Raw genomic sequence first — 144,179 nt, 5'->3', positions numbered from 1 at the left:
TGCATAAGTCACCGGTCTTGCACCTGAACTCTTTCAGTAGATCACACTCCAGTAGATCTGAAAGTGAAGAATGATCTGTGCATTAGCAGGCAGTACGGTACATTTGGCCAGCATTAGCCTGGCTTTACAAACTAAAATGTTATTATAGCCACTTTCTCATCTTGACCTTTTTTCAAACCGTTCGTGGTAACGAGTTGTCAGAAAAGAGCGACTCGTGCTAATAGTACCAAAAACTCTAAGAGCAGGATTTTTTTGTAACAATGTTTCAAATAGTTTGAGTGACTCCCATTGACATTTACTAAAACCCTAAAAAAGTAACTTTGATAATAATTAATACATTAAGAAAATTGAATTTTTTGATAATTCTAAATATACAATATATTATCCACCATAAGTTATGAGCCTGGAAAAAACTTACCCCAATTTGAAAAAGTGGCAAGACACTCCCAAAAGGGCAAATGATCTTGATGTGAATTGCACGTTCAAATTCAATGCATCAGAAAAACCTATTGCAGAGGTTTCAAGTCCCTACATAAACGCAATTTTTTTCCGAGGGAAAATATATTTTTTCGATTGCATTAGTATGCTTACCGGCGTAAAAGGGGGAGAAGTAAGCAAATCTTAATTGTCTACTGAAAAGATTTGCTTGAAGAGCTCCATGACAGGAAACCATAGAAATTAAGACCTTATAATCTATTTTTTACATTTCGAACCCTACTCCTAATAAGTGTCTGGAGGTTGCACTTTTTCAGTAATGATTATCATTCACGAAACCTTGTCACGCGAACGTTAACTTTGGATATAAGAAATGATGGTGGAAGAGGGAGTATTAGCCATCTATTACATCTAGGAGATCCTTGCTACTGATTCTAAGTATGTGAAATCTATTGATTTTGAAGTTATTCATGAAGAGCTATCAGTACATCAAAATTTGCATAACTTTAGAAATAAGAACTGAAATCACCCAAGAAGGGATATTGTTTTGACTGGAATTTTCCAATGAAATTCAATATGCATGAAAATCTTAGATCAACTGTCATCAAAATATTAAATTTATTTTCTTACGTTTCCAGAGAAGGATGGTCGCACTTGTGACCATCCATACTCCTTAGTCCCAGATTATTAAAAGAGGGTTCATTCGAATCAGCCTTTAAAGATATAGTGTCTTTTTTAAATAACAAAACAGATGACATCAGAGAACTTTTACACTCTATCACTTGAGCCCATCAAACCGTAATTTTGCCGCAAATAAGACCAAAATATTATTAACATGAAAATCCTGAGAAGTTGGCCTGTTGATAGGGCAGGCCTATTTATACAGCCTTCCTGTCCCAAAGGCTGTACTGGCATGCATTATTTTTTCCCCTATATTAAACGACGCCAGGTACTTAAAGCATCTGATATGCTGCTATCCATTTGCCTCGTTCCGAAACCTCGAGGTTTTAGAGGTCTGTTGAACGTTCTTTTGAAGGAGTCAACAAAGGGATTTGCAGGAATAATATCCCCAGGAAGATCGTTCCAGATAGAAGTACAACACCGGATGAAGGTCTTCCTCAAGTACTCGCTTCTTGGCGTGTCCTCCTTTAGATAATTGGAACGCACTGTGTGACTTTACGTTTGCCTTATTGGTTGGACTATTAGGGGGGGGGGGAATGCAAAAGAGCTAATGCGAGAGTATATACTGTTTGTCATTGCTTGAGTATATACTGACCGCACTTGAGTTTTATAGGAATTCTAAAATGTGTACAAAAAGTTATCAGTATTATGGCCAATAAAAGGCTACTGAGATCTATGCAAATTAATACTTTTTCTGCTGGATACTTGCGAAATTCTTTCTCCTAAGAGAGCATCCACTCTTTCCTGGAGAAGGGAGAGGTTTTGTGTTTTAATTAAAGCGTCATTTACTATCAATTTAGAGATAGTGGAAAATACAACTAGTAGGTTAATTTGAGCTAGTTTCGTAGATATATTAGCGAAATTTGCAAAGCAATGATTTTTGTTCATTATAAGTTTCAACTTCTCTCTTTATTTCTGTAAAACAATTCCTGTTTAAATCAAACAGTTAGTGGTAACGAACTGTAGTAAGGAGCGACCTGGCTCAATAGTAACCGAAACTCTAAAAAATGGAATTTTGATACCAATAGTTACATAAAAAAAATCGCATTTTAATGCTTATTTTAAATATATAACTTTCATCAAGATTAGTCTTACTTATCAAAAGTTACGAGCCTGAGAAAATTTGCCTCATTTTAGAAAATAGGGGAAAACACCCCCTGAAAGTCATACAATCTTAACAAAAATCACACCATCAGATTCAGCGTATCAGAGAACCTTATTGTAGAAGTTTCGAGCTCATATCTACAAAGATGTGGAATTTCGCATTTTTTGCCAGAAGACAAATCACGGATGCGTGTTTATTTTGTTTTTTTGTTTGTTTGTTTTTTTTTTTCCAGGGGTGATCATATCGACCCAGTGGTCCTAGAATGTCGCGAGAGGGCTCATTCTAACGGAAATTAGAAGTTCTAGTGCCCTTTTTATGTGACCAAAAAAATTGGAGGTCACCTAGGCCCCCTCCAACGCTCATTTTCCCCAAAGCCACCGAATCAATATTTTGAGATAGCCATTTTATTCACAATAGTCGAGAAACCCAATAACTATGTCTTTGGGGACGACTTACTCCCCTGCAGTCCCCGTGTGAGGGGTTGCAAGTTACAAACTTTGACTGTGTTTACATATAGTAATGGTTACTGGGAAGTGTAAAGACGTTTTCAGGGGGATTTTTTGGTTTGTGAGGGAGAGTCGAGGTGGGGGGATTACGTGGGAGGATCTTTCCATGGAAAAATTTTTCAATTGGGAAGAGACTTTCAATGAAGGGGGCGCAGGATTTTTTAGCATTATTAAAAAAAATAATGAAAACATAAATATGAAAAGTTTTTTTTCTACTGAAAGCGAGGAGCAGCATCAAAACTTAAAACGAGCAGAAATTATTACGCATATGAGGGGTTTACCTCCTCGTAATACCTCGCTCTTTACGCTAAAGTATTTATAGTAATTTCAACTATTTATTCTACGGCTTTTGTGATTCAAGGGTCATTCTTAAGGAATTTGGACAGAATTTAAGCTTTAGTGTAAAGAGCGAGGTATCGACGAGGGGTGAACCCTTCATATACGCAATAAAAACATACGAATATAGAAGTTCATTGCGTAAGTTAATTCGTATATTACGTATATTTTTTACTAATGAAAATGTTTGTAAAAAATAAAGTTCTAGTTGCCTTTTTAAGTAATCAAAAAATTGGAGGGCAACTAGGCTTCCTCCCTCGCTCCTTTTTTCTCAAAACTTCCGATTAAAACTATGAGAAAGCCATTTAGCCAAAAAAAATTAAATGCAAATTTCGTTTTAATTATTTATGTGCGGAGAACCAAGATCAAAATATGCATTAATTAAAAAACGTCCAGAAATTAAATAAAAAACAAGTTTTTTTAAATGAAAGTAAGGAGCGACATTAAAACTTAAAACGAACAGAAATTACTCCGTATATGAAAGGGGCATTCCCTCCTCAACGCCCCGCTCTTTACGCTAATGTTTTTTACTGTTTTAAGAAGTAGAGTTAAAAGAAAGAGTCAAACTTTAGCATAAAGAGGGTTGAGGAGGGAAAGCCCCTTTCATATACGGAGTAATTTCTGTTCGTTTTGAGTTTTAATGTCGCTCCTTACTTTCATTTAAAAAAACTTGTTTTTTTGAAACAATTTGAAAAAACTTAAAATTGAAAAAACTTAAATTGCAAACGGAAATGTAGCCTAGATTGAAATGAAAAAGTGAAATGTAAAGTAAAAAGTGAAATAATAATTATATTAATAAAAGTAAAAAACTTTTTTTTTTACCTTTCATTGCATATTTGCTATTTTTTCCTCATAGAGATGATTATATCGAACAAATTTGTCCTAGGGTGTCAGAGGAAGGCTCATTTGAACGAAAACTGAATATTCTAGAGGACTTTTTAAGTCGCAAAAAGAGTGTGCCACAGCAAAGTGGCATTTTCTGCCTTTTATTCGCGAATGATCTCTGTTCGTTTGATATAGCTGTTTACTTTCATTTGAAAAATGCTGCTTTTTTCTTCATATAATTCTCACTGGAGTCCTGATCAGGGCAGAATTAGCTTACAATTTCTGTACGAAGGCGATCTGAGAAGTAAGATCAAGAGTCATCAGATTTACTTGTTGTTTTTTGTAAAAAAAAAAGAGTGTAAAATCCTTGACTTTGAAAATTAAGATAACTAATTAAAACCAAAATAACAGCCAATAAGAGAAGAAGGTCGCTCTACAGAAGTTTAGATAACAAAGAAGTAATAACAAAATGAAGAAGCTAGGTTTCCTTACTCCCTAAGAAAAACTACATCAAAATACTGCATTTTGCTTACGTCGTAAGGCAAACTGCCTAGTATTTGCTAAAAAAAAGAATATAATAAGTATTATACTGCCTATTAGCCTATAATAAAAACAAACAGGGTCAATTTGGCTTACCTCCTAAGAAGGGCCATATTCAGGGGGAGAGAGGGTTCCAGTTTGACACACATCCCCCCCCCAAAAAAAAAAAATTCTACGACTCATGCAAACATAGAAAAAATGAATCTAACAATTTTTTTTGCATTAAAATTATAGCAGTTCATATAACTGGCTTTCCTATAAAGTGAATATACCACTCACTGCCTTCTTTTATGCTCTTTACGAATAAAATAATCGCTTCTACCTTAAATTGATATTTAAGTACTTTTTGAGCTCTTAAAAATGACGAATTTTCAAAAATTATGACAGTTCACATAACTGACTTACCAATAAAGCGAACATACCACTTGATGCCTTTTTATATGATCTTTACGAATATAATAATTGCTTCTACCAAAAGTTCAGATTTAAGCACTTTTATGTTTTCTCAGCGTCATCTTTTCCATCGTTTTTGAAAAAATAATGCTACATTTTCTCATTGCTAAAATTATTTATGATAAGGTTGGTTTAGGTTAGGTTGGGTTAAAAAGTGCTTTGATTTGAATTTAAGGTAGAAGCAATTTCTATATTCGTAAAGAGCAAAAAAAAAGGCATCAAGTGATATGTTCACCTTATTGGCAAGCCAGTTATATCAACTGCTATAATTTTTCCGCATTGTATAGTTTTTTTTTGTAAAAATCCCTCCTGAACAAAAATAAATTCTCCCCCCGAACAAAAGCCCTGTATGCGGCCCAGTTTCTAAGACAAATTGCCTAGTATTCAATAAAATAAATAGGCTATACATGCTTACCTCCTATGACAAACTGCCTGGTGTTTACTAAAAGAAGAATACAGAAAGTTCTAGTTAAGTATCCAAAAGCCACTTTGGCGACTTTTAATCCCATTTTGTATTCCTTACTTATGGCACAGATTCACTGACTTTTCTATCACAATCTAAAATTTCATTCCTTGCAAATTTAACGGAAACATCTTTCCATTTCCTCACAACCCGAGAAGACGTAACACTGACAATTCAGTAAAATGAAGCAACCTACGCTGTAACTATCGTCGGCTGCCGGGTAGACTTTTGGGTAGGGTATGTGACGTGATGCGAAAGTTATAACTTGTTTAATTGGCAGGTGTAACCTTAGATACTTCCACAGGTATGTCCATCACATTCTTTCGTCAGGTAGGTATAGTATTAGCGCTGAGATTTTTAAAGATTCTAAGATGCTTCCTAGTGAAAGTGAATTGGCTAGTTTTCTGTTTAAATCCTGAGCTATCCCTGGATGTTTAGTTGCTTGTAATACTCTCTTAAATAAAATACTATGAGTGCTAAATCTTACAATAAAATAGGCACGTGCACCCAATACCTTCATTTTGGTATTTTCATTGAAAAAACGGTACTTGTGTCTTAAAGCCACCACACTCAAGTTCTAGTCTTAATACCGGACAATATTAGTTTGTGCTCGGTGGGAAACTATATTGTAGCTATTGTTCCATTAAATATTTAGTTGATATTTTGGTTAGTTAGGGTAGGGTAGTTTAGGTCGTATTTGAAATAATGCACTCTATCCGTAATTCCATAATTCTTTGTTGTAGTTTCTATAATTTTATTACTAAACTATTACATTTACATCATATTTTGGTATATTTCATTATGATTAACCTAACTTCAATTCTTAAGTGCGGTGGTTATAAGACACAAGTACCGAAGAACCTTTTTCGGGGCATTTTATTGAAAATAGAAAAACAATAAAATTGAACCTCCACCGCCGGATTTTGAAAAGTACACTTTGCTACCCCTTACATTTCCGTGAATCGACACCCCTGGCTAAGATAATAAAATTTTTAGGGTAATTTCTACAAGGCCATATTCAAGGGAAAGGTCAGGGAGTTTGAATTCCCCCCCCCCCACGAAAGTTTTGTCTGACTTGTAAAGTCGAAATAAAATACATACAAACAAATTTTTGATGCGTTTTAAAGGTTTTGTACCCCCTCCCCCCGAAAAAATATCCCCTCTCGAAAAAATACTGATACGGCCCTAAATGTCTATAGTTTCAAAGTTGTCTTATAATTTACCACCTTTTTTAATCCTTCCCATCCAAAACACATTCCTGAGTGTTGCTTCAGAATTTTTTCTGCCTGAATTTGACAGCAATTCTTAATTATCTGTTACTATGTACATCCAGCTCAACTTAATTTTATGCCTCTGGTTTCTAAAAAATTAAATTTAAGAAGGATGTTCTAAAAAAATTGTTCCAAAAAAAAATAAAGAGCCATATTAAAACCTAGGACAAGCAAAAAAAAATAGATAAAGTAATTCAGATTTGAAACGAACAGAATTTTTCTATCATTTAATAAATGAAACCCTATACAAACAAAAATTAAAGTGAATAATCACATGAAACATAAAGGAAACATACACTGCTATAGATGAATAAATGAATCCTAAAAGAAGCATAGATTAAAATGAATATTTAAATTGTACTTAGAACGTACAGAAATTACCATAAACAGGATTGGGCAAATATTTCAACAAAGACCTTCGCCAAGTCGTCCCCGGTGCTCAAGAAAAAAAAAATAACAACAACAACCAAATCTAGCCATTCGAAGTAAATTTGGCAAGAGAAGAAAAGAAGAGCTCTGGTGAAATAAATAAAAAAATCACTGTTCTAAGCACACAGTGTCTTAATAACATTCAAACCATTCAGAGAGCTTGAGACAAAGGGTGGATTTGAGAATAACCCTCTTATTTACATTAATTTAAAAATGTTTTCCAAGAAAAAAGTTTTTCAAAGAAAAATAAAGAGCTCCATTAAATCAAAAACGAGCAGGAATAAAGTCAATTAATCTTCCAAGCGTAAAACGACCACAAATGACCATCAGTAAATAACAGAAACATAAAAGGACCAGAAATCTCAATAAATAACCGAGTCAAACTCAAAACGTCCAAAAATTAACATGACTAGAGCTGATGACCCCCATGACTTCTCAAGACCAGATCCGAATTTGCACTTTACTGAAAAAAAAAACAAGCAAACAATTGACCGTGGATGGTCAATTTAGTATACATATACTGATATTTATTCCTTTGAGCTTTGATTATTTTCTCATTTATTAAATTGAAAAAGTGAAAACGTTTAAAATGTAAGTTGAATGTTTTAAATGTTAAACATTTAAAACGATTAACAAAAACAAGTTTTTTTAACTGCAAGTAAGGAGCGATATTAAAACTTAAAACGTACAGATATTATTCCGTATATGAAAGGGGTCGTCCCCTCTTCAACACCTCGCTCTTTACGCTAAAGTTTGACTCTTTGTCACAGCTCTACTTTTTTAAACAGTAAAAAAACTTTAGTGTAAAGAGCGAGGTGCTGAGGAGGGGACAACCCCTTTCATATCCGGAATAATTTTTTGTTTGTTTTAAGTTTTAATATCGCTCCTTAATTGCAGTTAAAAAAAAACTTTTTTTTTTTAATTTCTGAACGTTTCTGAATGAATGCATGTTTTGATTTTGGCTCACCGCATTTGAATAAGTAAAACAAAATTTGCATATTATTTTTTTTTTGCTAAATCGAATTCTCTCGTTTTGATCGGACGATTTTGATAAAAAAAAGGGGCGGGGGAGGAGGCCTAGTTGCCCTCCTATTTTTGGTTACTTAAAACGCAACTGGATTTTTCTACGAACGTTTTTGTTAGTAATAAACATACGTACCATACAAATTAAGTTACTTAGCGAACTTCTATTATTGTGTATTTTTATTACGTATATAAGGGGGTTCACCCCCTCATCAATACCTCTCTCTTTACACTAAAGCTTGAATTTTGTGACAAATCTTTAAGAATGACGCCTGAATCACAAAGGCCGTAGAATAAATAGTCGAAACTACTAAAAATACTTTAGCGTAAAGAGCAAGGTACTCTGGAGGAAACGAACCCCCTTATATACATAATATTTTATGTTCGTTTTAAGTTTTAATGCTGCTCATTACTTCCTGTTGAAAAAAATTATTTATTTTCTCATTTTTTTAAAATAATTCTAGAAAATCCTGGAAATTCTCTTCCCTTATGATAAATTCCTCCAAGGTAAAATCCTCCCACTTAGCCCCTCCCCCCGAGCCACCCCCACCCCAACGCAAAAAAGACCCCATGAGAACGTCTGTACACTTCATAATAACCATTGCTTTATGTAAATAATGTTCAAAGTTTGTAGCTTGCACCCCCTCCCCTTGGGACTGTGGGGGATCAAGTCGTCCCCAAAGACATAGTTATTCGGTTTTTTACTAAGTTGAACGAAATGGCTATCTCAAAATTTTTGTCCGGTGACTTTGGGGAAAAAGTGTGCGTGGGAGGGGGCCGAGGTGCCCTCTAATTTTTGGTCACTTAAAAATGGCACTAGGTCTTTTAATTTCCTTAGAATGAGCCCTCTTGCGAAATTATTTGAAATTCTAGCGAAAATTCTAGGACCAGTGGGTCGATACGATTACCCCTGGGAAAAAAAAACAAACAAAGAAACACGCATCCGTGATCTGTCTTCTGACAAAAAACACAAAATTCCACATTTTTCTAGATTTTCATTTTTCATGAATCTTCTACAATAGGGTTCTCTCGCTGAATCTGATGGTGTGATTTTCGTTAAGACTCTATGACTTTTAGGGGGTGTTTCCCCCTATTTTCTAAAATAAGGCAAATTTTCTCAGGCTCGTAACTTTTGGTGGGTAAGACTAAACTTGATGAATATTATATATTTAAGATCAGCATTAAAATGCGATTCTTTTGATGGAACTATTAGCATAAAAATTCCATTTTTAGAATTTCGGTTATTATTGTGCCGGGTCGCTCGTTACTACAGTTCGTTACCACTAACTGTTTGATAAGATTGGCCTAGACTTACAGTGCATGTAGAAACAAGTGAACCCCAATGAAGACAAAAGCTGTTTGTCTTCACTGTAGTTGGAGAAAAACTGTTGCATCGATTCTCGACGTCCAAAACCTGACCAAATTAGTTTTGTCTCAGATCAGATAGCAGCTTACTTTGCATGTAAACTGGGCAAAACAAACCTACTATTGCAAACTACAGCTAACAACTCGCCGCAGCACGAAGCCGCCTGAGGCCAACACAGCTACGCACGCTCCTCCTCCATACGAATCTACTCAAAGCACCCCTCTTTACACCCTTCCCAAGAACTCGCTTATTAAACAAAATTTTTTTAGTGCTTTTAAAAATTCTTATGTTTCCAATTGCAAATTTTCTAAAAAAAATTCAAAAAAGCCAAACTTCACAGTAAAAGGTTAGGAGCTAAGGAGAAGACAGCCCCCTTTATATAAAGAAAAATCTGTTCAAATATGTTTCAAATCTGTTCCTTACTTTCGTTTGAAAAGCTCTTTTTTATTTAATTTCTTATTGTTTTCCAAATCATACCCAGGCCTAACCAAGATATAATTTGAGGTAACAGTACCTTCATTACCTGATTAATTCCTTTTAGAATGTGTTTTGATTAGAACCGTCCTATGTCTAAATTTGCAATATCAATTTTGGATAAAATTTGAATATACTATAAAAATTGGTGGTGAATAGTAATTTCGGTAAAAAGCCCTTGTTAATATTACTACTAAAGAATTTTGGTTGGATGGAAAGCAATATTATTGCTTGTATGAAAGGAAATTCTGTGAGACTTTTGATCTTCTACATACCTGAAGCCATCACAACCTCTATAAGAGGATTTTCTTATCGATAAATACATTACATACATTTCTTTAAATACATTAAAGTATTTGATACAAATGGAAAAAGAAAATAACACCATTTAAAATTGCTGAAAACTAGGTTACTAGCAGTATCTGCCTTCCCAAAGAAGTTTCCTGGCGGAGCTGATGATGACCTGCCTTTCTTTTCCCACCTCTGTGCTGGTAGATATGGGAACGTAACATTTTAGCTGTATAGAGAAACCATTTAATTCATCCGTACTCCCGCCCTACCTCTTTCATCAATTAACCGAAACCTCTTGAAGAGTAAGCAGTTTGTCCAATGTTCTTTTTAGGAGTCTACCCTACCCGTAATCTAAAAAATTACTCACCCCCTCTCATTATAGCTAATACGCAATGACAATTACCAAACGTAGCCTAATTTCATTACAAATATAGCGAATCAACTTAGTTGAATCCAGTACTGCCACCGTGTGGCATTACTTCTTTTGCAACTGGGAAGCCTAAAATATAATTATTGATACTTTTAAATCAATTAGCTTCTCAGAAATTTAAATTGATTGCAAATTCGTCCTTTTTGGGATAAAGTCGCAGTTTGGTGCCCTAAAATGGCAGAAAACAAGACTTTCCCCTGACCTAATGTTTATGGTCACTTGAAAAAGAGCTTTAAATTTACGTTTGGATGAGCTCCCTCCCAATTATCTTGGACCTTCGATTTGATACAATCATCCCTGGGAAAAGAAACAAAACAAATACACATGCATCAAGGATGTTTCTTCTGAAAAAAAAAGTGAAATTCCATACTTTGAAGATTGGAGCTTGAAACCTCTATGGTGATCTCTGATATGATGTATCTAATAAAGGGATGTTCAATAAGATCACTTGCTTTTTTGGGGGTGCTTCCCATTTTTTTTCAAAAATCAGGCAAAATTTATCAGTTAGAACAAAGGAGGTAAATTTGACAGCTGGGTAGTAAGTTTAAATTTTGTTTTTCTTTCGCAATTCTGTTTTTTTAATGTTGAATATATAAGGGATTTTAAGTTCTAGGGGGGAATTGTCCTTTTTTGAAAGAGGTGCATTTTACAAGGCCGTTATAAAATCAAAACGTGGTATCCATGCAGGCAGGATTAATTTTGAGCATCTTTACTCCTTCTGTAAACTATCCTTCTGTAGGCGTAGAAAATTGCATAAAGACAAATCTACATCTGCTATAGTTTACGGAAGTAATAAATCTTTCTGTAATTTTGGTTTGAGTCTGATTCTCTTTTAAGATTAAATGCATAATAATTAAATAAATTATTGATGAAATAAATTGATCCCTTTACCAGGATTCCTTGTCGTTTAAAATTTACTATATTTTGTTCCGTTTTGCATGCAATTTAATTGCTCTTTTTATTGGAGGTTTTTTTCCTAATAGTATTTTAAAAATAAAGTTACTTTTACTAAAAGATTTCATGAAATATATTCCCTGTCACCCAACCACTACTGATGTTTTTGCGTTTGCCCCACCCCTCCTGGGAAATTTTCTTCCTGAGCCCTTGGGGAAGGGGACAGCAAATAATGAAAAATAAAGCTATTTAATAATCTGAATAAGAAGGGCCTATAAATTATAGAAGATTTTGTAATTTTGGTGAACTGGACCGTAGTTTCACTCACCCCCCCCCCCCCCGTGTTTATCCCTGCTAAAAACTTTATTAGCCTTCTAAAATACTAAAAATTGAGATTAATAGATTAAAAAAGGTACTTGTCTATTAAATAAAAAACACTCGAGAAGTTAAGTATGGCTAATGAAAAAAAACAAACAACAAAACAAAATGTGATGAAAACAGAATACTTTATTAGCAAAATTGTGAAAACCACAACGTGGAAATATGCTCCATGAACGCTATGTTACACTTCCAAAAATGTTGCTTCTCGTAAGAGTACAAAGTCATAGTGCGTCCATTGACGCAGTGTTTCGTTTTGGGCAAGAACCCCTTATCCTGGAAAAATATAATTCGTGTTCTTCGATCCTTGGCAACTCCCAAATCTTAATTTGAACATCCATGGTGAGACGCTATATTCTATCACTAGTCAAAGCAAACTAACCTGTGTCCTCAAGAATCGCGCTAATAAGGAACTAAAATGAACTAGGTCAAGAATCGTCTTAATAATGAACTTGTCTTTGAGACGGACAATCGACACTGGAGCTCCTAACCAATTTAATAATTCACAAATGACCTTCACAATTTCGCTAATAAAGTATTAGATTTTCATCATAATTTATTGTCACCAAACTTCACTTCTCGAGTGTGATTTGTATAATAGACATGTACCTAAAAAAAATAATACTAAACAATGATCACCCCCCCCCCTTCAAAAAAAAGAGTGAATCATCCTATCTGAAACCATGTCTGCATCATAAAAAAACAAGAGTCAATTCATTCTTATCGGTTTATCGATTCTTTTAGTCATTCAACATACTAAAAAGTGACAGTGATAGTAAAAATAATACTTCCATGGTTATAAGTCGGTTATTAGGTAACGGACAATTATTTTTCGCCACAACGCAAAGACCTTGACTGGAGTACCGTTATTTATACCGACTGGACCGGTGCCCATTTAAATGAATTCTGATGACAAAATGCAAGGATGTTAAATATGAGATATTAAACATGTTATACCGACCTTGTTTATGTGGTGGGTATTCAAAAAAAAAGGCTTCCGTCAGCCTTGCTGAAGTGTATGAGAAATAATTTGTTTATTAAACAGATTATGTTTCATTGCCAGCAAAATATTAGTCAAAAAGCCTCTTGCGCTATGTCTTTTTTTCTCGCTTCCCTAGAGTGGCAGCTGAAGCCCAAGGAAAAATTTATTTTTAGGCATATTTTAGCTACTTAATTCTTCAAAGAACCAAGGACAGTGGAAATGGTGTCAAAACTTTTTATTGGTTAAATGGAAACTCTCATAATCCAATATCTAAAAAATGGCAAATCTTGAGAAAAAATCTATTTTTACTCGATTTTGCATATAAATTATATAAAATACATGCAATTGTGGGCTTTTTGGTAGTAGTGGGTGCGGAATTGAAACAAAGCAAACGTGGGGGAAAATCAGCCAAAAATTATATTAAAAATTATATTAAAAATATGCGGAAGCAAACAATTTGAGAATGTACAGCTTTTTTAAAGGTATAGTTGTCTTTGATAAGGAATATATTAGTAAGATAAGGAGATTTATTCAAAGTAATCAGTCACAATTAATTAAACATACAGCTAATATGCAGTACTCATCTCCAAAAATGCTCTTAGACCTGTAAATAAGGGGAAGACATACGAGTCATAAATCAGAGAAAAGAAAAAAAAATGTATATATATATATATATATATATATATATATATATATATATATATATATATATATATATATATATATATATATATATATATATATATATATATATATATATACTACTACTACTACTACTAATAACTCACTGCAGCACCAAGCCGCCTGAGGCCAACACAGCCACGCACGCTCCTCCTCCAACCTAATCTATTTAAAGCCTCCCTCTTTACACCCTCCCAGGAAGTTCCCATATCCTTTAAATTTTTATTTATGACATCCTCCCAACCCAGACAAGGACGACCTGCTTTCCGTGTAGCCCTAGACGGTTGGCCAAAAAGGACAATCTTCGGTAATCTGTCATCCTTCATCCGTAGAACGTGGCATAGCAATCTCAACCTTTCTTTCATTATAGCCCCAGAAAGTGGGATTGAACCACACTTTTCGTACAACCTACTGTTTGAAATACGGTCAATCAGCCGGGTACCCAGAACAATCCGTAGGCAATTTCTCTGGAAAACATCTAGTAAATTTCCATCTGCTTTTCGGAGTGCCCATGCTTCAGAGCCATATTTGACCACTGTCATCACTGTAGCTTCCAATATTCTAATCTTGCTTTGTAGACTCATCTTTCTATTCTTCCAAACTTTTTTTAACTGTGAAAAAACACCCTGAGCTTTAGCTATCCTACTTTTAACATCTTCACTGCTCCCACCATCTTTACTAATAATACTACCAAGGCAACTGAAGCTCCCAACCTGATCAATCTTTTCGTTACCTAATGTCACCTGTTCATCTTCACTTATTCCTAGCCTTAGTGACTTAGTCTTCTTAACATTAATTTTCAAGCCTATTTTAGCACCCTGAACTTGTAAAACCTCTAAAAATTCATTCATTTTGCTCACACTTTCATCTAATATGCTTAAATCATCAGCATAATCTAAGTCCAGGAGCGTGCCTTTCCTGTGCTCCTTAAGACGAAGTCCATCAAAATGATCCATATAAAGGGGGATAGAACACAACCCTGCTTAACTCCTGATTTAATACAAAACCAGTTGCTAACCTCATTTCCTACCTTAACCGCAGCAGTATTATTCTCCTACATAGCGCAAATCACTTTAATGTATTTTTCTGGTATACCATGTAACGATAAGACCTTTGTTAACGCTGTTCTATCAACAGAATCGAAAGCTTGCTCATAATCGATAAGACTAAGGACCAAAGATATATATATATATATATATATATATATATATATATATATATATATATATATATATATATATATATATATCTATATATATAAAAATAAGTTGTCTGTCTGTGGATGGATGGATGGATGTGTCAGGTGACGTCACCTGAAAAAACTGGATTAGGTGACGTCAAAACTGAAAAAACTAAAAAAAGGCAAAAACTACAAAAAAAACTAAAAACTAATAAAAAAAATAAAAAAGCTAAAAAACTAAAAAAACTATAAAGGTAAAAACCAATAAAAAACTAAAAAAAAAACTGAAAAAACTAAAAAAAGGCAAAAACTACAAAAAAAACTAAAAACTAATAAAAAAAGTAAAAAAGCTAAAAAACTAAAAAAACTAAAAAAACTAAAAAAAGGTAAAAAACTAAAAAAAATAAAAAATAAAAAAAAACTAAAAAAAAGGAAAAAACTGAAAAATAAGCTAAAATAAAGGTAAAAACCAATAAAAAACTAAAAAAAAAAGGAAAAAACTAATAAATGACGACACTCAAAGAGAAAGCGACCAGGACAAAAGGAATGTTCGATTAGCAATCAACAAAGCACCGGGACACAGGGAGTATAAATGACGACCAGGACATAAGTAAAAAAAAAAAAACTATCTATATATATAAAAATAAGTTGTCTGTGGATCTGTGGATCGTGGATCAGGTGACGTCACCTGAAAAAACTGGATCAGGTGACGTCAAAACTGAAAAAACTAAAAAAAGGCAAAAACTACAAAAAAAACTAAAAACTAATAAAAAAAATAAAAAAGCTAAAAAACTAAAAAAACTAAAAAAAGGCAAAAACTACAAAAAAAACTAAAAACTAATAAAAAAGCTAAAAAACTAAAAAAACTAAAAAAAAGGCAAAAACTACAAAAAAACTAAAAACTAATAAAAAAAATAAAAAAGCTAAAAAACTAAAAAAACTAAAAAAACTAAAAAAAGGTAAAAAACTAAAAAAACTAAAAACTAAAAAAAAACTAAAAAAGGTAAAAACTAAAAGAACTAAAAAAGAAAAAAATAAATGACGACACTCAAAGAGAAAGCGACCAGGACAAAAGGAATGTTCGATTAGCAATCAACAAAGCACCGGGACACAGGGAGTATAAATGACGACCAGGACACAAGTAAAAAAAAAAATTAACAAAACTAAAAAGAAGGTAAAAACTACAAAAAAACTAAAAAGAAAAAAAAACTAAAAACTAATAAAAAAACTAAAAAATCTAAAAATCTAAATAAACTAAAAAAGAAAAAAAAAGGAAAAAAATAAAGGAGAAAAACAAAACTAAAAAACGAATGTATATACAGACCGGTACACCGGGATACAAATGACGACCGGGACACAGGGAATATAAATAACGACCGGGACACAGGGACACAACTACAACGGGGACACCGGGGGAAACAGGGGGATATAAATGACGACCGGGACAAAAAAAACTAAAAAGAAATAAAAACTAAAAACTAATAAAAAAAACTAAAAAATCTAAAAATCTAAATAAGCTAAAAAAGAAAAAAAAAGGAAAAAAATAAAGGAGAAAAACAAAACTAAAAAACGAATGTATATACAGACCGGGACACCGGGATACAAATGATGACCGGGACCCGGGACACAGGGAATATAAATGACGACCGGGACACAGGGACACAACTACAACGGGGACACCGGGGGAAACAGGGGGATGTAAATGACGACCGGGACACCGGGACAGGGAATGGTCGATTAGCAATCACCATCAACAAAGCTCACCTGACAATCTATTTATATGCAAAGACAATGGGACAGCAAAGAATGTTGTATATTCGCAAGTTTTACGTAGTTAAAACCATATATATATATATATATCTATATTCACAGGTGGGACATAGGGACACAACTACAATGGCGCGTAACTATTATGGCGCGTAACGACTTACGCGCGCGGGGGGGCTTGGGGGGGGCGCGAAGCGCCCCCACCAACTAGGTGTTGGGGTGGCGCGAAGCGCCACCCCAACAGCTAGTATATATATAAAGTATTCTATCATGGTTATAGCTATAGCTGCAACCTAGTAAAAAGCGAAGCATGACCCATTGTATCCAGAAGGTTAAAGACACATTTTTTAAACAACTCTAGAGAGAAAGAATCAAACAGTTCGTGGTAACGAACTGTAGTAAGTAGCGACCCGGCTCAATAGCAAACAAAACTCTAAAAAACGGAACTTCGATGCTAAAATATATATCAAAAGAATCAGATTTTTATGCTGATTTTAAATATGTAAGTGTTATCAAATTTAGTCTTTGTCATCAAAAGTTACGAGCCTGAGAAATTTGCCTTATTTTGGAAAATAGGCGGAAACACCCCCTAAAAGTCATAGGATCTTAACGAAAATCATACCATCGCATTCAGCGTATCAGAGAACCCTATAGAAAAACTTTCAAGGTCCAATCTACAAAAATTTGAAATTTCGTATTTTTTGCCAGAAGACAGATCACGGGTGCGTGTTTATTTATTTTTTTTTTTCCCCAGGGGCCATCGTATCGACCAAGTGGTCCTATAGTGTTGCAAGAGGGCTCATTCTAACGGAAATGAAAAGTTCTAGGGATCTTATAGTAAAGTCTAAGACCTTATACAGGAGAATTGCAGTTCCCTACCTTGAACAACAACAAAATTATATTTTTGCATTCGAAGCTACTAGTACTTTACTGAAAACTGAACTTGCTTGATTTTTTTTTTTTTTACAAAAGAGAACTAGAATTTTCCTTATTAATTTCATTTCGGGTGTAAGATTATTCAGAGCTTCACAAATTAAGTCTTTTAGTTTCTATACATGTTGCATAAACTGCGAAAGGCACGTGCGCGGAACCCTTGTGCATTTTGACTAATATTTTACGGGCAATAGGACCTAATCTGCTTAATAAACAAATATTACTGCAACTACTAACAACTCACCGTAAGAATAAGCTGCCTGAGATCAACACAGCTGCCTACGCTCCTCTTCTACCAAATCTATTAAAAGTTTCACTTTTTACCCTCCCCATGTAATTTCTGTTTCCTTCAAATTCTTTTCAATGAACTCTTTCCACCCCGTACGGGGACGATCCGCTACTTGCTCAACCCAAGAATGACGGCTAACAAAGTCAATCTTTTGCAATCTATCATCCTTCATCTGCATATCTTGCTACTTTTAAAATTATTATAATTTGTCCGTTTACAGCTTGCGTTCTCGTTTTGTCTGGGGAGGTAGTTTTTTCTTTCTGGTTTGTTTGAAAGCATTTACTCATTAGTAACAAGATTGGATTTTCAAACATTTGCACCGCTTTACCAAACCCCGGAATTTGACAAATTATTTGCGAATACATACTTTCAAAGTACCAAGGACATCAAAATAAGAACAGTTTTTTCCTTTTGGCCCCTTCTAAAATTTATTAAATGCCTGAAAACCTCGCTTTTCTTAGAATTTTCTTTTGGCCATTTCAAAATTATGAAGTTTTTAAGGCAGCAACTCATTTTCGTCAGTGTTGTCACATTGAACCGTGAAGCTAAATTAACAAAACTGATTATTGAAATTCGAAAATCCTTTTCCTCTGCAATGAATATCAAGAGAAAATTTCAGATATATATATATATATATATATATATATATATATATATATATATATATATATATATATATATATATATATATATATATATATATATATATATATAACAAAATTTTAGAATAGTTTCAAAGGTTCTATGAGGCTGCAGGATTTGTTTTTTAATAATTTTTTGACAAAAGACTTATTTGATGATCAAACTGTGTTGAAATGAGCATAATAATTACGCTAATTCAATTGCCTACGGATTGTTTTGGGTATCCGGCTGACTGATCGTATTTCAAAACAGTAGGCTGTATAAAAAGTGGGATTCAATCCCGTTTCCTAGGGCTATTAATAATGGAATAAAGTTTTTCTGAGGGAAGTAAAGAGCAAAGTTGAAACTTAAACGAACAAAAATTATTGCTTCACAGACTATCTAACATATGTCGATAAAACTAGTACAAATAAGCCAACAATCATATTTTCCTATTTTTATAGGATTACAGAAAACTAGCTCTTTACTGAAAATAATGAAAAACTTGCCTTTTTCCAGTTAAATGACCAAAAAAGGTAGTTTTCAAAACCTAGGCAAGAGCAAAAAACAAAGGGGACAAGGACTTCCCTTCCCCTCAATTACCACCGGTAAAACTAGCACACAGGCTTCATCGCAGAGTGAATTTTGAAGGTTGAATTCAAAACTGTTGGTCATTCAAGCCAAAGTTTTAGTAGATTTTTAGTTGAAAAGTTTATACTTTTAGTTAATTTGTTTTCACAGTAATCTTTTACTTTTAAGATGAGTAGGCGATTTATGAAACTTTCTAAGAAGATCTGCAGGGAGAGTATATGTGAGAGGCTCTTATAAACCTCCAGTTAAGGGCTTTGGACCATAACTATTACAACGATAACGTTTTATACTTCCAAGGTTTTCCGCTTAAGAAGTGAATGGTAGAATTGTGAATGGTAGAATTGATAAAAACACATAGATATGATCAAAAGTTTTTAAACAATCCATTCAACATCATTCTAAAAAGTTCTAGTATTTCTCTAGCCCCAGCTTTTCGACTTGAGACATGACACCAAAAGTGCCGTTTTTAGTGCCATTTGAAACTTGCATATGGTGGAATTTATTGGAAGAACGTAGATATTAGCAATATTTTATATATGCGCTATCACAAATCTGTCTAAGATGTTCCGGTAGCCCGCTAGCCCCAACCCTCGAGAAAAGGTTTAAAAGTGCCTTTTTCCGTGCCATATGGTACTTGTAGATGGCGGAATTCATATAAACCAAGTACATATGTGAAATAGCTTTTGAATGAGCTCTTAATCATTTATCTATAATGTTCTAGCAACCCGCTAGGCCTGGAAAAAACAAGAAAAAACGACCGTTTTAACATTTTTTAACTTTTAGTTACTATGAACTGTGGTTTGCTCTTTACTAGATTGCAGCTGATGTTTCAACCATGACAAAGAATTAATTGCAAATTCTCCCCAGAAACTAGTTAACATTGAAATCTGTGAAATCCAATAGATGGTAGAATATGTAAAACCTAGAAAATATAAGCAATAGCTTTTAATTGAGACTTTAAACATCTATCTACGAGGGTGTGGTAGCCTACTAATGTTTCAGTAGCTTACTGATGAGCAGACGATTTATGAAAGTTACTAAAGGGGCTGGGAGGGGGAGTCTACCTGAGAGGTTCTTGTAAACCTCAAGTTAAGGGTTCTGGAACATAATTATTATAATAGTACCCGTTTTGTACTTCAGAGCTTTCCCGCTTAAAAAGCAGCACCATAAGTATTATTTTTCAGTGCTATATCGTACTTACGAATGGCAGAATTGATAAAAAAATAAAGTACGTAGATATGAGCAATAGCCTTCAAATGAGACATTAAACATAACTCTTATAAGTTCTGCTAGCCCAATAGCCCCAGCTTTTCCACTTGAGACATGGCACCAAAAGCAAATTTAGTGTTATTTGGAAATTGCAAATGGTGGAATTTATAGGAAGAACCTATATATGAGCAATATCTTTTATATGAGCTATAAAAAATATGTCTATGATGTTCTCGTAGCCTGCTAGTGCCACCACTTAAGAAATGGCACAACAAGTGTCATTTTAGAGCCATATGGTACTTGCAGATGGCGGGATTTTTAAAAATTACGTAGATACGAGAAATAACTTTTGAATGAGCCATTAAGCATCTCTCTATGATGTTCTGTGTAATCCACTAATTAAGATAATATATACTTTTATGCCTAAGTTTTTATGGTAATTTTAACTGTATACTGAAAGTTACTGATATCACAGCTCGTGTAAGACTATGAAGAGTGCTATATATCTGTTTTCTGTTGTTAGTCTTTCTGTTGTTTCTTGTTTTTTATACTTGGCTTTTTTGTTTTCAGTAAAACGCTAGTTTTAGCACTGGATATATGTTAGATATGCTGTGAAGTGAAAATTTTTGTTCGTTTCAAATTTCAACTTCGCTCTTTACTGCTAGTGCCACAACTTGAGAGATGGCACAACAAGTGTCATTTTAGTATCATATGGCACTTGCAGATGGCGGGATTTATATAAATCACGTATATATGAGAAATAACTTTTGAATGAGCCATTAAGCATCTCTCTATGATGTTCTTGTACCCCTCTAGGTATAGAAAAAAAGAAGAAAAAAAAAACAAAAAAAAAAACGGAGACAGATCAGTGCTACCAATGCAAAAAAGTGATTTTCAAGGAGGGAGACTCTAATTTCCCTGTAGAAGGTTTTCGACCATGCTGATTCCAAAGGTATACTTTTCATTTTAATCTGACACAATTTTCAAGGGGTTTCAGGCTTTTTTTTCGAAATCACTTTTCTTTGCACGAATTTCTTTTCGCAATAAACTTCTACTTTTAAGAAAAACCGAAATAATAGCTACCATTCCTCGATCAGTGTCAGATTGAATTTTTTTTTCACTCGGTAATTTTTTTTCAAAAGGCGTTTTTTAACTTTTGGTTACTATGGGCTTTCGTTCTTTAATAGTTGTAGCTACCGCTGCAACCATGATGAGATCCTCCATAGTCCCCGGGGTAGGGCTGTACGTGGTAGCTGTGTATCGGTATCGCGCGTATCGGTTTCGGGCGTATTGGTATCGCGTGTATCGAATCGGGCATATGAGTATCGGGTGTTTTTTTTTTCAATCATAATTTTGAGCCTTTTATCATGGTTGCAGCAGTAGCTGCAACCGAGTAAAGAACAAACCACAGCCCATAGTAACCAGAAGTTGAAAAGAACATGTTGAAAAGAAAAGTTTGACTCTTTGTCACAGCTCTGTTGTTTATAACAATACTAGCTGTTGGGGTGGCGCTTCGCCCACCTCATGAGCCCTTGAGCTTTGTTATACCTCATGAGCCCTTGACCTTTGTTATTAGTTATACCTCATGATTCTAATGATTGCCCTTGAGCTTTGTTGATGGTGATTGGTAGTCGAACATTACATGTGTCCCCGTCGTCATTTATGTATCCATTTTTTTTTAGTTTTTTCTTTTTAGTTTTTTTTTGTAGTTTTTGCCTGGCCAAGGTTCGAACCTGCAACCTCTCGGACCTAGAACCTGGAACATAACGCGCTACCAACTTAGCTACTTCGGGCTTGAATACATTCGTTTTTGAATTGGTATATGATTAAATAATTCATAATTCAGACGTCATATGCGGACAGACAGACAGACAGACATAACACACATACAACTTATTTTTATGTTTTTCTCCTTTATTTTTCAGTTTTTTCCTTTTTTCCTTTTTTTTTCTTTTTTAGTTTTTTATTAGTTTTTTTTTTAGTTTTTTTTGTAGTGTTTACCTTTTTTTAGTTTTTCTAGTTTTTTTTTAGTTTTTTCTTTTTAGTTTTTTTTTGTAGTTTTTACCTAGCCAAGGTTCGAACCAGCAACCTCTCGGACCTATAACCTGGAACATAACGCGTTACCAACTCAGCTACTTCGGGCTTGAATACATTCGTTTTTGAATTGGTATATGATGAAATAATTCATAATTCAGACGTCATATGCGGACAGACAGACAGACAGACATAACACACATACAACTTATTTTTATATACATATATATATATATATATATATATATATATATATATATATATATATATATATATATATATATATATATATATATATATATATATATATATACATATATATATAGATAAAACTTTAGCATAAAGAGCGAGGCGTTGAAGACAAGAGCCCGGCCTTGTGACAAAGAATAAAACTTTAGCGTGAGCAGTGGGGAGTTGAGGAGGGGACAGTCCCTTTCATATACGGAATAATTTCTGATCGTTTTAAGTTCTAATATCGCTCCTTATTTTCAGTTTTAAAGACTTGTTTTTTTTTATTTAACACTAGGTGAGACCAAGATGTTACCTGATAAATCAGTCCATTATCTTTGTATGCTGTTTAATGACTTTTCACTAATTAAGATAATATATATTTTTATGCCTAAGTTTTCATGGTAATTTTAATTGTATACTGAAAGTTACTGATATCACAGCTCGTGTAAGACTATGAAAAGTGTTATAAATTTGTTTTCTGTTGTGAGTCTTTCTGTAGTTTCTTGTTTTTTATACTTGGTTTTTGCGTTTTCAGTAAAACGCTAGTTTTAGCACTGGATATATGTTAGATATGCTGTGAAGTAAAAATATTTTTTCATTCCAAATTTCAACTTCGCTCTTTAATTCCCAAAGAGAAGTTTTGTTTTTTAAGCTAATAGCTGTAGAAAAGCAATACTTTGTATATAACACGAGTCTTTCGAAGCTGAACCATTCTTGGTCTTCGGTACTATCACGCTAATTTTTCAAAGAATTTGACGTGTTCTGTATTATTTGTGTTTCGTTGTATTTTTTCTTTTTTCTCTTCTGTTTTCTTTTGTTTATGTTTCGTCTTTCTTTTTTATGACGGGTTTTCAAAATTTTTTTTTATATTTTTCATCATCATTTCTAACGAGATGTTTAAATGAAAAAAAAAAACATGTTTTTTCTTTTAAATTGAAAGCAAGGAGCAAAATTAAATCCGAAAACGAACAAAATTTTTTATGTATATGAGGGGGTCTCCCTCTCCTCAATACCTCGCTCTTTACGTTAATTTTTTTTGTTCCACTTATTTAAGAATGACACCTGAATCACAAAGGTCGTTTAATTAGAATGATTAGCTCTTTTAAAGGTTCTAAAACAAAAACTTTAGCGTAAAGAGCGAGCTATTAAGGAGAGGGGGATCCCCTCTTATCCTTAATAATTTTTGTTCGTTTTAAATTTTAATGATGCTCTTACCTTCAGGTGAAACACTTGTTTTTTATTTAATTTCTCATCGTTTTTTAAATAATGATGGGAAACCCGGCACCCCCTCAATGGAAAATTCTCCGTCCCTACGAAAAATTTCTCCATGGAAAGATCATCCCACGTACCCCCCCCCCCCCTCCACCTGAAAAAACACTAAAAAACGTCTGTATACTTCCCAGAAACGAATTCTATGCATAAACATTGGACGAAGTTCATAGCTTGTAGCCTTTCCTCCGGGCAAGAGGGGGGGTCAAGTATCCTCAAAGATATAATTTTTAGACTTTTCTGTTATGCTAAAAAAATGGCAATCTAAAAATTTTGATCTGGTAACTTTGGGGGAAAATGAGCGTGGGAGGGGGGCTAGATGCCCTTCAATATTTTTGGTAACTTAAAAAGGACATTAGAACTTTTGATTTCCGATCCAATGAGACCTCTCCCGATCTTCTACGATCACTGGATCGATACCATCACCCATGGGAAAATAACAAACAAACAAATAAACACGCATCCGTGATCTTTCTTCGGGCCGAAAATGCAGATTTCCGCATTTTTGTCCGTAGGAGCTTTAAACCTCTACAGTAGGGTTCTCTGGTATGCTGACCCTGATGGTGTCATTTTAGTAAGATTACTTGATGTTTTGGGGGTATTTCCCCCTTTTTCAAAAATTGGGCAAATTTTCTCAGGCTTGTAACTTTTGATGGGCAAGATTAAATTTGATGAATTTTACATATTTCGAATAAGCATCAAATGTCGATTCTTGTGATGTATATATTGTTATCAAGACTCTATTTGAGGTTTGGTTACTATGAGCCGCATCGCTCCTTACTTACAGTTTGTTACCCCAAACTGTTTGATAATAATTAATACGAAATGATTAATAATTTTGCAGATGCAAAAGTAAGAAAAGTCGCATTTAATAAATGGAAAATTTTGTTAATAGTTGAAAATTTATGTTAAATTTGGTCTGAAAATTTTTGGGAGACAGCGAGGGAATCCTTATCAAGATTTTGCCCCTGGAGCAAGAGGGGCCAAACCCCCCCTTCACGGGCAAAACCAAGTACTTCCAAGGCCGTACAATAACAACCCTCAGTCAACCCGATTTTAATTCGAATTTTGGAAGTTTAAAATAGAACTGACCGAAATCGAAACCTTGTTTCAAAGGAAAATAGCTGAAGTGAAGGAAAGTTGTTGATGATTAAAAAGAAAAAAGATAAGCCTGGGAAATAATTTGATCTACATCTGATCTACTTTGATCTACTTTGGCAGACTACAAGAGCAGGATGTTAAACTTTTTGTTGGAAGGACGAAGCTTAGAAGTATATTTTAATTGATAGCTAGGCAATATTGTATTGTTGATCTTTAATAATTATCTGGTAAATGTCTACTCTGCAACAAGGTCAAATGATTTCTGTCCTTCAGCAGCATTTTTTTTTTTCAGCTTGTAACTGGTTCTTCCTGTAAGCAAATAAATTCTTAAATGCTGGCTGATAGCGAATGAAAAATAATATTTACAAGTTCATTACACTTGTTGACCTTTTCGGTCTTGGTAAATTTACGAGGTTGTTTATGCCCCGTTAAGGTATTGATTCCTGTTCAATTGAACGTTTATAAAGCAGAATTAAGAAATAGATGGTAATCTCGGTAAATGCGCCACTCCGGTTGGCTTAAAATTAGCATAACTATTTGCTGTTTTTTTTCGCAAGATTTGCACCACGATCTATAGCTCAATAGCATGTCATCGTCTACCGCACTGGTTATAGGTTCGTCCATTGTGATTTCAATGTCTTATTCAAGGCTACATAAAATACATACAACATAAAAGTTTTTTATAGAAGACTAACCTAATACCCACGTTGTGTTTACAACTATCTAATAGTTACCCCCCCCCCCGACCCACAAAAAACATAATAGTCAAAGCATCTGAGAAGCTGATTTTCCAGGTAAAACTGCAAGGTCTATTTCGTGGGAGGTCAAATTTAATTTATATTGATTTAAACTTACTCCAATGATAGACATACTGTAAAAGATATTTGCTTGAATTTTCTAGGTAATTAAATACATAAAAAAATAGTTTTTTCCACTGAAAGTAAGCAGAAACGTTAAAACTTAAAACGAACAGAAGTTGTCACGCATATGAGGCCCCTTCGTCAATACCTCGCTCTTTACGTTGAAGTTCGTATTTTGTTCCAAGTCTTTAAGAAAGACCCCTGAATCAAAAAAGCCATTTAATTTGAATAAATAGCTCTTTTGAAAGTACTAAAAAAAAACTAAAGTACTAAAAGAGTGATGTATTGACGAGGGGGCGAACCCCCTCATATACATAATAGTTTCTGTTCGTTTTAAGTTTTAATGTTGCTGCTTACTTTCGGCGGAAAAAACCTGTTTTTTTTCTCTAATTTCTAATCGTTTTTTCAATAATGCTGGGATACCCGGCGCCCCCTTCATGGAAAATTCTCTTCTCCCATGAAAATTTCCGCCATGGAAAGATCCTCCCAGGTAACCCACTCCCCCGACCATCCCCACAAGTAGCCCTCCCCCTGAAAACGTCTCCATACTTCCCAATAACCAATACTATACGTAAACAATGAGCGAAGTTTATAACTTGCAGCCCTTACCCCGGGAACTGTGGGAGATCAATTTATCCACAAAGACATAAATATTAGATTTTTTGACTATGCTGTGCAAAATGGTCATCTCAATAATTTGATCAAGTGACATTAAAAAAATGAGTGTGGGAGAGGGTTCAGGTGCCCACCAATTTTTTGATCACTCAAAAAGAGCACTAGAACTTTTAATTTCCGTTCGAATGAGCCCTCTTGCATAATTCTAGGATAATTGGCTCGATACTATCACCTCTGGGGAAAAAAAACAAATAAACACGTATCCGTGATCTTTCTTATGCCGAAAAATACAGATAGGATAAGATAGGAGATGGAAACCTCTACAGTAGGGCTCTCTGATACGCTGAATCAGATGGTGTGATTTTCATTAAGATTCTATGACTTTTGGAGGTGTTCCCTCAAATCTGTGAACGGACAATTTTGAGAAAAAGGGACGGGGTAGGGGGCCAAGTTGCCCTCCATTCTTTTGGTTACCTAAAAAGGGTACTAGAACTTTTAATTTTATTTACGACCGTTTTTATTAATAATAAATATACTTACGAATCAACTTACGTACCGTACTTTCATATCCGTATATTTTTATTACGTACATCAGGGTGTTAGCCCCCCTCGTCAATACCTTGTTCTTTGCGCTAAAGTTTGAATTGTGTTCCAATTCTTTAAGAATTACCCCTGAATCACAAAGGGTTTAATTAGAATAAATAGCCCTTATGAAAGTACAAAAAAACTTTAGCATAAAGAGGGAGGTATTGACAAGGGGACGAACCCTCTTATACACGTAATAATTTCTGTTCGTTTTAAGTTTTAATGTTGCTCCTTACTTTCAATTCAAAAAACTTATTTTTTTAAAGTTCATAGCTTCTGGCCATTTCCCGGGGACTGTGGGGGATCAAGTCGTCCTCAAAGAAATAGTTATTAGATTTTTCGACTATGCTGAACAAAATGACTGTCTTAGAAATATGATCAGGTGACTTTAGGAAAAAAATAAGCGTGGGAGGGGGCCTAGATAGGCTCAAATTTTTTGGTTAACTTAAAAAGAGCACTAGAACTTACAATTTATGTTTAAATGAGCCTTATCACGATATTTTAGGACCACTGGGTCGATACAATCAACTGGGGAAATGTGTTCTTTCTTCTGACAAAAAAAAATAAATATAAAATGCCACATTTTTGAAGACATGAGCTTCAAACCTGTAGGGTTCTCTGATACGCTGAGTCTGATGGTGAGACTTTCATTAAGATTCTATGACTTTTCGGGGATGTTTCTCCCCTTTTTTTGAAAATAAGGCAAATTTTCTCAGGCCCGTAACTTTTGATAGGTAAAATTGATGAAACTTACATATTTGAAATCAGCATAAGAATCCGATTCTTTTGATGCATCTATTAGTATCAAAATTCCGTTTTTTAGAGTTTCAGTTACTGTTGAGCCAGGTCGATCCTTACATACAGTTTGTTACACGAACTGTTTGATTTTATTTATTATTACGTATATGGGGGGGGGTTTCCCTGGTCAAAGTTTGTAACTTGCAGCCCCTCCCATGGGAATTGTGGGGGAGTAAGTCGTCCCCAAAGAAATAGCTACTAGGTTTTTCGACTATTTTGAATAAAATGGCTATCTCGGAATTTTGATCCGGTGACTTTGGGAAAAAGATGAGTGTGGGAGGGGGCCTAGGTGCCCTCCAATTTTTTGGTCACTTAAAAGGGCTCTAGACCTTTTCATTTTCTTTAGAATGAACCCTCTCACGACATTCTAGGACAACTGGGTCGATGCGATTATTCCTGGGAATAAACAAAAAACAAAAATGAAACAAATAAACACGCACCCGTGATCTGTCTTGTGGCAAAAAATTCAAAATTCCACATTTTTGTAGATAAAACCTTGAAACTTCTACAGTAGGGTTTTGTGATACGCTGAATCTGATGGTGTGATTTTCGTTAAGATTATATGACTCTTAAGGGGTGTTTCCTCCTATTTTCTAAAATAAGGCAAATTTTCTCAGTATCGTAGCTTTTGATGGGTAAGTCTAAACTTAATGAAACTTATATATTTAAAATTATCATTAAAATGCAATTCTTTTCATGTAGCTATTGTTACAAAAATTCCGTTACCACGAACTGTTTAATTTAGAGGTGTTATTCGTTTCCGCTTTTAAAAGTTTTAAAACAAGGGAACCTGATCTTGAACTGATGGATTTTAGGAAGTATTAAATAAAAAAAAGCAAGCTTTTTCAACTGAAAGTAAGGAGCGACATTAAAACTTAAAACGAACAGTAATTACTCCGAATATGAAAGAGGTTGTTCCCTCCTAAACGCCCCGTTATTTACGCTAAGTTTGACTCTTTCTCTCAACTCTACTTTTTAAAACAATAAAAAAAACTTTAGCGTAAAGAGTGGGGCGTTTAGGAGGGAACAGCCCCTTTCATATACGGAGTAATATCTTTTCGTTTTAAGTCTTAATGTTGCTCCTTACTTTCAGTTGAAAAAAACTTGTTTTTTTTTAATTTAATTTCTGAACGTTTTTGAATTAATATATGTTTTATTTGGGCTCTCCGCACCTGAAAATAATTAAAACGAAATTCGCATATTAATTTTTTTTTGTGGCTAAATGGCTTATTTATAGTCTGGTCGGACGGTTTTGAGAAAAAAAGGATGGGGTAAGAAGCATATTTGCCCTTCAATTTTTCAGTTACTTAAAATGGCAACTAAAACTTTTAATTTTTTTTACGAATGTTTTTATTAGTAATGAATAAACGTAAATTACGAATTGACTTACGTAACGAGCTTCTATTTTCGTATATTTTTATTACGTATATGAGAGGGTTCACCCCCTCGTCAATACCTCGCTCTTAAGCTAAAGCTTAAATTTTATCCCAATTCTTTAAGAATGACCCCTGAATCACAAAGGTTGTAGAATAAACATTGAATTACAAAAAATACTTTAGCGTAAAGAGCGAGGTATTTAGGAGGTGTTTAGGAGAGCGAGGATCCTGCACCCTCTTCGTGGAATTTCTCTTCCCCCGTGATAAATTCTCCATGGAAAGATCATCCCACTCCCCTGACCCCCTCCCACCAACCACAAAAATCCACCGTCTGAAAACGTCTGCACACTTTCCAATAACCATTTGTATATGTAAATAATGGTCAAAGCTTTTGACTTGCAGCCCCTCCCCCGGGGACTGTAGGGGAGTAAGTCAGCCCCAAAGACCTAGCTATTAGGTTTTTCGACTATTTTGAACAAAATGGCTCTCTCAAAATTTTGATCCGGTGACTTTTCGGAAAAATGAGCGTGAGAGGGGGCCTAGGTGCCCTCCAATTTTTTTGGTCACTTAAGAAGGGCACTAGAATGAGCCCTTTTGCAAATTCCAGGACCATTGGGTGGATACAATTACCCCTGGAAAAAAAACAAATAAACACGCACCCGTGATCGGTCTTCCGGCAAAAAAAAAAAATACAAATTCCACATTTTTGTAGATAGATACTTCTACAGTAGGGTTCTCTGATATACTGAATGTGATGGTGTGATTTTCGTTAAGATACTATGACGTTTAAAGGGTTTTTCTCCCTATTTTCCAAAATAAGGCAAATTTTCTCAGGCTCGTGACTTATTATGCGTAAGACTTTTGATGCGTAAATTTGATGAAACTTATATATTTAAAATCAGCATTAAAATGCGATTCTTTTGATGTAGCTATTGGTATAAAAATTCCATTTTTTAGAGTTTTGGTTACTATTGAGCCGGGTCACTTCTTACTACAGTTCGCTACCACGAACTGTTTGATCGCTACCATAAACTGTTTGAAAAGCATCTTAAATATCAAACTGACATGAGCAAATGAGGTGAAACACGAAGCACTAGCATTTTTCAATTTTGCCATTAACTAGGCTCATTTTTTTAGCTAATAATAAGGTTTCAAAGGCTGTATACTCGGAAAAATATTAATGTGGAACATATTATGAAGTGCAATGGACCCCATATTTTACTCCTTTTACTTACGTTAAAAACAAGCATGAATTAATTTAAAAATAATTATCTGTTAAAGAAAAGAGCAAATTTTACACTTAAAACAAGCAACAGTTTAAAGCTACTTAATAAATTATAGTTTTTTCTAAATTATTGGGAGGGGGCAACTGACTCCTTTACCCTCACCACCCTCAGCAACGCCACTGCTGCTCTTATCTCATTGTTATATATTTTTTTGAATTAGAAAATTTTTTGCTGCTCTGTTTTTGTTTTTCGATTCACTCCATCTTTTCGTGGTTTTGTAGACAAACTTTAAATCAAATAAATAAATAAATAATAAAATTTGCTGCAATATATTCTTTTAGAGTGTTTATGCTACAATTGTTACTGACAATGTTAATTAAGTTAACATGAATTTGTGCAAGACTGAAATCCCGAGGCTAGAATTATTTGATGAAGAACTAGTGAAAGGCACACACACCTTACATTAGCAAAGACCTTGCCGTATTCAATTTGACTAGATGAATTTCGTCAAGAATAATTAACAAGCTATGGTCAAGGTTTGAAAAAGAGTGGAATCTATTTACTCTCTACTTTTCTTTTGAATAATTTGCGTGTATCTCTCTTTTGGAAAGTACTGGAAGTGTTGAGAACGTTGGCTTTGTAAATTAACACTGTCACTGGGTAAAATTCTGGTTGATTGACTTTTGGCTATCTTGGAAAGGGGTTAGGTTAGGAAAATGAAACTTTCAAGGATGGGTCTAAAGGCTAAATTATGTCCCGGGAACGTATTTTGAAGTACCCACCTCCACTCCTTCTCCGTCTAGAGGGCCCTGAAATTTTCCTGCATGACAGGTCTATACCTATTGAAATTTTGACACAACAACATTTTACCTTAATCTTCACCAGTTGCATTTTCTCTGCCTTTACTTCTGGAAATGCAATTCCTGTTATTTGAGTAGAATTCTGAGCCATATCAATGTTTTTTTTTCAAAATTTTGGAAATGTATTTGCATATCTTTAAAACCTTATAAATTGGGATTGAGAAAAGTTGTGAAGCTTAAAACAATTTTGTTGTACATCATTCAAGCAGAAGATCTATTTTGCAAGGTTTCACTTTTAAGATCTATTTTGCAAGGTTTCACTTATACACATATTTTAAAGATTATCAAAAGTGAGGGCCCTCGGGAGGGAGAAGGAGTGGAGATGTGTACTTCAAAATACCTTTCCGGGATATACTTTAGCCTTTAGACTCATCCCTGAAAGTTTCATTTTCCTAACCTAACCCCTTTCTGAGAGAGCCAAAAGTCAATCAACTAGAATTTTACCCTGTCATTGTTAAAATACCAGGGAGGATGGAAATGGATTTTGATTAAGTATTTGAATTCGTATAGTGGAAACTTACATAACCATATATATCATAAACAAATAGGAAGTAACTGGGAATTTAAATTTAATGGAAAGACCTCCTGATGCGAAATGAAACGTGGATGGAAAATGAACAAAAATTAAGCAAAAATAGGTGGCACCAAAAAGATTGTTAGCGTTTGAATTTTTACGGATAAAAAATCCGGCGCCAAGAAGCTGAAGAGGGTGTAACTTTCCTTTCAAGGTGTAGTTTTCTTTGGGAATCAAAACATTGTTAGCGTTCGTATTTTTATGGACGAAAATTTCAGTGCCAAAAAGCTGAAGAAGGTGTAACTTTCCTTTGAAGGTGAAGTTTTCTTTGGGAATCAAAACATTGTTAGTGTTCGTATTTTTACGACCGAAAATTTCAGCGCCAAAAAGCAGAAGAAGGTGTAACTTTCCTTTGAAGGTGAAGTTTTATTTGGGAATTAAAACATTGTTAGAGTTCGAATTTTTAAGGACGAAAAATTCCCGCCAAAAGCTGAAGAAGGTGTAATTTTCCTTTCAAGGTGTAGTTTTCTTTGGGAATCAAAACATTGTTAGCGTTCGAATTTTTCACGGACGAAAATCTCACACCAAAAAGCTGAAGAAGGTGTAACTTTCCTTTGAAGGTGAAGTTTTATTTGGGAATCAAAACATTGTTAGAGTTCGAATTTTTAAGGACGAAAAATTCCCCGCCAAAGGCTGAATAAGGTGTAACTTTCCTTTCAAGGTGTAGTTTTCTTTGGGACTCAAAACATTGTTAGCGTTCGAATTTTTCACGGACGAAAATCTCACACCAAAAAGCAGAAGAAGGTGTAACTTTCCTTTGAAGGTGAAGTTTTATTTGGGAATCAAAACATTGTTAGAGTTCGAATTTTTAAGGACGAAAAATTCCCCGCCAAAAGCTGAAGAAGGTGTAATTTTCCTTTCAAGGTGTAGTTTTCTTTGGGAATCAAAACATTGTTAGCGTTCGAATTTTTCACGGACGAAAATTTCACACCAAAAAGCTGAAGAAGGTGTAACTTTCCTTTCAAGGTGTAGTTTTCTTTGGTAATCAAAAACATTGTTAGCGTTCGAATTTTTCACGGACGAAAATTTCAGCGTCAAAAAGCTGAAGAAGGTGAAACTTTCCTTTGAAGGTGAAGTTTCTTTGGGAATCAAAATATTGTTAGCGTTCGAATTTTTACGGACGAAAAATTCGGCGCCAAGAAGCTGAAGAGGGTGTAACTTCCGTTTCAAGGTGTAGTTTTCTTTGGGAATCAAAAAATTGTTTGAGTTCGTATTTTTAAAGACAAAACTTTCAGCACCAAAAAGCTGAAGAAGGTGTAACTTTCCTTTGAAGGTGAAGTTTTCTTTGGGAATCAAAACATTGTTAGTGTTCGAATTTTTACGGACGGAAAATTCCGCGCGAAAAAGCTGAATAAGGTGTAACTTTCCTTTGAAGGTGAAGCTTTCTTTGGGAATCAAAACATTGTTAGCGTTCGAATTTTTACGAACGAAAAGTTCAGCGCCAAAAAGCTGAAGAAGGTGTAACTTTCCTTTCAAGGTGTAGTTATCTTTGGGAATCAAAAGATTGTTAGCGTTTGAATTTTACGGACGAAAAATTTCGTTCATATTTTTACGGAGGAAAAGTTCCGCGCGAAAAAGCTGAAGAAGGTGTAACTTTCCTTTGAAGGTGAAGTTTTCTTTGGGAATCAAAACATTGCTAGCGTTCGAGTTTTTACGGACGGAAATTTCAGTGCCAAAAAGCTGAAGGAGGTGTAACTTTCCTTTGAAGGTGAAGTTTTCTTTGGGAATCAAAATATTGTTAGCGTTCGAATTTTTACGGACGAAAAATTCGGCGCCAAGAAGCTAAAGAGGGTGTAACTTCCGTTTCAAGGTGTAGTTTTCTTTGGGAATCGAAAAATTGTTAGCGTTCGTATTTTTAAAGACGAAAATTTCAGCGCCAAAAAGCTGAAGGAGGTGTAACTTTCCTTTGAAGGTGAAGTTTTCCTTGGGAATCAAAACATTGTTAGCGTTCGAATTTTTACGGACGAAAAGTTCCGCACGAAAAAGCTGAAGAAGGTGTAACTTTCCTTTGAAGGTGAAGTTTTCTTTGGGAATCAAAACATTGTTAGCGTTCGAATTTTTACGGACGAAAAGTTCCGCGCCAAAAAGCTGAAGAAGGTGTAACTTTCCTTTCAAGGTGTAGTTATCTTTGGGAATCAAAAGATTGTTAGCGTTTGAATTTTACGGACGAAAAATTTCGTTCGTATTTTTACGGAGGAAAAGTTCCGCGCGAAAAAGCTGAAGAAGGTGTAACTTTCCTTTGAAGGTGAAGTTTTCTTTGGGAATCAAAATATTTTTAACGTTCGAATTTTTACGGACGAAAAATTCGGCGCCAAGAAGCTGAAGAGGGTGTAACTTCCGTTTCAAGGTGTAGTTTTCTTTGGGAATCAAAAGACTGTTAGCGTTTGAATTTTACGGACGAAAAGTTTCGTTCGTATTTTTACGGAGGAAAAGTTCCGCGCGAAAAAGCTGAAGAAGGTGTAACTTTCCTTTGAAGGTGAAGTTTTCTTTGGGAATCAAAATATTTTTAGCGTTCGAATTTTTACAGACGAAAAATTCGGCGCCAAGAAGCTGAAGAGGGTATAACTTCCGTTTCAAGGTGTAGTTTTCTTTGGGAATCAAAAAATTGTTAGCGTTTGAATTTTACGGACGAAAAATTCAGCGCCAAAAAGTTGAAGAAGCTGCGACTTTCTTTTGAAGGTGTAGTTTTCTTTGGGAATCAAAAAATTGTTAGCGTTCGTATTTTTACGGAGGAAAATTTCAGCGCCAAAAGCTGAAGAAGGTGTGACTTTCCTTTGAATGGGGAAGTTTTCTTTGGGAATCAAAACATTGCTAGCGTTCGAATTTTTACGGACGAAAAATTCTGCGCCAAAAAGCTGAAGAAGGTGTAACACATTTACACATATTTAACATATTATAAAATACACATATTTTAAAGATTATCAAAGGTGAGGGCCCTCAGGAGGGAGAAGGAGTGGAGATGTGTACTTCAAAATACCTTTCCGGGATATACTTTAGCCATTAGACTCATCCCTGAAAGTTTCATTTTCCTAACCTAACCCCTTTCTGAGAGAGCCAAAAGTCAATCAACTAGAATTTTACCCTGTCATTGTTAAAATACCAGGGAGAATGGAAATGGATTTTGATTAAGTATTTGAATTCGTATAGTGGAAACTTACATAACCATATATATCATAAACAAATAGGAAGTAACTGGGAATTTAAATTTAATGGAAAGACCTCCTGATGCGAAAAGAAACGTGGATGGAAAATGAACAAAAATTAAGCAAAAATAGGTGGCACCAAAAAGATTGTTAGCGTTTGAATTTTGACGGATAAAAAATCCGGCGCCAAGAAGCTGAAGAGGGTGTAACTTTCCTTTCAAGGTGTAGTTTTCTTTGGGAATCAAAACATTGTTAGCGTTCGTATTTTTATGGACGAAAATTTCAGTGCCAAAAAGCTGAAGAAGGTGTAACTTTCCTTTAAAGGTGAAGTTTTCTTTGGGAACCAAAACATTGTTAGCGTTCGTATTTTTACGACCGAAAATTTCAGCGCCAAAAAGCAGAAGAAGGTGTAACTTTCCTTTGAAGGTGAAGTTTTATTTGGGAATCAAAACATTGTTAGAGTTCGAATTTTTAAGGACGAAAAATTCCCCGCCAAAAGCTGAAGAAGGTGTAATTTTCCTTTCAAGGTGTAGTTTTCTTTGGGAATCAAAACATTGTTAGCGTTCGAATTTTTCACGGACGAAAATCTCACACCAAAAAGCTGAAGAAGGTGTAACTTTCCTTTCAAGGTGTAGTTTTCTTTGGTAATCAAAAACATTGTTAGCGTTCGAATTTTTCACGGACGAAAATTTCAGCGTCAAAAAGCTGAAGAAGGTGAAACTTTCCTTTGAAGGTGAAGTTTCTTTGGGAATCGGTGATATATTTGAGCTAAAAAAAACTATTGCACTAAATAAATAGGGGAAAAAATCACCTATCTTATTGCACAAACTTTGAACCTGCGTTCTAAACATTATGTGTCGAAGTGGCACAGAATACACTAAACGAGAAAAGACAATTGAATGACAGAATAATTGATCAGCTACTTTTCCTGTAATCAGCTTAAGAAAAAGACAACCGTGTACTGAGACCTGTGAAAAGAATTCCATAGAACAATCCTTCCAACATTTTTGTCTTTACAGCTTTTAAATTGGTTTTGCCACCTAGAAAGGGAAATAAATTGGCACTAAATTAAGAAATGGCAGTCGCAGACATGGTAGTTCCTTAGTGACAAATGTTTGAAATTTTTTTTCTCCTGAAAAACATAATTTTTTTTATTCCTTCTGTAGATGTCCCTGAAATAAACAAATGCAATGACGTTGCCTTTTAAACTGAACAAAAGCTTAAGTAGGTTGTTTTGTTTTGTTAATTTAAGCTAACTTACTAGCGTTGACTTAGTAAAAAGGTTGAACTTTCCCTTCTTTTGGAAAAGAATGGACAACAAATAAATTTTTACTCTGGATTTTCAGCAGCTGTGTTCTTGGTAACCAGCCTTGTAGCATTACATAAGGGAGCAATCAAAAGCCAACAGTTGAAAACGCCAACATATGCGAGTTGAACGCTATCACCAGAATGTGGAAGAGAACTACATCAAGGTGATTGCATCAGGATGTTCAAACAAGCTGATTTAATCTATTTTTCTTGAGGAAGGAGGCTCCTGCCTTATTATTTTATCTTCTATTCTTATATATATATATATATATATATATTAATACCGCCTCCTAACCACTCGGTTGTATAATGGTCATTGCACTTTAACTTATTTTAAATCTAAAGGTTCCTGATTTATAATATTCAAAAGCAATATTAACCTTTCCGACTACTTTTGTCGTTTTTATATTTATTTTTACTATTTTAATCTATTGTTCGAACGTTTTTCATTACATTTTTGTTAGCCGCATAGTTCAAACTTTTGAAAATTACATGCTATAAATTTATAACTTGGACAATAGAGCCAAACCCTAAATGAAGGCTCTTAATGAATAGCTTCATATTATAAACTTCTCTGCATGGGTATAAAAGTACTGCTGAACATAAAAAAGCATTAGCTAATCCAAAGTTTTTGAAGGAAGCCCACCCGACAACACATACACAAAATTCCGTTTTCAGAGTAACCAATTAACCCAATATACATGACGTTCTTTAATACCAGTGGCGCGTTCCCTAAAACCTTTGTACAATTAGAACAAGTAGCATATTGATGTAAAAAAAGGAAAAACAGAGTTTGTTCGTTTAGCGGGAAAGTGATAAGTATCAGAATTGATACTTAGTCAATGGTTTTTATTAGACTAGCCAGCTAATTTCTGACCACATTATATATTAGCATGAAATCGGAAAGCACAAATAATAGCATATAAAGTGTCATGCGATGCTAATATGATGAACAATGAAACAAAACATCAGACGATACAATATAATTTTGGGAATTTAAAGTTGTCAAACCATGCAATTTAAATAAATCTTTGCATCAAGTGCTAAATCATATAAAAGAAGAGATCAAAATCAAAACAATTTCACTGCAGCTACAATTTGAAATCTCTATAATATAGATCTAATTGCAGGGGACATGGTAAAATAGGGGGGATTCGCATATACAAAAGCATATATAGATATCTAAAGGTCTTTCGAAAATTCTTGCTTTTGGGGCAAGTCAATCCTCATCAAGCATAAATTCCTTAACAAAAGATTCTTTAACGGAATGTAAAATGAACTGGAACTGAAGAGCTACCTTTCTGCCGCAAAGAGCATGCCTATCTTACAAAAGCAATTTCTTTCAAACCTGAGACAGCAGTGGAATCTTTCAAAATTTCAACCTCGAGTTCACTGTTTGTCTATGGTTTCGATTTAATTAAATGCCATCTATGAAATTTCTGGCGGCAAATTTGAAGTTTCAGCAAGGAGTGAACTTTCTGAAAATTATGATGGATGTATTGATTGAGGATTTACCTAACTCCGACGAAGATGACAATGTTTATGAGATTCTTGTCAGAAAGAATACAAAAATTCAGAACAGAAAGAGGTCTATTAATGATACACTTTTAGAACGAAGTGTCAATGGCTTTAGAAACAACTTAAAGAAAGAGTCTGAAGAATTTGGTGAACTATGCTTTATCAAGAAAGAACACCAAGAAATAGTAAGAGAAGCCATTATTTTAGTATTACATTTATTCGTTTTTATATATTTGGGGAAAGACTCATTTTCTGAACTAGGTCTAACCTAAACTCTAGGCCCCAGGTCTGATAACAAACTTCTTTCTTTATTGCATTCAAAAAGGTAAAATTTGAATTTTTTACATTAATTGGTGAGGTCTAGTTCGAAAACACCTTTAAATTGATCTGTTTATGCTCGTTCCAGATATACCAGGCCAATTTCTTCCTTTGCATAGCCTATTTTATTTTCAACCCTTAAAGGGGCCCTTAAGTTGTCACCTAGTTCTTTATTGTTTATCATTAGAAAATAGGTTAATGGTTTAAAATAACAGCTCCTCAGAAGGAGACATGCTAGAAAAAAGAAAAACATTTTTAGATTGTTAATTTACTCTCACTATTATGATTTTGTTTGCATTTTTGACAATTCATTCCCTGCCTCCCCCCCATCCTAACGATATTGTGCAGAGCTGGAATTAGTTTTTTTTCAATGGAAAAATCTAGACTTTGCTATCCCCTGTTGCATCATCAATACTATAAGTATTACAATTTTTGCCCATAAACATTGCAATTTTAGCTTGTTTTGCTGCCACCATGAGCACTTGCCCCCCCCCCCATAGATACAACCCTAATCCTATACAACTCTATGCAATGTATAAACTAACATATAAAGAATTAACTTCTTATTTATAATATGCAGTACATTTACATTAATTAGACTATCATGTCACATTCTATCATTATTTGTAATTTTAACTTATTTAACAAAATTTTTGTTATCCAATATTCAGCACAATCACTCAGTCTAATCCAGAAATATCTAAGTACACCTGAGTAACCAGTTTATAACACATCAATTAATGGAAATAACAACAAACAATTGTATTATTAGGGCTATATATATTTCCATCAGGGGGGGGGGGTATATTGACAGGGTGCAGATTATTATGTTGAAAGGATCATAAAGTAAGGGAACAATTTTTGTTTTTTGTTCATTTTGTATATAGCCTATGGCTGTGTAAGTGGCAGGTGCCTAGTTTGCCCTTCCCCAGCTGAAATTTAACATCTTCAAATACCTTGTCAAAACTAAGATAGTTTTACACTATTCAAGCATCCACAGAAACAGATCAGTGTTTTTTTTTTAGTATACCTTTGACTTTATGGTACTATATTGCTAATTTTTCACTTGGTCATTTTCACTTAAGTAGGGAAAATTGGCCCCAACTTTGTCCCTCCCAATGATTGTCACAAAATTATGCCCCTAAGGAGGGGGGAGGGTGAATTTTCAAAAATATAAACAAAACCATGAAAAATAGCATTTTGTTCATGAGAGCTGTTCTTAAACTGTTGTTCTAGAAATTCTTGATGATCAGAATTACAAACATGCTAACAACACATAAATATGGTAAAATTTTAGTTTTGGGACTTTTTGCTATTTGAAAGAGTAGAGTTAAGTTAGGCAAATGAGACTTTTATGTATGAATCCAGGGCTAGAAATGTACCTTAGTTAGGTATTGTCTAGCTATTATGTCTAGTTTTTGTTATTTCTCAGGTAATATACCCAACTGATAATGTCTACAAATTTTTATCCTATAGAATGTAAAGATGTTATCCACCTATGCATAAGTATTATCCAACTTGTTACCTATTTCAAAAACCATTTTAAGCCAATAAGAGAACAAATTGAAATCCAAAAGAGGAATAATTTATCTTGTTAGCAAGGCACAGAAAAGCATAAGAGCCAACTTGGCCTCTCTAACTAGGTGAATATATGCTAAAAATCTATAAATAAAATATATTGGTTGGATAAAAATCCCAATACATTTAAGCACTATCTCCTGTCTAGGGAAATACTATGCCTCTGAAACAGAGCTGTTCAAAGGAAAGGTGGTAACCTGGGCAGCTGCCTAGGAATTGCTGCTGGGGGTTTGCCCACTTTGATAAATTTTCACTTTGGTTTGTCTTTTTTGCTTATATTTGAGTCAGGAAGGGGTGACTATCATTAATTTTACCCAGGCACCACCAATCCTAAGGACAGCTAATATATTCATAATTTTCCATGGTAAGAGCTCTGCCTTTTGGAGTAAAAGAGAAAATCTAATATAGTTTCATAAAATCAATAATCCCTTCTAAACTAAGTATGAAATTGGCATGTGAGGTCTGATTCAATAATCATCTTGATTTTCACTGAGTAAGAAAAACATCAGGGGTGGCTGTCCCTGAAAATTTTGAAAACTTGTGCTGAGTATGTAGCAAACCTATTGGAGGAAAAGAATGTTGGCTTCTTGAAACTGACACCTTGTGTCTGAGTGAGGGCTATCATTGCTTCAAAATTTCTCCCATAACCCATCTTTTTGTTGCTGGTGGATATGAGATCACAAAGACCCACTCTGACAGCTTTGGGGATCTCCTTCAGCCAATTCAATGCAATTTGCTAGATCCTAGTTAAATTTATACAAATATACAAAGGGAGAATCAGAGAGACCAATAAGCATCATTAGATGAGAGGGCACATGAAGCATAAACTATTGTCCATCCATTGCACCACCTACAAGCTGCTGTTTGATATCTTTTACCATCAGAGAGCAATGCTTTAAGTCGAACATGTGCAATGTCTAACCCTGTATACCCACTAATAACCAGCAAGTCCACAATGACAGAATCAGGACATCCAGAAAGAAAAGAAATAATACCAACAATCTGGAACCTTTGCCTATTAGGTGTCATCTTTTTGACAGTAATAGTAAATAGTGGTGACCATTTAGTAGCAGGTAGATTTGTACTAAGGAATCTTTGCAGTTGAGAGTCAATAAGTTTGGCAAAAATGGGAGTAAAATTTGTAAAGAAAATGGGACTGTGGGTCATTTCACTGTTAGGAAAGCCTTTCAAGCTATCAAGAATTGTATTGCCTTTGTATTGGACCTGGAAACCATGACCCACTTTCAGTTGTTCAGACCACAGAACAACCCCATTCTATGGTTTCTACACATCAGTTAAAAAACTGTTAAAACTGTTAACTGCTGATCAGTTAAAAAAAACTTGTTTGCTTTATTTAATTACAACAAGGACCTCTACTCAAGCAACAAAGAAAAGAGTAGCACTATTATAAAACACAGTGAGAACACATAAAGTGGGCTGTATATTTATCAATCAGGGGGGGGGGATTAAATTGCTGCAATTTACCTATGGGAGTGAACTAGATAAGTATATATGATTGTTTTAAAGTCACTTTCAGACTCTTTTTTGGGATCTCTTCAAATGTATCCCTGTTTTAAGCCTTTGGCGTCCCCTTGCAAGCAATGCTTTTGGTGTGCTAGTGAGTGATTTTGTCTGTTTTTTTTTTATTATAAATCATTATTACTACTATTACCTTACAAAAGGAAAAGATCAAACTAAAAGTTTTATTAAAGTCACAAGTGTGATAATTTTAACTTAGCACTAAAAACAATTCATCATAAACACTTTCAATAAGCAGGCTAGATCAGCTTTCCAGGTTTAGCCTTTTTCAAAGTCTTTTTTGCACTTTTGTTTTCAATTGGTTGATTTCTTTATTTTTGCGAGTTTTAATTGTTTTTGATATTTTTATTTAGGTTACCTTTTTGACATTTTCATATTTTTTTCCTGACTAGCCCTTTTGTATTTGCTTGTTTTTTTTTTGTTTATTGACCTCAAAAGCCCAAAGTTAGCCAACTGAACTTGTGATAGACACAAGTCCGATCTTAGATTATGGAGCAAATTGTTACCTTCTTGCAATTATATGAGAGCTTTCTGTTAGTTGCAAATATCAATACAAAGTCAAGCTGGCTTTGTTTTTCTGCTTGCAAATAAAAACCTTAATATTCTAGATGTTATTCCTAATCCATTGATCTAATGTTTGATTAGTTCTTCTATGGTACAGAAATATGATAAAAAAAAAAGAAATTAAACAAACCAAATAGAATACTATTTGGTTCCCATTCAATGCTGTGTCCAAGTATAATAATCAGTTTGATTAAATTTTAATCCCAATCCACTCCCTGATAAGGATAGGTATGGAGTAATGTGCTCAATGCTCAAGTAGTGCCTTGGACAAACATTTAAATAAACTTTTTCAAATACAATTATTCTCCTTCACAAAAATTTTCTGTGATTGAATCTGTCCATGGTTGAGTGTATATGTGCTTTATTAAATCTTTAGAATTCTTTTACCCAAGACTGGACAATATTCTAAGATTAGGCTCAAATGCTAATGCAGAAATTCAATTTAGCGCAAATACCAAAATGTGCATTTGTGACCAACTGTTTGATTACAGTAGTTAGTATTGTATATGGCTACAATATTTGAACGACGAGTGATTAAGAAATCATGATCACATAATGATCAAGAAGATTTAGACAAGACCAATAGTAAAAAAAAGTATCAAACTTTTAGTTGGTATAATGCATTTTTTTATGGTAATGTTGAAACGATGATTAGCTGTTTGACTACCAGGTATCTTACCCTAAGCTTACGCTAGGTTATATACACAAGTTTGCCGATTTTGTAGGTTTGATTTTTTTTTGCTCATTTTTGTATCGATCTTGTGTGTAGCCTCTCCTCAACTAGACCCCTGAAACTAAATACTTTAATATCACATATAAAACAATGATCATGCGCCTTTATTTGCATTTTGAAGAAAATCATATGACAATGAAAGGTTAGTACTATTCAACTCCCCATTCAGTACGGTTTTCAAATATAAAAGTCACTGATCTGACAGGTGCATCTCCAGATCTCCTATTCATTGCCCTAACTAAGCTAAAGACAAAACTTTGCTTTTTGTTGGTTTGCATTATTTTCTGTACTTATTTCTCATTGACAGTTGGTTCTATTGAAAAAAAAACAACAAATTTTGTATGGGAATAACCCACTTTAGTTCTTGAACCCCTCTCCCAGAAAATCTCATTTATGTTTCCTAGTTGTTGCCTCAGTTTCAACCTTTAGGGGATAAAAAATATGTGTAACCTGTTGGTGTTAAATCTGCAGCAAAATGGTTGTGAAAAAATAGTCTTTAATTGCAGTCAGGTTCTAGATATAGCAGTGAAACATTGAAAATTACTGTGTGTGTCATTGATATCTGTCTACTATGATAGCTATTGTTCGACCATAATTTACAGTTAGGCAAGCAGTTGCAATTCATTATTTTTTTTTTCCAGGATTTCGAGATGGAAAGGGATTCAAGAACTACATTCTTATCTGCATTCAGTGCTGACGGGTAAGGAAACCCTAGCATTTTCACCTCAAGTTGTGTGCAAATTTTGTCTTATTTGTTGTATTTTTTCAAACTGTAGTCCTACTGGGTGTTGATTGCCCTATCTGAATGTATATTTCTTCCTTCATACCATAAAGTTTTGCTATAGAAGTATTTAAGGCTTCCCTGTGTAAACATATGCAATGTGAGTTGGCTCTGCAGTCTGATCAGGGGATTGTTAAGGATGGGTATTGGGGTTAACTGTATCACTTACAGAGTGGGTTGATATATTTATGAAACAATTAGCAAAGAATACTTGAAATTAAAACTAAGGAAGGTACCCAAACAAAATTTTTTGGCATTGCATTTATGCAGGGCTGGGAGGTATAGGTAGTTGTGTAAGAAGTCTTTAAAAGTATAAAGAATAACAAAATGCATCTATTACCAGCTTTTCTATCCTGACAAAATAGAAATATGACCTGTGATTCTGATTTTGATATTGCATAATTTCCAAATATGTACTAAATTTTTATAATATAGGTATAGCTTTAAGACTTTTCATTACTCACTGTGTGGACTCATAGTCCCAAAAACGAATCTTGACGGGTAAGGCGTTAATGAAATGATATTTTTATTGCTGAGTAAAATAGAACTAGGAGTAAGATTAGGAAATTAGGTCTTAATTCAGGGCAGGAGAAACCCTTAAATTTAATTAATTAAATTGGTCCATATGTTCTGTGTAGACACTCTACCTCTGAGTCGTATTGCCATGTTCAGAACACCTCCTTATAGTAAGGCCCAAAATCCAGACTACTCTCAAGTTTTGTCATGATTTCTCATTTTGTGTATTTTCTCACCAATTTTCTTAGTATTTGTCAAGTAGACAGACTGTACAAGCCGAGCTGCTATGCTGTGGCACGTGGGTAATATTTGGTTTGAATAGAGCATGTATTTCATAGCAATATGCTTGGAAAGCACTAAGGACACGCTAAAACGATTCAAAGAAGAAGAAGAGACATTTTTTGGCATTAAGTTAGCAGTTATACATTATTTTAGGAAATATTTTTCTTTTGATCTCTATGTTTTCTGGAATTCTGACGAAATATGCTGAGGAAATTGCAGCAAAAATAAAAAGGAAATACATTTTTCTGTGTTGCTCAGATATTTCCTCATGAAACATTTAATCAAACATGGCTTAAGTACACTCATCCAGTAGGATGCCTTATCACAAATGAAATGGCCGACTGGAAAGTTTAAAGAATTTGAATTTTGCCTAGCAGGAATATTTTAAAGAAATGCATATGTTTTTTTCAAAAATTGGATACTGGAGAATTCTGGAAGGTTAATACACTAAAATGCCCTGTAATTAAGTTTGATAAGTGACTTTGGGATGTCTTAAAATGACAGCTACAAAACTAGAACTTTCCACTTCATAGCAAAATCAGAAACCTGGATACAAAATTCATTTCCCTCCCAAATTAGCAAGATAAAGCTAATGTCTGTGCCATATCATAGTTACACCTGTCAGTAAAATCAAAATTAAGCATGGCTGCATTGCCAATTATGTGCCCTGTTTGTAATTTTCCAAGCTAAACATTGTTCAATTTTCAAAAATCTATGACATACCAATTAGAGTCATGATATACCATAAACATGACCTTATCCAAGGGGGAGGGGGTTCAGCGTCCCTTCCCCTGATTTTTTTTTGTTTGACTTGTAAAAATGCATATAAACACATTTTTGACGACAAAGTTTTTTTTTTGCTTTACTATACTACTGTTTTAAGGTGGCATTTTTAAAATAGAAATGCATTTTTTAAAATCATGTAAGGTGAACATTACAATCACCAGTTCTCTACTTTGGCTAAAAAATATTAGTTTTGGTGCTTTATGAGGGCCTGAAGTGGTAAAAGCACATTTTCAGGCCCAAAGTTTCTAACTTCCAGTGTGAGGCTGTTCTGATAAATTGAGGCAGTTGGTGGTAAAGGATAACCGGACGTAATCTCTTTTTTTTTATGTGGAATATATTTGAACCATACCTGCAATATGGGTGCTATGAGGTAACATGTCCACTCCCTAAAAAAGGTAACCACAAAAGAGAAAAATTAAAACTTTTCCAAGGTTCTAATTTGGCATAAAAATAAAATCGTCTTAGGCCTTGGAGTCTGATATCTTGCATAATTTGCATTAAAAGCAAGGAATAGATTACTGGAGAACAAAAAAACTTTTTGTAGCCAGTGAACGTGGGTTTAATTTAGTATAGGTAATAATAATTGGTATAGAGTCTTGGCAATCAGACTAACTTTTGCATAGTTTACCTTGTTCTTTTCTCTCACTATTTTAGTATCACTCCAATTGTTGGCTCTCAAGGGGAATCTCCCTTCTTATTTAGAGGCACGATTTGCCAAATTTTGTATTGCCAGCGTAGAAGCATACTTGCATTTATTAAAAGAACCATCATCCGGGATGCTCAAAAAGGTAGGAAAAAGAAATACAAATTGGCAGCTCTTACGACGTTGTCCATAAAATCGATAATGTTAATTTATTCTATCGAAGGATGCTATTTTATTTTAATAATTGCTGAAAATGCATAATTGCTGAAAGCTTTTAAACCTATCACAAACTCTAGTAGTCAAATTCGCTTCTTACGTAAAAAAAAAACAAAAAAAAAAACAATAAACAAACCAACAAACAAACCTTAAATAACAATTAAACATGAAATATTTCTAACATAAAATCATCAATTTTGATTTTAAGTTTTGGGGATCTGATGAGTTTCCTTGCTGCCAGACAAGTGTTGTTAGTTTATATTACATTAAAATTAATAATATAGACCTATGTCTAGTTTAGTTATCATTATTCATGTTTAGTCTAGTCTATTTCACATTATCCATGTCTATCTTAATTATATAATTCCATGTTTAATATTCGTATTAGTATTGATACATACTTTATGAAAGCATTTGAATCGTTTTGAGATGTTTACATTATGTTACATGAAACTGGTTTAGCTAAAAATGAATTACTTTTCAGGGAAAAGAAAAAAACCGACCCAGAAATTACAACCTTTTTTTAGTCCTCACAAGCATAACTCAGAATAATGTTAACAATTATAATTTTAAGCTTACGGATACAAGTTTGTTTAGCTAATAATGAAATAAGTAATCATCATTAAAACTAAAATTATATTGTATAGAAGTCTCTAAAGTTGTGCAGCTGAAAATTTGCGAAATGATGAGGCGATGCTACCAAATTGATGTTAGGAAATTTATACAATGCTACTAAATATGTAAGGTTTTCTTGTTTGTGACCACACTATCTAAAGAAATTATGCTAGAGAACGGAATGCATGCTCAAATATAGTCTAGAATATCAAATTACACACGAAAAACGAATATTTAGGCCAATATTTTTTTTAACTATTCTGATGGGATTGGGGAGGGGGGTCTTTGGACTGGTATGCAAAGGAATGGAGGAAATCCCCCCACCCTCTGTGCGCAGATATGCTTCTAAGGATTAAAGAATTTTTAATCCAGGATGACGCAGTAACAAAGTAAGAAGTGGCATTGCAATATTTTGAATTGTATGGTGTTAGAAGTTAAATTTTTTCGATTAAAAATACAGCTCTATGTCTTTTTCTTCTTACTGAATTGGACTTTCTATAAGGGAACCCCTTTTCTATATACACGCTATTGGAGGTTAGTATTACTTATATTACTTATTTTTTTTCTGCTCTTAAAGAGTGCTGAAACATACTGACTAGAATTGTGTTTGCTAATTATAGGCATTATTGAATAACGAACGACAATAATGAAGATGTTTTTCAGATTGACTGTTGCCACAACTCATGGAGATCACAGCATTCGAATATTTGATGTGAGAAGTCGTCGATTAATTCAAACACTTAGAGGTCATCCGAGGACACCATGGACTGTTAAATTCCATCCGGTAGTAAATACACTCTTGGTGTCTGGGTGTCTTGCTGGGCATGTCCGCGTTTGGGACATTCTCAATGTAAGTTGTTGCTGCATTCATAAAAAAATTTGTTTTTCACTCCCCAATTTTTCTTTTTTTCTTATAATCCGTTGATTGATTTTTGAATTTAAAAAAGAGGGAATAGTTGTGGGAAAAGTCAAAGTCATGGCCAATTGTAGAAAAAAGCCAAGACAGATTGTTGAATTAAGTGGGCAGCCCAGTCAAGGGTTAATTTTATCCCTTTGATTGCCGTTGTTACTTTCATTTACAATGAGATTTAGCCTATGGTAATATGAGCCAATCAGAATTTTTCAGCCAATTAAAAAATCATGTTTGCAGCAATAGCTGCAATCTATTAAAAGACGAACCACAGCTCATAGTAACCAAAATTAAAAAAGACATTAAAAAAAACTGGCTAGGGTCAAAAACTTGCCATATATAGTTGATTCCGGAATGGTACCTAGTACCTTGATAAGCCTTAGTAGTAAAATCTTATTTCGAAAACAAATTTATGGCAATTTCAAAAAATAGCCTGAAACGCCTAAAATAGGGTGTCGGTTTGAAAAAGGTAAACCATTGAGTGTCAAAAACCTCATAGAGGAAACTTGCAGTCTCTCTGTAAGTTTGATCAGCAAGGAAAATCACTTTTTTTCATCGGCAGCACTAATATTTCCTCTTTTTTTCATCATTCTATGAAAAATCAGATCGGCTTGAACTAGCACTAGCTAAATCATGCTTCTTGTTCAGTATCGATACGCGTGCTTTTTTCTAACGATTTTTTTTAAAATCCTTTCAGAGACGACTTTTTTGATCGACAAAGCGAGTGTTTTACTACGGTTGCTTCAGAGTTGAACTGGTAAACACTGACGGGTATAGAGAGTGAACATGCTAGACTTTGGGTATACTCAAACTCTTAATACATTTATATGCCCTGAGAGAATAAATGACCCTTCTCATTACTTCTCGACACTTTTCCTTTAATGTTGCATAGTGATAGTCAGGTAGACAAGATATGACAACAGAGTGGCAATACTAAAATTTCCTTGGAGTCATTTTAGATGCTAAGTTAAATTCGCTCTTTAAGCAGCTCGCTAATTTGATCGTCTAATTCAGCTCTATATAAAACAAGCAACTCCCAAAAATTAGATGTTTTCATCTTTGAAGCAACGCATAAGGGTGTTCTGTTCTTCCAAACAGAATCGGATCTAGAATTTTAGGTGCTCCATTTTTTTAAAGAAATTCAATTACACTTAATTGACATGCACCGACTGCCAAATGTAAAGGCATTGTAAAAGAATCTCCTTCGGCACTTATTGTGCCTCCCTTTAAAATTAGCTGCCGACAAATGTCCAGGCTGCCGATTATAGCAGCGTTATGCAGAGGTGTAGATCGCTCATAATCGCTTACATTCGGATTGGCTCCAATTTTTAAAAGAAATTCAGTCATACTTATTTGACCTGCATCGATTGCCAAATGTAAAGATATTTTGAAAAATCATCTTCAGCTGTACTGTGGTTTCTTTTGAAGCTAATAGTCAACAATTGTCTAGGCTGCCGATTATAGCATCGGTATGCAGAGGTGCAGATCGCTCATAATCGCCCTAAATTTCGGTTGGCTCCATTTTTTAAATGGAATTCAGTTACTCTGATTTTAACTCGGGTAGACTGCCAAATGTAAACGTGTTTTGAAAAATCATTTTAAGCGTGTACTGTGGCACCCTCTGAAACTAGTATTCGACAAATGTCCATACTACCGATTTTAGTAGTGCGGTGCATAGCTATTTCAGAATTAGCATAGTCTATATTGCTTGTGTTTCAGGATTGGCTTTATTTTTTTAAAAGTAATTCATTTGTACTCAGTTGACCTTTAGATATTGCTATACATAAAGGGATGTTACCGCTATTATCTTTTGAATCTATGACAGCTCCCTCTCCAACTAGTATCCGACAAATGTTCAGGCTGTTAATCTCAAGTTCACAATGTAAAGGTGTTTCGCCAACAGAATTCCTCATATTCAGGTTGGTTCCATAATTTAGAGTTCTGAGTTCTTTATTTAACATTAAAATCCATAAACAAAAAATTGCTTCAAGACAATCTCCCCCATAAGGCTCCATGGCCGGGAAAGAACAGGGGAGAAAATATACCAACAACAAAAAAATATAAACAAAAACCAAAAAACAAAATTGAGTCGCACACCTTAATAATCTCCAAAAAAATGACTAGCTAGGCAGGGGGTAGCACATGATTTCACCAACTCAATTAAATATCCAACTCAATCCAGAAACATCAACTCCAAGGGAAACTGGAATAAAAAATAAAGAGACAAAAAAAAAAACAACAAACAAACAAAATTATTTACTAGCTAGAAAATCTCTAACATAATTTTTGAACATACCAATTGAGTGGCAGCTTCGTACGAACTCTGGGAGCTTGTTCCAGATCCTGTTGCAAGCTGTCAGAGGGTTGAATTCAGACCTCACTGACGGTGTGTGAAGAACCAGTAAATTGTTGGAAGTGTGGAGATGATAAGTCGATTGATCACAAACAAAAGATATATTATTACATAGGACAGCAGGACGATGGCCGTGCAACTGTAAAAAAACGAAAGAAGAACAAGAAAGAAAATAGAGAGATTTCAAATCAAGCAAGGGTTTAAGTGAAAATCGGTTAGTTTCCTGAATAAGAGTCCTTGCTTTATCATAAAGTTTTGAAAGTGGCTTCAGAGACGAGGGAAAAGTTGACATCCAAATAACAGAACAATATGAAACATAAGACCGAACTAGGCTGCAGAACAAGAGTCTAAGAATCGGCCCTGGAAATATATATTTGAGCTTTCTAAGGATTCCGAGACTCCTGGAGACTTTCATTTTAAACAGGTCAATATGATGTTTGAACGAAAGATTTTCGTCAAGCAAGATGCCTAGGAATCGAACGTAACGATCCTTAGGTCTACTAAGAGAACCTCTTGATACATTTATTTCATTTAAATCAGGGCAAGATTTTTGAGACTCTGGAGAAAATGGGAAAACATGACTTTTCGACATTTAAGGCAAGATAATTTACATCAAACCACTGGATAACTCTTTCAAAAAGGGCTATCATCCTTGACCGAAGATCAGACTCAGTTCTACCAGTTGTGCCAAGAGTACTGTCATCAGCAAAAGCAATAAGTGTATGCGGTAATGACAAACTCTTGTCACAGCTAGTGACGGATACTGGTTGACAAAGACGACAGCAAATGGTTGGTTTTAAATTTTTAACCGCATTAATAAGGTCATTGACGTAGATTAAAAAGAGTATCGGCCCAATGACAGATCCTTGTGGAACGCCTAACTCTATTCCAGAAGGATTAGAAAAGTCCGGATGAACCGAGATGACTCGACCAGATAAATATGATAGAAACCATGAATAAGCATTCCCTCTTATACCAATATGGGACATTTTCAGAAGAAGAATCTTGTGTGTTAATGAGTCAAACGCTTTTCGAACATCAGGAAAAAGAGCAGCAGGTATCAAACCAGAGTCAAGAGCTGAATTTAAATAATTCAAGAGACTTGCACATGCATGCTCAGTTGAATGTTTCGCCCTAAAACCAAACTGAAAATCATGAAAAAAGTGTTTAGAATTAAGAAAATCAAGAAGTCGAGAAAGCATAGCTTTTTCAATAATTTTACTAAACACTGATAAAAGAGATATGGGACGATAATTTGCAGGATCATTCCTTGATCCACCTTTAAAAAAAATGATAACACGAGTACGCTTTAGAGCACTTGGGAAGACACCATTTTCAAAAGAAAGATTGACAAGTCTCGTGAGGGCACACTCAATGACAGGAAGAATGAACTTGACAACCTTAGTCGGAATACGGTCTGGGCCAGAGGATGAAGAACCCCTCAAACAATTGACAATTCTGGTAATTTCAGCTTCAGAGACAGGTTCCAATGCCATTGATTTAGGACAAGGTGGTCCTAGATAAGACCTAAAATCAGATAGCGAAGAAGAAGGACTTACAGAAGAGGCTGTAGTTTTGCCGATATTAGCAAAATAGGAAGTAAACGCATCTTGTACTTTTAGCTCACCCTCTACAGTTTTCCCGTCAGTCACAACACTTGAAGGGACAGAAGGAGGCAGAAAAGATGGCCTGATAACAGAATTGATTACTTGCCATGTCTTCCTAATGTCTTTACCGCACGCAGAGAATTTTCTATGATAAAATAACGATTTAGCCCTTCGGCAAAGCGAATTGTAAACTCTTCTATAAGCTTTGAAAAGTTGAAACCGAGAATCACGCGAAAATGGCTTAGAGCGCCTGTAAACCTTCCAAAGATAATTTTTCTTCCTCCAACTTTTAAGGAGTCCAGGGGTCATCCAAGGATTCAAAGGGGTTGTTCTTTTCGATGCTGGATTCGACTGGGGTGCATTACATGTATCAAAGATAACTTCTTTCAAAGAATCATAAAACGAATTAAACAAAGAATCCATGTCAGATCCATTTTCAGAAATACTCCACGAACGACCTACCAGCCGTGACCTAAGAATATGCAAGCCATGATCATTAAATTTAAAGAGGAAAAAACCAGCTTCTTGGCTCCTTCTTGGCAACGAATCGGAAAAATCATACATGGAGAAAACAGGAAAATGGTCTGAGATATCACTCATCAATATAGAATTTCGCACCAAGGTCAAAGATGAAAAAAATATTATCAAGCAAAGAAGCGATAAAAAAGAGTTCTTTAGAAAACAAAAATAACCCAACTTACTTTTGAACTGCATCTTCGAATGTACTTGGAAGTAACAAAATGTAACAACAACTGTCGAGTAATATTTTATGAGCTGATACGCTGAAAGAGGAAGGGGTCTTTGAGCTTGCGCAAAAATCTTTTTCATACCTAGTGCCGTTTTTGGCAGATTTTTTTTTTAATTTGTCACTATGCCTCATCGAAATAAATTTACGTTTTCATGGATTTCAGCAATTTTTTTGTGCCAAGTTTTCCATACGAAAGCTTGTTTTCACGGAAAGCGAACAATCACGGAGTTAATAAGTTTATAACTGAAAACCTAAAAAGTGAAAAGTTTTTAATCACGGAAAACGCGAGGTTTACATGTAACTAAATATAAATGTAAATATATGTATATAAATGTAATTATACATGTTTTTTTCCTGGTTGGGTTCTTTACTCAGTGTGGTCTTTTTTCAAACTTTTGCTGAACTTGCCATACGAGGGGCATTTCCTTCTCCTGGAGTTAATTACTCAGTTTTGTAAATATTTCAATTTTGCTGGAATCTGAAAAGTCATAATTTTTGTCAAATGTTGTAATATATAAAGTGAAGAATCAATTTTAAAAATTTTGGGAGAGAAAGTTAGCCCTCAAAAACATTTGTCATTGGTCAGTCAATATTGATTTTACTTCCCTCGGCCATGTCTGTAATCTCATTGATTAGTGCAACTCTTAATTTAGGGAGAATCAGAACGATATGCCGTTGAAGAGGCACCTTACGTGAGCAGTGTGATTACTTCTGCCTGCTTTCATCCAACTGAGCAACTGGTAGTATTCTCAAGTGGAAATGTAATATATTTATGGGATTGGTATTCAAATTGTATTCTTGCAAAAATGGAGACAAGAAGCAATCGAGAAAGCATTAGGTATGTTTTTTGTGTACTTCCTTTTGAATGGGGGGGGGGGGGGGCGGTGGAGTCAGACCAACCTGAGCTAAATTGTATTTGGCTCCCTAGGCAAATTTGTCAGCTCCCTTTTATTTTAGTGCCAAAATTCAGGCTAACAAATCTACTATTACAAAAAATAAAGAAATAATATAAAGACGAGAAACGAATCCCCCTATTATGAAATATAACTTAGTTCATACCGTAAATTGTATGAATTGGTTGTCTAGTTTTATTTTTATCCATGCTTAAGTTTAATTCTTTTTATATATTCAGTAATTGTAACACGCCATTTCTATTTTTTAAGATTTAATTAAAAAAATGTATTTAGAGTTAAAAGTAATCTACCGATTAATAATTCACCGTTTCTCTGAGTGAGGTTTTGTTTTTATGCGTGTTTTGCCTTATTTTTTACTTATAGTAGTATAAAGTGCTATAAAGGATAAAGATCCTCCAGAGCCATTGCTGGCGCATAGGGCGTCGAATTGACGTTTCAGTTGCTGGGTGTTTTTTACGGGGACAAGTAGGAAGCTTGTCGCCCAACCTTGCTGCGGCGGGGATCGAACCTGGGTGCTCCGTGTTGCCAAGAAGAGAATCAATCCACTGGGCTACTACAGGTTATAAAGTGCTATGCCCATTTTTTTTAAGCCGAAGTTTTTGTAATAAAATCATTTTATCAAAAAACTAGCTGTTGGGGTGGCGCTTCGCGCCACCCCAACACCTAGTTGGTGGGGGCGCTTCGCGCCCCCCCCCCCCCAAGCCCCCCCGCGCGCGTAAGTCATTACGCGCCATATTAGTTACGCGCCATTGTAGTTGTGTCCCTATGTCCCACCTGTGAATATAGATAGATATATATATATATATATATATATATATATATATATATATATATATATATATATATATATATATATATATATATATGTTTTTAACTACGTAAAACTTGCGAATATACAACATTCTTTGCTGTCCCATTGTCTGTGCATATAAATAGATTGTCAGGTTTACCGACTCTTGAACATGCAACATATAATGGTCCATGGGAAAACAATCCGTATTCAGATCTATACCTCATGATTCTAATGATTGCCCTTGAGCTTTGTTGATGGTGATTGCTAATCGACCATTCCCTGAGTCGCCATCGTCATTTATATATCCCCCTGTGCACCCCGGCGTCCCCTTTGTAGTTATGTCCCTGTGTCCCGGTCGTCATTTATATTCCCTGTGTCCCGGTCGTCATTTGTGTCCCGGTGTTCCAGTCTGTGATTTCTCTTTGAGTGTCCCGGGCGTCATTTATATTCCTTGTGTCCCGGTGTCCCGGTCGTCATTTATATCCCCCTGTGCCCCCCGGCGTCCCCATTGTAGTTGTGTCCCTGTGTCCCGGTCGTCATTTATATTCCCTGTGTCCCGGTCGTCATTTGTATCCCGGTGTCCCGGTCTGTATATACATTCGTTTTTTAGTTTTGTTTTTCTCCTTTATTTTTTTCCTTTTTTCTTTTTTTTCTTTTTTAGTTTATTTAGATTTTTAGATTTTTTAGTTTTTTTATTAGTTTTTAGTTTTTTTGTAGTTTTTACCATTTTTTTAGTTTTTTTAGTTTTTTTTTTTTTTACTTATGTCCTGGTCGTCATTTATACTCCCTGTGTCCCGGTCGTCATTTGTGTCTGGGTTTTTTGTTTGTTTTTTACCTTTTTTTAGTTTTTTTAGTTTTTTTAGTTTTTTAGCTTTTTTAGTTTTTTTATTAGTTTTTAGTTTTTTTTTAGTTTTTGCCTTTTTTTAGTTTTTTCAGTTTTTTTTAGTTTTTAGTTTTTTACCTTTTTTTAGTTTTTTTTAGTTTTTTAGCTTTTTTAGTTTTTTTTCTTTTTAGTTTTTTTTTGTAGTTTTTACCTTTTTTAGTTTTTTTCCTTCTTTTTATTAGTGTGAAATAATTCAGACGTCATATGCGGACAAACACGACGTCACTCGACAGACAGACAGACAGACATAACCCACAAACAACTTATTTTTATATATATTTATTCATATTTTTTTAGTTTTCTTTTTCTCTTTTATTTTTCAGTTTTTTCCTTTTTTTTAGTTTTTTTCTTTTTTAGTTTTTAGTTTTTTTTTAGTTTTTTACCTTTTTTTAGTTTTTTTTTTAGTTTTTTTAGTTTTTTAGCTTTTTTAGTTTTTTTATTAGTTTTTATTTTTTTTGTAGTTTTTGCCTTTTTTTATTTTTTTCAGTTTTTTTTTAGTTATTAGATTTTTACCTTTTTTTAGTTTTTTTTAGATTTTTAGCTTTTTTAGTTTTTTTTTCTTTTTAGTTTTTTTTTGTAGTTTTTACCTTTTTTAGTTTTTTTCTTCTTTTGTATTAGTGTGAAATAATTCAGACGTCATATGCGGACAAACATGACGTCACCTGATCCACACACAGATCCACACACAGACAACTTATTTTTATATATATAGACTAGCTGTTGGGGTGGCGCTTCGCGCCACCCCAACACCTAGTTGGTGGGGGCGCTTCGCGCCCCCCCCCAAGCCCCCCCGCGCGCGTAAGTCGTTACGCGCCATTGTAGTTGTGTCCCTATGTCCCACTTGTGAATATAGATATATATATATATATATATATATATATATATATATATATATATATATATATATATATATATATATATATGGTTTTAACTACGTAAAACTTGCGAATATACAACATTCTTTGCTGTCCCATTGTCTTTGCATATAAATAGATTGTCAGGTTTACCGACTCTTGAACATGCAACATATAATGGTCCATGGGAAAACAATCTGTATTCAGATCTATACCTCATGATTCTAATGATTGCCCTTGAGCTTTGTTGATGGTGATTGCTAATCGACCATTCCCTGTCCCGGTGTCCCGGTCGTCATTTATATCCCCCTGTTTCCCCCGGTGTCCCCGTTGTAGTTGTGTCCCTGTGTCCCGGTCGTCATTTATATTCCCTGTGTCCCGGTCGTCATTTGTATCCCGGTGTCCCGGTCTGTATATACATTCGTTTTTTAGTTTTGTTTTTCTCCTTTATTTTTTTCCTTTTTTTTTCTTTTTTAGTTTATTTAGATTTTTAGATTTTTTAGTTTTTTTATTAGTTTTTAGTTTTTTTTTCTTTTTAGTTTTTTTGTAGTTTTTACCTTCTTTTTAGTTTTGTTAGTTTTTTTTTTTACTTATGTCCTGGTCGTCATTTATACTCCCTGTGTCCCGGTGCTTTGTTGATTGCTAATCGAACATTCCTTCTGTCCTGGTCGCTTTCTCTTTGAGTGTCGTCATTTATTTTTTTCTTTTTTAGTTCTTTTAGTTTTTACCTTTTTTAGTTTTTTTTTAGTTTTTTAGATGAAATTTTTTTTTAGTTTTTTCCTTTTTTTCTTTTTAGTTTTTTATTGGTTTTTACCTTTATTTTAGCTTATTTTTCAGTTTTTTCCTTTTTTTTAGTTTTTTTTTATTTTTTATTTTTTTTAGTTTTTTACCTTTTTTTAGTTTTTTTAGTTTTTTTAGTTTTTTAGCTTTTTTACTTTTTTTATTAGTTTTTAGTTTTTTTTTGTAGTTTTTGCCTTTTTTTAGTTTTTTCAGTTTTTTTTTAGTTTTTTATTGTTTTTTACCTTTATTTTAGCTTATTTTTCAGTTTTTTCCTTTTTTTTAGTTTTTTTTAGTTTTTAGTTTTTTTAGTTTTTTACCTTTTTTTAGTTTTTTTAGTTTTTTTAGTTTTTTAGCTTTTTTATTTTTTTATTAGTTTTTAGTTTTTTTTGTAGTTTTTGCCTTTTTTTAGTTTTTTTAGTTTTTTAGCTTTTTTCATTTATACTCCCTGTGTCCCGGTGCTTTGTTGATTGCTAATCGAACATTCCTTTTGTCCTGGTCGCTTTCTCTTTGAGTGTCGTCATTTATTTTTTTCTTTTTTAGTTCTTTTAGTTTTTACCTTTTTTAGTTTTTTTTAGTTTTTTAGATGAAAAATTTTTTTAGTTTTTTCTTTTTTTCTTTTTAGTTTTTTATTGGTTTTTACCTTTATTTTAGCTTATTTTTCAGTTTTTTCCTTTTTTTAGTTTTTTTTATTTTTTATTTTTTTTAGTTTTTTACCTTTTTTTAGTTTTTTTTAGTTTTTTTAGTTTTTTAGCTTTTTTACTTTTTTTATTAGTTTTTAGTTTTTTTTTGTAGTTTTTGCCTTTTTTTAGTTTTTTCGGTTTTTTTTTTAGTTTTTTATTGGTTTTTACCTTTATTTTAGCTTATTTTTCAGTTTTTTCCTTTTTTTTAGTTTTTAGTTTTTTTAGTTTTTTACCTTTTTTTAGTTTTTTTAGTTTTTTTAGTTTTTTAGCTTTTTTATTTTTTTTATTAGTTTTTAGTTTTTTTGTAGTTTTTGCCTTATTTTAGTTTTTTTAGTTTTTTAGCTTTTTTATTAGTTTTTAGTTTTTTTTGTAGTTTTTGCCTTTTTTTAGTTTTTTTAGTTTTTTAGCTTTTTTATTTTTTTTATTAGTTTTTAGTTTTTTTTGTAGTTTTTGCCTTTTTTTAGTTTTTTCAGTTTTCAGTTTTGTCACCTGATCCAGTTTTTTCAGGTGACGTCATCTGATCCATCCACAGATCCACACACAGACAACTTATTTTTATATATATAGATTAAATATAAACTAGTAAACTTTATTTATTATCAGATAAATGTCCATTTTCTCCTACACATAGATTTACCTATAATATAATTCTTATTTGCACGTTAAACTATTGTAGAGACTAGCCTGTTTTCAAAGGTGGTTTAAAGGCAAATCTTATTTTGTTTTGATTGCGAAACTTGATTTTGAGTTGATAAGTTATGAGTTATTAGTACCGTTGATAAGTTGAGATGGCAGAAGAAGACTATCTACAACTCTAGACATAGATGAATATAGATGTAGATGCAGATGTAGAATATTGGTCAATAACGCTCATTAAATCATCTATAATCAAAAGTCCATCCTTAGGATGATTTTCAAAAATATATAACCCTTGGAAAAATTTAATATAAGGGCTATATGCTTTCATGATGTCATAAGCCTTTTGCCAGGATTTATAGCAGTAAATATTGCATTTAGTGAGGAGGTGATGTCATAGTAGGAGGTGATGTCATAATGGAGGCGGAATTTTCAATTATTTTTGAAATGAACTGCGTTTTCTCTGACGTGATTGGCCGGCAAACTAACATCCTAAAAGATTACATGGGTAGCTAACTCCAACCTACTAGAGCTAAATTGAAATTGGCTCCATAGACAGATTTGTCACCTTCCTCTTTTTCTAGTGCCAAAACTCAGGTTAAGAAGAAATAAATCTAGTAGGGTAAATTGCACACGAAATAAATGCACACGCGTCAACCAAAAATAAATTAAGTTGTGGATTCAGCTTTTTACTAAGGCTGTCAGCAATGAGTTGCTATAGACGACTGTAGTGTACTGTAAACAAGCTTTCAGTTAGGTGATGGTGAGTTTAATAAGCTCGAACCTTCCCCCTACTAGCTTCTATGACTAAATTACAAACGATTTGACCTGTCTAGCTGCAGTAGGAATGATATTATAAATAGCACTATGTCTTATTTTCTTTTTCAATGGTTCCTTTTCATATATTTCAGTGAAAAAATTCTTGTTTCAATCATTTTTTTGTTTTTCAGTGATTCTATGTCAGTGATTCTAAAACTAGGAAGCGAAAGCTTCTATGACTAAATTACAAACGATTTGACCTATCTAGCTGCAGTAGGAATGATATTATAAATAGCACTATGTCTTATTTTCTTTTTCAATGGTTTCTTTTCATATATTTCAGTGAAAAATTTCTTGTTTCAATCATTTTTTTGTTTTTCAGTGATTCTATGTCAGTGATTCTAAAACTAGGAAGCGAAAGGGATCCCTTTCACTTCCTAGTTTTACTAGGAACTTTTACTAGGTTTACTAGGAACTAGTAGTCTTACTAGGAACTAGTTTTACTTTTACCTTGTTTTACGCGTTTTTTATATTAAAAACGAAGATGGATGAATTAAAAAAAAAAGTATGTGCTAAAGGTAAAGAACGAAGTTGAGACTTAAAACGAGCAATAGTTTAATAGCTACATAAATTTTTCTCTAAATTATGGGGGGGGGCAAATGCCTCCCTTTGCCCCCTCTAAACGACGCCACTGAGTACAATGGGAATTGTAGACACATTATTAGAAAAAACACAAAAAGCAATCTATATTCCAAGAGAGCAGAGGCTGAAGGGAAGGGGTAAAACCAACTCTTAACGCAAATAAAATCAATCGCAATGATCAAATACCATAACAAGTGAAAATAGTAAAAACAATATGAATAAAACTAAGATACAAGATATTCAGAGGCAAAAAAAAAAAACAATAACCAAATATTTGATGGGAAAGCTTTTATTAAATAAAATTTTAGAGCATTGAAATTGACCTTTTATTTTTCAATAGGTATGTAGAGTTTGATCCAACAGGAACTCGATTGATTACAGCAATCTGGAATCCGATTTCACAGAGTCGAATGTCGACAGCACAGAGTGTGGAGTCACAGAGACCTACAGCTGCTGCTGAAAATATAGAAGAAAATTCGGGTCAGTTGCGGGCCCGTTATCAAGATCTGCTATCTCGTTATGCATCTCTGAGAAGTCGCTATAGGAATTTATTTCATTGGGCTACGTCAGTAAGTGGATTTTGTGCTTTTATCTTTTATTTAATGCATATTTCATGAAGGTTCATGGTGGCTTTATTTGAAGGTTAGGTCTTATTTGTTAAAAAAATTTAAACAAATTTTTTTGGAATACGGTTCTACAACAATTAAATTTTGAGCCTGAGGAAATATCCACGTAACTGTTAAACTCAATTTTCAGGGACAAATATTGGAACTGTATAGTGCTTGAATGTATAAAACAGCCAAGCAAGTACGTATCCAGGGGAGGGGGGAGGGCTGACAAAGATTAGTCTAAGCGAAAAAATGCAAGGAATGTCAGTCGTACGAGTTGAAAAAAGATAAGTCTAAGCGAAAAAATGATGAAATGTCGGTCGTACGATCAGCAAAATTTATTCTTCTCTTGTAAAAAATAAACTTGCTTTAAATTTTTACCTTTGTCATTTCGAAAACGAAACCTTAAAGAAAAGAAAAGTTATACTAAAAATTGTTTACAATAAGTTATAATGTACTTTTCTTCAATAGGACGTTAATTTTTTTTTAATAGTTAGAAATCTACTGACCTTAAATTGAACTCGTGTCGCCACTTTTGCCTTCGAAAAAGCCAACATTGTATTGGCTGCAAAGCCTTTAAAATCCCTTTTGCCGAGTGTTAATGCTCGATTTTTGAGGGGCTCATAAACCCCCTATGGCAGTGCTCCAGAGGATCCAAAATAGGGCCTCAAGGTTGAGATGCAGCTCTTATCGGCTAACATTAAAGGGTGAGATGTGGTTTTAATCGGTCTTAAAGGGTAAGATGCAGCTCTAATTGGCTGACTTTGCAGCCTTTGCATGAAAGATTTGATATGGTGCCAATGTCTGTTATTTACAAGTGTATCCACTACTCTCCCTCTTACGAGATGTCTCTACTTGTACAGCAGGTCAAATGAATACAGCAAACACGCAAGAGTACGGTGCGGTCGGAGACATTCTACAAGACGAGACATCCCTTAACGAATACTTGCAGAACATCCTTGTAAGACATTGCAACCCCGTTTGAAATGGTCTCTTGAAGGATGCTATTCTTGAAAACCCGTCTTTTTATTCCTTTAAAGGGAGTTTTATAATACAAATATGCGTATCTTTGATTAAAATTATTTATTCTTAGTGACCGAAAAAAAAGCAAAGCAATGTTTCTTGCATACCCCCCCCCCCCCCACACCCCCCAAAAATACTTCCACTATCCTAAAATGTTTTATATAGATGTTACCAAGGCCGTATCCAGAGGAGTGGGGGTCCCCCCTTCTCCCGAAAATTATTTCGTAAAACAACCCCCCCCCCTTGCGAAAAAACCTGGATTTGGTCCTGGTTGTCACCGAATTGAAAACACTCTAAGGTGTTAAAATTCCTGTATGCTTTATTGAAGTTGATTTTTATCCCCGCCTCCCTATCTCTTTATGACTTAAGGTAATAGAAACCCTAGAAGTTTTCCAACTTACATGGAACATATGCTGTTTGCTTCTGGTAAGCTCTAAGAAACCAAGATAATTATCACACGTCAGAAAATATTCACAAAGCGAGACAATTTAAACTTCAAACTTTTTATTCAAAAAATTAAAAAACATTTAAATATAGTAACCTTCTATTGAACTTTTCCTTCTTTTTTCCCTCTTTGGAAAACATCCCACTCCCCTTCCTCCAAAAAATCTGTCTTTGTGGCTTAGAAATGAGCAAAAGAAGAATCGTACTTGAATAGTTTAAACATATACCCTAGATTTTTCGTTTTTTTTACTAAAGAAAAAGAAAGAAAGAAATATTGTATCCTAAAAATGCACGCTGCTAGAACAAATCTTTTACCCCCCCCCCAACTATTGAATTCACTTGTTCTTATTAATAGATAAATGTGTTTCAATTGTCTAACGCTTTTTAAGGTTGATAACTTGGAGTCTTCTGGTCCAACTGGAAACAACGATTCTCAACCCTCGGCTAACATTGAAGGTGAAGCCCCTGAATCTTCTCGACAACCAGAAAATCCAAGACAAGGGAGAGATAATGGTAATGTCTTAGCTGAAAGCGTCTTTTCTAACACAGAAGTTTAGTATAGGCTCCATTTTAGACTCTTAGCAATCTCTGATTTTACACTAAACAAATAGTAAGACTATAAAAGAAAGTTCCTCCGTTTACTCTAGAAAGACAGTTGTCTTTCTAAAGAAAGTTACTCTCTTTTTTTCTCTTCTTTTACTAAAAGAAAGTCTCTTGCTAACAGAGGCGAATCTCTAGCATTTACGACGCCCCTGCTTGCTAATATGTCTTTTTCTCTTTGGCGTTAGTTTACGTTATATTATGCATATGTGCGTATTTATAAATTTATAAGACTAGAATTTTAAAGGAAAAGTTTAGTAGTTAAGTTTATCTGTTTTCTCTTGTGTGAGAAGTGTACTTGCCACAAATAAGAGACAACTTTACTGATTTCTTCATTTATTCAGGATACAGAAATTGTTGTATTAATTATTTCACACTATCTGATGTATAGGTATGTAAAATGTCTTGCACCACATGAGTCAATTACAACTATACTCAATTATTAAAAAATATACTTAATGTTAACCTTTTTTAAACATCTATCACCCGGGATTGGCATTGGGAATCAATTTTAGGGCCAACCAATGGCAGACAAATATAGCAATAGATTCTGAGATTTTAATTTATAGATGTCATTGGTTTGAAATGTAAGATATCTCTTGTATGAAAGTTTAAACAGAGTTGCCTTAGTTTTATTAGTTTGTGTAGTCAATAGTTTTTTTTTCCTTTATTGGGTAAACGTCATTGACATTAGTACCTAACACTATCTGTATTTTAGTTCAGATTCACCTATGCATTAGCTTTGGCCAGGATCCTAGATGGCGTGGTGTCATATTACGGAAGTCAATTTGCTATGTCCGACTGAGAAGTCGCACAGATAGAATGCAAAAAAGAATCAATAAGGGTAAACGTGTATTCACGTGGAAATTAATTTTAGAGAGGAATAAATTAAAGAAAAAATTGAATTTAATGAAAAATACAAGAAGTAAGAAAATAAATATGTTGAGATCTTAATGTTAAGCAACTTATGCTGCTTTGATGTTCTCATTGAAGTAACTCTTATAGCTTAATTTCCCTACGTGGATCAGTAGCGACAATTGTATTAATTATTATTGGTGGTGGTTTTATTTGTTTTAAGTGTAGTGTTTTTTCTTTTTATCTTGTGCTGAGGACGCCTAGTTTACATACAGGCGAAATATCCGCGCTATTTTAGTCTTTCATCTCTTTTCTCTCTACTGGCCGCTGTCTCGTTTTAGGTTTTTTTGTTGTTTTTTTGTTCAGTTTTATCTCTCTTTGTTGTTTGAATGCAGAAGATGCACGGAATAATTCTAGTAAAATAATTTGTGGAGTTGCTGATTGTGTCTTAGGGAAGAAAATTAGGAACGCAGCTAGGAATATTAGTGAAAATGCTACATGTTTAACACAGAAGAGAAGGTGCTTGTACAAAAATGATCTGAGTGATAGATCATATAGAAATTAGAGGAATGTGACGAAAACAGAGAAAGTATTAAAATATGATCTAAGCAGGTGTAAATTGGAGACCATTGATAATATTGCCGAGGATCTGGAAGATGCAGCTAGACGGCACAATAGTAAAATAGTGTACTGACCGGTTAATAAATTGAGAGGGATTGGTCAATCTGGACTTGTCCCAGTTAAAGATAGGAATGGGGTCACAACTATCAATAAGGAGAGAGTCAAAGAAAGATGTGCAGAATATTTTAAGAACCGAGATAGTTACAGGAAAAGATATAGAGGAAAATGAAATAGTTTGTGACACCTTGGATGTGGAAAAAGATCTATTTCTGAGGAAAAATTAGTGACAGTACTAAAAGGAATAAATAATTAAAGACCCCTGCTGCTGATAGTGAGTAAAATAATTTTCATACATACGGTGGCTATGAGATTAAAAATAAGTTACCGAAGATTGTGAATATGATTTTAGAAAAAGGGAAAGAACCTAGTGATTTCAGAAAACCCTAATTTAAGCCCTGTATAAGAAAGGTGATAAGAGTGAGTGTGGTAATTATAGAGGCATTAGCTTTGTTTCTGCAGGTAGCAAATTACTTAGTATTTTGATGTTTTTTGGACTTAGAGATACTGTCGACAAAGTTTTAACAGAAGAACAGTGTGATCTTAGGAAGGGTATAGGATTTGTCTACCAAATTTTTACTCTTAGCTATTAAAAAGAGTCATTCCTCATGTGCTGTTGCCTGAATGCCTTCACGGTGGCGATGGACCATGATGTGGATGTTTTTCAAGTTTAACTGGCTGATCCGATGAAATGTATTTTTCGGTCTCCTCCTTCTTTAGGTTCCCTCTGACTTTAGGTTCCACTCCAGCATCGTTGTAGGGACTCTAACTCCGCCATACGGAGGATATAACCTAAGTGGTTCCATCTTTGCTGGTGTGTTATAGAGCTCCCTCTCTGGTTGGTTACGTGGTCCCTCTAGTTGATATCCTGCAAGACAGCTATTCTTGAAGACATGGATCCCTCTTTCCCGCTGTGTTTGTTTTTGCAGGTCTTAGTCGTCTTAGCTGGGAGGAAGAATGTGACAGTGGAAGTCCAACTGTAGGCATTTCAGTCCAGTGTCCATGGTAGGTTTGTGTCGTCTCATTTCCAAGGAATTCAGATGAATCTGATTTAAGCCATTCCCATAAGTAGTAAATTTGTTTGATAATTGTAGTTCAAGTAGGTGGCTGCTTCTATTTCTACACAGCAATGATAGTCAACCTTGTCCCTGTCTTGAGATTAATCGGTGATTCTAGCTTTCATGACGGGTGGTAAGGGGTATTGTCTGTTGTTGAATTTACTTTCTGTTACTTTGACTCTTCTTAGAATATGCTCTAATGTTAAATATTCAGCCTCTATCTATATTGACGGGTGATAAGGGGTATTGTCTGTTGCTGAATCTACTTTCTGTTGCTCTGATTCTCTTCTTAGAATATGCCCTAATTCTAAATATTCAGCCCCTATCTGTAATGATGGATGATAAGGGTTATTGTCTGTTGCTGAATCTACTTTCTGTTACTTTGATTCTCTTCTCAAAATATGGTCTAATGTTAAATATTCAGCCTTTATATATAATGACGGATGGTAAGGGGTATTGTCTGTTGCTGAATCTACTTTCTGTTACTTTAATTCGCTTCTTAAAATATCCCTAAAGTTAAATATTTAGCCCCTATCTATAATGACGGATGGTAAGTGTTATTGTCTTTTGCTGAATCTACTTTCTGTTGCTCTGATTCTCTTCTTAGAATATGCCCTAATGTTAAACGTTTAGCCCCTATCTATAATGACGGATGGTAAGGGGTATTGTCTGTTGCTGAAATTACTTTCTGTTGCTCTGATTCTCTTCTTAGAATATGCCCTCATTTTAAATATTCAGCTCCTATCTGTAATGACGGATGTTAAGGGTTATTGTCTGTTGCTGAATCTACTTTCTATTACTTTGATTCTCTTCTTAGAATATGCTCTAATGTTAAATATTCAGCCTCTATCTATAATGACGGGTGGTAAGGGGTATTGTCTTTTGCTGAATATACTTTCTGTTACTTTGATTCTCTTCTTAAAATATAGAATAGAATAGAATATATTTATTCACTACAATAGCCGGAGCTAGCATTAGCATGTCATGACAAAAATAATTTATACCTTCAAAAACACTCACAGGAAAATTTAAACAAACATTATATTAATCAAACACATATTAATCAAACATTAAATATTAGTCGCGTCAATATTATTAAAATGACGGGTAAAATATGGAACAAATGATTTGCGATATCTCTCAGTACTATAGGCTGAGCAAGTCAGTAACTGTGGACAATTCTTTTTTATTTGTCGGAGTCTAGTAACTGGTCCTTCAGTTGGGGGGCTCACAAAGTTGGGTAGTAGACGACAATGAGTTGGGGAATTTAAACAATTTAGTCCAAATCTATATGTTAAGCCATGTCTACGACTATCAAGTGAGTCCAAATTGAGTTGTTTCAGTGCATCTTCGTAAGTTGAGTAGTTTTGTCCAAGTATAATTTTTACAGCTCTTTTTTGTATCGTCTCAAGTCTATCTGTTTGATCTTTTGTCAATCCCGGATGCCAAGCAGGGCATGTATACTCAAGAGAAGGTCTAACATAGCTGCAGTATACAGACTTTAAAACCTCAGTTGGTGTACCAAATCTTTTTAGGTTGGAAAATGAATGTAAAAGCGAGGCGCCTTTTTTAGTCAGATAGTCTATGCTATCTGACTAAAAATATGCCCTAATGTTAAATATTTAGCCCCTATCTATAATGACGGATGGTAAGGGGTATTGTCTGTTGCTGAATCTACTTTCTGTTGCTCTGATTCTCTTCTTAGAATATGCCCTAATTTTAAATATTCAGCCCCTATCTATAATGACGGATGGTAAGGGTTATTGTCTGTTGCTGAATCTGCCTTCTGTTACTTTGATTCTCTTCTTAGAATATGCTCGAATTTTAAATATTCAGCCCCTATCTATAATGACGGGTGGTAAGGGGTATTGTCTGTTGCTGAATCTACCTTCTGTTACTTTGATGCTCTTCTTATAATATGCTTGAATTTTAAATGTTCAGCCCCTATCTATAATGACGGATGGTAAGGGTTACTGTCTGCTGCTGAATCTACCTTCTGTTACTTTGATTCTCTTCTTAGAATATGCTCGAATTTTAAATATTCAGCCCCTATCTATAATGACGGATGGTAAGGGTTACTGTCTGTTGCTGAATCTACCTTCTGTTACTTTGATTCTCTTGTTAGATTATGCCCTAATTTTAAATATTCAGCCCCTATCTATAATGACGGGTGGTAAGGGGTATTATCTGTTGCTGAATCTATTTTCTGTTATCTTGATGCTCTTCTTAGAATATGCTCGAATTTTAAATGTTCAGCCCCTATCTATAATAACGGATGGTAAGGGTTATTGTCTGAAGCTGAATCTACCTTCTGTTACTTTGATTTTCTTCTTATAATATGCTCGAATTTTAAATATTCAGCCCCTATCTATAATGACGGGTGATAAGGGGTATTGTCTGTTGCTGAATCTACTTTCTGTTATCTTGATGCTCTTCTTAGAATATGCTCGAATTTTAAATATTCAGCCCCTATCTATAATGACGGGTGGTAAGGGGTATTGTCTGTTGCTGAATCTACTTTCTGTTATCTTGATGCTCTTCTTAGAATATGCTCGAATGTTAAATATTCAGCCCCTATCTATAATGACGAGTGGAAAGGGGTATTGTCTGTTGCTGAATCTACTTTCTGTTGCTCTATGTACTTCTGTACTTTCTGATGCTCTTCTGTACTGTCTGATGCTCTTCTTAGAATATGCTCGAATGTTAAATGTTCAGCCCCAGTGTTTAATGATGGGTGGTAAGGGGTATTGTTTGCTCCTGAATCTACTTTCCGTTACTTTGATTCTCTTCTTATAATATGCTCTAATGTTAAATATTCAGCCCCTATCTATAATGACAGGTGGTAAGGGGTATTGTCTGTTGTTGAATCTATTTTTTGTTACTTTGATTCTCTTCTTAGAATATGCTCGAATTTTAAATATTCAGCTCCTATCTATAATGACGGGTGGTAAGGGGTATTGTCTGTTGCTGAATCTACTTTCTGTTATCTTGATGCTCTTCTTAGAATATGCCCTAATTTTAAATATTCAGCCCTATCTATAATGACGGATGGTAAGGGTTATTGTCTGTTGCTGAATCTACTTTCTGTTATCTTGATGCTCTTCTTAGAATATGCCCTAATTTTAAATATTCAGCCCCTATCTATAATGACGGATGGTAAGGGTTATTGTCTGTTGCTGAATCTACCTTCTGTTACTTTGATTCTCTTCTTAGAATATGCTCGAATTTTAAATATTCAGCCCCTATCTATAATGACGGGTGGTAAGGGGTATTGTTTGTTGCTGAATCTACTTTCTGTTATCTTGATGCTCTTCTTAGAATATCCTCGAATTTTAAATGTTCAGCCCCTATCTATAATGACGGATGGTAAGGGTTATTGTCTGTTGCTGAATCTACCTTTTTGTTACTTTGATTCTCTTCTTAGAATATGCCCTAATTTTAAATATTCAGCCCCTATCTATAATGACGAGTGGTAAGGGGTATTGTCTGTTGCTGAATCTACTTTCGGTTATCTTGATGCTCTTCTTAGAATATGCCCTAATTTTAAATATTCAGCCCCTATCTATAATGACGGGTGGTAAGGGGTATTGTCTGTTGCTGAATCTACTTTCTGTTATCTTGATGCTCTATTTAGAATATGCCCTAATTTTAAATATTCAGCCCCTATCTATAATGACGGGTGGTAAGGGGTATTGTCTGTTGCTGAATCTACTTTCTGTTATCTTGATGCTCTTCTTAGAACATGCCCTAATTTTAAATATTCAGCCCCTATCTATAATGACGGGTGGTAAGAGGTATTGTCTGTTGCTGAATCTACTTTCTCTTATCTTGATGCTATTCTTAGATTATGCTCGAGTTTTAAATGTTCAGCCCCTATCTATAATGACGGGTGGTAAGGGTATTGTCTGTTGCTGAATCTACTTTCTGTTATCTTGATGCTCTTCTTAGAATATGCCCTAATTTTAAATATTCAGCCCCTATCTATAATGACGGGTGGTAAGGGGTATTGTCTGTTGCTGAATCTACCTTCTGTTACTTTGATTCTCTTCTTAGAATATGCTCGAATTTTAAATATTCAGCCCCTATCTATAATGACGGGTGGTGAGGGGTATTGTCTGTTGCTGAATCTACTTTCTATTATCTTGATGCTCTTCTTAGAATATGCCCTAATTTTAAATATTCAGCCCCTATCTATAATGACGGGTGGTAAGGGGTATTGTCTGTTGCTGAATCTACTTTCTGTTATCTTGATGCTCTATTTAGAATATGCCCTAATTTTAAATATTCAGCCCCTATCTATAATGACGGGTGGTGAGGGGTATTGTCTGTTGCTGAATCTACTTTCTGTTATCTTGATGCTCTTCTTAGAACATGCCCTAATTTTAAATATTCAGCCCCTATCTATAATGACGGGTGGTAAGAGGTATGGTCTGTTGCTGAATCTACTTTCTCTTATCTTGATGCTATTCTTAGAATATGCTCGAGTTTTAAATGTTCAGCCCCTATCTATAATGACGGGTGGTAAGGGGTATTGTCTGTTGCTGAATCTACTTTCTGTTATCTTGATGCTCTTCTTAGAATATGCCCTAATTTTAAATATTCAGCCCCTATCTATAATGACGGGTGGTAAGGGGTATTGTCTGTTGCTGAATCTACCTTCTGTTACTTTGATTCTCTTCTTAGAATATGCTCGAATTTTAAATATTCAGCCCCTATCTATATGACGGGTGGTGAGGGGTATTGTCTGTTGCTGAATCTACTTTCTATTATCTTGATGCTCTTCTTAGAATATGCCCTAATTTAAATATTCAGCCCCTATCTATAATGACGGATGGTAAGGGTTATTGTCTGCTGCTGAATTTAGCTTCTGTTACTTTGATTCTCTTCTTAGAATATGCTCGAATTTTAAATATTCAGCCCCTATCTATAAGGACGGGTGGTAAGGGGTATTGTCTGTTGCTGAATCTACTTTCTGTTATCTTGATGCTCTTCTTAGAATATGCTCTAATTTTTAATATTCAGCCCCTATCTATAATGACGGATGGTAAGGGTTATTGTCTGTTGCTGAATCTACCTTCTGTTACTTTGATTCCCTTCGTAGAATATGCTCGAATTTTAAATATTCAGCCCCTATCTATAATGACGGATGGTAAGGGGTATTGTCTGTTCCTGAATCTACTTTCTGTTATCTTGATGCTCTTCTTAGAATATTCCCTTATTTTAAATATTCAGCCCCTATCTATAATGACGGATGGTAAGGGTTATTGTCTGTTGCTGAATCTACCTTCTGTTACTTTGATTCTCTTCTTAGAATATGCCCTAATTTTAAATATTCAACCCCTATCTATAATGACGGGTGGTAAGGGGTATTGTCTGTTGCTGAATCTACTTTCTGTTATCTTGATGCTCTTCTTAGAATATGCTCGAATTTTAAATATTCAGCCCCTATCTATAATGACGAGTGGAAAGGGGTATTGTCTGTTGCTGAATCTACTTTCTGTTGCTCTATGTACTTCTGTACTTTCTGATGCTCTTCTGTACTGTCTGATGCTCTTCTTAGAATATGCTCGAATGTTAAATGTTCAGCCCCAGTGTTTAATGATGGGTGGTAAGGGGTATTGTTTGCTCCTGAATCTACTTTCCGTTACTTTGATTCTCTTCTTATAATATGCTCTAATGTTAAATATTCAGCCCCTATCTATAATGACAGGTGGTAAGGGGTATTGTCTGTTGTTGAATCTATTTTTTGTTACTTTGATTCTCTTCTTAGAATATGCTCGAATTTTAAATATTCAGCTCCTATCTATAATGACGGGTGGTAAGGGGTATTGTCTGTTGCTGAATCTACTTTCTGTTATCTTGATGCTCTTCTTAGAATATGCCCTAATTTTAAATATTCAGCCCTATCTATAATGACGGATGGTAAGGGTTATTGTCTGTTGCTGAATCTACTTTCTGTTATCTTGATGCTCTTCTTAGAATATGCCCTAATTTTAAATATTCAGCCCCTATCTATAATGACGGATGGTAAGGGTTATTGTCTGTTGCTGAATCTACCTTCTGTTACTTTGATTCTCTTCTTAGAATATGCTCGAATTTTAAATATTCAGCCCCTATCTATAATGACGGGTGGTAAGGGGTATTGTTTGTTGCTGAATCTACTTTCTGTTATCTTGATGCTCTTCTTAGAATATCCTCGAATTTTAAATGTTCAGCCCCTATCTATAATGACGGATGGTAAGGGTTATTGTCTGTTGCTGAATCTACCTTTTTGTTACTTTGATTCTCTTCTTAGAATATGCCCTAATTTTAAATATTCAGCCCCTATCTATAATGACGAGTGGTAAGGGGTATTGTCTGTTGCTGAATCTACTTTCGGTTATCTTGATGCTCTTCTTAGAATATGCCCTAATTTTAAATATTCAGCCCCTATCTATAATGACGGGTGGTAAGGGGTATTGTCTGTTGCTGAATCTACTTTCTGTTATCTTGATGCTCTATTTAGAATATGCCCTAATTTTAAATATTCAGCCCCTATCTATAATGACGGGTGGTAAGGGGTATTGTCTGTTGCTGAATCTACTTTCTGTTATCTTGATGCTCTTCTTAGAACATGCCCTAATTTTAAATATTCAGCCCCTATCTATAATGACGGGTGGTAAGAGGTATTGTCTGTTGCTGAATCTACTTTCTCTTATCTTGATGCTATTCTTAGATTATGCTCGAGTTTTAAATGTTCAGCCCCTATCTATAATGACGGGTGGTAAGGGGTATTGTCTGTTGCTGAATCTACTTTCTGTTATCTTGATGCTCTTCTTAGAATATGCCCTAATTTTAAATATTCAGCCCCTATCTATAATGACGGGTGGTAAGGGGTATTGTCTGTTGCTGAATCTACCTTCTGTTACTTTGATTCTCTTCTTAGAATATGCTCGAATTTTAAATATTCAGCCCCTATCTATAATGACGGGTGGTGAGGGGTATTGTCTGTTGCTGAATCTACTTTCTATTATCTTGATGCTCTTCTTAGAATATGCCCTAATTTTAAATATTCAGCCCCTATCTATAATGACGGGTGGTAAGGGGTATTGTCTGTTGCTGAATCTACTTTCTGTTATCTTGATGCTCTATTTAGAATATGCCCTAATTTTAAATATTCAGCCCCTATCTATAATGACGGGTGGTGAGGGGTATTGTCTGTTGCTGAATCTACTTTCTGTTATCTTGATGCTCTTCTTAGAACATGCCCTAATTTTAAATATTCAGCCCCTATCTATAATGACGGGTGGTAAGAGGTATTGTCTGTTGCTGAATCTACTTTCTCTTATCTTGATGCTATTCTTAGAATATGCTCGAGTTTTAAATGTTCAGCCCCTATCTATAATGACGGGTGGTAAGGGGTATTGTCTGTTGCTGAATCTACTTTCTGTTATCTTGATGCTCTTCTTAGAATATGCCCTAATTTTAAATATTCAGCCCCTATCTATAATGACGGATGGTAAGGGTTATTGTCTGTTGCTGAATCTACCTTCTGTTACTTTGATTCTCTTCTTAGAATATGCTCGAATTTTAAATATTCAGCCCCTATCTATAATGACGGGTGGTAAGGGGTATTGTTTGTTGCTGAATCTACTTTCTGTTATCTTGATGCTCTTCTTAGAATATCCTCGAATTTTAAATGTTCAGCCCCTATCTATAATGACGGATGGTAAGGGTTATTGTCTGTTGCTGAATCTACCTTTTTGTTACTTTGATTCTCTTCTTAGAATATGCCCTAATTTTAAATATTCAGCCCCTATCTATAATGACGAGTGGTAAGGGGTATTGTCTGTTGCTGAATCTACTTTCGGTTATCTTGATGCTCTTCTTAGAATATGCCCTAATTTTAAATATTCAGCCCCTATCTATAATGACGGGTGGTAAGGGGTATTGTCTGTTGCTGAATCTACTTTCTGTTATCTTGATGCTCTATTTAGAATATGCCCTAATTTTAAATATTCAGCCCCTATCTATAATGACGGGTGGTAAGGGGTATTGTCTGTTGCTGAATCTACTTTCTGTTATCTTGATGCTCTTCTTAGAACATGCCCTAATTTTAAATATTCAGCCCCTATCTATAATGACGGGTGGTAAGAGGTATTGTCTGTTGCTGAATCTACTTTCTCTTATCTTGATGCTATTCTTAGATTATGCTCGAGTTTTAAATGTTCAGCCCCTATCTATAATGACGGGTGGTAAGGGGTATTGTCTGTTGCTGAATCTACTTTCTGTTATCTTGATGCTCTTCTTAGAATATGCCCTAATTTTAAATATTCAGCCCCTATCTATAATGACGGGTGGTAAGGGGTATTGTCTGTTGCTGAATCTACCTTCTGTTACTTTGATTCTCTTCTTAGAATATGCTCGAATTTTAAATATTCAGCCCCTATCTATAATGACGGGTGGTGAGGGGTATTGTCTGTTGCTGAATCTACTTTCTATTATCTTGATGCTCTTCTTAGAATATGCCCTAATTTTAAATATTCAGCCCCTATCTATAATGACGGGTGGTAAGGGGTATTGTCTGTTGCTGAATCTACTTTCTGTTATCTTGATGCTCTATTTAGAATATGCCCTAATTTTAAATATTCAGCCCCTATCTATAATGACGGGTGGTGAGGGGTATTGTCTGTTGCTGAATCTACTTTCTGTTATCTTGATGCTCTTCTTAGAACATGCCCTAATTTTAAATATTCAGCCCCTATCTATAATGACGGGTGGTAAGAGGTATTGTCTGTTGCTGAATCTACTTTCTCTTATCTTGATGCTATTCTTAGAATATGCTCGAGTTTTAAATGTTCAGCCCCTATCTATAATGACGGGTGGTAAGGGGTATTGTCTGTTGCTGAATCTACTTTCTGTTATCTTGATGCTCTTCTTAGAATATGCCCTAATTTTAAATATTCAGCCCCTATCTATAATGACGGGTGGTAAGGGGTATTGTCTGTTGCTGAATCTACCTTCTGTTACTTTGATTCTCTTCTTAGAATATGCTCGAATTTTAAATATTCAGCCCCTATCTATATGACGGGTGGTGAGGGGTATTGTCTGTTGCTGAATCTACTTTCTATTATCTTGATGCTCTTCTTAGAATATGCCCTAATTTAAATATTCAGCCCCTATCTATAATGACGGATGGTAAGGGTTATTGTCTGCTGCTGAATTTAGCTTCTGTTACTTTGATTCTCTTCTTAGAATATGCTCGAATTTTAAATATTCAGCCCCTATCTATAAGGACGGGTGGTAAGGGGTATTGTCTGTTGCTGAATCTACTTTCTGTTATCTTGATGCTCTTCTTAGAATATGCTCTAATTTTTAATATTCAGCCCCTATCTATAATGACGGATGGTAAGGGTTATTGTCTGTTGCTGAATCTACCTTCTGTTACTTTGATTCCCTTCGTAGAATATGCTCGAATTTTAAATATTCAGCCCCTATCTATAATGACGGATGGTAAGGGGTATTGTCTGTTCCTGAATCTACTTTCTGTTATCTTGATGCTCTTCTTAGAATATGCCCTTATTTTAAATATTCAGCCCCTATCTATAATGACGGATGGTAAGGGTTATTGTCTGTTGCTGAATCTACCTTCTGTTACTTTGATTCTCTTCTTAGAATATGCCCTAATTTTAAATATTCAACCCCTATCTATAATGACGGGTGGTAATGGGTATTGTCTGTTGCTGAATCTACTTTCTGTTATCTTGATGCTTTTCTTAGAATATGCTCGAATTTTAAATATTCAGCCCTTATCTATAATGACGGGTAGTAAGGGGTATTGTCTGTTGCTGAATCTACTTTCGGTTATCTTGATTCTCTTCTTAGAATATGCTCGAATTTTAAATATTCAGCCCCTATCTATAATGACGGGTGGTGAGGGGTATTGTCTGTTGCTGAATCTACTTTCTATTATCTTGATGCTCTTCTTAGAATATGCCCTAATTTAAATATTCAGCCCCTATCTATAATGACGGATGGTAAGGGTTATTGTCTGCTGCTGAATTTAGCTTCTGTTACTTTGATTCTCTTCTTAGAATATGCTCGAATTTTAAATATTCAGCCCCTATCTATAAGGACGGGTGGTAAGGGGTATTGTCTGTTGCTGAATCTACTTTCTGTTATCTTGATGCTCTTCTTAGAATATGCCCTAATTTTTAATATTCAGCCCCTATCTATAATGACGGTTGGTAAGGCTTATTGTCTGTTGCTGAATCTACCTTCTGTTACTTTGATTCCCTTCTTAGAATATGCTCGAATTTTTAATATTCAGCCCCTATCTATAATGACGGGTGGTAAGGGGTATTGTCTGTTCCTGAATCTACTTTCTGTTATCTTGATGCTCTTCTTAGAATATGCCCTAATTTTAAATATTCAGCCCCTATCTATAATGACGGGTGGTGAGGGGTATTGTCTGTTGATGAATCTACTTTCTATTATCTTGATGCTCTTCTTAGAATATGCCCTAATTTTAAATATTCAGCCCCTATCTATAATGACGGGTGGTAATGGGTATTGTCTGTTGCTGAATCTACTTTCTGTTATCTTGATGCTTTTCTTAGAATATGCTCGAATTTTAAATATTCAGCCCCTATCTATAATGACGGGTGGTAAGGGGTATTGTCTGTTGCTGAATCTACTTTCTGTTATCTTGATGCTCTTCTTAGAATATGCTCGAATGTTAAATGTTCAGCCCCTATGTATAATGACGGGTGGTAAGGGGTATTGTTTGTTCCTGAATCTACTTTCTGTTACTTTGATTCTCTTCTTATAATATGCTCTAATGTTAAATATTCAGCCCCTATCTATAATGACAGGTGGTAAGGGGTATTGTCTGTTGTTGAATCTACTTTCTGTTACTTTGATTCTCTTCCTAGAATATGCTCTCTAAGCTAAATATTCAGCCCCTATGATAAAACTGTAGGGATGCCCTATAGATTTGTAAGTATGATCATAGGTGTCATTTGGTTGGCCACCGCTGGTATATAGTATTAACTGTGCTCAGCTTTTTTGGCGTTTGTAATCGCTTTTCCGTTATGAGTATCGGAATCTTATTAACACAGATGACTTAAGCTTTGTACTTTTGCAGCTGAAGTCCGGAGATACAGAAGTGAATCAAGTTCCACCTCAAGTGATGAAGGCCCCAATCAACAGAGAGGCCGTGATACCCCAGGTATTCCGCAAGCCCATATCTATTTTCGGAGTTGTAAGCAGGCAATCCAGGCCATACTTTAGCGGCTCCTATTTGAGTAACAGTGTGGCTAATAATTCAGCTAATAACATTAATCAAAAATATAAGTTTCGAACTGGAGCGCTATGGCAAACACGGATTAGTTCCCTCTGAATGGTTGACACGGTGAATTTTTTGTAGTAGGATAAGGCAAAATATTGCTGATCGTTATAAATCATTACTAAAGTCTATAATAAGCTATACCTTTAGATTGAGATTTCTAATACATCTGAGGGTTCTAACTTCAAGAACTCTCAGCTACAGATCTTAGTGAGAATCAAACAAAAATTTTTCCTCCATGTCCCATGTTCTGTCGCATGAGGATCTGATATCAAGTTCTGATATGCAGAACTGCACAGCAGTCCTGATCTTTTAGAATAGAATACAAGTGTTTTCTGAATTCAAATGTATTGCGCTTATAAATGGCCTCTACCCATTAAAAATAGGAAATGATGGCACTGACCCTGTACAAATTCCACCGTTCAAAAATCCTTGCTGTTACTGTTCAATTCTTCCGTGTCGTAATAATTCTAAATGCCCCGAGGGTCTGATATCAAGTTTCAGTGGCTGAATTATTGTTGTCCCCCTATAATTTGAACTTTTTACAGAGTAGGCCTACAAATGGCTCATTCATATTCTCTTTCTGCTGTTAAAAAAAATAATTAACATTTAAATATAAGAAAATAAGTGACGAAATATGCTCTAGTTTTTTTTTTTAAATTTGGGTAGGATTTTTTAATTCCAAGTAACTCAAGTGGAGGAAATTCCCCTTGTTCGCTGGAATGATTCAGAGTATTTATATATGAAAAAAAAAATGATGTGGGTGCATTTTTTTTTCTTTATTATAATTTTTTCTCAAGAAGCTTATGTCAGCCAAAAGCTAGACATGTAATAATGTTTGATAAATGTAGAAAAGCGGCTTTTGCTGCATCTGAAAGTCGTTATGTAACTTGGTACGACCTCTAGAGATGGATCTACCGCCATGATATCCCACACCCATCCCCTGGGAAGCTATTTTCAACTTCTCAATACCTTTCTTGGGGCACAAATTTTTTGGGGAGTGATATGCAGGAAGTTTAGGAAAAAAGCATCATTTTGGTATTCTCATATATAAAAAAAAATGTTCCCCTTTTCTAAATATTTTAAAATACTTTTTCTGGTACTTCCACTAAAGATTTTGATTGTTTTATTCGTTTATTTATAAACGAAGTAAGACAACTCCTGTCTTACTTGCAAGGCTTGAACAGTTTCTTTGAAAACAGGTTTTAAGTTTCGCTTATTTCACTATTTAATAGCTTTTTGTAAAAATCTAGCTTTAAGCCCGTTGACGTCTTTAACGGGCTTTAAGCCCGTTGACGTCTTTAACGCTTTGATTAACGATAATGATTAACGTTGATTAACGTAATGATAATTTGATTAACGTTGACGTCTTTAAGCCCGTTGACGTTGTTTAAGCTTCGCAAGAAGGGTTGGACCAATATTTTAGGTAAAAAATAATCATTTTACTAGGCTTTTTCGTGACCACTCCTGTCTTACTTGCAAGACTTAAATAGTTTTGGAAAATAAGTCTTAACTTTTGCTGATATTACTATTTAATAGCTTTTATAAACGTCGAGCTTAAGCTCTATAGAAGTCAAGCTTAACAAGAAGTACAAACCAATAGTATTCATAAAAATATTCGTTTTACTAGGCTTTTTATCCAAGAATAAAAACTTTTCATGGGCGTACTTTGTATGAATGAGCAAAAACAAATTCTCCTGTTCAAAAATGTTAATAATGATTTAAAACAGGATTTAGAACCCTTATAAACTAGGATTTGGAATGCCCCCCTTTCTTTTATTCGGATGTGAAAGACTCGGTGAGTCAGACACGCACTCAAGGATTCCTTTGTTTGTCCTTGGTACTTCAAACTAAGCTGTTTAACAACCCATTCTAATAAAGTAAATCTGCACTTTACGCATAGGTCAGACCCTTGGGAGGACGTGTGGGGTATCAGAATTCTGAATAAGCTTAATTTTCGGCCACTATTTGGCATCGTGGCCGCAGAAGGTTGTTTAAAACAGTTGCAGAAGAGGGTAAAGGAAATATAAAAATGGTTATTTGCTTGTTCTTGTTAAAGAGAAGCGGTCTGCATTTAGAAATGATATAGTTAAATATTTTAAAATGGTTTTAAGTAGTTTCCAGAATATTTTTCCAGAAGTTAAGGAATTAAGTGTAGGGTCCATTTAATGGCTTATTTTGGTTTTTAGTAATATGATAACTAAATTTAGTAATGGCAAAAATACAGGCTTCGGGTAGTGTGTCCACCTTGTCCCTATATCAGTAGTGGAATCTCGTATATATTTACCGTATGTTTATTCATACGGTAAATGAATACCCCGCCCCGTATGTTTATTCCTGATATTTAGGCTTTTACTATAGGAAACATAACATATACTACTACTACCGCCGGTACTAATAACTCACCGCAGCAGCAAGCTGTCTGAGGCCAGCACAGTTACGCACTCCCATCCGCCACTCTAATCCTTTCAAAGCATCCCTCTTTACACCCTCCCCGGAAGCTCCCATTTCCCTTAAATCTTTCTTTTCGACATCCCTCCACTTCAACCGCGGACAACCCGCTTCCCGTTGAGTCCTAGACAGTTGGCTGAAAAGGACAATTTTCGGTAATATGTCATCTGGAGAACGCGCTCTAGCCATCTCAATCTTTCTCTCGTTATAGCCCTGGGAAGTGGGATTGAACTACGCTTTTCGTACAGCCTACATTTTGAAATATGGTCAGTCAGTCAGGTACCCAAAAGAATCCTTAGGCCATTCCTCTGGAAAGCATCTAGAAAATCTTCCTCCGTTTTTTGGAGCGCTCATGCTTCAGATTTATCTTGAACCACTGTCTTGACTGTTGCTTCCAATATTCTAATCTTGGTTCGCAGACTTATCTTCCTGTTCTTCAAAACTCTATTTAAATGTAAAAAAAAAAAACACCCCGAGTCTTGCCTACTCTACTTTTAACATCTTCACTGATCCCACGATCTTCAAATTTCATTCCGATTCTTTAAGAATGACCACTGAATCATAAATGCCGTTTAATTAAAATAAATAGCTCTTTTTAAAGTACTAAAAAAAACTTAAGCGTAAAGAGCGGTGTATTGACGAGGGGGCAAACCGCCTCATATACGTAGTAATTTCTGTTCTTTTTAAGTACAATGTTGCCCCTTACTTTCAGTTAAAAAACGTGTCCTTTTTTATTTAATTTCTGATCGTTTTTTAAATAATGCTGGGAAATCCAGCACCTCCCACATGGAAAATTCTCTCCCCCCCATGAAAAATTATCTCCCCCCATGAAAAATTCCCCATAGATCCTCCCACGTAACCCCCTTCACTGATCCCCCCCACAAGTAAAAAATCCCCCTGGAAACGTCTGTATATGTAGTGAAAAGTTCATAACTTGCAGCCCTTCCCACGGGAACTGTGGGGGATTAAGTCTTCCTGAAAGTCATAATTGTTAGATTTTTCGACTGTACTGAACAAAATGGCGCTCAAATTTTTGATCCGGTGACTTTGGGAAAAGATGAGCGTGGAAGGGGGCCTAGTTGCCCTCTAATTTTTTTGGTCACTTTAAAAGGGCACTATACCTTTTAATTTCCATTCGAATGAGCCCTTTTGCGGCATTCTAGGACCACCTGGTCGATGCGATCACCCCTTGGAATAGAGAAAAAAACAACAACAAAAAACACGCATCCGTGATCTTTCTTCTGGCAAAAAATACAAAATTCCACATTTTTGTAGATAGGAGCTTGCAACCGTTCAAGTTGGGTTCTCTGGTACGCTGAGTCTGATGGTGTGATTTTCATTAAAATTCTATGACTTTTAGGGAGTGTTTCCCCCTTTTTTGAAAATAAGGCAAATTTTCTCAGGCTCGTAAATTTTGATGGGTAAGACTAAACTTGATAAAATTTATATTTATTTAAAATCAGCATAAAAATCCGATTCTTTTGGTGTATCCATTGGTATAAAAATTTTGTTTTTTTCGAGTTTCGGTTACTATTGAGCCGGATCGCTCCTTACTTACAGTTCCTTACCAACTGATTATTGGTCAAAACTTTCGTTTTGTACGAAACAGTGGATCGAAAAGAGAACTTAAGTTAAGTTTAAATGTTGAAATAAACTTACTATTGGTCGGAGTTTTGCATTTCTTTTTATGTGAAATCTAGACTGATTATTTACCAACTGATTATTGGTCCAACTAATTATTGGTTACCAACTGATTATTGGATTATTTCTTTTTATGTGAAATCTAGACTGATTATTTACCAACTGATTATTGGTCCAACTGATTATTGGTTACCAACTGATTATGAAATCTAGACATTTTGAATGGAACCAGTCTTGTTGTGAATGAAACCAATTTCTAGCTTCATAAAAAATCTTGTTATAGTTAAAACATATAATGTTATAGATATGTTATAGTCATAAAAAATTTCATGTTATATCGACGAGAGGAGAAAGAAAAGACTTGTGAAAGCGCTTTTTAAGACAGTTAATGATGTTCATGTCTAAGAAAGCCTCATGGTACTTGTGTGATAACCGCCCTACCGTTTCAAGTTGTTCATTCATTGTCACATTATAGAAAACCGTTTTTCCGTTAGTTTCTTTCAGCTTGGCATGAGTGTGAGATAAGAAGTGACAGAACAGAACGCAAACATAATTTGGGCTATATATTTCCTCTTTTTTTTGGGGGGGGGGGGGGGGGTGTTAAGTATTTGGACAGTGTGAAGTTAGAAAACAGATCTTACCACATAATATGCAGAATAACCGTACCTAACACATTATTCATGCATACCCGCTATACTTTACCATTCCCCCTTAATGTGCGATTGTATAGCCCAAATTTCTTTCTAAATTATTATATTTTTATCTTACTTTGGTATATTTCATTAAGATAGAGCGCCAGAGAAACACATTAGAAGAACGTAAGTTAGGGCGTCTATCATACAAGTACCAGCCTCGTTTTCAAATATTATTCTTTTCTTATACATATGATGGATCGGCGTTGTTATTCTCGTCAGTATCTGTGGCAATTTTCTGCGCCTATTCTTTCTGCGCCTATTCTTTCATATTTTTTATGATTTTAATCAGGTTATGGCTATTGGAATCCAAATATAGTGTCACGAAGAAGAGCCCATGGACGAAGTACAAGACCAAGGAATCCAAGGGCATCTGAATTAGATCGAAACATTCAACTTCAAAGACAGCTGGAATCCCTTCGTCAAAGCCAAAGATCAATTGAGTAAGTTAGAATTGGCTTTTGATTGACTTGTAAAACACGCAGCTTTTATATTGCTGCGTTTCTAGTATCTCTGTTGTAACTTTGTTAAAAGTTGGTGTCTTGTTTACTGTGTTGATTTATTAAAAAGTTTGAAAGTTCAAAAAAAGGTTGTCTCCTAACGCAAAATAGTTCACGCATAGTCAGATAGGGCGGGGGCGGGTTTTGTTGGAAGGTTTGCTCGTGGGTGAAAGGGTGTTTTATAGTTCTTTAATGAAGACCACACCCTCTTCTAAATAAATTCCTCCGCGCTTAATGCATAACGCATACAGTAAAATTCAAAACGATTCTATCAAAATGATCTTCTGGATATTAATCTATGGATAACAAATTCTTCCCTATGGACTGGGACTTATATCTATGGACTTGCCTATTCCCTATGGACTATTCCCTTATTCCCTATATTACCCTTTCCCTTATTCCCTATGGATTTATAACGTATACCCTAAATCCTCTGCCATGAGAACTCAAATCTACAAGAAAAAATTGAGAAAAATATTGGTTCATCCAAAAATGAGGCCCGAATAGTGTATTTCCTAAAGATATATTATCATCCTAGTCGTTTCAAAAAGCGGCTAAGGTAGGGTATACTAACGGGAATTTCAAGCGGCTCTAGAAGAAGACAGAGAGATCTTCGCCAATATAAAGGTTTCCATTATCTAACTCCTTCCTTTGAAACTTCTTCACCAGCTTTTATGATTGTCATCAGTGCTTATTTCCTTTGTTATTCGTTATTTGCCCTGACCCTTTCAATCGGTACCGCCTGCACTAGATCTTTTTTTATGATCATCTATTTCTGGATAATTGCAGAGACAAAGCTCTTGAGTTTTGTAGTAAAGAGCCATAACCTTCACTCTATTATTTTTATTTATACTTTCTTCCCCAGAGCCTTTTTATATCTTTATATCAAAAGCATTTTTGCATCTGTTTTGTCTTCATATGGACGGGTGGTGATAGAAACTTTGGAGTGGGCTTGTTTAATTGAAAATTTAAGGTTTTAGTGCGCTATTTAAGAGTCAAAAGTGACTGGAGGGCAGCCAGCACCCATTTCTTGCACCTCTTCTCTAACCAACTCCCCCCTGGAACCCTCCAAAGACATTTAATAAAAATTCTGAAATGCCTATTGTGTTCAATAGTCAAAACATCCAGTAAATATGGCTCTGGGGTTGATATAACCCCCACAGACCCTCAGACAAGGGTTATAAATAGTTTAAATTAGGAATGCGTAAGCATAGGTTTTGCATTGAAAAAGGGAAGCTTATGTAATATCTTGGGAATCGAAGAATGTATTAAGCTGAGACTTTCAAGGTATATTAAAAAAAGGGGGGGGAGGCTGAACTGAATTAAATGACGCCATGCATCTCCAGGTTATTAAAAGGGCATATCTGCAGTATTTCAGGAACAACTAAGTGTATTAAGTTGAACTTTTAAGTAATGTTCAGGGGGATGTTGCAATTAATTAAGATCTGCCGTGTTCATCCTGGCTGTCAAAAGGACATATCTTCAATAGCCCTGGGCAAGCTAACGGCATAACGTTGAAAATTCCCCGGGATATTAAGGGGAATGCTGAACTAAATCGAAAGACACTATGTGCATCCATGTTGTCAAAAAGTCGTATCTACAATATCTCAGAAGTGGCTGAGGGTATCAAGTTAAAACTTCCAGAGGACATCGAAGTAATTCAGAATGCACTATGTGCATCCAGGTTGTCAAAAGACCGTATTTACAATATCTATGGATCGGATAAGTGTATTGGGTTGAAACTTTAAGGAGATACTATGTACATCCTGGTTGAGAAAAGGGCGTATCTTGAGTATCTTAGGATCGGCTAGGGGGATCACATTGGAACTTTCAGAGAATACTAACGGGAATTTTATACCAAATCAAAAGGGACTATTTGCGTATAGGCCGTCAAAAGGCATTATATGCATTATGTCAGGCACGGCCAAAGTTGTAACCTTCAGGAAGTGTTAAGGAAGATATTGAACTATAGTACACAATCTGCATCAGGATATCAAAAACGTTTATCTGCAATGTATCAGGAGCAGCTAAGAAACTTATTGAGTTGAAGCTTCTAGTAAAGTTTTAAGATGGATTTTGAGCTCAATCAAAATACGCTGTGTGCATCCAGGTTGTGGACCAGGTTGTCAGACATTTTCTCGCGCCACACCAAGCATACACTCCCGTAAATATCACAAATAAAAGAGTTTAAGAAATAAAGAGAGCTGAGTGATCCCTCTGGAGGAATGGATACAGAATTAATGTTTTTGAGTGGAAATCATTTAAAAATTTAAAAATATTTTAACAAAGTTTCGAATTGCTGATATTTCCGGAAATTAATACAATTGAATATTAAGAGATTAGTTCATTTTTATTATTTTTCCAGTAATATTAATTATAACAGTGACTTTATTTTATTTTTACTTCTTGATATCGCTGGGAAAAATTGAACCACGCTGTTCAAAATACATATATCAATAAAATAAAAATGATGCACTAGCCTTTGGATGGTTCAGGGTCAGGAGGGTCGTAACCTTATTCCTGTTTGTAGTAATTTTTGTTTCATGTTTGTTCGACATTTATTTATTTATCTGCACAAGTGTGTGTTATCTTTATGCTTGATGTAATTTTTATGTCAATTTCTGTTCGTTTTGGGTTACATTTATTCTTTGGTACTATTGGACTATTTTTCTTTGAAGAAACTTCTTTTTTGTAGGTTATGTTAAAATTAATCCCCTACGTAGGTTGGCCAATGCATCGGATATACCGCAAAAATTTATTAGCTGATCTCCATATTTGTATTCTGAGCCCTATTTGACTCTTTTTGGACCCAAATTAATCTTTTGCAGTACAAAAAATCCGAGAATGGTATATTGCCTATTTTTATGCTTTTCTTTTGTTAAAAAAGGCGTTAGATATTAGATTTTCAGAAAACCCCCTCTCCCGATATTTTACGACCAATGGTTTGGTACGATCATCCCTGGGGGAGAGATATTTTACAGATATAATAAGTCATGCGCGCGTTGCCTTAGTAGTCTCTTACCGCCTGACTAATTGTGAAATAATTAAGTTTCAATAAGAAGGAAATTGTAATAAAAAGATTGAAACTGCTTTTCACATTTCAGATTCGGTAAACATATTTTTATATTTGAACGTTGCTTTTAACTCGTATCCAGATCTTACTTCTTTAGTCTTAAAATCATTCACAGTGTTGTCAGAAATGTGATCGCGTCGTCCACCAGTGATTCCGTAAAACCCGTTATATCTAAGTCCTTATATATTTTATATCTAAACTTATAAGTCCTAATATCTAAGTTCTTATATGACTATATCTAAACCTATAAGTTGTAATGTCTAAGTCCTTATATATCTATATCTAAACCTTTAAGTCCTAATTTCGAAGTCCTTATATATCTATAATCCTATATATATATATATATATATATATATATATATATATATATATATATATATATATATATATATATATATATATATATATATATATATATATATATATATATATATATATATATATATATATATATATATATATGTATATATATATATATATATATATATATATATATATATATATATATATATATATATATATATATATATATATATATATATATATATATATATCTAGCGGTCAAATTTAAGAAAGAATATGGTCTTGCCTAGAAAAGGATTGTCAACTTCAATATTCAAATAAGCATTTTTTTTCCCTTGCAAAAAATATTTTTCAAGCCCCTTTTCCGAAAAAAAATATTAGAGACCAGTTCTCTATTTGAAAATGTTTGCTGGTTCTCTAGGATGATCATAAAAAAAAATTTAAACAAGTTGTCAACAGTAAAATCCTTTCTAACGAAGAAGTGGGTACCCGTAAGGAGGCAATTTTTTTTCTCTTCTTGTTTCGATTATTATGGAAACGATTTTGTATAATTGTACCAACGTATTTGAATCCCTGGCAAAATGGCACGCTGTAGCAGCTGTGATCGACCTCTGGGTTCCATATTACCAAGAAGAGATCAATCTCGCTGCAGCCCCACCGGATACAGTGAGTTAGTTCAGGCTTTATGTTGGTTTAGGTTGGCTTTTAGCCAACCTATCCAACTGGCTTTTTGATCTAGGCCAGGTTACCGGCATTATTTATTTGTCTATGTAAGTATTCAGTTGAGTGTATAATCTATCCAGTGGGTGGCAGGGATGATAATAATTCAAATGCGTGAGTTTTTGAATGCTCCCGTTCAATTCTCCCCGTAGACTAGGGAGAATTAGAAAGTGACAAAAGATCGTGGCAAGCTATGATTCCACAACCAAAGAGGAAATTCTTAAAACAAATATTGCGACAAATTTGTAATTGTTGAGATGATGCATCCTGGTGAATGGAATGTAAAAAATCTGAATTGCGACAAAGTTGTGATTGTTGACATGATGCATTCTGGCGAACAGAATCTAAAAAACCTGGATTGCGACAAATTTGTGATTGTTGAGATGATGAATTCTGGTGAACAGAATGTAAAAAATCTGAATTGCGACAGATTTGTGATTGTTGAGATGATGCAACCTGGTGAACAAAATGTGAAAGAAACTGAATAGTGCAGAAGTCTCTGCAAAATATGGAACATTTTTATCGAATTCTTCAACTTTACTGGCAATTTACCAGATCTACCATGACCCGAGGAAAGAGGGGTTCGTGAAAAATTGGCATAACCCCTAGTGATTTAATCTCGGATATTGAATTAAAAACTTTAAATATTTTTTTTATATTTAAAGAACTACTGCTTCTTAAATCGACAAAAATCTTACTTTGGATTAACTGCTTTTACAAAACATTCTTTTTCTGAATTCTAACTTTTTCTTTTCTTTTCAGGAACTCAATGCGCACAGTTATATACAAGACTATAAGAACTCGACTTCTTTTGTTTCAAGTAATGTGCACTAGATTAGAGGGACAACTAACTTATGCAAGACAAATGTCTGAAGGTAATCCTTTTGTGTTATATCTACTCTCTTCAAGCGAACAATAATTGTGTATGTATGTATGCATGTATTTTTTCTCGAAAACGGCTCTGTAATTTTTTTTGAAATTGGCAAACTAAGATTTTTTTGTCTTGAAAAAACTATCTAAATACGTCATGAGTTTAGAAAAATTCGTTTAGAGATTAAAATTCGTTTAGAGTTTAGAGAAAAAATTCGTTAGATTCCTTAATTTTGTAAAAAAAATTCATGTTAATGACACCACATTCATATGCATTTCAAGAGTAACTAGCATCGTTTTTCCCAATGGGTGATGGTATCGGTTTTGGTATCTATGTCGGATAGATACGTCATATGACCAATGAACCTGAACAGCAAAAGCAAAAGGTCTGGAACAAGTGTCTTAGTTAATAATGAACGAAAATGAAGCACAATGAAATCTGTTGTTGGAAGACATTTAGGCAACGAGTATCGTAACGAATCACAAATGAAAATGGTGCAGAATGAAATCTGCGGTTAGAAGACAAGCGAAGGCGAGAATCACATCGTATAACAAACGAAAATGATGTGCAACGAAATACTTCGGTTGTAAGAGAAACAACAGTGAAAATCGAAAGGGAAAATCATACAGAACGAGATTTCACATATAATACTCACGACAACGAGTATCACAACGAATCCCAACTGAAAAGGATGCACAACAAAGCCTGATGTTAAAAGACAAGCAACAGTGAGAATTGCACCAAATCGCGAACTAAAATGACGCATAGCAAAATTTGTGGTTAAAAGACATTTGTCAACTAGCATTATCAATCGAATAGGTAGTATTTGCAAAGAAATAAAAAAAAAAACAATAGAACGAAGGAACGTGTTATTTTCGCTGCTCAAAAAAGAAATAATTAGGATTAATGCTGAGATTTTTGATCGCCTCCCAAAGGATGCAAATCCTATAAAAGATATGATTTTGTGAAGAACAGACTGCCAGAAAGGATAGAATTTGTCCCATAATTTCTTGATTTCATTAAAGTTGCTGATTTGCCACCGCATGATTTAAAATTAAAGAATAAAAATGGCAATTATGCTTGTGTGGCTGGGATTATTAAATAAATGGCTAGCTAAAGCAGAATCAAAGGAGTTTTTAGTATTATTAAAAATTAATCTTTTGTCTATGTCTTCTTTATGCTGGTATAGCCTTTTTTGTAGATTCTGATAAGTTCTGCCAATATAATAATTGCCACAATCGTGTATTTGATAAAACCCTCTTTGACAAGTAACTGGGATATGGATGTGGCTATTTCTGAGCAATTATTAAAAAACAAAATAGAAGAAAATTCTCACTTGATTGAAGTTTCAGCGACAGGAATCGGTTGTGAAGTTTTTATGACCCTAGTTAAAATTTGTAATAAGTTTCAATGTTTTTTTTTTCAGTTTCGTGATTCCCTTTATCAGCAAATAAATGGGCTACAAATGGGAGCTACAAGGAGATATATATATATATATATATATATATATATATATATATATATATATATATATATATATATATATATATATATATATATATATATATATTGTATGTATTTAATATAATGTTTATAAGGTGAGATAGACCCATATATCTCGCATAGATAAAGTGAAAAACAGAGAGAAACAAAATGTTTTTTAGGAGGGGAGGGGGTTGGCTGAAATGCAAAATTATTTTTCATTTCAGAATTTTCAGGGAGAAGAATCTCCAGCCAAACAATGTCTTTTGGGGTCCCCCTCCCACCTACCACAGCTAAAAATATGGTTTTAATTCTCTATTTTACACTTAAAATTTTCAGTAAAAAGAGGAAAGTTTTCAAATCATCGGCGACCAAACTGCATGCCTCGTCCAAATAAAACACTTTGTTTGTAGGGAGACTAGGTGGCAAGTCCTTTACTTATCACATATTGATTTGAAAAACTGCCCGCCCAAAGTTGGAAAACTTTGGCGTCAAAATTCGGTTTTAAGACCTCTGTCCCTCCCTCTTCATGGAAAGATGCTCTGAACTCTCTGGGTTTTCCCTGTTCCTCAAAATTTTTTCCCCTTTTTGTTAAAGATCTGAGCTTTTTAACACTTTGCAACGGTATTAGATAATGCAGGCTTAGAGAAGTTAGGCTAGATGTTAAATTTCAGCGCAAAGAGTGAGAAGCTGAAAAGGAAAGGGTTAACAGCCTCCAAGTAATCCTTCTATTAGGTTGTAACTTAGTAGATTTTGTAACTTAGTTGTAACTTAGTAGAATTGTGCATGATAAACGGATGAAACATTCAGAGAGTAAATCAACGGAATGAAGCTTGCAACTAAATATTTTTAACGATCGTGCATTTTGTAAATAACACACATATCCTTAAAATCCGATGTGCCACCACGTGGCAGCAAGGTGTTTGAAAGTGGAAAGATCCGTAAGCGGCTTTGTGAGGGTTCTAAATCCGTTGGTCATATCAGAATCTTTGCGTAACAGGACTTTGGGACCGTGCGGGCCACAGTGGTTTTCGTGTGGAACAAAATAGCCCAAATTGACACTATTTTGTGGTGCAGTATCTTGTTTTTACTTTAAAGGATCAATTGAACTCAAAATGAGGACAGAACAGAAAGTAGATTATCGGAAGTGGCGTTTTTCAAAGTAGGAATAGGGCCTTGTTCTTTAGTGTGTATTTACAATGACAGGTGATAAATCTTGAACTCAACTCAGCTTTGTCCGATGTTGGCAGTGGTAGATGCAGAGCGGATACGGAGTGCCTTCTGACTTGGGTACTGTTCACCTTTTTTCAGTTTTTAATTACATCTGTATACATCTATGGAGCAAAAAAATAAAACTGCAATCAGAATAGTGGCTTATGCACTTTGAAACTACATATTTCTAAAATTATAATAATCTAAACCTTCTTAAAAAAAATAAGATAAAATGAATTTCAATAGGTGCTAAGGCACATATTCTGGGAGTAACATAAAAATCTACCCCAGCCCGGTAAAGTATTAGTTTTGTATCCAAGAGAAAACTTGGATTATTTTCCTGTAGTTCCATGTTAAAAAGTATGGTCTAATTTTAATGCTTATGATTCATCTGACGTAATGTTATGTATTTTCGTAAGTCAATCACATTATTTCTTGTATCTTAGAAAGAGAATACTAATAGCCCCATCTTTTTAAAATCTGATTTATTTTTTCGTGCTCTTGCATGACATCTAAAGTCAATAGAAGAACGTAAACTGAAATTCCTTTAGATTGGCTCTGCTTGTGTTAAATTCTGATCCAGTAAAAAAGAACGGAAAATTTTTGAATCACAAAATTGTTTGCAAGTAGTCTCTTTTAAAGCAAAGGTGAAAAAATAAAAGATGGTTGTGATATAACGTTTATCAATATTTCAGATTCTTCATCACAGGATAGGAATTGGGATGCTCCCCAACGAAGGCAATATGAAGCGGTATTTAGTTCTGCTATACGTTGCAGATTCGTAAGTTTTATATCTCTGTTCTCTAGGTGTTTTCAAAAGATGAAGGATGAACGATTATCTTGTTTTATAAGTTATAGTTTATGCTATAATATTATATTTACGTATAATATAAATGTAATATATAATAGTTATATATAAAATATAATATACAATATATAATATAATATATAGTAATATATAAATATTATGTAAATACAAAATTATATTTATATGTATATTTTAAGTTAAATTTGTGTCTGATAAATTATATTAACTTATATTTAAAAAATATATTTCCCACAAAGGAAGTTTTTCAAAGAAAAGTGAAAACTTTCATTATACCAAAGACGAGCAGAAATATTCTCAAAGATTAATTCAAGTGTAAATCCAACATAAATCACTGTCAGTAAACAAATGAAACACAAAAAGAGCAGAAAAAATTCGAGTCTAGCTTAAAATAAATAGAAACTAGCAGTGACAAGAGTAGGGGTAACGCCTTCTAAAGACCAAAACGTCATTTGTGCTTTACTGAAAATAATTTTTATTTTAAACTGTGTGTTTTATTTGTCATAGCATTAAAAAAATAGAAAGCAAATCACTATAATGACCAAAATTGCTGAAAAAACTAATGAATGTAGATTGAAAGTTTGATATATGGGTATTCGTTTCTGAAATCCTCAGCAATTTTGGATCTATTAACGTTATAAGAGAGAAAATGTTTAAACTGTATTTGTTTCCAGTGAAGCACACATGACGTTCTAGTCTCTAGAAAGCAGAGTAGTTGTAGTAGTGGTAGTAGTTGTGGTAGTAGCACCACTGTAAAGTATTATCATGCACGTAATGTCTTAATGTTGACTCAGTATCCCCCTCAAAATCTCTTGAAAGTTTCAACTGAAAACCTTCAGCTGTTCCTCAGATATTGCTGATGCGAACTTCGAGGTAATTGAATATCGTAGAAAAAATAATTTTTAACATAAATTTTCTTGTTGCAATCAATTTAGCTCTTCTATTTTGATTGCGCACTAATTATCTTTAATTATTCTCTATTACAATCCCTTTGCTTCTAATGTATAATAGTTTTAATAGCTTAATAAAACTTCCAGAAACGTCGATGGATAATATTTAAAGGAAACTGTTGAGTTACAATCCCTCATAATGTGTTATTTATGATGTCCAGAATCAGTGTTGTTGAAAATACTTTTACAATGTAGTTAATTATAAATACAAATTACTCATACAATAAAGTAATTAATTAGTCATTGGAAATACATTGCCAGGGAATTACAAATTACAAAATACAAATTAAAATACTTTAATTACAAAATGCGTATTTAAGGAATTATGGATTACAAAACATACTTTTTCTCAAAGCATACTGTTTAAGATGAAAATTCCTAAGGTTCAAGGTTCAAGGTTCAATCGGGTTTAATTAAAAAAGGAAATAAATAAATTTAAAGTACGCTGCTCTGTTACAAAACTCACGTTGAGACCCTTAAACATAAAAGATTATTCACTAACACGCAGTACGGCTCCCACTTCAATCTTCGACACAACCACACGCCTCCTCATTATATAATTCTTTTAATCTTAACCATAGGGTTCCTCCCTCCCTCCCCGGACGTACAACAACCTCACCTGAATGTACTAAAAAAATCTAAACTTCATCTAATTTAATTTATCTTTCTTTTTTTATCTTTCACTTATTGACCTTTAACTAAATATTTATTTAAATTATTTTTGAAAGACCCGAGGGAGCTCCTACATCTCAGCTCTTTTGGAAGCATGTTCCACACTTTAGCACATGCTACATAATTAATACATACATAATACATAATTTATTATCGAAGTTGGGAGTTTTTTTTTAACAAAAGAAGTTTCTTAAACTTTTTATCTCCAAGCTTACTCTGCTTTGCTGTGAAAAAACGGAAAAAAGACGTTCTAATGGAGCAGACACTTCCAGAAGTTGAACTTCTGGAACTTCTGGAATCCGTATTGAACACGTTCCAGAAGTTCAATGGAGCAGACAATGGCATGGCACTATTGAACTTCTGGAAAACTCTTGCAACGTCTGCGATATTCTTTCAAAGACTCAATCGATCGGTTTCTATCATCCATGAACCTCAGTAACTGAGCTTTATAGCCGAAAGAAGAATCCGTGCTCGTCCCAAGAGCATCACTGTCGAAAGCAAAAAAAGTCATCTAGATCAATTAAGGCCACTTTCCTGTGCTCGGCATCACAATCAGTCTACTGATCATCAGCTTTGGCTAGTAAAATATGTTTCAGTTTGTCACAAAACACATCAATGATTTGGTCTCAAGTATCTCCTGGTATCCATCTTTCCTTGAAACAGGGTGGCATCCACTAGCTATTGCTAGCTCTTTAAAACTTGGTTCACTTTTGCTGCATTGTAAAAGCATGTGCTAACCAGATCACTAAGCCATCCAAGGTCACATCCACGAGAGCTTGTGCGTGCTAGATAGAACGTTTTGTTTCTTGTCAATCATTTTCTTTCTTAGTGCAATCAATGTGGGCAACAGTGTTCCCAGGAAACAGTTCTTATATCCCTGTAGTATGGCCTGGTCACAGGCGCAGTTACCTTGGCATACTCCTCGAGAAACTCAAGCTCAATCGCTTTCAACTCTGGAACGTTTAGTTTGGTTTAAACCTGCCCAATTTGGTCCCGCACTTCGACAATTTTTTTCACATCATGTCGAGAATTCCGCTGAGCCAAGCCATACACAAGGTTTTTGAAAGTTTTTTTTTCTCTACAGTTATAAGACTGTTCTCTTTATTAATTTCTTCAATTATTTAATCCATTATAAGATCATCAATTTGCCTCTGAGAAAGTTTGCTTTGCTTTTTCTCAAAGAAATCTCTGCCCGGGGTTCTTTTTCTAGGAGGCTGTTCTGTCATGGCTTCAGAATCCCAACTGCTTCAATCGTCAGGTTGATTTGGATTTTTGACACCCTCTTCTGACTCTGACATCTGTGACTCATTACCATCAAGGGTGTCTGTGAAAACAAGCTTTTTCTTCTGTTTTTTTTTTCTCCTGGATCTCTTTGTACTTAAAAAAACCAGTGATGGATGAACACGCTAGAAAGAGAAACATTTTCAGACACCTATACCTATCTGATAAAGCAATAAGTTCCAGACAAACATCTTTTTTTAAAACGCGTCACTCACCAGCTAAAGAAGTAAAAAAAAGAAACAACCTCAACAGAGCAAGATACACATAGGACCAAGTTTAGTAACAATTTCTTTTATTTTATTCAAGATATCTTGACAGAAATAAAGCACATATGAACAGTTGTACTTTTTTCATTCAACATTTGTCAAATATTTTGATTTTTCTGTTACAAGGCAAAGAAGTCTAAGGGCAAGGAAGTAGATGTCCAAAAACCTCTTCTTCAGGCTTACTTGCAACGACCCATCTGAACTTGACAATTATGAGCCAGATTTGGGACACATCCAATCAAAATTTTGAGATAGCCATTTTGTTCAATGTCGTTCAAAGGTCCGGGAATTATGTCTTTCAAGATGACAACCCCCCCCCCAACACGCACACAAAGCCCTCAGGACAAAAGTCGTACGTTATGCCCTGGGGGCAAATAAGGTTTTTATAGAAAGGGTGGTCGTATTAACTTTAGAGGGGTCTCATTGGACTGGTAATCACAAGTTCTAGTGCCCTTCTTAAGAATCAAAGTGATCGGACGGTAGCTACCCCAGCCCCCTTTTTAAGGTTTTAGACCAAGGCACATGTATAGGAGTTGTCGTAGAAACTTCGGAAGGGGCTCATATAATTGAAAATTGCAACGTCTAGTTCCCCTTTTGATAGTTGAAAGGGATTGGAGGGCAACCAGCCCCTCCCCCTTACGCCCATCATTTCCCCAAATGCACCCAATCAAAATTTTGAGATAGCTGTTGTGTTTATTGTGGTAGGAAGATCCGGTAATTATTTATTTGAAGATGACAACCCCCCCCCTCCTCCCTCAGGGCAAGGGCTGTAGGTTATGCCCGAGAGGCATACAAGGTATTTATGGAAACAGTGGTCTGTATAAACGTTGGAAGGGGCTCATTGGATCGGAAATTAAAAGTTATAGGGCCGTTTTTAAGAGTCAAAGCGGTCGGAGGGTAACTAGACCCCCCCGCCCTTACAGTCAATTTCCCCCAAATGCATCCGATAGAAGTTTTAAGATAGTCATTTGTTCAAAATAGTCTAAAGATCACATAACAAGGCCTTCGAGGTTGACAAAAACCCCCAGAGTCTAGGGGCAAGGGTTGTAAGTTATGTTCCGGGGCGTATAATCATTTTATAGAAGGGGTAGTTATGTGAACTTTAGAGGAGGCTCAATTGATTGAAAATTCGAAGTTCTATTCCCCTTTTAAGAGTCAAAAGGGATATAGGGCAACTAGTCCCCCCTCCCTGACACTTTCTTTTCCCCAAACGCATCCTGTGAATATCTTGAGACAGCGACTTGGTTCACCATAGTCCAAAGAGCAAATGACAATTCGTTCATGGAATTAAACTTTGGATTGGACGGGGCTCATTTGATTGGAAGTCGGAAGACCTACTGACCTTTTTAAGAGTCAAAAGTGAAAGGAGGGCAACTATCCTCTCCCCCACAAGTCCATTTTCTCCAAAACACATCCGATCAAAATTTTAAGATAACTATTTTGTTCAGCATGGTTGAAAGGTCCAGTAATTATGTCTTTGGGGATGTCATCCTAATCTCAGTCCTAGGTTCAGGGTTTTAAGTTGGAAAATTCTTTTATTGTTTATATATAGCATATGTTATTGAAAAAGGTGTGCATGTTTGAACTTCATTTTCCAAAAATACGAAGGGAATTCAGGTGAGCCTTTCATAGAATGTCGAGGGATCTGTTAAACTAAATCTGAAAAAAACTAAATGTGCATACGGATTGTCTAAATGTTGTAACTCGTGACTGAGTGAGTATATTAACTTGGACGTTTCATGAAATGATAAGGTATATGATCAAAAGTTAATATCTGCATGCTACCACTACTACGACAACCACCACTACTACAACAACCACCACTACTACTACTGCTACCACTACTACTACAACTATCTACTACTTTTACTGCTACCACTACTGCTTCTACCACATTACTCCATTTCCAATAATGATGTGAAATTTGAACTAAATCAAAAGTCGTTATGGGTATGAACATTGCTAAAAGAGCGTATCTCAAGAATTGATTTGGTCAGTAAGTTGGAACTGTCAGAGTATGCTTAAAGGGAAAATTATCTGAACTATGGATTATCTATAATCCATAGGATTATAATCCACTATGGATTATCTACTAGGATTATCTATCCGTAAAGGTATGAAGGTGAAGTTTTCAATGTTTTTTAGGGGGGGGGGGTGAACTTAATCACAATACGCCGTCTGCATCTAGGTCTACAAAAGGGCATAACAGTAATATCTTAGGAACAGCTTGGTGTGTGAAGTTGAACAAGTTAACTTCCCAACAAGTCAACTTCAGGGATCTTGTTTTTACGTGGTGTATTATATGCTGTATAGTGTATTAAGTATTTAATAAATGAAATTAAATGAAACTAACAGGGCTTGTTGCGGGGGATGTTGAACTAACCAAAAAGAAAATATTTACATCCTATTGCTACTGTTTCTACTCGTACTACTACTACTGCTGTTATTATTACTACTTCTACTTCTGCTACTGCCACTAAAGCTAAAGCTACTACTATCAATTCTACTGCTACTACTACTACTGCTGCTATTCAAACTTAGGTTAATAAGGCCACAAAATCGAGAAATATTGAAACTAAATAAAAACACACTATGCCCACACAGTTTGTTCAGAGGATGTATCAGATATGCTTTAGGAACGGTTCATGATATTAAGTTTAAACTTTCAGTGTGAATTGAATGGAATGTTGTATAAATCAAAAGTATTATGTACATACTGCTACTAATGGTTCTATAATGGTACTAATCTTCCAAGCGTAAAACTACCACAAATCACCATGAATAAATCAATGGAACCCAAACCAAGTTAAATTATAATAAACTAGCTGTTGGGGTGGCGCTTCGCGCCACCCCAACACCTAGTTGGTGGGGGCGCTTCGCGCCCCCAACCCCCCAAGCCCCCCCGCGCGCGTAAGTCGTTACGCGCGATATTAGTTACGCGCCATTGTAGTTGTGTCCCTATGTCCCACCTGTGAATATAGATAGATATATATATATATATATATATATATATATATATATATATATATATATATATATATATATATATATATATATATATATATATATATATATATATATATATATATATATATATATATATGTTTTTAACTACGTAAAACTTGCGAATATACAACATTCTTTGCTGTCCCATTGTCTGTGCATATAAATAGATTGTCAGGTTTACCGACTCTTGAACATGCAACATATAATGGTCCATGGGAAAACAATCCGTATTCAGATCTATACCTCATGATTCTAATGATTGCCCTTGAGCTTTGTTGATGGTGATTGCTAATCGACCATTCCCTGAGTCGCCATCGTCATTTATATATCCCCCTGTGCACCCCGGCGTCCCCTTTGTAGTTATGTCCCTGTGTCCCGGTCGTCATTTATATTCCCTGTGTCCCGGTCGTCATTTGTGTCCCGGTGTTCCAGTCTGTGATTTCTCTTTGAGTGTCCCGGGCGTCATTTATATTCCTTGTGTCCCGGTGTCCCGGTCGTCATTTATATCCCCCTGTGCCCCCCGGCGTCCCCATTGTAGTTGTGTCCCTGTGTCCCGGTCGTCATTTATATTCCCTGTGTCCCGGTCGTCATTTGTATCCCGGTGTCCCGGTCTGTATATACATTCATTTTTTAGTTTTGTTTTTCTCCTTCATTTTTTTCCTTTTTTCTTTTTTTTCTTTTTTAGTTTATTTAGATTTTTAGATTTTTTAGTTTTTTTATTAGTTTTTAGTTTTTTTGTAGTTTTTACCATTTTTTTAGTTTTTTTAGTTTTTTTTTTTTTACTTATGTCCTGGTCGTCATTTATACTCCCTGTGTCCCGGTCGTCATTTGTGTCTCGGTGCTTTGTTGATTGCTAATTTATATTATATTTATATTTATATTTTTTATATTTATTAATATTTTTTTAGTTTTCTTTTTCTCTTATTTTTCAGTTTTTTCCTTTTTTTTAGTTTTTTCTTTTTTAGTTTTTAGTTTTTTTTTGTTTTTTACCTTTTTTTAGTTTTTTTAGTTTTTTATTAGTTTTTAGTTTTTTTTTAGTTTTTGCCTTTTTTTAGTTTTTTCAGTTTTTTTTAGTTTTTAGTTTTTTACCTTTTTTTAGTTTTTTTTAGTTTTTTAGCTTTTTAGTTTTTTTTCTTTTTAGTTTTTTTTTGTAGTTTTTACCTTTTTTAGTTTTTTTTCTTCTTTTGTATTAGTGTGAAATAATTCAGACGTCATATGCGGACAAACACGACGTCACTCGACAGACAGACAGACAGACATAACCCACAAACAACTTATTTTTATATATATTTATTCATATTTTTTTAGTTTTCTTTTTCTCTTTTATTTTTCAGTTTTTTCCTTTTTTTTAGTTTTTTTCTTTTTTAGTTTTTAGTTTTTTTTAGTTTTTTACCTTTTTTTAGTTTTTTTAGTTTTTTTAGTTTTTTAGCTTTTTTAGTTTTTTTATTAGTTTTTATTTTTTTTGTAGTTTTTGCCTTTTTTTATTTTTTTCAGTTTTTTTTTAGTTATTAGATTTTTACATTTTTTAGTTTTTTTTAGTTTTTTAGCTTTTTTAGTTTTTTTTTCTTTTTAGTTTTTTTTGAAGTTTTTACCTTTTTTAGTTTTTTTCTTCTTTTGTATTAGTGTGAAATAATTCAGACGTCATATGCGGACAAACATGACGTCACCTGATCCATCCACAGATCCACACACAGACAACTTATTTTTATATATATAGATAACCGGGTCAACTCATACCAAAAATTAACATGAGTAGTGCTGACAAACCCCATGGTTTGATTGTCAGTCTAATATACATATTTATGTATTCCTTAAAAGTTCCAAGAATGTTCTGTTTATTAAAGAAAAAAAGTGCAAGCATTTAAAATGTATTTTGTTTGTTTCCAGTAAAATCAAAATTATGTTCTGGTCTTGATTGAGAAGACATGGGGAAGATTCTCAGCACTACTCATGTTCATTTTTGCTCATTTTGAAGTTTAACTCGGTTATTTATTGTTATTCCTGTTTATTTTGGGTTTCATTTATTTATTGATTGTGCTTTGTGGTAGTTTTATGCTTGGAAGATTACTCGACTTTATTTCTGCTTAATTATGGTTTATTGGAGCTCTTTACTTTTTTGAAAAACTTGTTTTGCGGAATGATTTTTAAATCAATAAGAAATAAAAGTTTGAAGCACAGATAAAGATTTTAATAACTTCTCAAAAACAGCTTCTCCACTTATATTCCACCTAATTTTAATGCCATGGATTTTTTATGACACAGATATTATACTTTTTAGTTTAATTTTAGTACACTCAGTACTCAGGCCAGTTCAGTTAAAACATTTTAAAATGCTTTTTTTTTTTTTACTTCAAAATACTGAATACTAACAACGACTACCAATGAAAAATTTTGCCTTAGCTATTGAACTTTTGCTATTTTCATGCATGCCTACTCTACAAATATAGCTGGCCTCCAGTAAAGTGTTCCTACGGATCTTCTTCTAAATCAAGATCTTAAAAAGCTAACTATGCTAAATACAATCCGGAAAAACAGTAAGAACTCTCGAAAACTGTGTTTAATAGCCGAAAGTATTTATAAATTTTGGTAAAGGTTGATTTGTATTTAAATACAGAAAATAAATTAAATATGTATTTGAATTATTTGATCTAATTTTTAAATAAATACTTATTTGAATACGTTGAAAAGTTACTAAATACGGATTTAAATAATTATGATTAATTACTTACACAACATGTCCAGAAGTTACTATAAATCATATTGGTATTGTTCAAACCCCCTTCCCCACTGAAGGCTTTATTGTAATTTGTGCTTTAATGAAATCAGGTTCAAAAAAAGAAAGGAAGGGGGAAACTATATAAATCAACATACTACTCACGTTCCATGAAAAAAAGGCTCGTCCGTCCTTGTCAAAATGTTTCTACAATAGTTCTATTTTGCTGTATCAAAAAGATTCTTCTTTTAATGGCTTGTTTTCTTTAGTCAAGTCTTAGTTAGACCAAAAGGTTCAGCACAATTTTTAAGTTCAATCTGAATTTTATTTTCATAACTGGGATACTACACTATAGCTTTTTTGGGAGTGGGGGAGACCACTACAAATATTTTAGAGTCAATTAGGTCCTTTAATTTATTTTTAGGGCAATGAAGGTCATTCATTCGTAGTTATTTATGTGCGGTATCTTATATTAGCTAGTTTATGCTTTTTTAATTTTTCTCGTGGAATAAAATATGTTTATTGAGCACAATGGCTATAAGCCAACATAACTAAGTCAAAATTGACAAGAATTAATTAACTACTGCAAAGATCTACAAAAAGAACAACAACAGTCAAATAAGTACTACATCAAGATCAACGTAAAAACGATAATGTCAAGCAGTAAGACTAGGGGTTAAAGTAAAGAATAAAATAGACTAGAAAGGAATTAGTATATTTTTGTGTTTTCCAAATGATATTCCTTTAAGTAAAAGTGTACTGGGATTTATTTTAGTCTTCATTCTTCTTTCTTTTTATTCTACCTTTACTTTCAGTATTTTCTTTTTTATAAAATTTTTCTTTCTTAATTATTTTTTTTTATTCTTTTCATTCTAGTATGATATTTGGTTTCCAGAGTGTGTTGGTAGGGAGAAAGAATGTCACTTTGAATGCCAGACTGTAGGAATTTCAGTCCGAAGTTAACGTTAAATTGTGTTGCGAGAGCAACACTTTGGTTTTGTCCTGTTTTCTTTAGTTTTTTTCCTATACCGCCGATCTCAGCTTATTCCTGGAAACTGATAAGGGTCTAACCTTTGCGGTTCTTACGGAAAGTGTGGACCTCAGGCCGGATTGATGAATATGACATTACATTTTGGAAAGCTCCGCAGAACTCTTGCCTGGGGCCAAAAAGGATGGTTTTTGCTTGTCCACGAGCCAGAGCCTATGGTTTGCGAAGTAAAGTGGAGTTATATAGCCTATGTCAGAGAGGAGTATCTGAAGTTGTGCAGCCAAGCTTTCGTTTTATCAAAGCATGTTTCTGCTTTGGAGTGGAAAGATCTGTTCTAGCAGGCACGCAGGCAGGCACCACGTTCAAATTGAAGATGGAATAAAATCTATAAGTGTTAAATATATATGGCAGTTACCCGGCCCCACAGCCAATATATCTTCTTTGAGTGATAAATAGAAAAATTTACAGAAGCTAAAATGTGTCATTTTCCCACGGGTCTGAAAGTGCTGCCATCTATTGTTTCTATCCATTTCTGTTCATGATTTCATCTGAGTTTATCATTCGGTTTTTCGGACTTGGGATTGCGGTAGAGAAATGGTATCAGATGTGCCTAATAAACTTTAAAAGTTGTCTCATTGCTAAAGAAATTGGAGCTTATCCTTTGCTCCTTTCTAAGTGGTGACGTTATAAAGTACTACGGCAAAAAAAAAAATCTACTTTTGAACTAAGACAGATAGAATTTTTTTTTGACGGCAATCGATAGCTCTTGATGAGCTGATCAAAGTATATGACATCCATTTTTTAGTACAAAAATTCCTTCATGAGGTATACCAGTTTGAAAGTTTCAAGGGGTTGACAACTTCAGTAGTAAGGTACACACTGAAACGAAATCTAGGCCGATACAAATTGTGAGACATATAGAGGACTTGTAAGCAACAGTTGGCTGTTAGGTAATAATCACCTTAGGCAAAGAGGGGTTAGCAACTTTTCTAGTTGGTATATCTATTATTTGTTTCCAGTGTATTTGATGGTAAAGCCAATTTGGTTCCAGTGGTAAGACATGTAGGGGACTTGTAAGTAATAATCTGCTGTTAGGCTACAGTCAACTTCAGCGATGAGGGGTTTGCAACTATGCTAGTTGGTGTACCCATTTATTTGTTTCCGGTGAACTTGATGCCTATCATGGCTGTTGGGCTACAATCATCTTCAGCAATGAAGGGTTTGCAACTTTTGCTAGTTGGTGTACCCATTTATTTGTTTCCGGTGAAGTTGATGTCTATCACGGGAGAGGGACTTGTAAGTAAGAATCTGTTCACTTTGGGCTAGAAATTTGTGTAAATTGGTGCACATTGTACTCGATCTCTTTAAATCTGATAGAATTAACTGTTTAAGCAACGGGTACAAACGATAACGTAAAACAATGAGGTAGCTTCGTAATAATTAGTGTAACCTATGGTATTTTAATCCTGAAAAGTTACGGATAGCTTTATAATACCAATTAGATTATACAAGATATTGTTCCAAGTTTTCATCCGTCATGATGTCTACGATTGAAAAGGATAAAGTTCAACTGGCTGCAAAGTCAATTTAGTCCCTTCTTTCGATATTATTTTGTATTTGTTGTTTTTTCAACGCTGAAGAACAGCCTGGGGTCATGTGATAACTGATTGCGTTCTTCTTAGAACCTACCGTTTTAAAAACTTCTATAGGCTGACAACTTCATCATTTAACCGATAGTGAAGAAACAAGCACAAACGAGAATGTAAAACAATGAGATAGTTTCGTAATAATTAAAGAGTTTCATCTATGGTATTTTGATCCTGAAAAGTTAGTGATAGCTTTAAAATACCAACTAGATTACATAAGATATTGTTCCAAGTTTTCATCCGTCATGATGTCTACGATTGAAAAGGATAAAGTTCAACTAGCTGCAAAGTCAATTTAGTCCCTTTTTTCGATACTATTTTGTTGATGTTTTTTCAACGCTGAGGAATAGCCTTTGATCATGTGATTACTGATCGATAGCGAAAAAACAAAACCAAAGTTTTGCTCTCGCAACACTTTAGCCGGCGAAGCCGGACAAAGGTTGCCGCAGCACTTCACTTTGCCCGGGCAACGTAGGTCGAGTTTATATTGTATTATTTCTAAGGAAGTCAGCTGAAGCTGATTTAGATCATATTTATACGAAGTAGGGGTTGGAACCGTTTCTGTTTTCAGCCAACACAAAAAAGGAACAGAAGTAGGGGCAAAAAAACGGAAATTCGTTTGTTTTTTCGTTTTTTATTCTCGAAAAACATAGATTTAAGTTTACGCTTAAAAAGCGTACGTTTTAAAACATATCTTTTCAGTTTCTGTCTATTCTTATCTCTCTTTTTTCAGTTTCTTTAGGTTTGCGAGAGTTAAGTGGACATTTACTGATATGAATTAATAAAAAACACTAAACATACAAAAAGCCTACATAAACTGAAATTTATTACTTAGAAAAATTTGAACTTCAAGCGACTTTGCAGTCATTCGCGAGCACTGCTTTCGAGTATAGTACCCAGCAATGCTGAATGCACTATCTCTGAAGTTGAAGTTCGCAATGAAGTTGAAGGCACTATGCGTGCAATTTCACTTAACTTCAAGTGAGCGTAAAAGCCACTCTAAAATTGTAGTGAATTATTTTTTTTTTCAGATCTTCATCTCTCACTGAAGACGACAGGGACTCTCTCCTCATTTGTCCTGCTAAAAATTGCTTCTAGCCGGGCAATGCTCAATTGTTAACATTTTGCCTCGAAGAGTTCATCCGTAGCACGATCGTGTCAAAAATCGCTACAAACAAGCCGTCTTCTTGATCAGGTTCTCTTGTGATCTATTTTGGTTAGCCCCTGCCTTAATAGCAGCGACTCATTAGGGAAAGATGCAGAGTTAAGTTGGATTTGGGTGTGTTCTTCTGTACTACTCTTCTCGGAAATAGTTTGGTGTAGAAGAGAGGAAATGGACTGACGATCTGACTCCATGTCTATACGGCTTATTTTTTTCGCAAATTGCTGGGTCCGAAAAGTTTCGAACTGGCCAAAAATACCTCCTGAGCTGAAAAGCCAAGATTTTCTTCAGGGAATTGATTGACTCTACCATAGGGCTAGCATCTTGAGTCTAACAAACCCAGTATAATCCCTAGATCATCGACACAACTGTGCCAGCTGAAACGTAGCAATACTCCCTAGCTATAAAAGCTGTGCGTTGAACGGACGAAGAACCTTACACAGCCTCCACGGTGGACCATTCATCGCTGTGAAGTTCGGGCTTTTTGACTTTAGCGCCATAAAGGTCTCTGTTGCGCAGTGGTTCTTTCCGGGCACAATACATTTTTATCATGGTAAAACTGCTGTTCCATCGAACATTCATGTCCTTTGTTATGGATGGACTGAGATTCTATGTCTTGCAGATAGCTTCAGCAAAGTCATGGATGGGATTGGGAAGACACTTTCAGGATCAACCAGCATTCAAACCGCGTTCGTGTTTTTACGAGTGCTGCTCCCAGTGTCAAAACTTCTCTACAGACGCCTTATTCTCTAGGTTCTGAGTTCTTATTATTGCTGTCAAGGTCTATAGCATTTAAATCCGAGCCTATTGAGAAGGGAAGGTCCAAGGTAGTTGGATTTGCGATTTCGCTTTCTTTATTTTTTCTAATTATTAGTTGTAAATCCTCGTTTTACCATCGTTTCGAGGCAATCAAAGTTTTTTTTAGAATATCTCGCCATGTCAATTATTTTATTATTTCAGACTGTAACATCAATAGTGACATACCTAGCCGACCTAGCCAATCAATTAGAAGAAGAAAACGAGGCTAGTACTCGTACAGCTTCTCTAAACGAGATGACTTCTCGTCGAAGACATCAAGACCCTGAGCTCATTCCGAGAAGAGAACGACCTCGCACGCAAGGTCTCTTGGACCAGGCCTCCACTGCGAGAAGACAGTCATCAATCGATTCTTTGACTAGTCCATCAGAAGAAGCAAGCAATGCTAGTACACCAATAGATATTCAACATGAAAATCAACTTGAATTGAACCGAGAATTCATGTTCAGAAGGGGCCGAGAGTACTCGTGGCCAGAACGACACCGCAGACAAGCTGCCCTGGACCGAGCCGCTGCGAGAAGAAGGATACAACGGTACCGCGATTACCAAGGTTAGTTATAACTGTCACTTTTTTTAAATTTAGATGCTCATTTTTCCACGTTATGCTCTCACAAACCTAACAGTTGCATTTCAGAATTATTTTTTTTTTACCATGAAGAGGAAGTACTAAGTTAAGCTGTTGATGTATTTATTGATATTGATTTTATGATTTATTTTTTTTTTACCATGGAGAGGAAGTACTAAGTTAAGCTGTTGACCGTATTTATTGATATTGATTTTTTGATTTATTGATTTTTTTTACCATGGAGAGGAAGTACTAAGTTAAGTTGTTGACGTATTTATTGATATTGATTTTTTTATTTATTGATTTTTCGCCATGGAGAGGAAGTACTAAGTTAAGTTTTTGACGTATTTATTGATATTGATTTTTTTATTTATTGATTTTTTTTTACCATGGAGAGGAAGTACGAAGTTAAGTTGTTGACGTATATATTGATGTTGATTTTTTTATTTATTTTTTTTTTTACCATGGAGAGGAAGTACGAAGTCAAGTTGTTGACATATTTATTGATATTGTCAAGCCGATTTTCCACTTTGGATTTTAATATAAAAGGGGAAGCTTTAGAGACATCAAAATTTTCAGGAATTTATGTAGATAAACTTTTAAGTTCATTACACTTTTTTTTAGATTAAGTTTTGTTTCTACGGTAACTAAACCATAAGTTGGCTTAGCGATTTTCTATGATTATAGAAAACAGTTTAAACTTGATTTTTTTAAAGATATTTGAATAAGCTTAGGTAGTTTTTTTTGTGTTATAACGGGTTCAGCGTAGAATTTACCTCGTGTTTTGTACATTTTGCTTGTCAAGAAGAATTATCAACGCATTTGGATGTATCTTCAGCAAGATGTAGCTGAAAACAAGCCATTGATTTCATTAAATTATTTAAAGTAGATTACAGTTTCTGCTTTTTGGTTTTCAGTTTATTTTCCTTTCTTTTCAGCATTATTGCTACTATTTGTTAGGTTTTAAATATATATTGTTATTTTTAATTTTTATCATTTATATTTTTTAACAGTTTGTTCTTTGAGTCTCGTATTTCATCGTTTTTCCTTTTATTCTCATCATGGAGATACAGACTTCCTCCCTCCCCCAAAAGTAAATAAAACGTTTCAATGAAAAAATTAAACTGTTCCTTTCTTCTTTTTAACTCTTTACCAATAATGGTAGAACCGATAATGAGCGGGTCTCTCCTGTGTTGGCTCTAATTTGAAAGAAATACCAAATAGTTAAGTTAAATGATATCCATGTCTCTTCGCTTTGTGACAGAGATCGTGAAAAGTACAGGAGAGAAGTCTTTGACTGTAAAAAAATAAATGCTTTCAATTCGATCAAACGTTTTGTCTGACTTACGCCTATTTTTTCATTGACTTTATCTTAGGCATCTAGACGCACCAGAATAAAACCAAATCCATATTGAAAATTAGCCACAGTGAATCCATTTTTCCTATTCCTCATAACTCATAGTTTGGCCTTCTCGTCTTAGACACCTCAAAATCATCGACTTTTCTATCAATCCTGGCATAGCTAGTGGGTTTAGGAGAAACTTCTTTTCCTTTGTCAGTGAACGCCTCAACAGATGCATTAATTTTATTTCCCCCCCCCAAGTTTTTCTTTTATTTTTTTTATTTGTAATTGACTAAGTTAAATGAAATCTTTTGGCTGTTTCGGTCTCGCTTATATTCTTTAGTTTTTCTGTTCTTGCTCTGTTTGTAAATATGAGACACATCATATACGAATACAAATTTAATATGTTGTTGTGCATCAAATACGAAAGGTTGAACTACCCTGATTGCACTCACCTGATTGTAGCTTTCGATGTTTGTTTTCAGATAATGCTACCTAATAGGTCTAAGCTTGAACCGGCAGGCTTATTAAAAATTCAGATTTCGTCATGTTATTGCTTTAGTTTCCCCTGCGGTAATACTACAATAAATCCAAGGATAATAAGCATGTTCCCACTGTAACATTCCCCGACCTCTCCGGAAAATTCCTCAAATAACTTGGCTAGCTTCTACCTTATCGTACTGTCATTATTATAACACTAACGAAAACTTGAGTAGTCCAATTTCGATTGCTTTGTACCATCAGACTCAACTTCAAAGCAGAAAGTTTCACTCAACTTCAAAGCAGAAAAAAAACGCTTTAGCAGCCATTCGTATTTAAGCGCTAATAATGCTATCTAAAGTTCCCAATCGTGTTCTTATTCTTTTTCAATTAATACTGATTGACCTTACCGCTTGCACTAATTGAAAATTCATAATGTGCCCTTGCTTCAGGTCTTACTCAGGCTTTTTATTGAAATGAATTGTTTAACTGGATTTTCACCTTCAATGAATTCTTAGTCAGGAGACATCCTCTCAAACTTCACTTCTGTTGTTTAATTTCAAAACGACTTGCCTTTATAACGTCTGCAACTAAAAATTATCCACCGTCTTTGCAAAAAAAGTGACAGACTATGTGGGGAAATTAAGTAGAAGAACATGAAACTTCTAAAGAATATAAAAAATTAAAGAAATTTGGATTAAATACAAGGTATATTAAGACAAAAAAGTGGCAGACTATGAGGGGAAATTGAGTAGAATAACATGAAACTTCTAAAGAGTTAAGTCAAAGAAACCTGGATTAAATAAAGGTATTTTAAGACAAAAAAGTGGAAGACTATTTTGGGAAATTGAGTTGAAGAATATGAAAGTTCTAAAGAATAAAGAAAAAAGTCAAAGAAACCTGTATTAAATAAAAGGTATATTAAAACAAAAAAGTGGCATACTATGTGGGAAATTGAGTAGAAGAACATGAAAGTTCTAAAGAATAAAGAGTAATGTCAAAGATACCTGGATTAAATAAAAGGTATATTAAAATAACATTTAATGGGATTATATTTATCTATTATATGCATTATCTATTATGTTTTATCTGTTAAAAACACTAAATAGAAGTCGCAAAACAATGTATAGTGTATTGCTGCTAGTTTGGATTGGGAATGTTCCACCGAAGTTTCCGTGTTTTACACCATATTTCCGTGTTTTTACACCATATATCACACGAATAATACATAAAATGTTTTTGATCTAATATCTAGGTTATAATTTTTGGTTAATTTTTAGCATTTTCATTGTTGCCACCACCGCCTCCACCCTCGTTGCCTCCCTTTAACAACGTTTTGGAGCCCTCTGAACCTCAAAGGGGAAGTTTCAACAACTTTTCCGAGAATACAATCCAGTTGCATGATCTACCAGATATTCGTCGCAGCTTAAGAGAGCTCACCGAAAGTCATGATTACATGTCTTATGATCAAACTCGGCTGCTTCAAGAAAGTCGTCGCCGATTCAGAGAGAGCGTGAATGAAGCTCGTCGCTCCTATCGTAGAGCTCGCAGAGATGAGGATCGTCGTCACCACAACAGAATAGAGCCTAATGTAAGTACTCTGTATTCATAGGGAGTTTTAGGGGAGGGACACTTTCCCTGGACGCAGAAATTTTAGGGGCGTAAAATTTCAGACAAATAATTTAACGATTATAATCATTTTGCAATTTTAGAAATTTTATCAATAAAGTAGAGAACGTAGTTAATGAATGAAAATAATTAATAAGCTCTTAACTAATGAATAAAATAAAGGTAAATTAAAATTTAAAAACAATTGGATAATAACAGTTAAAATGATTAATAATAATTTAATAATTAACAGGGCATTATATGTTACAGAGGAAGGGGAGCGCTACTTAAGATTTTGCCCCGGACACAAAAGAGGCCAGAACTGCCAGTCTGTATTGTAACCGGATGTCTTTGCTTATGGTGTCGACTGGGGTGAGGGTAAAATTCTGTATTAAATTTTAGCGCATCTTTACGTTTCCGGACATAAGCTTCTTCATATACACGTTTTAGGCTTGGAAGGGAAGTCGGGTCAATCGACCTTGTTCTGAAAAGGCTAATGATATAAGAACGGTAGAAATCGTCCCAACTAAGTTTTGGTTTTGAATTTTAGCCCATCTAAAATTATGATGTATTGAGACAGACCTCTTTCCGTCTATATTTTTCGAAAAGAGAATTTGTGCCAGAAACTTTAAAAAAAGAAAATAATTGAATCAGATTCAGTTGTAAAGGGTATTTGAGTCATTTTTGAATCCAGGTAGAAAATTTTACTGCTAAAGATCTTTTCATTAAACCGAAAAAGATAAAACAGAAATTTTTGTTGAAAGGGCATAATAATTATATGTATAATTACATATTTTGTTAAACTAGCATTTGTCTTAAATACTAGCCTAACGTTGACTATTCTATAATCAGTTAAAATTATTTTAACAAAGGGATCTCCCTGCTTCCAAATTTTTTGAGTAGACTAACAAACAAAGAAAAACTGGAATATTTAATCCAAATTCACATTTTCATAGATTAGAATTAAGCTTATTTGAATTTTTGTCGGTTTAATGGTAGCAGCTTTTAGTTTCTTTAGGTATTTTTATATATGGTGTTTTAGTCCTTAATCTTAGCCAAACATTGAAAGTCAGGGGTATTACTGTGCCACGAATTAACCGCTCTGCACTAAGCTTTTGTTGAGAAAAGAAGTTTAGGTTTTTTGAATACTCTAATCATGTAAACAGTCTGTGTCAATTATAATTATATCATAGTCAACGCAGTAGTATAAACTTATTAGGCAACAATTTTGTCATTTATGCATTATTCTTTTATTTTTATTTCTTTTGTCAGAGTCCTGATTTTGAACGGACGGTCGTAGAAACTTCGGGAAAGGCTTATTCAGTTGCAAATTAAATTTACAGGACCTACTTTAAGACTTAAACCCTGGCAACCTCCTATCTTATGTGCCTCTGAGGATCCCCTCAGCCTTTTATGGATTTAGATCGAAGTTTCAGGATCGCTATTTTAATCAGGATTTTCAAAATATCCAAAGAGTTGTCTCTGGGGTAACTAGTACTTGAAGTTCCTAGAGTAAGGGTCCAAAATCATGTAAAATAGAGGTTTACTAGATGTATTTTAATTTAAAGGTGGACATGCTACACCCCTTATATTTAGTCCGTTTTTGACAAGCACTCTTTAATTTTTACCAAAAAGGGTTTTTAAGGGCCCCTGGGATCGCTGGCTGCACATTTAATGTTTATAATTCCATAAAAATAAATAATACATAAATCAGTAAGCCAGCTTATGTTATAAGAGTAAATACATATTGATTTTTGTCAAAACTAGTACTTACTAATTTTTGGTTTTGTTGATTGTTGATTACTGCTAGTTAAACTGAAAACACATTCACTTTGTATTTCACTGCTGGAGCATATTTTACAACTTATCGAGAAATATTAGTTTATATAATTCCGGACTCAAAGTATGACTGTGGGCCTGTGCCTCCTCCAACAGCTTCAAATTTGCTTGTATAGACATCTTATAAATATTTCCTATCTTATCTTACCTGTGATTCTTCCAGATTTTGAGTCATTATTAAATTGCCGGTCTCAAAAAAGGGGAATTCCCTGATCATTTTAAGAAAGCCAGAGTTGTGCCTTTGCATAAATGTGATGAAAGAAGTGATTTTCAACAACTATAGACCGATCCCACTCCTACCGATTTTATCATGGGTTTTTTAAAAGATGATATATATCCGAATAAATGAATTTCTGAAATTTTTTTTTTTTTACAAGAACCAATTTGGATTTAGGAGAAGAATTTCAACGGAGCATGCTATACAGTTTCTGACAACTACAATAAATAATGCGCTTGATCACAAGCTTAAAGTTGCAACTATTATTTTGGATATCCTAAAGGCATTTGATACCGTAGATCATGATATCCTGTTGAAGAAACTGGAAAATGCTGGAATCAGAGAAAACGCCCTGAAGATTCTTTCTTCGTTTTTGAGGAGACGTTCATTATATGTAAGAGTGAACGAGGCTGAGTCGGGAGATTTTCCAATAAATTTCGGAGTATCCCAAGGCCCCTCTTTTGGCCCCTTGCTGTTCGCGATTTATATAAATGATCTTCAACGCGCACTTTCTGAGTTGCTGACGCATTTGAGTGAAGAAACTGCAAATTTGAAACCAAGAAAATCATTTATTCTTTTTGCCGACGACACCAGCCATTCAGTTATGGTACTTACTGAGAGTCACCTTTTTTCCTTAATGAAGGAAGGTATGATCCGTATAGAGGGATGGATGAGACTTAACAAGCTCAAAATTAATTACAACAAGTCTGTCTTTATTGTTTTTGGGAGATTGGCAAACTATTACCTGTGGCTGAAAGAACCTCGTATTGGTGAATAGGTCATATCACGAAGCCAATTTGTGAAATATTTAGGCGTTCTGATTGATAAAAGAATGTGTTTTTCAAAACACATTCAGTGCATATCCTCGAAGATTGCAAGAAATGTAGGATTGTTAAGAAAACTGAAATACCAGTTTCCTCAAAAAGTGTTACGGCTGCTTTAGTTTTCACTAATCCATCCATATCTATTATATTGTTTTTCGATATGATCTACCACATTTTCGGCCCATTTTAAGCAGTTGCGGTTATTACAAAACCAAGCGATGAGAGCGATATATGCGGTTGAAAGCCGAACCTCTGTAAGATCCATCTATTCTGGCGTCCAAATACTGTCGTTCTCTGGATTAAGTAATTTTATAGGATTTTGTTTATGTTTGATATTATTAATCATACTATCCCGGTTCGCTTTCGGAATATGTTTTCTACTGCTGCGAATCTTCACAGTTATGGAACTAGACAGGTAAGCCAGTATAGGAGACCACTGAAGGTATCGACAAGGTCGGCATTTTTCGGTCGCCGTTGTCTTCTAGTGCTGTGGAATGGGTTGCCTTCTTTTTTGAAAAATGGGTTCGATAGAACTGATTTCCATTGCCAGTTGAAACGTCATTGCCTGTATGAGTATGAGTTTTGACTTTTTTTTTTCTCGATCAGAACTATAATGTTGTGTTGGTATGTTGGTGGATGGAAGGTGTGGTAACCTGATGCATATGTGTAATGTAGAGTATTCTTGGAGTAGCCATACAAGTCCGGAATACTGGACTTCGTGCTTTTTCTGTATATATTACCTATGTAATAAAGATCTCCATTATAAAAAAGAACATATTTCACAAATGACGCTTGATTTGTACTAACGCTGGTCTGAAAGGGTTTTCATGCGTGTTGGATACAAATCTGAGGCTTATACTACGATAGAGAAGTAGAGTATCAGAGTACATTATGTACATGTTTTACAATTAATGTTTTATCGTAACCCAGCTTTGTATTAGTGATTACCAAATTTGTTCATATAACTCTCATATGCAGAAGTCACAACTACTAGGTGCAGCGAAAACATTGCCAGTGTAGGGTTTGCATAATCGTTACTGCTAGGGTTCAGTTTGTTAGTAAAATTTAATTAGAGAATTATAAACCTGTTTATTTTTCTTTTATTTTAAAAACAGCGAGTGTTTCTAGACGACACTTTCTGATGTTTCATTTTTTTTTTTATAATGTACATTTATAACTTGAAGTGAACATAAATTCATATGAAGAAACAAAACATAAAGCGGATAGAAATTAGACGAAGTTTTGATTAAACATTAATTGCTTTGATTCATTCAATTTTATCGGTGCATCAATGGGCTATAAAATAGAGCTTGTTTAATCGTATATTGTCAATATCATAAAAATAAGATGGACCATTGGTGTTTCCCCGGGAGGGGGATAGACTAGCCCCTTTTACGGGTAGGAAGATTCCTTGAATAATATGGTTTATTTTAATGTTTCTACAAGGATAAAAGACATGGATAAAGGATAATGACATGCTTTTTACTCATAAACAAAAACGAACAAAAGAAAAAGCGTCGTAAATTTACCTGCTAATTGTTATATTAAAACTAAAGCCTGCATTTTCTTTGTCATTTCCATGCTTTGCTCGTTTTATGTGGATAATTGGTTTGACAGCTATGCCTCTCAAAGAAAATCTAAAAATGATTTGGCTTTTGTTGAAAAGATTTATTTATTTTCAGGATACTGGAGACAACAGAGAAGCATTCAGACCTGATGAGGAAACAGTCAACCGCGATGGAGCCTCTACAGAGGAGCATCAGGAAACCCAATCAGAATCACGTAGTTATATTTACTTTTAGAAAAAAAACCCGTAGTTGACTGGAGAAGGGGAAGAAGCGGGGGGGGAATCTTTAATTATGATTATCTTTAGTTTTGAACGCATGCCTTCTATTCAAAAACTCTACCTCTATTTCGTTTGTGGGGTAGATCAACCCCGGAAGCCTTAGTGTTCAGAGAATTTTTAATTACGACGAGTCTTGATTTTTAGTTTTTAAGAGAAGGGGTGGTATGGGGTTGATAACTAAAGACACATCACATCACCCTCTATGTCTACTGTCTACTCCCAAATTTTAGTAAATCAAGTGAAGTTGCTTATTTTCCCATTGAAATACAGACTTTTATCTCTACTGCAATGAGATACATCGAATGCCCACCACCACTTGTACGTAATTTTTGTTTAAATTCAGAAGGTGTTAGCAGTTTCCTCTAGATCTATTCTCTTCACCTAAACCTCCTGAAACGTTTGTTTTTAGTTTTCTTACATTATTTTGAGTCTTTCTTTTCAAATATCTCTTTGTGTTTAAGTTTATTTTAAGGCTCTTAAAAATACGGGTTGATACCCTCCCCTGAAGTTATTACAGATATGACATCTTACGTAATTTTCTTAGAAGTCAGTTTAATAAGCTCCATGCTCACAAGGAAAAAAAATAATATGGAAGATTTTCCTCACAGGCTTAATAGTAAACTAGGTACTTGCGTGTTATAGCGACCATACCAAAGAAGTGAAGGTTGGTTAATCATAATGAAATGTACCAAAACATGATGAAAATGTAATACTTTAGTTACAAAGTTATGGAATAGACTTTGGTATAGCGACCATACCAAAGAAGTGAAGTTGGTTAATCATAATGAAATGTACCAAAACATGATGAATATGTAATAATTTAGTAACAAAGTTATGGAAACTACAACCGTGACTTACGGAAAGCAGGCCGCCCAGAACGCACTATATTAAATACCTAAGCAACTCTATATATTAAATATTTAATTAAGATATACCTGCATAGTAGTTTATCTCACTGAGACTAAGCTAGTTATCTCTTAATGCAGACAGAGAAGCTGGTTTTACACTGATCAAGAGCAACAGTGTGATTGATATAACAAGTAAGTACCGTAAACTATAACACAAAACACGGCATGCATCTTTATTTTGTGTTGCTTATTTTAGGGAATTAATCGACTCGGCAACAGAGCCGCTTGGTTGTTCCTTCCTACTTGGGTACTATATAAAATTTTACTGCATAAAATTATCAAATTAAATCCGGCTACCAAAGAAAAATATAACTAATATTATAACCTAGCCTTAATATACTAAAGAAGTTTTCGCATTCACATTAATGGAAAGAGAAACACTAGTTCTGGAGTTGGGGTAAATTTTGATCAGTAATTTTAGCAACTTTATAGTAATGATGCCACTTTCTTTTTTACCATAATGAATATTTTACAAAATTAAATCTGGCTTCAGAAGCAAAATTCAAGTTATATTATAATCTAGCTTTAGTATAATAAAATATTTCATTCTTTGTCTACTAAACAGATAAAACTATTCCTAGAGTTTTGGTAGGTTTTGATCAGTGAATTAGGTAAACTTGTGGCAAAAATATAATTTATTTTTATCATAATGAATATTTAAAAAATCAAATCTGGCTTCAAAAGCGTAATTCGACTCATTTAGCGTAGCGTTTGTACAAAAAATCACTCTGGATTTAATGAACAGAATGTAACTCATCCTAGAGTCTTGGTGAATTTTGAACTTTAATATTGAATTTGGTAATTTTGTGGCAAAGTATATTTTGTTTTTACTATTGTATATAATCTAAAAATGAATTCCATCCGTCTAATCAAAACTTGACTAATATTGTAAACTAGCTCTAATATATTATAGTAGTACTACAGGACTTATTTTTCTTAATTTCTAGCACTACCCTTAGCAGTGAGACAAATGATCGAAAGGGGCATATCAAGAGTACTAAGAAGCTTCGAAGAATGCATATCTGCTGTTTTTCTGCTGGATGAAGTTCATCGTCTGAACTCTTCCATCTCCCTAGATAACATTTTTGACATGATTGACACTCTCCAGACATTAGTGTTAGACTTCGTTGAGTGTAATGGAATATCTTCTAATACTCTTCCAGAGGTAGGGACTGCTCAATTATATTAAGAAATTGCTCTTTTCTTGCATACTGTAAGGGGAAAAATGACCAAAAATGGTAAATCAAGTTATTGAATTATTCATACTTATTTGATAAGTGAAGTCTTTTACATAAAAGACTGACTTTAACTCCATTCTGCCTCTTATTTCTATTAAATAAAAAAAAGTTCTTTTAACGGAAAGTAAGGAGCGACATTAAAACTTAAAACGAACATAAATTACTTCGTATGTGAAAGGGGTTGCTTCCTCATCAACGCCCCTCTCTTTACGTTAAAGTTTGACTCTTTCTCTTAACTATACTTTTTAAAACAGTAAAAAACTTTAGCGTAAAGAGCGGGGCATTGATGAGGAAGTAACCCCTTTCACATACGAAGTAATTTCTGTTCGTTTTAAGTTTTAATGTCGCTCCTTACTTTCCGTTAAAAAAATTTGTTTTTTTTTATTTAATTTCTGAACGTTTTTGAATCAATGCATGTTTTGATTTTGGCTCTCCGCAGATGAATAATCAAAACGAAATTTGCATATTTATTTTTTTGGCTAAATTGCTTTCTCATAGTTTTGATCGAATGTTTTTGAGAAAAAAAGGAGTAGGGGAGGAGGCCTAGTTGCCCTCCGGTTTTTTGGCTACTTAGAAAGGCAACTAGAACTTTTAATTTTTTACGAATGTTTTTATTGGTAAAAGATATACGTAACTTATAAATTAGCCTACGTAAAGAACTTCTGTATTTTCATGTTTTTATTACGTATATGAGGGGGTTCACCCCCTCGTCAGTACCTCGCTCTTTACACTAAAGCTTAAATTTTGTCCCAATTTCTTAAGAATGACCCCTGAATCACAAAAGCCATAGAATAGATAGTTGAAATTACCAAGCGAGCTCGAGGTATTAGGAGGAGTTGAGCCCATCATATGCGTAATAATTTCTGTTCGTTTTAAGTTTTAATTCTGCTTCTTACCTTCAGTTGAAAAAACTTTTTCATATTTATTTTTTCATTGTTTTTTTTTTTAAATAATGCTAGAAAATCCTGCGCTCCCTTCATGGAAATTTTCTTCCCCCATGATAAATTCCTCCAAGGAAAGTTCCTCCAACATATCCCCCTCTTCTCACCCCCCCCCCTCAACCAAAAAATCCCCCTGAAAACGTATGTACACTTCCAAATAACCATTACTATATGTAAGCACTGGTCAAAGTTTGTAACTTGTAGCCTTTCCCACGCGGACTGTGGGGGAGTAAGTCGTCCCCAAAGACATATTTATAAGGTTTTTCGACTACGCTGAATAAAATGGCTATCTCAGGATTTTTATCCGTTGACTTTGGGAAAATAATTAACGTGGGATTGGGCCTAGGTGCCCTCCAATTTTTTTGTCACTTAAAAAGAGAACTAGAACTTTTCATTTCCGTTAGAATGAGCCCTCTTGCAAGATTCTAGGACTACTGGCTCGACTTGATCACCCCTGGGAAAAAAAAAACAACAACAAACAAGCAAACAAATAAACACGCATCCGTGATCTGCCTTCTGGCAAAAATTGAAAAATTCCACATTTTTGTACATAGGAGCTTGAAACTTCTACAATAGGGTTCTCTGATACGCTGAATCTGATGGTGTGATTTTCGTTAAGATTGTATTACTTTTAGGGGGTGTTTCCTCCTATTTTCTAAAATACGGCAATTTTTCTCAGGCTCGTAACTTTTAATGGGTAAGACTAAACTTGACGAAACTTATATATTTAAGATCAGCATTAAAATTCTATGACTTTTAGGGGTTGTTTCCCCCTATTTTTCAAAATGAGGCAAATTTTATCAGGCTCGTAACTTTTGATAGGTAAGACTAAACTTGATGAAACTTATATATTTAAAATCAGCATTAAAATGCAATTCTTTTGATGTAGCTATTGGTATCGATTTTTTTTTTTTAATTGGCTCGATTTTTTAGAGTTTTGGTTACTATTGAGCCGGGTCGCTCCTTACTACAGTTTGCAAACCATGAACTGTTTGATTGTTTTCATTCTGGCTAATTTTACGGTTCTGTTTGGTGTTTTACAGAAAACTCGAAAGTATATCAACCAATACCTGTAGATGATACATTTTTCAGCCTCTAGATTATGATGAGCTTTTGGCTTTTGCAGATGATACCACACTAGGTGGTTGTAAAAGGGATGAAACAGCGCTCATTTCCAAGCTTAGAGCTGTTCTCGCGGAGACGTATCTCTGGCTGGATTCTAACCGTCTTATGATTAACGTTGATAAATCTTGCGTTTTATTTTTTTGCCCGGTTGGAAGTGTCCATCCGGAGATATGTGGTATCAAAACATCTAGAGGTTTGATCAGTCAGACCGAGCAAATCTTTATCCTTAGGCTGCTTTTTTCATAGATGTGGCTTGCCATTGATTCTTATCTTCGTTGACTTCATAGGAACCTTCGATTCAGTTATTCGAGAAGCTTTCTGGCGAGACTGCCCTTGCACTTCGTAGATCTTTTGAAAGTGTACTGTGAGGACACACAGTTTAAGGAACGAGCTTATGGTAAAGACTTTGATTACTTTTCTGTGGATTCAGGGGTAAAGCGAAGTGGCGTCCTATCCTTCGTCCTTTTCAATTACGTAGCTGATTGGAATATTGAGAGAGTTGTGATGAAACACGAAGGTGTGGTGGCTCGCAGAGGTGTTCAACTCACTGACCTGGATTATGTTGATGATGTTGCCTTCGCAGATATGATCCACTGAAAGCCTAAATGGTGTTGAATAAAGTATCCTGTTTCTCTGCCATGGTCGGATTAAGAATTAGTCTAAGAAAGACCAAAGTGACGTGTACAAATCCTCAGAACCCCCTTATATATCCTTGGATGGCAGCAGCATTCAGCAAGTTTAAGAATTTGAGTACCTGGATCTCTTGTCGATTCAGAGGAGGGCGGGGGTCTGACCATTAAACGGAAAGGCGTGTTTGACTAGTCTCTGCCGGTTTTGTTCAGCTCACTAAATCACTATAGAAACGTCGAAGCATAAGTTTCACTTCAAAAATTAGAATCTACGAGGAGATCGTCAAAGCCCTTTCCTATATGGGTATGAAATGTGGGTTGTCAAATTTCAAAATAGTAGTCAAATCTCAAAATATGTTGATGTCTTTGGTCACAATTGCCATGTCGGATTCTATGTGTCCAGCGCCATGAATCCATAAATGAATATCCACAAGGAGATCAGTCAGCGCTGTGAAAACCGTAACCAGTTTGGAAATTGTAAAGAGACGACGGCTCGCATGGCTTGGCTAGTGTCTATGGCGCAAAGACCACCTATGTATTTCAAAGTTTTTTATTAAAGCGCAACCGCTCTAAACTTGGTAACGCTGCCCTTTGGGCTTGAAGAAAGACTGTTTGTTATTGGTAAAATACGACTTAGCACCGTTTTGCCATTTTTATTTCTTCGGTTGGCGCTGCCGCGTCAAAGCCATTGCATATGACCGTCACTCATGGAAGAATTCTATTACTGAAATCATGGATGCTGGGCGAGGCCAAGCAGCGTCTAACTTCCGTCAAAAGTATATAAAGCAATTAATTACTAATCTCTGGACATTTTAGACTTTTAACGATCATTCTGACTCTCTTCAAATCTTAACATCTTCTCCTAATTATGGACTAACACAAATTGTCACTGCTCGTTTAAATTGAGTTCACTACATTAAGAATTAAAGTGTAAACTTTCTGAAAATGAAAGAATTGAATTGCGAATAAAATTACAAGAGTTCTTGGTTTCTAACATATTTGATATTTATGTTATTTGGCATGCTAAATACTGGTCACGCAGTTTGGCAGAACAAAAATATTGGATACTGTATTAAGTCTTGTCTCTTTTTTTCTTCTCTCTCTTCTTTTTACCTTTTCTCCTTTATCTTTCTCTTTTTGTAATTTTTTTGGGCGTTTTCTTTTCTGTCCCTTCGTGCCATTCGTTTTCTCCTTCAGATTTCTGATATTCTCTATTCCATTTCTTGTTTAGATTGTAAAATATTCTTTACAAGTTTAGCTAATTAAAAAAAACACATTTATTAATTCCAAAAGATTTACATTTGTTGTCCAGAAAGGTGGACTGCTGCCACCATTGTGACGACTGTTGAGCTTTTGACCCGGGGCTTTTTATATTTTTTCTTGATATAAATCAGAAAACCTTAGTCTCTGACAACCAAATTTTTAATTAATTATATTAATGTGTATAAATATTACTTTCATAATCACGCTTATTCATGTGCTTTAATTATTTAAATGTCTGTGTATTATTATTTATTAATATATTTACTTTTAATTATCCAGGAAAGTCGACTTCAACCACATTTGCGAGGACTGCAGAACTTGGGACTCAGGGCTTTGCGTATTTTTGTCGATACAACTCGGAGAACCTTGGTTCAAGATATTCCAGATTCAACCAGTACTAACAATAATTCAATGGCCGGGAGTGCTGTTTCCTTCAGACAGGAATTTCACAATTTATTTGAACAAGTTCAGGAATTTGTTGTGAGTGTAGGTCAAAGACGGGGAGTGGACTTGACCTCTCATGTTGCTAGAAGTACGACACATGCACCACATTCAACAACGGGACCAGCAGTAGCTGATCAAATGCAGATTAATGGATCTGGGAGGAATATTAATGTGGAACCTATGGGAAATACATCTCCAAGAGTTTTTAATGAAAACACTGCGCGAAGAAACGAGATTCTTCGTGGTGACCGAACTTCGAACTTTGCTGACAGGATTCAAAGCTTGCTTGAAAGACTCACTGCAGTGAACGAGAGGATTGATCAAAATTTAATTGGAGATCCAAGAGGAAATCGCAGAACAGATACTGGGACAAGGAGACGTGAAAATTATTTAGATAATCCTAGATTTGTTGATAACAGAAATAATCTCCGTGAACGCAACAATATCTCAGACTTGGCAACTCAATATTATAACTCTATTGATGCTATAAGCAGACTTAGAAATAGAATTCGGGATTATTTAGACAATAGAACAGAGAACACTGTAACCAGAAGTGAATTAGCAAATGAAACTAGAGCTGATTTAGCAGCCTATTTTTCTGAAAGATTTCGCGCCCAGCGACAGAGATTCATCAACATTTTCAGAAATCAAAATGAACCTGCTGAAACTGAGACAACACAAAACTCAACAGAGGTGACTGGCACAAGAGTTGATAACGAACAACCTTTACAAATTACGAATGAAGATTCGCTTCTTCGTGAAGTGGATGCTGCCCGAGACCGACCAGTGGTACCTAGATCAGGAACTGATTATGGAACTTTTCCAGAGATGCTTCGCAGTGAAGAAGTGCCTGTTATTGAACTTGAACCTGTTCAACTTTTACCACAAGACCTTTCAGAAAACAATCGTGGTAGCAGTAACAGTTCTCCTGATATAGATTCTATTAATAGAACAATTACTATTACCCATCTGGCTCGTCAGCCGAGAGAGAGGTACATACCATATGTCCCTAGAAGAAGAACTGATAATGGGATATTTTCAGAAATACTTCGAAGTGAAGAAACATCTGTACTTGAAGTTGAATCTGTTCAACATATACCGCAAGACCTATCAGAAAATACTCATGGTAGTAGTAGTGGTTCTATTGGAATAGTTTCTGCTGGTAGATCAATCCCAAATAGCTATGAGGCCCGTTTACCCAGAGAGAGGTACCGACCATATGTACCTAGAAGAAGAACTGATAATGGGATATTTTCAGAAATACTTCGAAATGAAGAAACGTCTGTACTTGAAGTTGAACCTCTTGAAATTTCACTCGAAGACGTATCGGAAAATCCTCTTAGTAATAATGTTAGTTCCTCTGAGATTTTTTCAGCTGGTAGTTCAGCCATATTTGGCAATCAGGCCCCTCAATTGAGAGAGAGCACAGCTAGTAGAAATCAGTCTGATACTGCTCAAACTGAGGTGACTCGAAATCCAACAGATATACTGACAAGAACAATTGATAACGCGCGTCCCCAACAAATAGAACCAAGTGAAGAATCAGTAGCTCGTGAAAATTATCTTGCCCAACGCTTCCGAGAACGTTATGGATCCCCTCATAGTAGTATCCTTCCTCGAGAAAGAGTATTTGCTGGCGTTTCAGTTGCAAGTAGTGATCCTGGTATTTCTAGTGTATCTGCAACAGACAATGCTTTGGTTTCAGAAGTGCCTGCTGCTGAGGAATCTTTGATTTATGGCAATGGACTTTTTGGCAATAGACTACCAAACCCCTCACCTCTGCTTAACCATCTCCAGGTATGAAAGCTTTTTTCACGTCATTTGTCCATATAGCTAAGCCTCTTTTTTATTATTCTGTGTTCAAAGTTAACGGTAGTATGCCTCCCATGTATTATTGTTCTTTCTTCTCCGCTACTTTGTACGGAAGGGGTGGTCATGGAACTTGAGAGTGGACTTGTTCTATTAGAAGTTGAAAGCTCTATTGCTATTCTGAGGATTGAAGTTTGTTGGAGGGTAACCAATCCCAGTAATGTTTCTTTTTTTTGCCACTGGGTATCCTCGGAACTCTCCGTTGCATCATATCCAAATTCTCTGTTAGCCAATTTGTCGCTGAATAAATGACAGTCCCAGTAAATACGCCTTCGCAGATGACTTGGCTCCTAGACTCCAATAGGCAAAATGCTGAAAATTATGTAAGTTGTCCATTGTTTGTAGATAGGTTTTATGGTAGAAAAAGGGCAGGTAAGATTTTGGCTCTGCAGTCGTCTTGGAACTTTCAAGATTGCTCCATCGGCCAAGGATACTGCAGCTTCATTTTTGGAAGGTGGGAGAGTGTGAAGAGCCTGACGTTGGGCCAGGAAACCCTTTGTCTTTGATCAGTAAAAAACATGCAACCGTAAGTTCCCGGGTCACCGTAACTCTAATTTGCAAAAGCAGTTTTAGCGAGGGGCCTCATCTACCCGTGAAAAGGTCAGAAAAGGTGTCTTTATTATTTTTTTTTTTTTATTGGCTTGAAACTTATAAGAAGTTGAAACTTGAGGTCCTTGGGCCAAGTAGATCTCAAGGCACGCAAAGACAGAAATGTTTAGGCTCAGGACACGAGCACCTTAAAAGGCCCAAATTTTTTTTTCAATCAGCCTGAAGCATATGTCCTTAAACTGTTCGTCTAAGGGACCAAAGTACACACAATAATTAAGGAAAAGATATCGGTTTACCCCAAAGCTTTAAAAGACATCTTTCCTGAAAGCTTTGAAACTTACATCTTTAAGTTGTTGGGTCATGAGAGGTCCCCGTTGCTTAAAAAATATGAAGAAAAACGTATTGGCTCACCCAAAAAAGAGGTATGATAAAAAGCCAAAAAGTTTTTTTTATGAAGCCTTGAATGTTATATCCGGAAGTCTTTGGTCCAAGATGTCTCACATGTGCAGAAAAAAGCGAAAGGCTGGTTTGCATGGAAATGGGGGCCAAAAAAAAAAAAACAACTTAAAAATCTTTTTTTTATCCGAATGCCAAAATGTCCTTTTCCTGGGCCAAAGGACCGTAATATTAAGATAAGAATTATGAAACTTTTATTTAAACACAACATACATACAATCTTAAAAAAAAAAAAAAAAAAAAGTGCACATACCTAGTGGTATGGTCAAGCACTTTCATTTAAATAATACTAAAATTAAAATAACCTCAAACTAACTTGCCCAACAAAAACACTCATAAACACTAAAACACTACAAAAAATGTGAATTTCTTTTTCTCCGTAGATTCGACTTTCAGATAAATTTGAAGCAGCCTCTGGAACAAAGGTTTATTTCCAGCTCCCGGATTTTAGCTGGAACTGAGTTCCTGGAACTCTGTTCTTGAAAGGACTGTTCAGATTCTTTTGAAAGGGCTGAAACTTCTGTTTGTAAATCAGTGGACCAAGGGAGCAAATTTTGGCTCCTCCAAGTATTGGGCCCAAAAAAGACCATGAAAACTTTTTTGTTCAAGTGCAATTATATCCGCAAGCTCCTTGGCCAAGGGGATTTTTTTTGAACAGTTTGAAACTTTTACCCTTAAAAGTCTAAAACTTTTCCTGGCGCCATGAAATCCTTAAGCCATTCGCTCACGGGGAACACAATATACAAAAATAAATTAAAAATAATGCCTCCCCTTTATAAGGGGCCTGAGAAAGAATCTTGGAGGGGAGCATGTGTTTTTCATCAATTTAATGAGAATACAAAAAAAAATATATATATTTCAAATCTAGGGTAGGGAATAACTGTCTCCCTTTCTATCCCAGTAATTGACATCTGTGTTCTATGGTGCCTTAAAATGAGGAACTGCAAGTGTAAACAAATTCTGAAAATGAAATCCATAAATTTTATTCCTTGGGCCAAAGTAACCACATGTACAAAGGACTTACCTAAACTAAATAAACAAGGATTTCAGCTAAGGATTCCGATATGAGCCAAAAATTAATCCTACATTCATAAGTCCCTGTACCAACAGTACCCTATTGCGGACAGATATTTATAGGTTTTTCGAACAAGCACTCCTGAGAAAAGGACCCAAAATGGGCGAAAGAATATTTTTCTTTTTTTCTAATTAGCTCTATGCTTGAGAAGTGCTTTTAGAATAATTGACAGGTGCTTAAAAATATTAGAGATACAATATTGAAAGCATATAATAAGACATTATTGAGATTCCTAAATATTTAACTAAAAAAAGAAAACAGGAAAAAATATATTTGGATTTTTTTTCAGCGAAATGAAAATGAAACAACAAGAAGACGAGAATTGCGCATAAATTTGCCGCCTAGACCTCTTGTTCGTCAAAATGCTATGTCAAACGTCCTATTAGATGGTAAGTTATACTTTCGATCGTATTTTATGCAAGTCAAGCAATCTGTTTATTTCTTTAATCATTTCAAACAAATTGTGCGATCCCAAATTATCTATATTTGTTGGTTGTCAGGGTAACATTGCAGGGACAGAAGCTGGCAAGAGGCTTGACAACGTGCACATACAACTCCTCACACATCCGTCTCGAAGACTGAAGACATCTTAAGTACAGTCCTATCGCATCAAGTGTATCTGGGGATTGGGAATCTGTCTGCTGATTGGATCGTCAACTTTATTGCAGTAGAAATGAAGCAGCTGCTTACACTCCCAATTGTAGGTCCCATGCACTCATCCTGAATCCATCTGAACCACAGCTTAGATACCAATATACAGTTATGAAAACTCCTATCTTGCCCCTGAGAAGCTTTTGGTACAGAGCTCTGAATTTAGCGCCTCCTCCAAGCCAGCGCTCCGACGCTTAGATCGTACTACAACACCATAGGCGGGAACGCAATTTTGTTTTGTTGCGTACACAGCATAGATACCAATACCAGTTTCCTGTCTCCAGCCGCTAGCATCGCTACCGCGCACTGTGTCCCAAAAATAAATCGAGTTTTCATAACTGTATATTGGTATCTAAGCTGTGATCTGAACAAATAAAGCCATGGAGAGAGATGACGAAAATTGTCTCGTGGGAATTTGTTTCTGGTGGTTTTTCTTGTATCGCCTGCTTCTATCGAATCCGACCCTCTTGCGCTAGAAATTAGAATATGCTTTCATACTATAAATTCAAACTGAAATGTTTTACTTGTTTTTTAAACTAGAAAATTATTTTATGTATGAATACTGGCCGAGGTTCAGTGATACTCTATGAGGCTATATCACATGGTCTAAAAACTATTTTATAAATTTCATTTTAAGTTTCACTCATTTGATTGTGCTTACAATTCAATAAGAATTAGTTTTCTTTATTGTTTTTGGGTCGGCAATTATTGTCACCAAGCATGTACGTAAACGGGATTTTATTTCGAGAAGAGAAAAAAGCAAATTTGAACAACTTGTGCAAATCGGCGAATCATGCTCAAATAGAGTATCTTAATTAGTTTGAAGTTAATTTAGCGACTTTAACATAATAACTATTTAAATATTGCAACAATGTAAGAATCTGTTCGTGTGCCTATTACCAGGCTAATTCTTTTCTAGTCTATTATTGCTTCTAATTGTTTTCTTTTGCAGATTTTGTCCTACCGGGAAATAGTCAATTTTTTATTTGTCAATTAACCCCACAGACATTTCGTATACAGTGTTGGGACTTCAAAAATTCGCTTCCTGATCTAACGCAAAGTAAGTCTCAGGAGTTGGTTGCCTTTTAATTGAGACCTAACAGTTCTATTTAGTTTGATAGTTCTTAGGTAATTTAGATACATTTTTGATGTTGGTCACCAGCTTTTTTTTTGGTCATAGCACTATTAATTTTTTTCAGTAAATTGAAAATACTTGCAAGCTTTGAATGCAGAAATTAAATTCAAAAGAATGAAATTTAAAATACTGTTGGTTTTAAATTTGAAAATTGTATGTGTTTTAAATGTTTTAATTTTTGAAGATTTAAAATGGAAGCTTTGTTTGTTAAATATTCAGTTTTGTTAAGTATTTTAAGTATTTAAGTCTTCTATTAGGTATTAAGGATTGTATTTAGTATTATATTTAGGTATTGTTAAGTATTTAAATATTGTATTTTGTTCAATATTTCATTTTGGGAGAGGATCAAATATAGGTACAAGATTCCGCTTTGGGATTTTTCGGGAGAGGAATATAATACATTTTGCCATTGGTGTTTTGTCAATGATGATATCGGCCTTCTTTAAAGGTAAAAAAAAAACCAACAACATTTGAATCGAAAACAAAGATCGATATTTGAAGCCATTGATTTCAAAATAGTTTTTTCCCTCCTTTTATGTTCTTTCTCTTTTGTTTTTGTGTCTTTTATTTTTTATGTGTTACTCTCTATCTAGTTTTCATGTGGTTTCTATTTTGATTTGCATTGTATTTTTTATATGCTTTTCTTTGTGTAACTCCACTTATTATACCTTTGTATAGTGTGGGTCAAAAATAAATAATAATCATCGTACTCCATGTCCAATCCAATTGGACCTTCTTTGAGGACGACACAGATTTGGATGTCAAAGAACTTTTGATCATTTTATCTGTGATTCTATCTTCTTCTGGTGCTTTATTTTTCGTCAGTTTCTTGGGAGGCTTTGGCGATTTCTTCGGCTGAAGGTGGATTAGAATTAATGTCAAGCGAGTTGGGTGGAATCGAAGTTCTACACTTCGTGAACAGTTTACGGTGGTGAACAGTTTAGAGCTTTTGCAGTGTAGTGCTCACACTTCAGTAATAGCTTCTGGGTCTGCTACTAGATTTCCGGATATGTCTCTTGGTGGTCCTTCAGGGTTAAAATTTTTGCCCACTATTTCTTTTGTAATTTTTTTTAAGGTGGGGTGGGGCTATTTGCTCTTTTTGCATCTTATTTTGCTTCAGTTGCTTTCTGGTCCAGGCGCTGATGCTTATTGAGTCTAGCCCTTTTCTTCACCTCTTTATCAATGACGTTGTATTGTTGGCACTTTTAGACTGCTTGGGGTGTAGAGTGGGACGATTATAGTAGCTTCTTTAGTAATTTTCGTTTGTTGATCAGTGTACACGTTCTGTTGGACAACCATTTGTCTTTGGAGCTTTTCCTGAGCCCGAGCGTTGAATATGCTTCTTCATATTAGTTTAGTTTGATGGCTTGCCAGATATGCTCTGGATTGGTTTCTTCCGTGGAGTCAACAGCTTCAAATCAATTAACCAATTTGATGACGAAATTGCGCTTCGTAGTTTCATTAGCTATCTTGGATGGATCAAATTGTGGCTTGATGATTGACGGTTCACGGGGGGCCTGGAGCTTCATCTCTATTGTTGCTATTATTAAATTATGTGCTGAGTTGACGTCTGCGCCACGGAAGGTCCTGATATCTTTAAGGCTAGATCTCCATCTGCGGTTTACGAGACAATGGTCCATTTAGTTATGAGTAGTACCATCTGGGACGTCCACGAGTATTTGTGAGTAATTTTGTGAGTGAAAAGGCTCCAACCAATGAGGAAACCATTTGTAAGAGCCAAATCAATGAGGCGACAACTATTATCATTTCGTTGTTCAATGGAAAAACTTCCTAAAACTCGAGGGCAATATGATCGTATCAGATCAATATTTTGCATTGAGACCTCCGATTATGAGGGTCATGTTATTACGTGAGATATCTTTAATTAGCGTTTGTAAGGTGTCGTAGAAGTCATCTTTTGGCTCCTCAATTGCATAGTTAGCCGGTGCATAAGATTTAATTAGAGCCAACTTGGCATAGCGTCCAACAAATCTGGCTGTCTTCAATCAAGGTGAAATTGGAACCCAGTTCCTCAGAGCAATTGCTGGATGATTTGAGAGGATAAGTGCAACACCATTTTCTCGTCTCGTACTTGGGTTGCTGTCGTCGTCGTACTTGGGTTGCCATAAATGACCGTGCAGTGATCGTGTAACGCTTTCTTACCACTTTCAAGCCACCTCAACTTGGTTACTGCAAAAATGTCAAGATTCTTTTTCCATCTCATTACTGATTTGTTTGGTTTTAAAAAATTGCCCCATGGTACGTACATTCCAGAAACCAATTCATAGTCACTTTTTCGCATTCAAAATCTGGTCTTGGGACATGCATGGGTCATCGTCCTTGGGGTCTTTAATTTAATTTATTAGATTACCACATTGCCTCTTTGTTGGGACAAGGAGCTCGGCTTTTCTCTAAAACAAATGCTCAGGGGCTCTACACCCCTGATCATACTTCAAATGGTAGCTATTTTGAAAGAGACATGTCCTTTTTTGGACAGATGACTCAGCTACTTCAATTAAAAGAATGGGACTCTCTGCATAAAAAAAAACATTCAGAAAAGAATATAACACGTGTATTTTTTATCAAATAATTAAACTATTAAAATCTAACACAAGAGATATTATCAATTAGCTTTCTACGTTGTCTTTGTTTGGAGAGGACAAAAAACCTTGTTATTCTTCTAAAGCATTATTTGAGGTTGTATGACGAGTAAACATAGATGGCTTTGGTATCTAAAGTAGTTAGTTGTACTTGACACCAAATGCAGCCAAAAAACTAACTAAGTAGGTGCTTGATGCCAAGCCCTGAGAGATTCTTTACCATACTCACCTCCCTTTGTTATCTAGAAATATCGTAAATTTTGTAAATTAGTAATTCCCTATATTTTCATATAAAACGCTTTTTTAACTTATCATATAAAACGATTTAATTTGAATTTTTTTCTGATTTTATATAAGTCTTTTTTTTAAGCTTACTCTTATTATCAATGATTTTTTTCTATTTTTTTTTTCAATAAAAATATGATTGAGGGGTAAATGCAAGGATGATATTTAGTCGGATAATTTTTTCTTTATCTATCCGAATAAAATACACTTATAGTTTTATATATGTAAATAATATTTAGTCGGATAATTTTTTTGTATATGCGAGCCACGTTTTGAAAAGAATTTTCCTCCCGCTTTTGTTTTTTTGTGAAACACAAAAACGATTCTTGACCACTTTTTCTTTCCTTTTTTTTATCAAAATCTCTTTTATTTTTTTTTATAGGTAAACATAATGTTATTGTGCCTAACTGCAAAGTGCACTGTGATAGCTGGATAGAAATATCTAAAAAATGGGACTTTCTTGTTGCTGTTTATCCGAAGACAACAGGACTCTTTGGGGCCTCGATTGGTATGTAATGGTCTTTTTTTTCTTACCTTATGGGTATAGATTTCCATGAAATGTTAAGAAAAACAGCTCTTAATAGGACCTTTCACTGTGAACTCCAATTTTTTGCAGTAAAATTATAGAAGATACGAAAAATAAATATCCATATTTGAAATATGTGCCATGAAAGGGTCATAGACCATTAAATAATCAAAAAATGCTCCCCAAAAGTTGAAAGCCGTAGTTTCAATATTGAAGTACCTTTTCAGAGGCAGCGCTATAGCGCTGCCTAAGTAAAGAACGATGTTGACACAATATGGTATTTGTTTATTTATTTTTTTTTTTTTGGTTTGTTTTAGACCAGGATTCTTCGTATCGAAGGGGTTGTTGTAGAAACTTTGAAAAGGGCTCATTTGATTGGAAATTGAAAGGGTTAGTTCCCTTTTTTATAGTCGAAAGTGATTAGACGGCAACCAATCCTCCACCCAAGCCCACCATTTCCCCAAACACATTCAATCAAAATTTTGAGATAGCCGTTTTGTTCAGAGTAGTTCCAGAAATTATGTCTTTGAGGATGACAACCCCCCACAGCTCTAATGGCAAGGGTTGTAAGTTCTGCCCTGGGGCATTTAAGGTTTTTATAGAAAGTGTTGTTGTAGAAACTTCAAAAAGGGCTCATTCGATTGGAAGTTGACAGGGCTAATGCCCTTTTTAATAATCAAAGGTGATCGGAGGGCAAATTCCCCCCCTCCCCCAGCCATCATTTCCCCAGACACTTCCGATCAAATTTTTGATATAGTAATTTTGTTCAACGTTAGTTGAAATGTCCGGAAATCATGTCTTTAAAGATGACAACCCCCTCCCCCCACCGCCCTCATGGCAAGGGCTGTAAGTTATGCCCTTGGGGCATATAAGAACGATATAAAACGTAAAAACCAAAGCATATAAGGCTTATGGGGCAGAAAAGAACGATGTTGGCACAATCTATTCTTCGTCTTATTTTATTTATTTTTTTTTGTTTTGTTTTAGACCAGGACACTTCGTATCGAAGGAGATGTCGTAGAAATTCAAAAAGGGATCATTTGGTTGGGAATTGAAAAGACTAGTGCTCTTTTTATTAGTCAAAAATGATCGGAGGGCAAATTCATTCATCAATTTTCATCAATTTTCATCAATGCAACAATTTCATTCATCGTAGTTAAAGGGTCCTGGAAATTATGTCTGCGAGGAAGATAACCCCCCTACAGCTCTCAGGGCAAGGGTTGTAAATTATGCCCTGGGGGTATATAAAGTTCTTATAGAAAAGGTGTTTGTATATGCTTTGGAGGGGGGCTCATTGAATTGGTAATCAGAAATTCAAGTGCTCTTTTTAAATGTCAAATTGATCAGATCGCAGCCTCCCCCACGCGCATACAAACGCGTTGTGTTTTCTTGAGATGCATCCAATAGAAATTTTGAGCCAGTCCAATGATCATATAACAAGGCTTTTGGGGTTGGTACAAACCACCAGAGCCCGATGGCGAGGGTTGTAAGTTATGCCCCTGAGGAATTCATGGTTCTTATGGAAGGGATGGTTGTATAAACTTTAGAGGTGGCTAGCTCATTTGGTTGAAATTGGAAGTTTTAGTGCCCTTTAAAGAGTCACTAGTGATGTAGGTCAACTAGCCCCCCTCCCCAATTACACCTCTTTTCACCAAACGCATGTGGCTGAAACTATGCGATGGCAATTTTGTTTATAATAGTCCAAAGAACATATAACAATGCCTCCAGGGTTGTTACAACCCCCAGAGCCCTGGGACAAGGCTTTAAGCTATGCCCTGGAGGCATATAAGGTTCTTATGGAACGCATGTAAAGGTATGCATGTTTGACTTCTACTTTCCCAAAATACGAAGGGCATTATGATGAGTCTCTCAGGGAATGTTGAGAGGAGTGTTGAACTATATCATAACATGTTATGTGTATATGGGTTGTTAAAAGGGTATAACTCAGAAATGACCGAGTATGTTAATTTAGAATTTTTAGAAATGATAAGGGAGATGATCAATTTACCAAAAAGGTAATATTTGCACGTTAATACTACAACAACTACTGTTGCTTCTACTGCTACCACATGTACTACTACCGTTACCACCACTATCACTACAGCTATTACTTCTGTAGTGATAGCTGGTAAGGCTGAGGATATTGAAAAAAATATCTGAGGAAACGTTGAGGGTAAAGTTGAACTAAATGAATATATACTATGTGTATTCAGGTTGCTGATACGGGCGTATCAGCAATGTTTTTGCAACGGCTTATCATATCAAGAGGAAACTTCAGGGTCATCATGAGTGGGATATTCAGTTAACCAAAGGCAAAATGTACCTTCTACCTACTGCTTACTACTGCTTCTACTGCTATTAATACTGCTACTACTACTGTTACTACTAGTAATTATACACTATTACTCCTACTACTGTTCCTACTGCTACCATTACTTCTATGATACTAGTTGAATTAAAGCTACACGCATGAAGATGAAAAGTTGACAGAATACCGAGGGGAAGTGGAACTAAATCAAAACACACTAGGCGCATGCAGATTATCAAAAGGGCGTACCTCAAAAATTGATTTGGACATTAATTTGAAACTTTCGGAGAATGCTTACAGGGGAAGATCATCTGATAAAAAGGTAATAAATGCATATCACTACTAACACTAATGCCACTGCTACTTTTACTTATGCTACTACTGCTACTAAACTACCTTAACTGCAACAAATTGTAAGCCTTAGACTATTAAGGTGCAAAGGGCATCAAAAGGGTTTCAAAAGTGCACATAAACACAGCTTAACGTGTCAAGGTGGAACTTTTTTTTCTGGGACATTATGAAAGCTATGTTCAACTGACTAAAAGGCAATATGAGCATGCTTCTACTGCTATTAATTCTGCTGCTACTACTACTACTAATGCAACACTAACAGTGCAGCTACTTTTACTACTACCAAAACTACTGTGATAATATTAATATTAATGCTAAGTCTATGAAGGTAAAATTTGAGAGAATATTGATGGCGAATTTGAACTAACAGAGACACTATGTGCATTAATATTGTCAAAATAACGTATCTTCAGAATTGCTTTGTGTATTAAGGTGGAACTCTCACGAGAATGCTTAAAAGGGAAGATCAATTAACAAAAAGGCAATATGTGCACACTGCCACTAATACTACTGCTACTGCGGCATTTACTATTTCTACTACTACTATTACTATTGTTCCAGCTACTACTTCTATCGCAACTACTTGTAAGGTTAAGAGCATTAAGAGGAAAATTTCAAAAAGTGTATGAATATACAGGTTATCAAAAGACCAAATCGACAGTCCTGTGACTACTATTACAGCTATATCTAAGGTTATGAAGGTGAAATTTCAGCGAATATTTCTGAAAATTTCTATTGTACTGATGACAACCTGCATTCCGTATGCAGGTTGTCAAAAGGGCATATTAACAATATCTTAGGAATAGTTTCGTGTGTGAAATTAAAACTTATAACGCTTGTTGTGGGGGATATTGACCAAACCAAAAAACAATATTTGCATCGTAATACTACTGCTTCTACTCCTACAGCTACTACTACTGCTACTACTAATATTATTACTGCTACTACTGCTGCTACTAAACTAAGACTACTACTATTAACTCTACTCCTACTGCTACTACTGCTGCTACTAAACTAAGACTACTACTATTAACTCTACTCCTACTGTTACTACTATAACTACTGGTGCTACTACTACTAATAATGATAAACCTAAGGATATTAAGGCGAAAAAATTGGGGCAATGTAGTAAATGCGTTGAATTAAATCGAAGCATATGACGCCCACATAGGTTGTCAAGAGGACGTGTCACCTCAGGACTGGTTAATGGTATTAAGCTAAAAATTTCATCCTGTTTTAAACGAGATGTTGAAAAAAAGGTGCTATGTGCATACTGCTACTAACGCTAGTACTGCTACTACAACTATTGCTACTGCACGAAATAAGGGTATTAAGGTGAAGCTTCCAAGGAATATTTAGGCGGGTACTGAACTAGATAAAAACAAATTATGATCATGTAGGTTGTCAATAGGTTTGCCAAGCAATATCCCAATAATGACTTACAATATTAAGTTAGACCTTTCAGGGTAAATTGTGACAGATTTTGAGCTAGTGAGAAGACACTATGTGCATACTTTTGACTCTACTTGTACGGTTAATATAACTAACGACATTAAGGGCATTGAGAGAGAAAATTATATTATTAAACCAAAACAAAAACAGTAATAACAGCCACCCCGAGAAGTAAAAACTTGTCCGAGGGGGTGGCAAAAATAAATTAGAAAATAATACAGGACAAAAAAAAAATTATTTATAAAACCAATAGTGAGACCTAATCGGCATCACAAGCCCTTCAACAAACAAATTCAACAATACTAATAAAATCATACCGCTAGAGGCCAGAACACATTACTGAATTATTTATTAACACCCCACCCCCACCCTAAAAAAAATAATAAAATATAGAACTAAAATTCATACTTAGTAAAAAGGATTTCTTTTATTTCACTCTCGAAAAAAGAAATATCACTATAATTTTTTAAACTCTGATCAAGATTATTCCAACATCTAATCTTCCTATGAAGCACAGAAAACGTCGACTGGGTCGAAACTGTCAATGGGATATTAATCTCCCCAGAAGACCGAGTATGATAATTGTGGATCATGGATCTCAACTTAACTAAACTATCAAAACATGAAAGATTTTTACCCTGATGTTGCCTAAAAATTAACAAAAGTGTATAAAACTCTCGTAGTCTTGAGGCAGGTAGTAACCTTATTCGCTCGTAGACGTTCCTCACTTATTCCTGGGGCTGTAGGCCAACCAACAAACGAACAGCACTGTTTTGAAAAACTTGTATGGACCGGAAACGGAAGCAAATGTACAAAGCCAAACGCTACTACAATACAAAATATATGAATGGACAAGGGAAAAATAAAGGAGGCGTAGGGCATATGCAGGGAAAAATGCTTAAGTTTTCTCATTATACCTAAGTTACGAGACAAAATTTTACTCACAGACTCTACATGAGATTTGAATGATAATATCTCATCAATATAAACCCCCAGGTACTTAATCGATAAAGCACGCTTTAAAATCACACGATGTGTGACAATTTCATTTATCCAAGGATAAAAAACGGGGGATAGAGAAAAAATGACAAATTTTGACTTACCAAGATTAATCTTAAGCCTATTTACCCTTAATCAAGAATGTAATCTTTCCACATTATCTTTCAACGATGTCAGGAGTAATTCGTCCGTCTGTGCAGCACTGATAGCCACTGTGCCATCCGCAAATAATGATATAGTTTCCTTCTGGAGACTTTTAGTCATGTCACTAACGCTAAAAAACAAGAACAATTATGGATACAATTGGGCATATCATTAATTAACAAAAGGAAAAGAATCGGGCCAATAACAGATCCCTGTGGGACACCACAACTGACTGGGTCCAATGCAGATTTTAAGCAATTCATCTCTACAAACTTGTACCGGTTACTCAGGAAACTCTGTAGAAAATCAAGAGGTTTACCTCGGATCCCATAAACTTCACAGTTTTCCAAGAGTAGACCATGGTCAACTTTATCAAAAGCCTTCATTAGGTCTAGAATTACTGCACCAACCTTCAGTCCTTTGTCTAAAGCCATATTAATAATACTTGTCAGAAATATCAATGCATTCTCCGTCTTCCTATTCTTCCGGAATCCAGACTGATTAATATTAAAAAGATGACATTTTTAAGAAATGTGGTTAACCGAGAACTAAAACATTTTTCAATCAGACGAGAAATAACTGGCAAAACCGATATTGGGCGATAATTACCAAGATCATTTCTGTCACCACCTTTATAAACCGGTGTCACCCTTGCATACTTTAAACAATCTGGAAACTTACCTTGTCTGAAACAATCATTAATTAATGATGTTAGAATGCTAGATATAGATGGATAAATACATTTCAGAATTTTTAAACTCATCAAGTCACTACCAGACAAACTATTATTCATGGCATACATGGTATCGCTTATCTCGTCCACGGTAATCAACTTTAGATGAAATGATTCATCTAAAGGGGGCGGTAAATTGGATCCAAAAGGTGAGTCTCCCGGAAATGGGGAAATCGTATCGGCTATTTTTGAACCTACTGAAATAAAATGATTTTGACACTCATTACAAATCGTAAAATCATCTGTAGCTATGGCCTTATTTTCTATCACTTTAGATGGTAGTATATTAGGACTCTGACATATCACACCACGGATTATTTACCAGTTCTTCAATGAGTTTCATTCAGCTTCCTTAAATTTAAAGCTAAAATACATCTTTTTTCTCGGAGAAAATTATTCAAACCATTACGAAAAACACGGTATTGTTTTTTATTTTCATCCGTAGGTTCTAAAACTTGTAACTTAAACAATCTATCTCTTAAATTTATTTTCCGAAGAAAATCTTGTGTTGTCCATGGCTTCTTTCCATTATGTTTTCGCCCTTTCATATTCTTAACAACTCCCACTTCTTTAGCCTTTTCCAATAACTTACCATAAAAAAGCGTAAATTTACAATTTGCATCATGTTCCTCTCTAAGCAGGGACATCCAATCAACTTGAACTAAATTATTATTTAGTTTTACAAGGGTATTTTTATCAAAAACTACAGACCTTTTACTCAAGTCAGAATTTACTCGCTTATTAGTAAATACCTCAAAATCAGCATAAACACCAAAGTGGTCAGATTCAACATTTACAACAATTCTTGGAGATCGGTACATTTCAAAGGTACATTTTTTAAAAGGTACATTTGAAAAAATATTGTCTAGAAACTCTAGTCGGAATGTTAATCGTAGGTACTAAACCATAAGACAGGCATAGATTAAAAAGCTGAGAAGTCACCGGAGACTCGATATCTAACATGTTGATGTTGAAATCGCCAAGAATGAAACAAGGTTTAGTGCTAGATTGCACTCTAGCCAGCTGTTCATATGAATTCTCAAAGAATTCTTGAATAGAGCTAGAGGGAGACCTGTACACAGTTACTAAATATGCATCAACATCATTTAATCTAGCTTCTAGAACTAGTGTTTCGCACACCATTTCATTATATTTGCGCAGATCATCACGGATTTTCACGTGCAGATCTTCACGCACATAGGCTGCAAGACTCCTGTGCTGACGTAGCTCTTGGTTCCGTGTAAATAAAGTGTACCCCGGTATGTCTGGGAGAGCAGAGTTATGATCACCCAGCCAAGTCTCCGTTAAAACTAGAACATCGAAGAAATGAAAAGTAGCAAAATTAACTAAAAAATCAAAAGTTGTATTAAGGCCTTGGCAACTCAAATGAAAAATCCTAAAATCATGTGATCCACCATACTGACACCTAAGATCATTAAAATCATAATTAAATATATATTTAGTATCTTCAGGGGGTTCAGAAGCCGGAACAATAAAATCCAGATTTCTATTAATCCTTTCATTAAAATAATCATAAAAATTTACCCTCTGATTTTCCAAATCAACTATGCTATGAGCCCCAAGGGGAATAACAAGTTCTCTAACCACTATCTAATAAAGAACTAAATGGTCTCTGGTGTCGAATAGGGTGAATACCAGTCACAATTAAATACATGCTCTCAACTCACATAATTCGATAAAAAAAAAAAAAAAAAAAAAAAAAAAAAAAAAAAAAAAAAAAAAAAAAAAAAAAAAAAAAAAAAAAATCACCATTCTCCTTTAGCAACATCTAATCTAGCTAAATATTACGAAACAATTAATAATTTAATTATAACCAGACTAACTAATAACTAACAGACTAACTTAACTAATTAAGTTATAACCAGAAAAGAGAAAAAAAATAAAATAAACATCTATTCTTTCGAACTCACACTTCAGAAACAATATTAACACTAAATATCGCATCTAATAGCACTAAAATAAATTACCTGGAACTTGCTCAGACATGTACTTTTCCACGGGAGCGTTTACATGACGTCGAATGCACAGAAGAGGCGGTACCGACTTTTGAAACCCAGACGTCCAATTCACGGATTTGGCAGTCCATAATTTTCTTTCTAAGCGCCAGTAATTTCCGACGAGTCTCTCCAACAGAAACATTTATTTTCATTAAGTTGGAACGTTTAGGGAGATACGCTTGCAAGCATTAAAAGGGCATATAAGCAATATCGCAGGCAGCGCTGCTCTATCATAGCTAGTAATATCATTGATATTTTAAAGGGGCTAATTTGATTGGAAATTCAAAGTTCTAGCGCCCTTTTTAAGAGTCAAAAGTCATTGGAGGACAATCAGCCCTCTTCTTTAGCTTATAATTTCACCCACAATTCCAATCAAAATTGAAGATAGCCATTTTGTTCATCATAGCTGAACGGTCTTGTAACTATATCTCTAGGGCTATTGGATGGCCCCCCCCCCACAGTTATGCAATTTTCCCATTATGTTTAAAAACTAAATTTGAATAACTTATTTTGCGGAATTTTTTTTAATTAATAAGAGTAAAGAATGTTTGTAAACAAAGAAGTATTTAAATGACAGAGTTAAAAATATTAAATAACAAGAATTCTAAAATATGAAAATAATCGTACAATCGCATGTACAAAGGCGAAAATCTTACTTAACGAAAATCATTACTAATTAACAATAATTTAATCAATTTTATTAATTAACAATTAATTAACTATAATTTTCGCTATGAAATGAAGGCAAAGACATTGTAAACATTAGAACTGCTAATAAGACTTTATAAAAAATACAGCGAAAATAAGACGGAATATAAAACTAGTGAAACCGCTAAATAATACTTATGTTCTTGTTTTTTAATTTTTGCATGCGAGATTTTAATTTAATTAATCTAATATTAATTTTTGAGGTCGTGATTTTGATATTGTTTTATGATTTCAAGGACATTACATTTTTAAGTTATGCACTACTTTACTTCTACTACTACTTACAACTCACCACAGCACCAAGCCGCCTGAGGCCAACACAGCTACGCACAATCCTCCTTCATCCCAATCTATTCCAAGCCTCCCTCTTTACACCCTCCCAGGAAGTTCCTATTTACCGTAAATCTTTATTTTAGACATACTCTGACCACAGACGAGGACGACCTGTTTTCCGTTTAGCCCTAGACGGTTGGCCGAGGACAATCTCTGAAAATCTGTCATCCGCAGAACGTGTCCTAGCCATCTAAATTTTTCTCTCATTATAGCCCTAGAAAGTGGGATTGAACCACATTTTCATACAGCCTACTGTTTGAAATACGGTCAGTCAGCCGGGTACCCAGAACAATCCGTAGGCAATTTCTCTGGAAAGCGCCTGGTAAATATTCATCCGCTTTTCGGAGCGTCCATGCTTCAAAGCCATTTTTGTCCACTGTCATCACTGTAGCTTCCAATATTCTAACCTTGGTTTGCTGACTTGTTTTCCTATTCTTCCATATTTCTTTTCACTGTGAAAAAAACACACTGAGCCTTAGCTATTCTACTTTTAACATCTTCACTACTCCCAGCGTCTTTACTAATAATACTACCAAGGTAAGTGAAGCTGCCCACCTGATCAATGACAAGTTTTTTTCCTTAATGAAAGTAAGGAACAACATTAAAACTTAAAACGAACAGAAATTATTACATATATGAGGTAGCTGCCCCCTTCTCAGTACCTCACTCTTTACGCTAATGTTAGACTTTTTGTTCCAGTTATTTAAGAATGACTCCTGACACACAAGGACCATTTAATTAGAATAATAAGCTTTTTACAAATTTACAAACATTTTAGCGTAGAGAGTGAGGTACTGAGGAGGGGGCAGCTCCCTCATACACATAATAACAGCCAAAAGAAAAATCTGAGAAAATTGTGGTACAAAAAGTCCGTGGTAACGAACTGTAAGTAAGGGGCGACCAAGCTCAATAGTAACCGAAAAAAAAAGGATTTTGATACCAATAGATATACTAAAAGAATTGGCTTTTTATGATGATTTCAAATGCATGAATTTCATCAAGTTTAGTTGTACCCATCAAAGGTTACGAACCTGAAAATGTTCTCCTGATTTTCGAAAAAGAGTTAAACACTCCCTAAAAGTTAGTCATCTTAATGAAAATCACATTATCTGATTCAATTTATCAGAGAATCCTACTGTATAGGTTTCAAGCTCCTATCTACAAAAATGGAGAATTTTGTATTTTTTGTCAGAAAAAAGATCACGGATGCGTATTTATTTTTTTTCCCAGGGGTGATCGTATCAATCCAGTGGTCCTAGAATATCAGAAGAGGCCTCATTCGAACGGAAATTAAAAAGTTATAATGTCATTCTTAAGTGACCAAGAAAATTGGAGGGCAACTAGGCCACTTCCCCCGCCATTTTTTTCCAAATTCGTCCGATCAAAACTTTGAAATAGCCATTTTGTTCATCACAGTTGAAAGGCCCAGTAACTGTGCCTTTGGGTTTAACATGACCCCCCCCCCCCCTCCAAAGCCCTAGGGGAAATTTCTTTCAGTTTTAAGATTTTCTCATTGTTTACGCATAGTATTTGTTATTGGGATGCATGCTTACATTTTTGGGTAGGGGGAGGGGAATTTTCTGCTTGGGGTTTTCCATGAGGGAATTTTTTATGGGGAGGGAAGTTCCCAGGGAGTGAACTTGTCAGGGGAAATTATACACTGCGGGAATTAGCCAGAATTCTTATTCAAAATTCTTTTCGTATATCTTGCTTTCTCTTTTCCGTCTCAATTTTACGCACGGAGGGGTTAAGAGTGATTGTCCGGGGTAAATTTTCACGGGGTTTGAATTGTGTAGAGGGTATTTCCATTGTGAGGGGGTTTCTCCGTGGAGGTGGGGTGTGATTTCTTGGCATTATTTAGAAAAGGATCAGAAATCAAATAAAAAAAAAAAGTTTTTTCTACTGAAAGTAAGGAGCGACATTAAAACTTAAAATGAACAGAAATTATTCCGTATATAAAAAGAGCTGTCCCCTCCTCAATGCCTCGCTCTTTACGCCAAAGCTAGGATCTTTCACAATGCTCTATCTTTCAAAATAATAAAAAAACTTTAGCGTAAAGAGTGAGGCGTTGAGGAGGGGATAGCCCCTTTCGTATATGGAATAATTTCTGTTCGTTTTAAGTTTTAATTTTGCTCCTCACTTTCAGTAGAAAAACCTTTTTTTTTTTTTTTAATTTAGTGAAGACAAAAAATAGTCACCGTAATACCAATGAATAAGCCTTGTATTTTTTTTCTGTTATCTGAGAACTCAGATAACATCTCAGATAAGCTTCAATAATTATTTTTTATATGTTTTTACCACCATGGGAATTACATGCTCAATTAAGTTAAAAATCAATTTGTTCCTGTAACCAGAGAAGTAACCTTCCCAGATGGGCTTAAAAATTGATTTTTTTTTGTCCGAACAGAGAAAATATAATCAGATAATTTTAAAAGTAATTTTTTCCAGCCACTGGAAAAGTAACGCTCTCAGTTAAGTTTTTTTGCCCCCATAAATGTAACATGATGGCAATTGGATGAACAAGAACATGATTTTATTTTTCACATGGTGTATTTATCTTAAACATTAATATTTTGATGGGTTTTCTTGTCTTTTCTCTTTTTCTGGCCCTAAAATTTTTATCCATTGTAGGAGTGCATAGCCTGGAAAGCCACAACCTTGGCCAACTTCTCTGGATCACATCTATAGGCGAGTCAGTTGCTTCGTTGAGTTTATCACCATCTAGTAGATATCTTCTGGTTGGGATCCCTGGATCCCGCCTATGGAATACAGAAAGTAACAGTCGACAGACAATGGCCAAAGTTTTTCGACTAGATCCTGATGCCAAAGTGTAAGTGATGAAAACATTGTAATGTATATATATATATATATATATATATATATATATATATATATATATATATATATATATATATATATATATATATATATATATATATATATATATATAATTAATTAATTAATTTATTATAACAAATTATAATTAGTTATAATTATATTTAAAAATAGTTATAATGCAGATTATAATAGATAAATGTAAAATAATATAATAAAAATTAATAAATTAATAAATAATATAATACAAATAAATAAATGAATATATAATATAATATATTAATATATAATTATGTATAATATATAATGTAAATGGATCTACGTAATTTAATGTATTTTATTGATATGTGTATTTTAATGTATTTATTAATAAGTGATTAAATATTTCGGTTGAATAAGAGAGTGAGGAAAACAATACATATCTTCTTAAAATTGGTCCTAAAATCCCTCCTTCTTAGAAGATTAAAAGAAAAAGTGGTGAAAGGGGTTTCTGTTGTTAAATTTAAATCATAAGCTGTTTAACTGCAATAATATCTTTAAAACAGTGGTTTCAAATTCAATCTTTAGAAGGGCCAATTTAAAAATACTCTGTGGACATAACGTATGCTTTGAGTAATAGAGCTATTTACTTAAGACTAATGCATTTACTGAATTTAGAAGAAATGAAGGTTGTATATGTTAGTAGGTTGAACAAAGTTAGTTTGAAGTTTCGACTATCGTACTAGTGTTCTACATCTAGGTACGGTTATATGCCGAAACGCTTTTTTCGCCTTTAATTAAATAACTTCCAAAATAAACATTCAAATTTTTAGCTTGAAATCTGATGGAAACGGAAGTTATGCTTGAATTTTTTTTTTTTTTTTTTTTTTTTTTTACGGATTTACAATTTTTATTAATTAAATGCTTTATTTATTAAAATTTTTTTAATTTCTTTATTAATTTATTCATTATTTAGCGATGTAAGATAAGGTTTGAGAGATTTAATAAGTTTATTAACAAAAACTACAGTTATATCACCTTTCACATACCATTAGTAAGACTCGTTGGGCTGTACATGACAGTTATTTTCATCCTCATAATCTACTACTAATTTATATTCATAATTAATTTAGAAAAATGAAATAAACAATTGAAATACAAATAAGAAAGATGATTACAATTTTTTAATCTAAATCATTAACAACTTCATAGAAGGTAACGTTTCAACCTGTTCTTGAACTGTCTAAACTATTCTGTTAGCCTTTTACCTATGGCCATATCCAGGGGGAGGGGGTACTGGGTTTTAACCCCTCCCCAAATTTTGGTCCGACTTAAAAACATGTTAAAAAATGCATATAAACGTATTTTTATGTGTTTTTAATGGTTTTTGTATTTAAAATATCTATAATAAATATCTAAACTTAAATCTTTAACACTAAAAACTTGATAACACTTAAAGTACCAACTATTCTAAAAGTCATAAAATCGTCTTAGAAACGTTAATTGATAGACAGCTAAACCTCGTAAAACTTACCAATTCGTCTAGGGCTTTATTAGTTTTTTTAATCTAAAGTTTAACAACGTGTTGGACGGGGGTGGATCCTGGGGGACCGGGGGGACCTTTGGACTCGCTCAGGTTACGAACTCAGGTTCGTAATTTTTGACGGGTAACATTAAACATAATGAATTAATATATTTGGAATCAGCATAAAAAGCAAATTCTTTTGATATATCAGTTATTATACAAATTATGTTTTTGAGAGTTTCGGTTACTATTAGAGCGAGTCTCTTTTTACCTACAGTTTATTACCACGAACTGCTTGATTAGTCTGATTTTGGTATTTTTCATAGTCAGTTTGGTCTTTAAATATTTGATACTAAAATTCCATATTATACACTATAAATTTTTAGCAACAAACTACTTGATTCTAGCTTTGGAAATAGCATATTGAAAATTTGTTTTCTTTTTGTATTTAACAAAAAAATATTGTCACCAGTACGCATGTGCCATACGAATTTGGTGAATCCTATAGAAATTCAAAAGTTTAAAACTTTTCACTTTTTTTAAAATATTCAAAATCTCTATTAAAATTATAGCTATCAGAAAGCAAAAATTCGCATTAGAAGATTTTTTGAAAAGAAAATTTGCCATATCTACTTGTTATTTAATGCCACATCTACATTATATTTAATTAATTCATAGATTTCAACTTAATAATTGTTGCATATTGCAGTGAACCTCACATGTACAATTGCGCACTGATGTTTTTCGATTGGCTGGAACATACATGTAATTTCTGTTCAGTTAATATTTGCCTTCGCTGTTCTTAGTAATTTTTGGTCTTTTTTTTGTTTATTTCTTTATTCAGAATAATGCCTGTTCATCATAACGTTAACATGCGGTGTTTGCTTTCCATGGAAAGAAAATGTTCCGAAGTTAACTTAACATTGTTTTCTCAATTAAATTTTTGCCTGCTTATTTTTAGTTATTTGATTATCTACCTTTTTGATACACGAAACTTTTCTTTCTTCCTGTCTTTATTTCTGTCAGGCTTATGGACTTCTTATGTTACCTTACACCTCATTTTGCGATTTCACGGGAATGGGCTTTTCCTGCATTTACAATGAATCTTCACTTTACAACAGAACTGGCTAAATTAAGGCTTTATTATGGCTTTTATGGCATTTAATTCATTTTTTTTTATCATATTATGGCCAATTGTTATTATGGCTAATTATTCTGCTCGGAGTTGAGGCTTTTGAAAGAAAAAGAATCGACAAACATGCATGATAAAAAAATAAAAACCCGTCGCAAGCTTTTAATATACAAATCTTTTACAGATTGTTAGATCCCAGATCGCCTTATATTATGGCTAATATCGGCTAATTATTATTATTGTTATTATACTAATTATAATTATTTTGGCTTTAATTATGGCCTTGTAATTCATTTTTTTTTTAATCATAAAGAGACTCCTTCTCCTTTTCATGGTTCGTTTGGGTTTCAAAATCATGTTTTTTTTCAGCGAGGAAAAGGATGGCAAGTCAGAAATCAGGTCTCTTGAGCTTGTGCGAACGATAGTCAGGGATCCGGAAAATTCAGGTGGACAATGGACCTTGAACAGCATTCAATGGAGCCCACATGCATCAACTGGTTGGATAGTATGCACTAATAGAGGTCACGTAAAAGTGATTTCCTAGAAAAAATTGTGTTAATTTTTTTGTCCATCTTTAAGAGTGTTTTCTAAGCTACAGGTATTTAACAATCAAATTCATCGTCCTCGGATCAGCAGCAAAGCTTAGATTTAGCATTTTCTATCAAGATCTATTTTATTTGCTTCTAACCTTGTTTCATTTTCTTTTTACTCTTTTTGTTTAGTGGTATTCTCACAGTTTTTGTGTGTGTTAAACCTTAAACCATAGGGAGATGGTTTTTAAACTTTACCTGCCTCTCCCCTCCCCCACATCCACCTCATTCATTAAAAAAGTTTGTTTCATAAGTGGATCTACATTGAACATGATATTATTTAATAGGGTACTAAAAGAAACTTAATCTACTAGACCTCCCGTTTTCCCTAGTGTTAGGTTTTCTTATACTTATCCCTCCTCCATTTTGAGAACATAAAAAAAAAATATAAGCTAAATATTGTTTTCCAGTCGGTTTTCTTAGCAAATTTGTAAGCTCCGCTTCCGCTTCGAGCTATTGTGCTCGAAATAACGACTCTTGGTTATCAAATGTATCAGTCATATTTTACTAATCTTGGGTAAGGCATTTTTAATTCAAAAAGTTCGCAAATAGCGACACCAAAATAAGTGCTCGGTGTGCTGCTATTCGCTTTTCACCCTTTTTGATCACTAGATTTCAGATTTAATCACTTATGGCCTTCCTCCATTTTGGGAACCTAAGGAAATTAATTTATAACCTAAATATTGTTTTTCAGTTAGCCTTTTGAGCAAATTTTTCAGCTCCGCTTGGGCGACGAGCTGTTTTACTTGAAATAACCTCCTGGATATCAAAATGTGTTATGCATATTTTACTAATATCCGATAAAGCACATAAAATTCCACATTTATAAATTCAAGAGTTCGTAGATAACGAGACAAAAATAATTAGTTACAAGTAAAAAATGGTGTATTTTTTAATTTTTTTATAATGCACTTTGCAGTGCCCTAGCTATTATGAGCGCCCAGTATGCCGCTATTCACTTTTTACCCTAAAAATTCCCTAGATTTTATGTATATGTTGAGCCTTTTCTGAAAACATTTCAAGGATGGCTTCGATATTATAACATCCTCATTGAGCTTATTCCAGATAGATCTTCAGCACCTAACTGGGCTGCTTTCATGTACTCTTGCCTAGGCATTTCCTCCGTTATATCATACAGATCGGTCTCCTACGTTGCCTTTTGGTTTCTTCTCTCAGAGCAAAACTTGAGTTTCCTCTCATATCAGTTTCCTATGCTCGTTTGCAATTATTTCACGAGATTTTTGTTTTTGAAAAATATGAATTGTAATAGCTGAAAAATAGTGACCTCCCACGTGCTGCTAAGAAATGATTTAAAGCTAATACAAAAATTGATTAACTGAGAAAACAAATAACCAAGGGCAATTAAATATGAAGCGTATTGGACATATCGGCTGTGGTAGACACTTTTACTCAAGCGAGGACGTGTGTAGACGAAAGTAGTGTCGAGAAGTGGGAGAATTCCAGGTTTGCTCAAAGCTCGATCTGGAATCTAAGAGGGGTAGGTGCCTTATGACTGCACAATCTGTAAAATGTTTGTATTTTAAAAGCTCGCGACGGTGCTTTTTTGATCATGCATGTTTATCGATTCTTTTTCTTTCAAAAGCCTCAGCTCCGAGCAGAGGTCCTAAATTTCGTTAATCGAAATATGTGATATTCATTATGTACTCAGCGAAATTTTCATCAAGTCAATGTCGAAATCATTACGTTTACGAAAGTGTTATCTAGAAGTCAAAGGAATCCTACAATCAGGGATAGGCATAAGGGAGAGGGCTTAGGGGTCCTCAACCTGTGAAAAATTCTTGTTTCGAAGTGGCTTGTCAGCACTCCTTGATCATGTATGTTTTTCGATTCTCTTTCTTTTGAAAGCCTCAGCTCTGAGCAGAGGTCTTACATGTTATTAGTCAAAATATGTGATATTCCTTACGTACTTTCTTCATCAAGTGAATGTTGGCAGAAAGGTGGTAGGTACACGGCTGATTTTGACCATCAGGCTAGAAAAATAAATTTCATAAC

General features: G+C 34.7%; 1 protein-coding gene across 1 annotated transcript; it reads left to right on the top strand.

Moving 5' to 3' along the window:
* Positions 1-37,565: 37,565 nt before the first annotated feature.
* On the top strand, positions 37,566-142,463 carry LOC136031452 (uncharacterized). The gene is made up of 20 exons (XM_065711054.1): positions 37,566-37,836; positions 43,025-43,083; positions 46,886-47,072; positions 52,494-52,678; positions 59,122-59,350; positions 61,246-61,369; positions 75,173-75,256; positions 80,450-80,600; positions 85,516-85,628; positions 89,014-89,099; positions 102,789-103,194; positions 106,312-106,622; positions 111,202-111,301; positions 113,221-113,438; positions 117,749-119,710; positions 122,152-122,251; positions 123,466-123,573; positions 126,916-127,041; positions 138,737-138,935; positions 141,946-142,463. The coding sequence occupies exons 1-20, from the start codon at positions 37,621-37,623 to the stop codon at positions 142,118-142,120; spliced, it is 5,139 nt and encodes a 1,712-aa protein (XP_065567126.1). The 5' UTR covers positions 37,566-37,620; the 3' UTR covers positions 142,121-142,463.
* Positions 142,464-144,179: the final 1,716 nt, after the last annotated feature.

This window comes from Artemia franciscana, chromosome 9, assembly GCF_032884065.1.
Source record: "Artemia franciscana chromosome 9, ASM3288406v1, whole genome shotgun sequence".
Classification (NCBI taxonomy): Eukaryota; Metazoa; Arthropoda; class Branchiopoda; order Anostraca; family Artemiidae; genus Artemia; species Artemia franciscana.
Note: the sequence above shows the minus strand (reverse complement) of the source record. Positions and strands in the feature narration are given on the sequence as shown.

What these genes read in the sequence shown, in the direction of transcription:
- LOC136031452 (XM_065711054.1), top strand. Translation starts at nt 37,621, where the DNA reads ATGATGGATGTATTGATTGAGGATTTACCTAACTCCGACGAAGATGAC. An exon ending in AGCAATCGAGAAAGCATTAG is followed by an intron (nt 52,679 to 59,121) that starts GTATGTTTTTTG and finishes ATTTTTCAATAG; the next exon opens with GTATGTAGAGTTTGATCCAA. An exon ending in CAAAGCCAAAGATCAATTGA is followed by an intron (nt 80,601 to 85,515) that starts GTAAGTTAGAAT and finishes TTTTCTTTTCAG; the next exon opens with GAACTCAATGCGCACAGTTA.